General features: G+C 44.1%; 1 protein-coding gene and 1 pseudogene across 1 annotated transcript; both read left to right on the forward strand.

The window, feature by feature from the left end:
* The first annotated feature begins 13145 nt into the window (after positions 1 to 13145).
* On the forward strand, positions 13146 to 104463 carry LOC134943685 (uromodulin-like). Its single transcript, XM_063932394.1, has 15 exons — positions 13146 to 13260; positions 32139 to 32377; positions 32525 to 32647; positions 34679 to 34856; positions 35517 to 35654; positions 36241 to 36255; positions 45141 to 45935; positions 62878 to 62976; positions 69624 to 69832; positions 83590 to 83750; positions 84219 to 84464; positions 94724 to 94886; positions 98181 to 98259; positions 102950 to 102976; positions 104380 to 104463. Exons 1-15 carry the CDS (start codon positions 13146 to 13148, stop codon positions 104439 to 104441), a joined length of 2649 nt encoding a protein of 882 aa, XP_063788464.1. The 3' UTR covers positions 104442 to 104463.
* A 10798-nt stretch (positions 104464 to 115261) lies between these two features.
* Positions 115262 to 115379, forward strand: LOC134946148 (5S ribosomal RNA; annotated as a pseudogene).
* The last annotated feature ends 18944 nt before the right edge of the window (positions 115380 to 134323 follow it).

A 134323-nucleotide genomic window follows, 5' to 3' on the forward strand; every position in this document is an offset into this window, starting at 1 on the left:
CACTGCGCTTGAGTCAGGTGCATTCCCCCTCCTTAGCCTGTATCGTAGGCAAATGTATGGGCTTGAATGGCCTTTTGCTGCTCCTCCAAACTCTGAAGCATATAGAGGGTTGAATTCCACCTCGTTACCACCTCTTGCTTCAGATGATGGCGGGGCAGGTTCAGGAGTGTTTGCTGGTGCACCAGTCTTCGGCACACGGTGGCTGAATGCTGAAACTGGGCCGCAATTCTTCGGGACACCGACAGCATCTCTTGCACGTCCCTGTCGTTTTAAAAAAAAAAATCTGCACCACCAAATCAATGTATGTGCAAAACATGGGACGTGCTGGAATTTGCCCACATGTAATGCACGCACAATATTGGTGGCGTTGTCTGATATCACAAATCCTCAGGAGAGTCCAATTGGGGTAAGCCAATCTGCGATGATGTTCCTCAGTTTCCGTAAGAGGTTGTCAGCTGTGTGCCTCTTATGGAAAGCTGTGATACAAAGCGTAGCCTGCCTAGGAACGAGTTGGCGTTTGCGAGATGCTGCTACTGGTGCCGCCGCCGCTGCTTTTGTTGCTGCGGGAGGCAATACATCTACCCAGTGGGCTGTCACAGTCATATAGTCCTTAGTCTGCCCTGCTCCACTTGTCCACATGTCCGTGGTAAAGTGGACATTGGGTACAAGTGCATTTTTTAGGACACTGGTGACTCTTTTTCTGACGTCTGTATACATTCTTGGTATCGCCTGCCTAGAGAAGTGGAACCTAGATGGTATTTGGTACTGGGGACACACTACCTCAAGCAATTCTCTAAGTCCCTGTGAATTAACGGTGGATACCGGACACACGTCTAACACCAACACAGCTGCCAAGGCCTGAGTTATCCGCTTTGCAACAGGATGACTGCTGTGATATTTCATCTTCCTCGCAAAGGACTGTTGGAAGTCAGTTGCTTACTGGAAGTAGTATAAGTGGTCTTCCGACTTCCCCTCTGGGATGACGATCGACTCCCAGCAGCAAAAACAGCAGCGCCAGCAGCAGTAGGCGTTACACTCAAGGATCCATCGGAGGAATCCCAGTTAGTAGAGGACTCGTCAGACTTGCCAGTGACATGGCCTGCAGGACTATTGGCGTTCCTGTCTAAGGAGGAAATTGACACTGAGGGAGTTGGTGGTGTGGTTTGCAGGAGCTTGGGTACAAGAGGAAGGTATTTAGTTGTCAGTGGACTGCTTCCACTGTCACCCAAAGTTTTTGAACTTGTCAATGACTTATGATGAATGCGCTCCAGGTGACATATAAGGGAGGATGTTCCTAGGTGGTTAACGTCCTTACCCCTACTTATTACAGCTTGACAAAGGCAACAAACGGCTTGACACCTGTTGTCCTCATTTCAGTTAAAATAATTCCACACCGAAGAGGTGATTTTTTTTGTAATTTTACCAGGCATGTCAATGGCCATATTCATCCCATGGACAACAAGTGTTTCCCCGGGTGCCTGACTTAAACAAACCACCTTACCATCAGAATCCTCCTTGTCAATTTCCTCCTCAGCGCCAGCAACACCCATATCCTCATCCTGGTGTACTTCAACAGTGACATCTTCAATTTGACTATCAGGAACTGGACTGCGGGTGCTCCTTCCAGCACTTGAAGGGGGCATGCAAATGGTGGAAGGCGCAACCTCTTCCCGTCCAGTGTTGGGAAGGTCAGGCATCGCAACTGACACAACTGGACTCTCCTTGGGGATTTGTGATTTAGAAGAACGCACAGTTCTTTGCTGTGCTTTTGCCAAGTTAATTCTTTTCATTTTTCTAGCAGGAGGATGAGTGCTTCCATCCTTATGTGAAGCTGAACCACTAGTCATGAACATAGGCCAGGGCCTCAGCCGTTCCTTGCCACTCCGTGTGGTAAATGGCATATTGGCAAGTTTACGCTTCTCCTCAGACGCTTTTAATTTTGATTTTTGGGTCATTTTACTGAACTTTAGATTTTTGGATTTTACATGGTCTCTATTATGACATTGGGCATCGGCCTTGGCTGATGACGTTGATGGCATTTCATCGTCTCGGCCATGACTAGTGGCAGCAACTTCAGCACGAGGTGGAAGGGGATCTTGATCTTTCCCTATTTTACCCTCCACATTTTTGTTCTCCATTTTTTAATGTGTGGAATTATATGCCAGTAATATATCAATAGCAATGGCCTACTGTACTGTACTATATGTATACTGCTGGTCACTAAAATGCTGCACTGTCCTACTATATACTGCTCACAATAATGCAGCACAGATATGGATAGTATACTTGACACAGTGCTGCAAGATACAGCAATGGCCTACTGTACTGTACTATATGTATACTGCTGGTCACCAAAATGCTGCACTGTCCTACTATATACTGCTCACAATAATGCAGCACAGATATGGATAGTATACTTGACACAGAGCTGCAAGATACAGCAATGGCCTACTGTGCTGTACTATATGTTTACTGCTGGTCACCAAAATGCTGCACTGTCCTACTATATACTGCTCACAATAATGCAGCACAGATATGGATAGTATACTTGACACCGAGCTGCAAGATACAGCAATGGCCTACTGTACTGTACTATATGTATACTGCTGGTCACCAAAATGCTGCACTGTCCTACTATATACTGCTCACAATAATGCAGCACAGATATGGATAGTATACTTGACACAGAGCTGCAAGATACAGCAATGGCCTACTGTAATGTACTATATGCATACTGCTGGTCACCAAAATGCTCTACTGTCCTACTATATACTGCTCACAATAATGCAGCACAGATATGGATAGTATATTTGACACAGAGCTGCAAGATACAGCAATGACCTACTGTACTGTACTATATGTATACTGCTGGTCACCAAAATGCTGCACTGTACTACTATATACTGATCACAATAATGCAGCACAGATATGGATAGTATACTTGACAAAGAGCTGCAAGATATATCAATGGCCTACTGTACTGTACTACTATAATTATATACTGGTGGTCCCCACAATGCAGCACACTGAGCACAGATATTTGCAGCACACTGAGCACAGATATTTGCAGCACACTAAGCACAGATATTTGCAGCACACTGAGCACAGATATGGAGCGTTTTCAGGCAGAGAACGTAGATATTTTCAGAACACTGAGCACCGATACAGAGCTTTTCAGGGAGAGAACGCAGCCACGTCCTCTCCATTCAATCTCCAATGCACGAGTGAAAATGGCGGCGATGCGCGGCTCTTTATGTAGAATACGAATCTCGCGAGAATCCAACAGCGGGATGATGATGTTCGGCCGCATTCGGGTTAACCGAGCAAGGCGGGAAGATTCAAGGCTGCCTCGGACCCGTGTAAAATAGGTGAAGTTCGGGGGGTTCGGATATCGATGAACCAAACCCGCTCATCTCTAATTATTACCATCAGTCGCATCTTTGGCTATCTGTGTAACCCTATGGTTAATCAATGGCCACCGCATTTTTGCTGCTGAAGCCAGTGAATCTGCAACATGTCTCCGCTTTGTGAAATGGTCCCTGTCTCCTCCCCAAAATAGGCGTAGCCTGTTAATGTTTATGTTTAAATACTTGGTATATTTTCAGAGATAACATATTGCTTCAGTGAGTCACTAAATGTTGCTTGTGTCCCTGAAAAATTGAGGACTGACAGTAATTCTGATAAAAACAGAGTAAAAAAATTGAGGACTGACAGTAATTCTGATAAAATAGAGTTTATAGAAATTGACAGGGAAGTTGGGGGCAAACCTCATGGAGAGTATCTGATGGCCTGGGGGCCACTAAATGGACAGCTTTGTGGCTATGAACAGAAAATAATGCAAACATACTGTGTAATACAATATGTATAACAAAACACAGCACACCCAATTGCTATTAATAAAGGTTCTAGTTTATTATTCATAAAAGAGAGACATACTTTGAAAATATCAATAATACTGCAGTAGGATTACAACTAATAATATAAAACCAACATTAGAAGTAGAAATACAAGTGTGCCCTCCCCCTCCCCCCTTCCCTCAAATGCTGCTTTTTTGCTTCCTTTGCTTTTCTTCTTCTTTTCTGCACTTTATGTTACATTTCTGCCCTCGGGTTGCCCTGGATGCAGACGGTCATATTGCGGCCCAGGCTCCTTTCCACTGACTATGGGATAACACATTGTATTATGATATCTTGTTCCCCGCCTACTGCATGCAGGCAGACTGTGTGGAGAGGGAAGGGAGCAGTAGGGTGGACAGCTGGGCATGCCACACTTACATTATCTACTGCAGGCACTTTGGTAAGTGTGGTGTCATGGGCTGAGGCAGCAGCATTGTATCCTGGGTGATGGCATGGTTGCACTGCCATCACTATGGTCATACGGCCATGTAAAAATAGCACTATAAGCCGGGGCTGGTTGTCAACTTTTAGCCCGGGTGGCAAGAGAAACCAATTGGTCCCGGCTTTTCTACCAGTACTCCCTGCAAGCCTCCCTACTGTCTCATCGAGTCCTACCAGCATATATCCCTAATTGCCCTTCCATGGCTGTCTCTCACTGCCAGTTCTATCCATAAAATACTGAGCCCTCCACAGCACACACTTACCCTCTCACTTCCACTTAACAGCACTCACTGTCCACCTCAGAGCACTCAATGACCCCCTCATAGCACTCACTGCACCTTTCATTGATCCCCTACCTCAAAGACCCAGTTACAGCTCACACGCTGCCCCCCTAACAGCACTCACTGACCCCCTCACAGCACACCCCCTTCAAAGGTAGCCTTACAGCACTCCCCTCTCCTTCACTGTCCACCTCACATTACCTCTCAGCCCCTTCAATGTCCATGTCACAGCCCTCCCACTGACCCCTTCACTGTCCACCTCACATTACCTCTCAGCCCCTTCAATGTCCATGTCACAGCCCTCCCACTGACCCCTTCACTGTCCACCTCAAAGCACTCTTCCCCTTTATTATACTCCCCCCTTCAATAACCAGCTCACAGCATGTCCCCAGCCATTTTAACGTCCTCCTCACAGCACTCACACACAGCCCTTCAATGTCTACTACAATGCAGGACATTCAATATCCATCTCACATTACCTCCCAACCCTTTCAATACCCATCCCACAGTATTTCCACACAACACTCTTCTCACCACCTTTAATGCCCATTCCACAGTATTTCCCAGCACCCTACAGCACTACCCCAAGCAACTTTAATATACACCCCACACCATTATCCCCCAGCGCACTCCCCCTAGCAGTGCCAGCAAACTTATCTGCTTTGTTTTTGTTAGATCTCCCGTTTTTCTAGCTGGCTAAGCCAGCACTTCTTTCTTGATGGAAGCTTTTTCTCCCTTGCAGCTGTGCGCAGCCTGATGTGACATAATGATGTCATGACCAAGCATGCGCAGTAGCACCTTATGAGAGACCGTGGAGATCATAGAGGCAGAGCTGAATGGCTGCACATTGAGAGCAGCCGCCATTCATCATGCCTCCCGCATCCAGCCATATATGCAGAGCGCGCCCCCTGGGCCTGTAGCACTAAAAGTGTACTGGACTGGGATGCAGATGGCTCCCTGCTCCCCCGCCCCCCTTCCCCCCCAGGCCAGCCCAGCAAAATAAGATAGTTTCTTATGTACATTTTCTCAATACAGTGAAAGGGGAGGTAGCTTCCGATTTCTCCCAATCACCTTGTTAACGCCTATTAACTTAATGTGTTAACAGACATTAACAGGGATCAACAAGCGTTAAATAACAGAATCTGTGAAAAGTTCACGGATTTGTGCATTAACGTAGTCCTTGCACCCGTTAACCCCCGAGTCATCTGTGATTTTATTCCGCCCCTCTGGGACAAGTGAAATAAACCCCATGATGGCTGCTGGCTTTGGGGCTAATTGGATAGTCCTAGGGATCAATTAGTAGCTAATTGAATTCCCCCATAGGTTCTCTAAGAGTTACAAATAACAAAGGATTCAGCGCTGTGAGCAACTACTGAGTGTAAGGAATAAACATTACCAATAGGATGCAGCAAAGAATGGGGGAATGGAGGAAACAGAGAGGAGTACATGGAAAGGGGTGCCAGAGTAAAATGCGAACCCACAATGGGTATGCCCCTTGCCCTGAGCTTTGCAAACTTTTATACTATCTCTGACAACGGAAAGCTCTCTCTCTCTCTCTCTCTCTCTCTCTCTCTCTATATATATATATATATATATGTCCCTCCTTCTGCGCTAACAACAATTTAAGCCGCACCTCACAGGTAGTCCCCTGCTGGTGGGGACTGTAAATAGAAATACAAAGAAAATTACCTTAGGTGCGCTAATGGCAGCTTGAGTTTATTGGCAAGGAAATAAACTCTATAAGTTCTTCATATACCCTTTTTGCAGATTGTCACTCCTATCTAATATCAATTGATATGTCAATTTAAAACCTGAATGTTTATTCATGGTATAAAAGTAGAGATAAAAATATTCTCATGACAATTACAGAGTGTTTGCATACATTTCCATAAATTGTAACATATAAATCAGCCCCAATAGAGGAGATATAATGTTAATTATCACCTCACCCTTACGGGTGTGAGGTCATAGGTAAATGTTCCCTATGACGAATGCAGGCTGTTACAATGGCGACCCTACACGCTTCGTCCACATGCGAGACTTCATCAGGGGTGTGGTTAGAAGAAAAATACAATTCTATGCACAATTAGCATTGAAGATTTTTTCCCATTCTCACTAAACCGGAATGGAATCTTCAAATAAACCTTACTTAGCCAGATGGATCTTCATAGCAATGTGAATTCAGAGAGGTATATACTCTCAATAGATGAAAAATCAATAGGACTCTTTTTCTCCTGAGTGTGTGTCTCTCCCTCTGTTAGTAATGAAACATAATTAACATCGTATCTCCTCTATTGCGGCTGGTTTATATGTTACCATTTATGGAAATGTATGCAGACTCTCTGTAATTGTCATGAGAATATTTTTATCTGCTTTACCAATTGATTTTAGATAGGAGTGACAAGCTGCAAAAAGGGTATATGAAGAACTTAGTGGGCCAAATGTAATAGAGTGAGAGTTTCAGAAAGTGAGAGATTTGGTAAGGTTTTTCAGATTTTTTAAAGTGGCAATCATTTACACTGCAAAACCAGGCTGATCTTGCTGTGTAAATGATTGCCACTTTAAAAAAAACTGCAAAACCTTACCAAATCTCTCACTTTTTGAAACTCTCACTCTATTATATTTGGCCTATAGAGTTTATTCCCTTACCAATACACCCAAGTTACCATTAGCGCACCTGAGGTAATCTTCTTTGTGTGTGTATCTATACATATATATAATATATATATATATATATATATATATATATATATATAGTATGTGGAAAACCCAAATAAAAAAGGGTAAAGATGTTTAAATGCTTTATTGATCATATCATTTAGTGTAGGAAGGTTTAGGGGTTTATTCAATTGATGTCGAATCTTTTCCGACGGAAAGGATCCGACAGTTCAGTATTCAATCTGAGGAAAAATCCGATAGGTTTTTGCCGTTTCTGACAATGTCAGTCCGACTTTTTTAAAGTTGGCTTGACATTGTTGAAAATGAGGCTAAAACCTGTCAGATTTGGCCACAAATCCGACAAAACACATGGATCCACTACTAATTTGCAGATCCACGTGTTTTCCAACAAGTCAGAAAAATGGCAGCCCCATTGAATAGGTCAAATCATGAAAAAAAAGTCGGAAACTGCCATCTTTCCGTCTAGACGGCAGTTCCGACTAGAACTGAATAGATCCCTTAATGGAGATAGGAAGGTTTATGAAAAATATCAATATAAATTAATGCAATCAAAGTTTACTTGCACTTTTCCAGAATCAAAGGTGAAATTTCTAGACTAGATCCTAGACTTGTATCAGCTTCTGCATTAGAACTGTGATTGGTTTGCTGTACTAAGACTTCCGAAGTACTAAAACATGTTATTTTACGAATAAAACATTTTCTCCTGTGGATACCCCCTGCTGACTCCATCCTGTCCCCAGCTGTCCATGAATTGTTTTCCCTATGCAAAGCAGTATTCCCCTGGTGTAGGCTATCATATGTCACAGCCTTTTTTCCATGATTTACAGATCTGAGCCTTTGATAAATAGCTCCCTTAATCAGTATCAGCTGATATGTCATATACTGTAGACGCATGATGGTAGTGGAGGAAGTTCTTACATTATCAATTTATTTTATGGTAGGTTTATAAAACAACCTCATGTAACAATATTTTGCCTAATTACACAATTAAGATTATGTTAAAAGAGTATTGGGAAATTTTATTACAAGGAAACGGTTGTAAAATACAGTACAACTATTATCCTTATTTTCATGATTGAACTCAAGGGCACAATAAAAAATCATTTTATCTACTATAAAAGGAAGTCAAACTAAAAATTATAGTACTTCTAAATCCCAGGCAAGACAACCTTACACATTATAGGTAGAGGGTAGACCATGCATTTGCTGTATCTGGCCCTGCTCTTTCCCTTCTGTAGAGCAGAACTAACTACACACAGTGGGGGTAAGTGGACAATATATGAAAATAATTTGGCTCTCTGATAAACATTAGATAGAAATAACTTGATAAAAAAAAATCACATAATTGCCTAAATTTAAACAAAAAATCAAATCAAATTTTCCTACAAAATTAGTTAATTCCATTTGAATGTTATATAGCATACAATTAAATGTATGTTTTTGAAATACAATGACATAGTGTAATTGTTGTTCACTTTTATTGTACCATTACCAGTGTTTGTTTCTCACACAGATGCTGACGAGAGAACATGTGCTGTGCAAACTGGTAAGAAATATAAACAGGCATATGTGGAGCCAGAATAGATATAATTTTATGTATCATTGCTTGTGGGTACATAAAATCTTTATGTTCACAAACAATTCTGGGCATGAAGGGCCCACCAGGGAAATGCAGTGGTAGGGACCCATGCTTTGAGGCTTGGCTAACCATTATTACATGGTCTGGGCCCTTGCTAAATTTATATATATTAAATACTGCTAGTGCACGCATGATAATGTACCAGATTAATAACAGCAAAGTACTGTAGAACATACACCATAATCCGGTGCAGTATAATATAGCATAAAATAATGTATAATTCAAGAGCAGAATCTGGAACCTGATCCCTAGAGGAGGAGTGGATACGCAGACAGTGGGGCCCCCCAGGACTAATTGTAACATAAAGGAGGTCAAATGCATCAATTGTCTGCACCCTGGGGGAGATGTATCATACTGTGGTGAGAGATAAAGTTGAGAAATATAAAATTACCAACCAATCAGCTTCTAACTGCCATGTTACAAGTTGTGTTTGAAAAAATGACAGAAGCTTATTGGTTAGTACTTTATCTCTCTCCAAGGATCATATATATCCCCCTCTGTAACATACAGTACATTTATAGACTAATAAAGGCAGGATTTAAAAGGTGTGTCTGTTGTTGATGTTTGCATAAATAGATTTATGTGTATTTTAAGTGCTGTAGATCAAGTACATATCTTCAATTGCATGGACTGCAAGTATGAAATTGCATTTAAGTAGATATGAAAATAAAAGCCCCCTTGCCAGTGGTAGTTTAAAAACCCTCTGCAGTGGCAACTCCAAATAGTCAGAACCACACCAAATACCATGGAGTCCCAGTCAGAGGAGTTTGGCTGTGTTTGGGGTAGCAGTTGATGTGACTCTCCTATTTGAATTTGTAACTGTGCTGCATCTCCACCTCTGCAACTGCCACCGGTCCCCTGTATGACAAAGATCATTTCAGGGTGTACTGTACTTATTTGAAGGAGGAGAAATAATAATGTATGTTAATGTTCATTTACCACTATCATGCCCAGGGGAGATGTATTATGCCTTAGGGGTAAATTTACTAAGAATCGTATCTCGCCTGTTTACTGATATTAAATACAGGTGAGATCAATCAGACATGGGTGTTTTTTTTATAACTAAAACACGGGAATTTTTTTTATAACTAAAACACGGGAATCGTGTTTTCCAATGGTGTATGTAGTCATGTTTATATGGCGTGTTTTCTGGCAGTCAAATACTCCCAAACATAAAGCCTGCACAGATCAGTAAGATCTGAGTAGTGCTTCTCTGTTAAAATATGTTTAAAGTGTAAAAAATAGAAAAGAAAAATGTCCCACTTAGCTAGGAAGGTAACTCTACAGCTATATATTGGTCCTATTATATTGGACCCTGGCCATAAAGTTAACCCTCCTAACTAGTCAGCCATGGCCAGGGATTCCTAGGGGAGTGGGGACCCTTCAAAATACTGTAGGGGTCCCTCCTTCCAGTTATCCAAAGCCAGGGCTGAAGCCTGGACAATTCCTTGGCACCCCTGGGCTGTAGGTTCTGAGTTGATAGTTCATTAGTTTAGAGTTATAAAAAATATTGTCTTATACAGAAGGGATTACAGGTCTCAGCAAGCCTCCCCCACATGCTGGTATTTGGAGAACCACAAGTACCAGCATGTCTGGCTTTAAGGCTTGTACTGTACCTTAAATATAAAATATCTGCACAGATATTGTGCTGCACAGAACCAACTTATATGGAAAAATCTAAAGGAGGCTGTTAGTTACTCTCTATCAGAAATGTGGGTGTCAGGATACCTTAGGGATTCATGCTTAGGCAACTGTCTGTATAAACAAATGTTTTTTTTTTGTTTTGTTTTTTTAATTTTAACACCCATTACTTGGAGGTAGCAACCCAAATCCATTCACAGTGTTTTACAGAGAGTACTTAGCAGGTACTAAGAAGTTGTCACTTTATTTGTACCAATTTGTTCCTTGTCCACCTCAACAATCTTTTAAGAATTACCACAGAAAAAGTGTTAGTGTTGTCCACATGTGGTGAACTGTAAACTGAAATGTGATATAAAATACAGTATACATTTTTATTTAGAAATAAAAAGTATACAAGTAGGATCTTTCTCATTAATAATTACTAGACATTAAGTTCATCATTTAAAAATGTAAATGCTTCAACACACAGTTGCAGAAAGAACCAGCAAAATAAAAGTTACAATTATACAGAAAATGCAAGGTGAAATAAAGATGAAAAGAAAGATAATTAACATGTGCTGTATTTTCTGTACCATTATCAAATCTACTACAATTACTGTATGTAGAGGAGATAATATTTATTCAGAATTCCCTTCCTATAACTTCCATCCTTTAAGAGTCTGTGATATTTCAATTGCCATCATTTAGCGGGAATATACAGTACGGATTAGATGCAGTTTAGACATACCTGATGATTTGATATTTGTTAGCAAAGCTGTTGAGAGGGCAACAAGGTCCCAGTACTGGGGGAGGTGCGTGGCCAAATCCAGGAGGTGTGTCCATGCCCCCTCCCAAAACAAAAACCCTTAAAAGTACTATGTGTGGTGGCCCTCAGCAGATAGCCCAGATCCCCGCCAGGCCACCCAACAGGCCTAGCCCCAAGTAATCAGTACCAGGTTAATGTGATATATATAAAGTACATTTTATTTAACTGTTTAAAAATAATGTGTTTATATTTATATTAAGATTGATAAGTATTCATGGCTACATATATATCAGCCATAAAAGTGGTAAACTGGTTACTCTAAAAAAAAAAAATCTGTTTAAAAAAAAATATTATTATAGCATTTAGTAACGAAATACACTATGTGTATGGTTTTCATGTTTTCATGGAGTAATCCCGATTTCAGTAATTGTGATTATTGGGCCTAATTCAGACCTGATCGTAGCAGCAAATTTGTTAGCAGTTGGGCAAAACCATGGGGGTGATTCCGAGATGATCGTAGCCCTGCAAAATTTTGCAGGGCTACGATCATGACCATAGACTTGCGGGGGGACCACCAGCACAGGGCTATCCCACCCCGCATGTTAGTGACCCCCCCCCCCCCCTCCGCAGAAGTGCAAAAGCATTGCACAGCGGAGATGCATTTGCACTTTAGGAGTAGCTCCCGGCCAGCGCAGCTTTAGCATGCTGGCTGGGAGCTACTCGTCGCTCCCCGGCCCGCAGCGGCTGCGTGTGATGCCAATGCCGCCGTTCTGCCCCCCCTTGCCCAGCAACCGCCTCTGCCTGTCAATCAGGCAGAGGCGATCGTAGCACAGCGACGGCCTTCAGCCATCTGGCATGCGCCGGTGCACTGCGGCACTGGCGCATGCGCAGTTCTGACCCGATCGCACTGCTACGATAAACTGCAGCATGCGAGCGGGTCAGAATGACCCCCCCAAGTGCACTGCAGGGGAGGCAGATATAACATGTACATAGAGTTAGATTTGGGTTTGTTCAATCTGAAATCTAAATTGCAGTGTAAAAATAAACAAAATAACCTACCCAAATCTATCTGCCCCACCTGCAGTGCACATGGTTTTGCCCAACTGCTAACAAATTTGCTGCTGCGATCAGATCTAAATTACCCCTCATTATTAGTTTGCACTGGGTAATAATATTGGAGATTAAAACAGTGCAGATTATAGTACTTTAAAGTGATCATCTAGAGACTTTCAATCCAAATCAGTAATTAATTTGTATAGATAAGGTATGATACAGTCAAACGCCAATGAACGCACACTGCTTTGTCAATGATTTCTTGCTTTGACAAAACAGTATATTCCCGCTAAGCATTCCACTTGTAAATGTTTAAATAAAAGTCAAGTAATAAATTAGAGGATCATATATTAGATAATGAGCTAAAATATCTTCCCCCAAATACTTTATGTGTAAACAGGAACCTACACTCTCAACAGGACCAATTGTAGGAAAAAGGGGTTTACAGAAATCAGGGTGGGCCCACTGCATCTTTAAAGCTAGACCAGTCTTTTGGTCACATTGACATCTTATTGCAGCCAAACTGCGGCGCGGGACACTGCAAATATCACAACTTTTCATTTGCATTTAGTAAAAAAAAGGTTTTGGTCTTATGATGTAGGAAAATATAATGTGAGACATTTGGTTAGCACTGTTTATAGCCATATTACAGTACTATATACATATTAATAATTTGTTTTAATAAATGCTCCCATACATTGTATTAGTCAATTGTCTTGTTTCTTTTAGAATCCTCATCCCTAACTTATCTGGTGGATACAACAGGCTCCATGTATGATGATTTTATAGAGTTAAAACGTGTGAATTCTTGGCTACTGGACCGTGTAACTGCCAGGTTTCCATGTGGAGTACGCCAGTATACCATGGTGGAGTTTAATGATCCAAGTATGACTTTATGTTACCATAACTGTAACAATAGAATGTCAAAAGTATAATACAGGTTGAGTATCCCTTATCCAAAATGCTTGGGAACAGAGGTATTTTGGATATCGGATTTTTCCGTATTTTGGAATAATTGCATACTATAATGAGATATCATAGCGATGGGACCTAAATCTAAGCACAGAATGTATTTATGTTTCATATACACCTTATACACACAGCCTGAAGGTAATTTTAGCCAATATTTTTTTATAACTTTGTGCATTAAACAAAGTGTGTGTACATTCACACAATTCACTTATGTTTCATATACACCTTATACACACAGCCTGAAGGTCATTTAATACAATATTTTTAATAACTTTGTGTATTAAACAAAGTTTGTGTACATTGAGCCATCAGAAAACAAAGGTTTCACTATCACACTTTCACTCAAAAAAGTCTGTATTTCGGAATATTCCGTATTTCTGAATATTTGGATATGGGATACTCAACCTGTAGTATTTATTAAAATTTGTGTAGTGATGCAATAAGTTGGAGAGTAATTGGCAAGTACAGTACTGATTGTAATTCATGTCAAGGGTTAATATATACACAAAGCAATGGGTTATTTTCAAACAGCATCTGACATGTGGTACAGAACATAAAGTGGAGGCAGCTATTTAGTGAACTGAAGAAATATTCTATTTGCAGCCTACCAATTCACTCGGGCAATTTCTGATCACTATTCATGGGACAAAGGGGGTCATTCCGAGTTGATCGCTAGCTGAAAATGTTCGCTGCGCAGCGATGAAGCAAAAAAAGGCACTTCTGCGCATGCGTATGCAGCGCAATGCGCACACGCGACGTACTTTCACAACGGCCGATGCAGTTTTACACAAGGTCTAGCGAAGCTTTTTAGTCGCACTGCTGACCGCAGAGTGACTGACATGAAGTAGGCATTTTTGGGTGTCAACTGATCGTTTTCAGGGAGTGTTCGAAAAAACGCAGGCGTGCCAAGAAAAATGCAGGCGTGGCTGGGCGAACGCAGGGCGTGTTTGTGACGTCAAATCCGGAACTGAACAGTCTTAAGTCATCGCAAACTAGGAGTAGGTCTGGAGCTACTCTGAAACTGCACAATTTATTTTTGTAGTCACTCTGCGATCCTTTCGTTTGCACTTCTGCTAAGCTAAAATTCACTCCCAGAGGGCGGCGGCTTAGCGTTTGCACGGCTGCTAAAAACTGCTAGCGAGCGATTAATTCGGAATGACCACCAATGGTTCTTTATAAAGTGTACATGTTGATTGTGGCCACAAAATGACTGGCTCCAATGTGTGTTCAGGGTTAGGTTCTTTCGATGGTCACAGAACTGTCATGGGACTACAAAAGCCCTCAAAATGTATGGTAAGAGTTATGTTATATTTTGTTCTATTATATTTATTTTAAAATGTAATTTGCAAAACAAATTCCATTAAAAGTGTATTGCAGTGAAACCCTTGTCTAGATTACAACTGCCAGTGTGTACTAATAGATCCAGGTAAACTGGATATAATGGTAGATTGCCACTGTTGGAACTGCAAAGAGAGAGAAAAATATACCCTCACACTACTAATACTGCATACTAATAGTAAGCCCCAAATTCATTATTCATTACTTCAGTTTAGTCTGTGGGGGTGCAGTCCGAATCCAACCAAGTTAACTGTACCTAATAGGTGTACATATGGGAGAGAAAATATTCAATGGGGGAGATTCAAATGTTTGATAAGTCAGCTGGGAGTCTGTTTTTTCCTATCTAATAGACAGGGCAAAAAAGACACCCAACCGACTTTTCAAACTGAACGTCTCCCCTGCTATGGAATTGACCTCCCTGGCTGGTTCTGCCTGGTGCTGGTTTTAGTGATGTGTGGGGGACTACACTTTCTTTTTTTCTTTTCCTCTATGGGGGGGTGTTAGCTGCCAGTGCCTCCCCAGCCACTGACCTCACCGCACGTCACTGGTTTCTAGATTGGTTACAGGAGAATACCAAACAATATAAGGGACTTGAAAGTGAACTTTGCTTTTTAAACAATTGTATCCTCACATTTTTCTAACTTTTTCGCAAAATGTATGTATGTTTGTTGATTAATCTAATCTCTATATTTCACTGTATTTTACCCACAGAATGGGTTATTTTTATATTATGAACAATAAAAGTTAAATTTTATAAGGGTATAAAAATTCCCAAAATATTATCTCTCCCATGTGTGCGCTCATTGGAAACAAACCCTTGCTCCTCCCCCCTCCTTTTTTTTTTTTTACACTGCTGGATACTGTCAGAACTCTGCAAGTGCTGGCAAATAAGGGAACCTGCTGTAGTCTCTTGTAACTTCTGAAATTCTCTTGTCTACATACAGTAAAAAAAAAAAAAAGTTTGTGAGTGAATTAATCCAGGGAGGTGGTAAGTATGTATGTATGTATGTATGTATGTATGTATGCAGGGCCTTATGGGCCCTACACACTGAAAGATTTAAGTGAACGATATGAACGTTCTCGTTCATTAATGAACGAGAACTCGTTCATATTGTTCAGTGTGTAGGCACCAACAATGAACGATGCGTGGCCCCGCACACATTCATCGTTGGTGCCCTGTCGCTTATGCATGCAGGCCAATATGTACAATCTCCTCCATATTAGCATGCAGTGCTATGGATTCAGGTGACGGGGCGAGGGAAGAAACTTCACTCCCCCCACCGCCGCCGGGTCACCCGTCTGCCGTATCGGCGGTCGGGCAGCTCGGCGGCGGGTCGCCGGGTCTGTAGGGCCCATAAACATTACCTTATAATCTACATTAACACATATAAACATATAAACTCATAAAATATAAACTCATGGTCACAACCTAATCTAAGCTAACATATGAATGTTTGACCTTTCAGATGAGAGATTCAGGTTCAAGTATTATTCCCCTTAGGCCCTTAGGCTCATGTGAATCCAAAGGTGAATCCAAAGGTTGTGTGAGCTTATGTTATGGCTACTGAGATACTACTCTGTTGCTCAAGTGTATTTGTTATTGACTCAGGCAGAAACATTGGTAATGTTCAATTAGTTAATCCTTTATTAATGAACAACACAGGCCAGTGGCTGCACCATAAACAGTCAGGAGAAAACAGATCCAGACTAACCAAAAGTCCAGGTTCTGGCAGCAAACAGGATTGTGATCTCCTGCTGGAGTAAGGCAAATCAGCACTAGCTGATGATTTACATCACAAACCTACTAGTACATGATAATAAATATTTGCTGAATACTCTCTACCCCGAATGTGGATGTGTTACATGGGATCCTGTTTCAAGATAACAACAGGTAGTACAACCTGTACATTTATATGATACAGGATTCCTTGATAGAAAATGGGACGGTTGTTACACTTGCATGTCAGTAATGTAATTTTTTCAGTAACCTCAGATTTCTGCCCCTCATATGAAAGATAAGTAATCTGCTGTAGTGTCTTTCAAGCTGGATAAATACTCATCCATGGTAATAAAAGGCCAATATTTTTTTTAGCAATTTTGACGATAGCAGGACTTGCTGTAGAGGCAATGCATTCTGCTCAGTTTGCACTTTAGGCCAAAGGCATTGTTCTCTAGATCTTGATAGAGCTTTATTTTTTAGCACGTTATGATTTCAATTTAAATTAACAATCATGTTGTAAAAATTTAAGTAACATTTCATCCATCTGTCTGATGGCATTGCTCTCACAGCTTGTAATCCTTCTTATTATAAGAAATTGTAAAAAGGGGAGACCTTTCTTCATAGAAATTGGATAATGACATTTAGCATGTAACAAAGCAATTTTATCGTATATACTGGGTCCAAGTGTTCTTTCTTCCTATAGATCCATACATCCAAGTAATGGACAGCAGTATTACTGCACTGAAACATAAATGTAATACTGCCATCCATCAGATTGATGGCATCTATTTGCAATGTAAACTCCTCCTTAGTACCAGCCCAGATTAGCATAATGTCATCTATATATTGGGTGAAAAATATCAGGCAATTGGCAAATGATGGATTTTGTAAAAAAGAAAAAGGAAAAAAAAAAAAGATTTTTCTCTACAGAAAACATGTAAGTGATTATGAAAGCTGGGGCAACATTAGAACCCATTGTACAACCCAGCAGTGGCAAATAATACTCACTATTGGAATAGAAAAAAATATTAGTCAGGTCCTTTTCAAGAAATAGTATAAAAGAAGATAACTCAGGGCCTTTTTTAGTGACATTATTCATCAGAAGCTCTTTGACCTTTTGCATGCATAGATGAACAACATTTATACAAGATAGTACACAAATGTTTGGTACTGTAGTTCCTGTAGTTCTTTTAATTTATTTAGAAAATCAGTAGTATATTTTAGAAAATGTTCTTTCAGGCTATATCATCGGCTGTAAAAAGAAGTCCAAATATTTTGCAATGATATTAAACAAGTGTTCATAAGCTGCAATTATTGGGCAACCAGTAGGGCATGGCAGGTTTTAATGCACCTTGGGCAGGGTATATATCACAGGCATAATTGGAAATTCTACTGTAAGGGCATTATAGATCACTCTACTGTATCAATAATGCCATCTTCAAAATGGTATCAATTTATTTTTTAAATTTGCATGTGAGATCAACTTCCAGCTTGATATATACCCTTTGATCATCCAATTGCCTATAGATCTCTTGTCAGCAGGTCTCACTATAAGGGATTTTATTTCACAAATTCCTCATTGGTTAAGTTTTTGTTGATGCACAGGTAATGTGTGGCAAAAGTAATAACTGAAGACTCAACCATCCGGCTGTAACATTGTATAGAGGAATCACAGTATGAGTTTGTGGCTCAAACAGTGATTTTTGGTTTAAAGGGGTGATGTGATAAAGGATACATACTCTCTGTCTTCATTGCCTAGAACTCTTTAAGCTTAAGGTTATGCTGATGATGCCAGACATCAACCTTCCAACTCAATTCGTCATCTATTGTTGTAGGCACAAAAGAAAGAGCATTATTTAAAACAGATTTTTCTGTTTCTATCCTGGCATGTGAAGATAAGTTAATAATTAAATCTACTTTTTGCTAATTTGTTTGCCTCTTCCCTTGCTCGCCATCACGCATGCAGATTATTTTCTTTCCGCACCTCTGGCACGGGTTGTTACCCCTAATAAACTACAGTATAAGATATAGGCTAATTGATCATGCCCATCCACTTATTAGAGGGGGTGAATGCAACAAATTATCACTTTAGCTTGAGGCCCACTGGATATTTAATTTCAATACAGTGGCCCCCTTGGGTCTAAATAAAAATCTTGCTTTAGTTTGCTTGCTTTGATTTAAAGTTGTCCCTAATTTAATGCTGTAAATTATATATCATATTGTGATGACATGTGATGACACAGCTGGCGCGTCGTGTCGCTCAGTGGTAAAAGACACGTGGTTACTTTCCTAGCCCTGGTCCTACACATGGACTTCATCAATTGCCAATATGTTATTAGTTATATGTTAGGCAATATTGTATTATATTGTATGATATTATTGTTACAAGGGTACAGTTATGTTTTCGATGTATATATATGAATGTATTGGTTATTGTATTATAGTTTGTAAAATAATGTCCCCGCCCATGTGACTGCTTTGATAACCTGTTTGTTTGCTGTTGGAGATACAGCCAGTCTCAGATGTCAGTCCATACACCCCCCTCATTCTTCCTTACACATGGGATTCCAGGCTACACAATCAGATTAATTAAGGTTCATTTAGTTAACATCTATTGTGTGCTAGAGGACATGCCTAGACATGTTAAAGTAGGTCTATCTGAAAGTGTTCTATAGTCAGCCCCTTTAATGTAACCCACCCAATACAGAGCCAGAAGGTGTCGCCTTATGGTAGGACAGACAAAAGGTTTTGATAATAGCAAAGAGGGAAGGTGAGAGAGTGGCAGGAGACTGACTAAGAAGTAATGTTCTGTCAGGAGTTCCAGGAGGAATTGTCGTGTAGAATTGGATCACAGAAGTGTGCTGAGCTGTTTATAACCCATTCTGTTCAATAAACCACTGTTGGTTTTTCATCTACCACCGTGACTGAGTGATTTTGAACCCAGTATCCTCACACATATACTATTTAATCCATATGAGGTTGGTTTTGATATATGTTTGGTATTCATATTTATGGCATCGATTTTATTGGGGTATTTCCTGGTTTTTCATATTGTGTTTATCTAATAGAGGTTTTTATGCTATGCGAGTTTTGTAAGCACATATTTAACTATATTTATCTGAAGATGTTCATTAATGTCTGCACTATGTTTTATACTATATTAACTAAACAGTACTATGCAGCATATATACTGTATATATTGTAACAAGCGACCTTCAACCAGACGCTGACACAGTTGTATGAAAGAAATGCAGTCCATTTACTTTCACAGCATAGTAAACAGACTTTCCACAGCAAGTTCACAAACAGCATGCACACAGTTTCAGGCTCCCTGTCTCTAACCCACTGGCCCACCCTCTATCGCATGGCCACTTGTTGGCATCAGGAGCCCTGAGCCCTTGCCCTAATGAGCTTTATAAGTATGGCACAGGTGTACCTGATTGCTGGGAGCACTTGCTCCAATACCTGGAACGGAACTGCATGGATGGGATCTCATGTATGAAATAGCAGTGTATTTCTGTGTATCAACAGCAATACAATACTATAATTTCCAACTGCCAGATAATCTTTGACACAACATTAAAGAGACAACCTGCTGTGTCCCAACACCTCCCTGGGCTTCCTTTTGGTCCAGCCCTAAACCCAGGTCACCTTAGCCCGGGCCACCCGAACTGTTGCCCTGTCCTGCAAACACCCGGTGTGGCATCCAGACTGGACTGCCACATATCCTCCCCCTAAGCTTTGAGCCTACGGGTGAAGCTGAGTCCTTCTTTGGTGCACATACCTGCTCGCCAGTCTCAGCAGGTGTACCCCTTTTCAGGTTGGTCTCTCTCCGTGTCCCCTTCCCCCCTCTAGCTTCACCCCACAGGGCTCTGCACCTTTTGAGGAGAGGAACTTCCATGAAAGGTCATCCGTGTTGCCTTGTTATCCTCCTGCTCTGTGTTGGACCTTGAAGCGGTATGGCTGGAGGACAAGGAACCACCGTGTTACCCGGGCGTTGTCTCCTTATTTAGGCACATCCATTGGAGTGGAGCGTAATCGATGATTAAGGTGAACTCCCATCCCAGGAGATAGTACCTCAGAGTCTCTACTGCCCACTTGATAGCCAGGCATTCCTGCTCTACCGTGGCATATCGCTGTTCCCTAGGCAGTAGTTTCTTGCTAAGATAGAGGACTGGTTTCTCTTTCCCACCTACCTCCTGAAACAAGACTGCTCCGAGGCCTGTTCCTGAAGCATCCATCTGCAGGATGAACCTTTTACCGAAGTCCGGGACTATCAACACTGTTGCTTTGCACAGGGCACTTTTTAAGTCCTTCCAGGCCTCATGTACCTGGATCATCCACATAAGCTTGTCTGGACTTTGCTTTTTCAAGCAATCAGTGAGCGGGGCTGCTCTGGTGGCAAAGTTCGGGTTAAATTTGCTGTATTATCCCACCAGGCCTAAGAAGGCCCTGAGTTGGGTTTTCATCTCGGGCCTTGGCCAGGCAGCAACTGCCTCCACTTTATTGACCTGAGGTTTGGTTTGGCCCTGGCCTACCACGTACCCCAAGTACTTAGCCTCCGACATACCTATCGCACACTTCTCTGGGTTGGCCGCGAGGCCGTGGAAGCGCAGAGACTTTAATACAGCTTCCACTTTGGCCAGATGAGACTCCCAGTCATCGCTGAAGATAACAATGTCATCAAGGTACGCGGCTGCGTGCTTCCGGTGGCACTGGAGGAGCTTACTCGTAGCCCACTGGAACATGGCCAGGGCCCCGGGAAGACCAAATAGCAAGACTCGATTCTGAAACAGGCCATCTGAGGTGGATAAAGCTGTTTTCGCCTTGGCAGCCTTAGTGAGGGGAATCTGCCAATAGCCTTTAGTAAAGTCAAGAGTGGTCAGGTATTGGCTTTGGTCCAGTTGCTCGATCATCTCATCAATGCGTGGCATGGGGTAGGCATCAAATTTAGATACTTGGTTCAACCTGCGGAAGTCGTTGCAGAACTACAGTGCTCTTGATGGCTTGGGAACCAGCACTATGGGGTTATTCCACCCGCTGGTGGACTCTTCAATAACCCCTAGGCATAACATTTCCTCCACTTACTTGCATACTGCGTCCCTCTTTGCCTCGGGTATCAAGTACGGCCGGAGATTGACGACTACCCCCGGAGGAGTAACGATATCATGCTCGATGATCTTTGTCCTCCCTGGAATCGCCGAAAAGGCATCTAAATTTCTCCTGACCATGTCTTGAGCTTGACGCGTCTTGACCTCGTCGAGCGATCTGTCTATTGGAACCGCACATGCTGAGATCTTGGCCACTCTTGCAGTTGCTGTCTCAGCTTTCCTTCCAGGGCTTCAGCAAATTTATATGATAGATCTGTGCAAGCTTTCGCTTTCCCAGTTGGCTCACACGATAAGTCACTGGTCCCACAGCCTCGAGCACTGTATATGGCCCTTGCCAATGGGCATAAAGCTCGCCCTCCAGTGTGGGTACCAGGACCAAGATCTTGTCTCCAGGGTTAAAACTCAGTTTCTCAGCTGGGACATCATAATGACATTTCTGCCTAGACTGGGCCTGAGTCATATGGTCCCTGACCAACGGAGCTATCTGCTGGAACCGCCCATAGAGCTGGTGAACTAACTACTACATTTGGCTCCGGGGACATCTGTTGTTCCCATCCCTTCTTCAAGAGGTCCAGGATTCCCTGGGGATGTCTGCTGTACAACAGCTCAAAGGGGCTGAAGCCCGTAGAGGACTGGGAACCTCTCGGATAGCGAACATCAGAAAAGGTAGGAGCTGGTCCCAATCCCTTTTGTCCTGGGCAACTGCCCTCCTGAGCATCTGCTTGAGTGTGTGGTTAAAACGCTTCACCAAGCCATCAGTCTGCGAATGATACACTGAGGTGCGAATCTTCTTAACCACCAGCAGCCGATATAGGTCACTCATCAGCCGGGACATAAAGGGGGTCCGCTGGTTAGTGAGGACCTCCTTAGGTATGCCCAGGTGGGAGAAGATCAGCAATAGTTCTTTGGCAATGGTTGCTGTCTTCATATTTCTTAGAGGGATGGCTTCAGGGTATTGTGTGGCATAATCAAGGAGGACTAAGATATACTGATGTCCCCTTGCTGATTTTTCTACTGGCCCCACAATATCCATCCCAATCCTTTCAAAGGGAAAGGAAATTACTGGAAGAGGGATGAGGGGAGCTCTATACTAGGGCTTCGGTGCGGTACGGTGGCAGATGGGACACTACTGACAGTACTTTGCTACCGACGCTCGGATTCCCAGCCAGAAAAAATGCTGCTGTATCCTCTGCATAGTTTTCTCCTCCCCAAATGTTCTCCCCACAACTGTGTATGAGCAGCTTCCAGGACCAGAGGCTGATGGACCCCTGGTACTATAAGCTGCTCAACTTTCTTACCCCGTTCCTCGACAACCTTATATAGTAAATCCTTCTCTACTATGAAATATGGGCTGCCCCCCTGGGTAAGGATGAATACATTTTCCCATTATAAGTACAAATGTTCTGGAAAGCATTCATGAGGTTCGGGTCTTCCTGCTGGTCTCATTCGAAATCCTGAAGCGACATGACAGTTCTTAATTTTCTTTTCTTCACTCGCCTCCTCTGGATCGGTAAGCTCTTCTGGCGTAGACGTACCATCTCCACACACACTCGGTTCCTGAGGACTTACTCGACCTTCGAGCCACAAAGCTGAGAGAGGAAGGCAGCTCCTCGAGTTGAAACGCCAACAGTTCTGATAGGCCAGGGAAATCTCGGCCCAAGATCAAAGGATAGGGCGAGCACGGGGCGACGGCTGCCACCAGCTGGATTGTCTGCTCCGATGTTGAACTGGAAACCGCACTCTGGGGTACTTGCGAGTGGCACCATGGACGCAGAGCACCTCAACCACAGGTAAGACCTGGTCAGCGCCTTCAGAAACCGACCCCGTAGAGATAATTGACAATTCACTCCTGGTATCGACAAATGCCTGGATTGGCCGTGCTGCGATCTGGAGGGTCACCTGGAATCGGTAGGGCACAGACGAACCCTTACTTCCGACACAGCTGTAGGCTGGTTGCCCTAATTTTCCTGCTCCACACTCCATAGGCTCAGGTTGTTTGGTACAGTCCTTTTGGATGTGGCCCTGTTCCCCGCACTCGTAGCAGACGACCAGATTGGTCCGGGCCCCCGTTTCCGGAGTTTGACGGGTCCGGGGTTTTGGCACTGGTCGAGTCTCTCGGTCTGAGGGTTTAGCCGTTTTCCCCAGTGCAGCATATCTCTCTATTGGGGCGGCTAGGTCCTCCATATTTTGAGGGTCAGCCTGGAGAATCCACCACTGCATGCCTCTGTCTAAGACCCGCACACAGTAGTTTATGGCTACGGTCTCCACCACTTGGGCAGCCTTATTATTTTCCGGCTGAAGTCAAGACCTCGCCATTTTTAGAAGTTTAGCCAGCTGGATTCGAGAATTCTCTGTCGTGGTCCAACGCCAGTCCTGGAACCTCTGGGCTTTGCAGGCCTTGGTTACGCCGATGCGACCCAGTATGGCAGCTTTAAGCTGCGACTAAGTAGATGCCTGGTCCGCCGGGAGGTCATGGTACATTTTCTGGGGATCCCCCGTCAAATATGGGGCCAGCTTATTCACCCAGCTATCCTCTGGCCATCCCAGGTGTGTGGCCGCGCGCTTAAAGGTCCCCAGGTAGGCTTCTACATCGTCTGAGGGACACATCTTTTGCAACGGCCTAGGCTCCTGGTGATGCTGTCGCAGGAGACCTACTTCATCACGAATCAGGCACAGGGTTTCCTGCTGAGCTTGTACTTGTGTTTGGAGAAGCTGCATCTGGGATTGTTGCCCCGCAGCCACATTAGTTAGGGCCCTTAACAACTCCTCCATGAGGGATGGGATGGTTGCACGATATATGAATCTTGCATCCCTTAGCATACACCACCAAACCACAGTTCAACAACAAAAAAATACACAAAAAAAGTCTTCTTTTTTTTTAACTAATTGACACACACACCCTGGCTGGTTACTAACCTGACCAGAGGAAGTTTGCAGAGTCTGTGGAGACTGTCACGGCAACGGCGACTCCTGCAGCTGCTGGGTTCCCGCTGCACTTGGTGCATCCAGCAGAGATTCCCTGTTTGTGGGCCAATTTGTAACAAGCGACCTTCAACCAGGCAAGACGCTGACACAGTTGTATGAAAGAAATGCAGTCCATTTACTTCCACAGCATAGTAAACAGACTTTCCACAGCAAGTTCACAAACAGCATGTACACAGTCTCAGGCTCCCTGTCTCTAACCCACTGGCCCGCCCTCTATTGCCTGGCCACTTGTTGGCATCAGGAGCCCTGAGCCCTTGCCCTAATGAGCTTTATAAGTATGGCACAGGTGTGCATGTTTGCTGGGAGCGCTTGCTCCAATACTTGGACCGGATCTGCATGGATGGGATCTCATGTATGAAATTTCAGGGTATTTCTGTGTATCAACAGCAATACAATACTTTAATTTCCAACTGCCAGATAATCTTTGACACAACATTAAAGAGACAACCTGCTGTGTCTCAACACCTCCCTGGGCTTCCTTTTGGTCCAGCCCTAAACCCAGGCCACCTTAGCCCAGTGCACCCAAACTGTTGCCCTGTCCTGCAAACACCCGGGGTGGCATCCGGACTGGACTGCCAATATATATATATATATATATATATATATATATACACATACACATATATATATATATATATATATATATATATATATATATATATATATACTGTATGGTGAGCAGATCAGGTAAGGATGCACTCTCTTCAGCAGCCCAAACAGTAACATACCAGTCCAGGGTGTTTGGTACAAATGGTCTCAGCTATTTTTATTTGCAGTAAAAGTAATAATATACTAAAACAAAGGGAAAACCCAGCGCAGTAATCTCCTGTGGGATCTGATGTTCCAAAACAAAAGTTCCTATCTTCTATAATTAATTTAATCATGTTCACTGAACATGTATCCAGGATTTTATTCCTCTCTGTGATTAATTTTTCATCATGGGAAATGAATGATTTTTTTTTTTTATCACCCGTAAACCACTGGGTATCATGTTCTTCTCTGTGTATTTGTTTAAGGTGGTATGTTTTATTTTGAGTGTTTCCAGCTTTTCTAGTCTTGAATATAGTGAATAGAAGCTATCCTCAGTAGCCTCCATATTGACATACTTTGTGCTTCTGTGTTGAAGAGAGATTCTACTTGCCTGATTCTCTCTCTTAGGTTCCATGCCATTTTTCCTGTTTGTTGTATATATTAATTATGGAAGATTTGTTATAGTTATGAATCCTTGTTCTAGACCGCTGCTGTCTATTCTGAGAGGATGGTTATATGCTTAGACACAAGAAAAATGATAGACTGCACTCCTAGAACTGGTGTTCTATGTCCTTTGAGGTATGCAGCTGTAGGGTCTGGGGGTACCTCTCTTACTCTTTAGAACTATATACTAAAACAAAGGGGGTCTCCCTCTGCAAGCCAGCAGTTTGCACCCCAGTCAATGAGAAACTTCCTTTCCATTCTGACAAGCTTTTACCAGACAAATGCAGATGTAAACACTGATTAGCCTTCTCTGAGGCTAAGACCATAAAGACCAGACTGGGCCTAATGGATGGAGCCCTCCATCACTCTCCATCCATAACCCCAGGAACTCTCATCTGGCTTTTACCAAGACATTTTCAAACACATTCCTGGTGTTTTAATCTCATAGGACTGAAACCTTGGGCATACTGTAAATACCTGCTTTAAAACACAATTGCACTGCTTTTATCACACATCCCCCCTTCCTGTTTCATTTTGTTTGGAGGAACACTTGTAACCCCTACAATGCTACCTGAAAAGCTTTTTCTGCATCCAGGTTCCATTTAACCATAACTGACTGTTTACCCTTAGTAAGGTCAGTTAAGGGGACAGCCATGGTGGCAAAATTGGATATAAACCTTCTGTTATACCCAATTATTCCCAAGAAGGCTCCCACCTCCTTCTTAGTCAAAGTTCGGAGCCACTTCTGTATTGCCTCAGTTTTATTGAATTGGGGTTTTATCAAACCATGTCCTATGGTGTATCACAGATACTTCACTTCTTCCATCCCTAAACAACACTTTTTTGGGATAGCTGTTAATCCTTCCTCATGGATGAAGTCCAACACTGCTAGAACCCTGGGCAAGTGAATCTACCAATCATGACTATAGATAACTACATCATGAAGATAATCAGCAGCATATTGCCTATGGGGCATTAGAATTCTATCCATTATCCTTTGAAAGGTGGAGGGTGCCGCATGTATCCCAAATGGCAACATCTTGTATTGGAACAGCTCCTCTGGTGCAGAAAAAGCTGTCTTTTCTTTTACCTATCTGTCAGTGGCACTTTCCAGTACCCTTTAGTTAAGTCTAAAGTAGATAAGAGCGGGTTCAGTCTTACTCGGATTTACTCAAATCTCAAAACGGCATCTTATTGGCTTACGGATGTCACGTTTTGGATAGTCAATAAGAAAAATCGGGATAAAACCGAACTGTCGTTAATTCTGGCATTAAGAACCGAGTAAATCAGAATCCACTCATCTCTAATCTATAGTGGTTAAGTATTGTTCTGTTCCCAGCTTTTCACTAATTTCATCCCCCTTAAGCATTGGGAAGGCATTAAACTTAGACACACTATCAACTTATGGAAATCATTGCGGAAGCACAAGCTCCCGTCAGGTTTCAGAATGAGCACAATGGGATTTGACCACTCACTATGCGATGCTTTAATTATATCATCCGCCAACATTTTTTTTTTTAAATTGCGTATTTTTTATTCAAAGTTTTAAGTGAACATCCCAAAAAGAATAATACGAAATAAAAAAATAAAAATAAAAAAGTATACATATAAAACAAACAATACCGGCAGGTATAGTAAAGTATGCAGGATGCATCCAGAAGTACGGTCAGACAGGAGCCACAGAATACAATTGCAGTACACGTCTAAAAGTGCAGGATATACAATACGCCCCACATTATAGCAATAAGCAGTAAGAGTAAGAGCCCACAGGCGCCATGTGAGCTCACACATTGAGGATAAAATTATAAAATAAAATAAAAAAAGACTGACCCATGAGGCGTAGAAAAATACAAAAGTATTGGCACTGCAAACTATAGATAAAACACCTGCCTGAGTATACAGAAAAAAAAAAGATAACAAATAATTAAAATCCTAAGACCTCTGCTGCTCATAGAGATAAAACAAAAAACCCTACAATACAGAACAAAACACAAAACCCCCCAAAACAAACCACCTCAAAACCCCCCACCCTGTATAGCCTATCCCCAACCTAGGTATACCTGGATCCCCAAACTCCCCCCCCCATTAAACTACGTGACCTAACTGTCAAACACCCCCCTCCCTCCCTTCCCTAATACCAGGATAAATGAAAAAAATAAGTGACTGGGGCAAATAAAAAAAAAAGCAGAAATATGGCCGAACAGTAAATAGAGTAGATCTCCCTCATATGAGAATAAAAAATAAAAATAAGAAAATGAATATGCAAATATGGAGATATGATAAGCGACCCGGAAATATAAGGAATAGTGTTGGTAGCACCCTACAGATACAACAGTATATAGGGATATGTAACCCTTAAATAAGCGATGGTCAAATAAAACATATCTTAGAACCATCAAATAACGAAATTATATCAATGGTAAGACATACAAAAAACAGAATAGAACATAGTATTTAAGAAAGTATCAACAATAAAATAGAATACAGCCAAGGACCCGGTAACCAGTGAGGTATTATACAGACTTGGAAAGAAAGAAAATCAGTCCGGAGGATAAGCCCACTCTGGAATCAAGTCATTTAGCGGTACATGAACAGTAGTCAGGAAGGTAGTGGAGCCAGCAACCATAATGCACAGCATTAGCCAGATAGATAAGAGGATAGGCCACAGTTTCACGGTAAATGTAGAATGGAGAACCATCCCTCTCCCAAACATCACAATTAACTGCGAAATGATACAATACCGTTCTCCCCCATTATCAAGGAGGTCACACTGCGGACCCTCAAAGAAAATTGCAATGGAGGTCCATACAGTCACCAACGATGAGACGGAGGCAGTCACCGACATCCCACGCGCCATCACCCACTGCAAATAACGGTGAATATGCGCAGGAAGAATCCGCAACTCCCCCATTTTGTTCACAATGCGTTCGTCGGAGGAACCTCCAGCATTAAGCATCGACTGTAGCGGAGCGGCAGGCCCCACAGATACAAGCTCCCCCAATGGTTCCGAGGGTAGCAGCACCGGCGGGCAGGTGGACCCCACAGGAGAACCAGTTACTGCAACAGTCTCTACTCCAAACATATTAAGAACCCTTTGCTCGGATTCCGCGATAGCCTTCAGGATGATTGAGACCGAATGTCCAGAGGTATGAACAGGATTAAACATGGCTGCAGGGGGAAGAAGCAGTATACTGTAGGAGCAAGAGGAAGATCCACTGGTAGAAAGGGAGCAGAGTTATACACTCAGGAGCTCGGCTCATCCAAAGAACACAGGCGTGTGAGTCCAGCAAATGTGTTCTAGAGGTGAGAGGGAGCCAGGCATACAGTGCTCTTCCCTGCCCTACGGTTATAGTTAAAGCTCTGTCCCAAATTCACAGGGAGTGTTGTCTCTGTAATACTATGTGCTCAGTAATATCTGCACCAGGTGAGAAGGGGACAGGCAGTGGAATGTGTGCTGTGTATAATACAAGCTCACCAGCCCTGAGCACACTGGCCCCAGCAGCTGAGTGAGGGCAGAGCGGCAGCAGGAGCAACAGCCACACTGAGAGCAGAGTCTGCCTCAGGATCCAGTCACAGACTTCACCAGCCAGTAAGTTAGGACTCTTGGCACAGAGGATCCCCAAATTCACACTGCAGGAGCAGAGGGGGGTACTGCACTCTTGCAGAAATTTTCAGCCACAGAACACCAGGGAAACAGGAGATAGATCAGGATATTAGCAGGAGCTCTGGCAGGAAGCTGCCTACACCATGCTGTGTCAAGCCACGCCCTCCATCCGCCAACATTTTTTACATTTTTTTAGTCACTGCCTCCGCTCAAACTTCTGGTTTTCTATATGGCTTTAGGTAAACACTAACCCCTGGTTCAGTGATTATGGCATGTTTAATGAGAAAGGATCATATTCCCTCATTAAAGAGAGGTGGTAATTGTTTAAAAAAATGCTTCTTCTAATAAGAAGCTAGATGGATTTATGGAAGTGAATTTAACATGTTTTCTCTAAATTTGCTGTAATTTTAAAAATGTACTGACATATTGATCTCTCTTACTAACATTTTCTGTTTTCACTTTGTTTGGGAGCAGCTACTTTATTGTTATCCTTTTTTGGTGTAAATTGGTTTGATTTATCACCTGCTGGGAGGCATTATTCAGTCCTTATTATCTATGGAATATTTTAGTTTTTTTCAATGCTAACATTACACGTAAGCAGCATTTTCCCCTAGGTGCTTTATAGTGTTGTTATTTTTGTGTTCTGCAGTTCTAAAGTGTGCCTTCCATTTCATGGAATGTAACCCCCAGTGGAACACATGTGCCATTTCAGGCACTTTTGGGTGCCGCACTGACGCACGCTGGGACACTGAGCTGAGAGAGCTGCATGTCAGCTATTGCAAGAAGTTATTGGTCACGCTGTTTTAGCACTCCAGTAGGTGTTATCAATTACTGATAGTGCACATTATATTATCCATAAAGAGGTATTTTTTATCATGAAATTGGTACATTCTATATATTGCATTGATCCTGCTCCCTAGTGATCCAATGTTTAAAGGCTCTTTGCATTTTGCGCCATAGAAAGGCACACTCATAGTCAGCTGAGTTTGTTTGGAGAAAGTGGCATAGGGGAGAGACAGTGGACCAATAATGCACTAGCGCTATTGCAAAAGAGAAAAGGAAAGGAAGAACAATTTAGCTGTGATTAAAGAAGTCAGCAGACTTTATTTCAACTGTGTATTGGTGTCTGTGTGAATACTGAAACTACGAAAAGCACATGTCCCACGTACATGAAGGGGACGTGTGCTTTTTCTGCAGTTCTATGACTGATGCCTAATCTTGCAATTGACTTTTATTACTAACACAATAATCTCTATGCAAATCACTACAAATTGACTCATTGATATTTGGCACGAAGACCAAACTAGGCTGAAAAAGTCATTATACTGTATATATTATATGTACATATATAAAGTCATCTTCTATATCATCCAACAATATTTGAAATTCTGTGCTTTTTTTTATAATTGTGGTTACTTTTAAGGACATTGCATTTGTAATAAATTACTTTTTATGATTGATATATGTCGGTTTGATTGTGCTCAACTATTTAGTTTATTGTCCTATCTGCTTGCTTGTTTTTTCATTTAATATAAAAAAGGTATTGTTATGATATTTTCTTTGACTTTGGATACTGCAATAAACACTGGATTAAACTTCTGTGAAAGACTAAGAAAGTGTATTGATCTCACCTACTAAGACACCTGTGATGGGTTGGGTATGTGTGACCGGCAGTCAGGAGAGTGGTGGTCACAATACCGACGGCGGGATCCCGGCTGTTGGATGGCCAATGGGAGGGCGAGCACAATAAAGCCCCTTGCGGGATCGCTGCACTCCCCGCTCAACGTGTTCGGTGGCTTGCTGCGCTCGCCACAGGTTCTATTCCCTCTCTATGGGTGTCGTGGATACCCACAAGTGGGAATAGTCCCTGTTGGTCGGCATGCCGACCAGCGGGATTTTCAGATGCTTGGATCCTGTCGTCGGTATTGTGACCGGCAGCCTCCTGATTGCCAGTCACATAAACACAATGTGTATTATTTCCATTGGGAGTCCGTAAGTGATATGTGTGGGGGATAACCACTGAATTTCATTTATCCTTTCCTGTGGTATTCTTCTATTGGTGTAGAAGGTACCTTTGAAATGCCTATATACCAACTTAAGGCTTTGAGTCTTATATGTGGTGGGCGAACACAATAACATCAATTATATACCAAAGTGGAGGTAATAACATATACACCTTAAAACCAGCGACTGAGCACTCTTATATTGAGACTCTGGGATCTATCCATGAAGCAGTGAAAAGTGTGGAGAAGTGAGCCAGTGGAGAAGTTGCCGATGGCAACCAATCAGCATTGAAGTAACATTTATAATTTGCATACTATACAAGTGTACAGTGCAGCTGATTGGTTGCCATGGGCAACTTCTCTACAGGCTCACTTCTCCACTCTTTTCACTGCTTCATGAATAGACCCCAATATATGTTGTAAAACAGTATTACACAACTGTTTGTGGGTTTTTCTTCTCTCTTTTATGTTATACTGTACCTGAACTCTTCTTGGAAGAAGAATTATCTCAATTACAGGGAGTACTATTTGTATTTTGTATTTTACTATCCCAAAGTACCATTTTACCTCTTTCATTCTTTTTGTCTATATGGTTATTTTGGAGCTGTAGTGGAGCTGCTTGTATCACAATGACTAGGCTGCACTGGTTTTGCGCACCAAAAGATGCTGCTGCTTTTTCTTGAATAGTTCAGCTATAATGATATCAAAAACATAATATTTCATATGTCTCTGCTCTGATCCAAAAATGGAGCACTGGTAATCTACTGTATTTACATCCGCAAATAGAGTCTATAATAAATTAGGTACTAAACACTGTTTATCATTTAATCTCACAGCTATTGGGCCTGTTAGAATTACAAAATCAAAGACAGAGTTTGATAACTTCTTCAACAGTCTGAGAGCCACTGGAGGTGGTGATTGTCCAGAGCTGGCTATGGGAGGACTGGAACTGGCCTTAAAGAATTCGCCACACAAATCTTTCATCCTAGTATTAACCGATGCATCAGCTAAAGATTACTCAAATGCAACCTTGATAAGCAATATCCACTCACTAATAACCACAACACAGTCACAGGTATGTAATTGGATAGTATAAATACTCATGACCTTAGAAGCAGATTCATTTTTTGCAGTTAAAACCTCCCTCACTTTTTGTGATGCTGTGTATGTGTATGCAAGATAATAGAGAGGTTGACTGTTGCAATTTTTTTTTTTTGTCTAGGTTTTCTTCCTCATCACCGGACTTTGCGGAACCATTTATAATCCAGATTTCCTTATTTATCGAGATGTTGCAGCTCTCAGTTTTGGACTTGTGTTTCAAGTTGATCTTCCAGATCTGAATAAAGTAATTAACCAGTTTTTTCCCCGACAGTATACAATATACAGATGGGCCCACGGTTATCTTGACTAGTTTTCTGCGCCTAGTCACAACATGATTTATTAGCATAAACCCTTCATCTATTGTTCTCAACTGCAATACAATACAGAGAACAATACAGCAGGGGATTAAATCATTACAGCAAGGGATTAAGTCCGATTGGCTAGTCTCAGTTAATCCTATTAAAGGTCAAGATAAATGTGGACCCATCTGTAATATAATGACTTATAAATACTAAATTTGCTTTTTGTTCCAACCAACATAATATATAAAAACACTGTACATCAAAGGGTTTTTTTTTATCGCATCATACAGTAGTTATGCTTTTTGCAGTATACATGCTCCCATTGGGCGAAATAATCAGGCGCCATGGCCTGGTCTACCACTGCTATGCAGATGATACACAACTGTTCTTGTCCATTGCTCCGGGTACTGATAACCTAATAGCAACACTAAATGGCTGTCTAGCTGAACTACAGGAGTGGATGAGCGCCAGTTGGCTGCGACTGAACCCAGATAAAACAGAGGTCCTTATGATACGACCGCAACATCAAAGGACAAGACTGCAGCATAGCCAACCAACTGGACTTACACTCGGGGATTCAGAATTACAGACCAGTGATCGTGTGCGGAATCTTGGCATTGTCCTGGATGGTGGCTTGACACTTAAACATCAGATATCAGCCACAATCAAATCCTCATTCTTTCACCTGAGGAACATAGCCAGATTCAAGCACTTAATTCCCTCAGATGATATGCCAAAAGTCATACTTGCATTTGTATCATCTCGATTAGACTACTGTAATGCCCTCTACCTTGGTCTACCAGCAAAAGTATTGCACCGCTTACAGCTGGTGCAAAACACAGCTGCCAGGCTGTTAACCAACCAGCCCCGTTCTAGCCACATAACACCCATCCTCTACTCCCTTCACTGGCTGCCTGTAAAATGGCGAATCATCTTCAAGATTGGCTTACTGAGTTTCAAAGCATTACATGACCAAGGCCCAAGGTACCTGAAACAGCTTCTGACCCCATACTGCCCCGCTCGATTACTGCGATCTGTAGATGAAGGACTTTTAGCAGTACCTAGAATCTACTGTAATTCATCTGGGGGTCAAGCTTTTAGTCATGCGGCTCTGACTCTATGGAACTCACTTCCCCACACAGTGCGAGAGGCCCCAACTATATAATCCTTCAAAAGTAGACTCAAGACTTTCCTGTTTACTCAAGCATTTCCATAGTGTCCCTTTTAGTATCTTCATGCTTCTGTATTTTATGAAAATGTACTTCATTATTTTCTGTACTATATTATGCTATGTATCTGTTAAGCGCCTTGAGTCCTATTGGAGAAAGAACGCTATATAAATAAAATTATTATTATTATTATTATTATTATTGTTAATCTACAAATGAAGGCGTATGCAGAATTATTTGTGTGTGCCATAGTAAATGCTCTATGGGGCAAATTTAATTTCTGGTGGGTTTACTTCACAGTCTCTTCTCCCTGGTAAAATGTTAGGAGCTGTTCAATTAGAGGACTGCGATAAACCTCCAAGCAGCCCTGAGGCAGTAGGATGCAGACCTCCCCTTATAACCTCTGAGAGGGCAAGCAGAAATTAATGTTAAATGCTGCCTCTGGACTTCTTCTGGGTTGATTACAGGTCTCTAATTGAATAGCTCCCAGTGCTTTACCTGAGTGAAGAGACCACTTGGTGAATCCTACGGGTAATTGAATCTGCTCCTACTGTATGTTCACCAAGTTAACCAAATACATTTAGTAAAAATATAATAATAATAATAATAATAATAATCTTGAAGAAATGCTACTGGCACTGTGCGATGCTGCAAAAGGATGTATCTGTTCCTCATACAACATATGACTAGGGTCTATTACACCCTTTATTGTAAACTGGATTTGTTCTGCATATTCTTTTGTTCTTTGTTACATAATTTATATTGGTATGTTTCATCCTATAAGAAGCTTTTTTGGTGTTGTAGGTATTTAATTACTTAGACCTTACACTTTCGAGACCTGCTAACAGCTCAGAACGGCTGTTCTCTGGGGAGTATGGCGCTGGTAATAATTCTGGGAGCTTCTCTGTTTCAAATAATTTTACTGCACTATTAATAACCACAGATGGTGTGATCTACTCCATACAAGTTCTTGGGCCTGACTGTAAGTAAAAGCATTTGAGTTATTCTATTTTCAGGTAGCTAAACCTATCCATGGACCCCATGAAAATATTGTTTGACCCTATGTGCCAAATGTAACAACCTGCGATTTGTAGGAGCCATTGTGATTCCAGTGAGATAATCATTACATTTAAAGCAGCATTTATTTTTAACTTGGTCTTGCCACTAAACTCATTTCCATGTTTAGAATCACTAAAGGGCCCATTACACTAGCGTTTTCACATGGTTTATGTAATGGGCCCTTTCATTATTAGGTGCCCAATAGGGCTGCCTACTATTCTGCAAACTGAACGTTTTTTGAGTTTGCTTGAGAGAACCAATGCCATATTCAGATGGCACTGATTCACGGAGCCTTCTCCTTCCTATGTGAAGTAGGTCCAGGGTTGGGAAGAGGAATCCGAGTGGATCCGTCCAACATACCGACACTGTGTGATCTTTGGCTGTGATATCAGCCTAGTGTCCTTTACTTCTGAGGCAGTCTTAGGGTATCGCAGGGAAAACTGCTTTATGGAGCAGGTTATCAAGTATTCACCACCGTAACTCTCGACGAGGTGCATACTTACTTATCAGGGGCCAGATGGGTTGCTTGTTAGAAAATGTCAGAATTATACATTGAATATCATTTTAAATGTTTCTCTTGCAGCTATTCCTCTTGGAATAAAAACGATTGTTTCAGAGACTTGGGGCTCTATGTACCAATTGAATAAACCAGTACATGGAAGGTGGACTATAATTATATACGCTGGAAGTCATTTTTCTTTACGAGTGGAAGGGTTATTAGGTACTGTACCAAATTATAATCTATATATTTCTAATTAGTGACATTTTCAAATCTTTTGCTGAAATATTTACCTCAGTCCATTGCAATATTTAGTATGTTTTGCAAGTAGCATTTGTCCTTTAGCGCTCCCAGTCCGACCCCATCAGCACCACATAGACAGATTGTACGATAATATTAAACATTCTCTAACACTGTTTTGTGGAATATACTGTATATTATTATATGGTATATTTCCAACATATTATGCAGTATTATTTTCCTCAACAATCTCTGCCTCTGTGGCTTATACAATATCCTTTACATACAAACACACTCACTGGGGATAATTTTGTCCAAAGCCACTAAGAATGCAAGTATGTAGCCATCAATGGAGGAAATCCAAGTAGGCACAGGACCAACATGCAAATACTGCCGAGATAGCACCCTGGTAGGAATGTGACCCAATTTATTCTATCTATCTATCTATCTATCTATCTATCTATCTATCTATCTATCTATCTATCTATCTATCTTCCTTCGCTGAATGGCTCTTACTGATTTACTGCAGTGTCAAACAACTAATTTAGTTTTCTTATTTGTCTTTCAGTTGCCAACATTTCCTGTAAGTATACAATTAATTAGTATAATAGTTTAGTATTGCATATTATAATATTTTTTTCTACTACCTTTATAAAACTGCATTTTCTGAAGATTAAATATGTTTTTAAAATTAAGTGTAGCTTACCAGATAGTTATTTATAGTGGCCTATTTTGACAATGTATTTCATCTACAGTAGGTACTGTATATCAAACATGCTAGAAAATAACAACTCTTATCATGTGTGTGCCGTTATAGTCTGACTACACTTACAGGCTATTATGAGTTCCAGAAGAGATTCGGCCTCAAGGATTTTACACCAAATCACCTGATTTCACTTCCATGTTTGTTCAAAATGAACACTGATCCTGTCACTCAGTGCTTGGCTACAAAGCACGACTAACATGCATGACCAGTATTTGGAATCCAGTGGTCATTTGGCTTTTGAGGGATAATACAGTATGTCCCACCAATCCCTGCCTACTCAGTGTTCATTCAGAAGAGTTGGAGTTGATGGTGTAATTTATGTTATCACAGTATATTCTTGCCTGCCCGACAGGTAATTCAGACCTGATCGTAGCAGCAAATTTGTTAGCAGTTGGGCAAAACCATGTGCACTGCAGGGTGGGGGGGTGGGGGGGGGACACATATACCATGTGCAGAGAGTGTTAGATTTGGGTGGGGTGTGTTCAAACTGAAATCTAAATTGCAGTGTAAAAATAATGCAACCAGTATTTACCCTGCACAGAAAAACAAAATAACCCACCCAAATCTATCTCTCTCTACAAATGTTATATCTGCCCCACCTGCAGTGCACATGGTTTTGCCCAACTGCTAACAAATTTGCAGCTACAATGAGGTCTGAATTACCCCCAGAATTGCCTGCCTGCACAGGAGTCAAGGAGCAAAACTTATTCTGGGTTCATCTGGAGGTTTCAGGCAGTAAGTAGCATTCACAGTCAGAGAGTTTGTCATTACCAGTGACTGGACATTTTATTTGCCATTAGATCTGTGCTCTGCATGCTGGCCACTAGAAAATGGTCACAGAAGTACAGTACTATCGAAGTTAGCTATTGTAGGAGGTGATATGTACTTAAAACACAGGACCAGATTTATCAAGCCTTGGAGAGTGATACATTGCACAGTGATAAAGTACCAACCAATCAGCTCCTAACTGTAATTTCTCAAACACAGCCTGTAACATGGCAGTTAGGAGCTGATTGGCTGGTACTTTATCACTGTACAATTTATCACTCTCCAAAGCTTGATAAATCTGGGCTGCAGTGTCTTCCACCTAGCCAGACTAGAAAAAAACCCCCAAATGCTTAGACCCATTTATCAAGCCTTGGAGAGTGATAAATAACATGGTGATACAGTACCAGCCAATCATCTCCTATTATTATTATTACATTTTATTTATAAGGCGCCACAAGTGTTTCACATCGCCGTACATAAACACACATTAGAACAATACAGGTTATACAGAACTTAACATCACAGAAAACTAGAATAAAAAGTCACCATACATCAGGGCCAATGTTCCCATAATATGAAGCAGTCCTAGGATATGTCCACCGCTCAGACTGACGTAACAGTAACGGTCTCCTCGTGATAACTCGGAATTCTGATCCCACTCGATTCAATCTCCCAATTCAGGAAAGAGATGAGAGAAACAGGAGGACAAATATTGTAGTGAAGTCTGAAGATGGTAATTTTCCCTTAATCCACCCCCGTGATGAACCAAACAGGTAGGTCCGCCACCCTATTATTCTTATGAGATGAAGGATGCGTACCCTACTCACATCAGAGAGGGGTAGATCTCTCCAAAAAGAGTTTCTTTTCTTGAATTTCACTTCACACAGGTGTTAGTATCTCTTAAAGTGTCACCACCGTGATGGATATATGAGGTCGTGGTACAGAACCGTACCTAACTTACTGCAAATAAGGCTGTTTAAAGCCCATAAAGGTATCTTTACACCAAAAAAATTGGAAAGTGAACAGATATTGGGCGTACCCAACTTACTATTTTCCATGTGATGTCTTTCACATAAAGGTATCTTTTTTTTGTCACTCTTCCTCTTTTTTCCTCTTCTCCCCGTATCACTTAGAACTCCCCCAAAATATATATCAGCGACACAACAGGTGCAGCGGGAGGTCCGTGGGGTCCTCTAACAGGAGGGCTCCGGCATCTGGCAAGCTATGATGATTCTTTTCAGAGTAGGGTACGCATAAGTATAATAGGGTGGCGGACCTACCTATTTGGTTCATCACGGGGGTGGTAAAGGGAAAATTACCATCTTCAGACTTCACTACAATATTTGTCCTCCTGTTTCTCTCATCTCTTTCCTGAATTGGAAGATCGAATCGAGTGGGATCAGAATTCCAAGTTATCACGAGGAGACCGTTACTGTTACGTCAGTCTGAGCGGTGGACTGCTTCATATCATAGGAACATTGGCCCTGATGTATGGTTACTTTTTATTCTGGTTACAGTGAGTGCTGTCTGTGGTTGTGTTCAATTTGTTTTTAAAGTTCCCATTCGGTGTGTGTGGTGATACACCAGTTATACGACCGTAGACTGCAGCTCCTGGAGTGTGCAGAGAAATTCTCTTCATCTTTTATTCTTATCACAGAAAAGTAAAAGAGAGCACAGGTAACAATTAGCACCACAGTTCTCAATGCACAATACAATTGAGATGTCAAGGAGCAAAGAAGTAATCGTCATGCTACTGGGGCGGGCAGCCGTTGGAAGAGATGAACAGTCACACGCAGGAGGAAATGCGGGTACAGGTTGAGTATCCCATATCCAAATATCCGAAATACGGAATATTCCGAAATACGGAATTTTTTGAGTGAGAGTGAGATAGTGAAACTTTTGTTTTTTGATGACTCAATGTACACAAACTTTGTTTAATACACAAAGTTATTAAAAATATTGTATTAAATGACCTACAGGCTGTGTGTATAAGGTGTATATGAAACATTAATGAATTGTGTGAATGTAGATACACTTTGTTTAATGTACAAAGTTATAAAAAATATTGGCTAAAATGACCTTTAGGCTGTGTGTATAAGGTGTATATGAAACATAAATACATTCTGTGCTTAGACTTGGGTCCCATCACCATGATATCTCATTATGGTATGCAATTATTCCAAAATACGGAAAAATCCCATATCCAAAATACCTCTGGTCCCGAGCATTTTGGATAAGGGATACTCAACCTGTATAGACAGTCACTGAATAGGCGAGAGCTGTAATTGAGGTGCAAGAGAAGAGGGCTGTGAGAGCAGAAGGGAAGAGGGCCCTGCCCCAAGGAGCTTACAATCTAGGGGAAGAGAGAGACAGACAGGTGACATGAGGTACAAGTAAGTGGAAGGTGGCCTGGTGCCAGTAAGTAAATGAGACAGAGATGGCCAAGGCATGAGGATGGAGGAGCGACCTCAAGACTGGGTTATGCAGAACGGTAGGCTTTGATGAACAGGTCAGTGCCCGTTTGAAGTTTTAAAATGTCAGGGAGAGCCTAATAGAGGAAGGGAGCTAATTCCAGTGAATAGGGACAGTGCAAGAAAAATATTGGATTTGCACATGGGATGTAGTGAACAGGGTAGACAAGAGAGTGGGTGGGCGGGAGTATGTAGGTAGATGAGGTTGGAGATGTATGATGCAGTGGAATTAGAGAGGGCCTTGTATGTGATGATGAGGAGTTTGAAGAGGATTCTATGGGGTAATGGCACCCAGTGTAAGTTTTGTTGAAGGGGAGTGGCAGATGTGGAGCAGTGGGAGAGGAAGATAAGTCTAGCTACGGAGTTGAGAACAGATAAGAGTGGAGTAAGATGGGAGACTGGGAGGCCAGTGAAGAGAATGTTGCAATAGTTGAGCTGCAAGATGATTAGTGAATGGATAAGAAGTTTAGTCACACTCTGGAAGTGGAATGGCCTGATGCGAGCAATGTTGTGTAGCTGGAATGGACAGGATTGAACCAGAGATTGGATGTGGGGGGCAAAGGAGAGGGAGGAGTCAAGAGTGATGCCCAGGCAGCGGAGTTGGGGAATGGGGAAGATTTTAGTGTTGTCAACAGTGATAGCAATATTGGAGGGGGAGGGGGCTGGAGACTCTGGATGAGGGAAAGATGATGAGTTCAGTTTTGTCAAAGTTGAGCTTCAGGTTGCACTCAGAGGTATTGAGGGTACAGAGGGAAAAAGATCAGAAGAGGAGAGGTATAGTTGTGTATCATCTGCATAGAGTTGGTATTGGAGGCCGAAGGAGGTTATGAGCGCAACCAGGGAAGAGGTGTACATGGAGAAGAGAAGGGGGCCAAGAACAGAACCCTGGAGGACACCAACAGGGAGGGTGGAAGGGAGTGAAGTGGTGTCAGAGGCAGACACCAAGAACGAGTGGTTAGCAAGGTAAGAGGAGAACTAGGCAAGGACAGTGCTAGAGAGGACAATTGACTGGAGGGTGTGGAGGAGGAGAGGATGATCCACAGTATTGAAGGCCACAGAGAGATCTAGGAGGATGAGCAGACAAAAGTGACCCCTGGATTTGGCCAAAAGCAAGTCATTGGTAACTTTGACCAAGGCAGTTTCAGTGGAGTGGAGTGGGTGAAAGCCAGATTGAAGAGGAGCAAGGATGGAGTGGTCAGAGAGGTAGCTGATGAGATGGCTGAATACCAGCCGCTCAAGTAGTTTGGAGGCATATGGGAGAAGATAGATGGGGTGGTAGCTAGCAGGTGAGGAAGGGTCAAGGTTGGATTTTTTGAGAATAGGTGAGACAAGAGCATGTTTGAATTGTGAGGAAAAGATGCCAGTACAGAGTGATAGGTTGAAGAGGTGAGCAAGGTAGGAGCAGGCAGTGGCGGAGAGGTAGTGGAGGAGGTCAGTTGGGAGTGGGATCAGGGGGCAGATAGAGGGGGAAAGGAGAGGATGAGGGAGTGTACTTCTTTGTCTGTGGTTGGGAGAAAGGAGTATAAGGTGGGATGGTAGGAGGGAGAGGATGGTGGGGGAGAGGGGCTGCCAAATGGAGACGGGATGAAATTTTGTGTCGAATTACCTCAATTTTTGAGGAGAAGAAGGAGGCAAAGTCAGTAGCAGTGAGGGAGGGTGGGAGAAGAGGAAGGTGGCACGAAGGAGAGTGTTGACAGTATTAAAGAGTTGGCGGGGATTGGAGGACTGAGAAGAGATGAGTGACTGGAAAAAGGATTGCTTGGCAAGGGAGAGTGGAGAGCCATAGGAAGAGAAAACAAACCTGAAATTAAGAAACTCCACCAGAGGGTGAGATTTCCTCCAGAGGCGCTCGGCACTGAGATAGGCAGATTGGAACAGAGGAGACTGGAACAACAGAATCAAGTGCAGATGTGAGGGTGGATTTATAGGAGGCAGTCTGGTTGGGGCAGGCCACGGTGGATAGAGGAGAAAGGATAGTATCGAGGGAGGATGGGACAGCGGTGTCAAGAGATCCGAGATTGCATCTGGTGATGGTGGGTCTGGGTATGGGGAGGAGAGAAGCAGATGAGAGGCTAAAAGAGAGTAGATGGTGATCGGAGAGGGGGCATGAAGAGCTGGATAAGTCAGAAGGATCACACAAGTGGGGGAAGACAAGGTCAAGGGAGTGGCCAAGGCAGAGAGTGCGGGTAGAGGTCCAGTGAGAAAGGCCAAAGGAGGAAGAAAGGGCAAGAAGATTAGTAGATGCTGGTTTACCAATGTCAATAGGGATGTTAGAGTCACCAAGAATGATAGAAGGGATGTCCGAGGAGAGGAAGTGGGAAAGGCAGGCATCAAAGTTGTTGAGGAATGGGGGGGAGCAGCCAGGGGGAGAGGCAGTAGATGATTATTATTTATTTATTAACAGTTTCTTATATAGCGCAGCATATTCCGTTGCGCTTTACAATTAGAACAGTAATAGAACAAAACTGTGTAAAAACAGACAGACATAGTAGAGGTAGGAAGGCCACCTGGAAACTGAAAACTGGAGGTGAATGGGAGAGAAGAGGTGGATATAGTGTAACTCAAAAGTGCAGAAAGTGAGGGAGGGTTTGGTGGGATGACGCGAAAGGTGCAGTTTGTAGAGAGTAAGATGCCCACTCCACTACCTTGGCGGTCATCAGATCTGATAGAGTGGGTGAAGAAGAAGCCCCCATACAAGAGGCAGCAGGGGAGGTGGAGTCAGAGGTGGAGAGCCAGGTCTTATTGATAGCGAAAAGGTTTAGAGTGGGAGATGAAAAGGTCATGAATAGTGGTTAGTTTGTTGCATATTGATCTCGCATTCCAGAGAACACAGGAGGAAGAGAGGGATGGGATAGGGGAAATGTGAATCAGGTTGGCTAACTCCTAACTGATATACTACAGGCTGTGTTTAAAAAATGACAGTTAGGAGCTGATTGGTTGGTACTTCATCACAGTGTTATTTATCACTCTCCAAGGCTTGATAAATCTGGGCCAAAATGTCCTGTAGATGAATTTATCTTGTGATGCTGCTTCAGAGCTGACTGTTGAACAGTTGTTGAGGAGAGATGGAATTTTGACTAAGAGCATGAGAGATAACTAAAGGAGGCTGTGGAAAAGCATATCAATGTTAAGTGCAGTGAAAATAAGCTTTTGATAGGAAAGGTGAAAATAATTAATAAGGACTTGGACAAGGAAGAAAAGTGGCAAATATAGCAGATTTCAGAACACAAATATAATTGGAATGAAAAAGGGACCGTCAAGACAGAAGTATAGTAGAGAGTTTGATACAAAATAAACATAAATTGTCACAATTCTTGAATGGATAGATGGACTTTTACACATGGAATTGACTAGACCCAGTTCAGAGACGCGTAGTCCAATGTGCCAGTGGTGTTCAACAGGCACCCCCGCAAGGAGGTTTGACCTTTGATGCACCTGACACACAGGCCACGGCCCTCTGACTGGGTTTCCAAGTACAGGTGCTGGTTTAAACTGGAGACCAGACTGATCTGATTGACAGACTGGATTTTAGCCTGGAACTGACTACATAAGACACTGGATTTGGACCGCTGAGCTTGGCTAGGAACTGCGGTATTGTGATTGGACACCAGGCTGGCACCGGTGGCTCTGGACACTGCAGTGTGCATTAGTACTGTGGCTGGGTATTGCTGGGTCCAGTAGCAAATTGGGAAGTTAAAGCTGAGTTTGAATTAGAAACATTGTAGCCCCAGGACACTGGAAAACTGAGTCTGTGTTTCAGGTGCTGGTACTGTGGCAAGGAGCACAGGAAATGTACACACAGAAATATATGCTTGCCTGCAGGAGAATCAGAGGTTAACAGCACACCAGGACTCAGGAATACTGCAGGAGAATGAAGAGTGCACTAATTCTGGGGCTGGAAGCAACTGGTTAAACACATATGAGATGAATTAGTATTTGGAAATAGCAGGCAAGATACTCTAGAAAGATTAGGTTAGGCTCACAGGCGGGGTGAGATGCAGGTAAACTAAGAAGCTGATACTTGAACAAGGCTGTAGATTACTACTGTAGGCTGGGAAATTGAATGCACTGAAAAGTTCTGTAATCACTGGAATGCAGCTGGAATCTGCACTGAGAGACAGGTAACAGAGAATCTGTAGCTTGAATTACAGAGACTTAGCTGATTTGGTGCACAAGGAACTCAGGAGAAGTATGTGGCTCAGAAGGCTTTTCTGGCAGGAATCCTAGCAATACCAAGGTACTGTAGTGTACAGGTATCTGTAGAATTACTGCAAACAAGAGCTAGAGATTAGCAATGTGACTTATTGCTCTGGCAATGCATTGGAGTACTGGAAGGAGTTTTATTGGAGCTTCAGGACACAGATTGGCTACCAGAGTCAGCTGAGGCAAGGAGCACTCTGACTGAAGGATATGCGGTCAGCTGACTAGGGCCAACATGGCGACTTCCATGCATCAGCGCATTAACACAAGCGCAACAGGAAAACTGGCCCTGCGGAACAGGCAGCAAATGGTCCTGTTCCAATTTTAGCTATCAGCTTTAGTTGAAAAAGTTAAATTGAACTAAGTAAACAAAGTATTGTGAAAGCTGTCAGTGCCATGCACAAATTTGGGGCTTAGATCTACAATGAGCATGGGCTATCAGTTAAACCACTGGCTCCTTCGTCGCAACTTTGTTTTTATGGTGCCCCTTAACTGCCTAAAATGTTTAAACAAAGAGTTGTTATGTAGTAGTAATGTTAGAAGGTCTAATACTCCTTTTTCTAAATGAAAGCTCTTAAAAATAAATAATATGCATTTATCAATATTACGTAGACACTGAAATCATAGGTTACCATGCAATATCTAATGTGTTATGTTTACTCATACTTGCCAACTTTGGAGGTAATTCAGACCTGATCGTAGCAGCAAATTTGTTAGCAGTTGGGCAAAACCATGTGCACTTCAGGGGGGGTGGGGGGGCAGATGTAACGTGTGCAGAGAGAGTAGATTTGGGTGTGGTGTGTTCACTGCTAACAAGTTTGCTGCTACGATCAGGTCTGAATTACCCTCTTTATTTTACTCCAGCCCGAGAGGTTATGCAGCTGACAATTTAAGGGGGTGGGCCTATTCACATGATTAGGTCCCACCCTGCCACAAATCGTGGGCGCTTGGGACAGGTTTGAGCTAAAATTACACAATTTGCTTCATTTTAGCTTAGTTCCTCCGTTCAAATCCACGATTCGTAGTTTTATCTCCCCATTCCTTCCACTTCACTAGGAGGTGAGTGGGATGTGGGAGTCTCTCGAACCTCCCAGGAGAGTAGGCAAGAATGTGTCTACTGTACTGCATGGTAGTGTTTGCTGAAGAAGTAGTTAGATTAATTCAATGATCTATTTATACCTGTTCAGTGCATTGCAACAATGTGTTGATTTATCATTTGATTTATTTTCCAAATAATTTAAAAAGCTTTATTTTCTTTCCCAGCTGCAGATCACTGTTCAGAATGTCACCCAAATGCTACCTGTGAAGAATCTTTGGGCTTCTTGCAATGTTCCTGCAAGGAAGGGTTCATAGGAGATGGTCTCGCCTGTTCAGATATTGATGAATGCGCCTATTCTTGGTCAAATAACTGCTCTGTTGGCATATGCAAAAATACTTTTGGCTCTTATTTTTGTGTCTGTCCAAGTGGTTACACAAACTCTTCAGGAAATGTCTGTGTCGAGATTGATGAGTGCTCAAGTAGTGACCTTAACAGATGCCATTCATTAGCAACATGCATTACCCACAAGGGTTCATATTCGTGTGTCTGTCCCTATGGCTATTATGGTGATGGGTTCACTTGTGAAGTTGATGAATGTACACGAGGTGCATGTGGACTAGGGATAAACTGTGTAAAAACACTTGGGTCTTACCAGTGTTCTGATCCATGTGAACACCACATCGTACTCAATGAAACCTGGAGAAGTATATCCAATGTTTATGGATCTCAAGTTTATTGTGACGGTTCTCTATATGGATGGCATCGCTTTATTGGCAGTGGAGGTGTTCGCATACCAGATACCTGTGTGCCAATATACAGTTGTGGTACACATGCCCCAATGTGGCTGAATGGGTCCCATCCAATGCTCAGTGATGGTATAATAAATCGCACTGCTTGTGCCAACTGGAATAACAACTGTTGTTATTGGTCATCAACTGTCCAGATTAAAGCTTGTCCAGATGGATACTATGTGTATAAATTGAGTGGAACACCAGCTTGTTCTTTATCCTATTGTACAGGTAAGTAATATATTTTGCAATTTAACATCCAATGCTTATATACAAAGGGAAAAAACTAATCCGCACTAGATCAAATGATAATAGTTAATAATATTACTCAAAGACCAACAAACAATGGGCCTAATTCAGGCCTGATCGCAGCAGCAAAATCTTTCTCTAAAAGGCAAAACCATGTGCACTGCAGGGGGGGAGGGGCAGATATAATGTACAGAGTGAGTTAGATCTGGGTGGGTTATATTGTTTCTGTGCAGGGTAAATATTGGCTGCTTTATTTTTACGCTGCAGTTTAGATTTCAGTTTTAACACACCCCACCCAAATCTAACTCTCTCTGTATATGTTATATCTGCCCCACCTGCAGTGCACATGGTGTTGCCTACTAGAGAAAAATGTTGCTGCTGTGATCAGGTCTTAATTAGGCCCAGTATTTGCTATTGTTGATCTTAATTCTACACAGCATCTGCTTGGCGGTGCTCCCAGATGTTAAGTAAATTAAACTTCTATTGTATGTTTGCAAGGAGGCAAAAAAGAAAAAACACAAAAAAAAATCTTTATCTGGAGCACACTTTTAGAAATTGGATATTAAATATTAAAACATAGCTTTTAATATATAACACCTCTAAACACTCTCAAGGTATAGAATAGGGTAAATAAGTTTGTAGTAAAATCAGAAAAAAATCTAAGAGAAAAAGAGGATAAAAAACAAAACAAAACATTTTTTTTGGGGAAATTAATTACATTTAGCAAAAAAGATTTCCTGTTTTTCCTTTTTATTCAGATATTTTATACTTACGATTGAATAAGCAAAGTATAAAGAGTTCCCTTTAGTTATATCCTATGTTTTAATATATTCTCTATATATGGGGATATACAGTAATTTCCCTTTAATCACATTGCTCTGATATATTATTCAGTACAATATAGGAAAACATATGGCTAACCTCTGTATGTGCACATACTGTATAAAGCACAGATAAAACAGGTGATGTTATCAATACTCTACCTCAAAGTAGGTTCGGTTCTGTCAATTCATAATTATTACTCTCTCAACACTTGCAGTTTAAATGGTTAAACATACAGACATAACGGAAATTATGCAGACAAATGCAGTTCCATATCTTACTATGGGGGTAATTCAGACTGCACCGCTGCAGAGGCAGCAATTGCAGTCTGATTTACTTTGTGGAGTACGCACGCACAGCAGCCGCACGGCACGTGCACACCGCGGGAGCCCAGTGAGATGCTATCAGCATCTCACTGGTGCGATCGCCTATGTCTGAGTGACAGGCAGAGGCGGTCACGGGGCAGGACAGGGCATGCCAATGGCATTAGAGCGCCATTAGCAGGGCATGGCTGGACAACAGAGGCGTGTCCGGACCGTTGCGGGGGGCGGGCTGTGGTGTGATGTCACGCAGCCACTGTGACCTAGGATGCGGCGAGTAGCGGCCTGCCAGCACGCAGGTGCTGCGCTGGCCGGACCTACTCATCAAGTACAAAAGCATCGCCGCCGTGCGATGCTTGTGTACCTGTGCGGGGTGGGCAGAGCCAGACATGCAGGGCGGACTAGACGTGTGCTGGGCAACCCCCCGCATGTCTGTGAAACTGATCACAGATGTACTAAATTTAGCACATCTACGATCAGATCTGAATTACCCCCTGTATTTGTTATACATTTAGACAATGCATGCTGATATTTCAAAGGTTAAATAGAGAGACATCACAACCGATATGTCACTGGCTGCAGTTTTGCGTTCTAATGGATAACTCTCAATGAAACTATTTTTTACACTTGCTTTTGGTAAAATGTCCAACACTGTTGCCGCATAGTCCTTCTATGATTAAACATCAAGCTTTAAACATTATACAGTATCCTACAGTCTTAATTTGGACATATCAGTCTGATGAGGAACTCAAACATCCCTCAAAATAAACCAATGGCCCTCATTCTGAGTTGTTCGCTCGCAAGCTGCTTTTAGCAGCATTGCACACGCTAAGCCGCCGCCTACTGGGAGTGAATCTTAGCTTCTTAAAATTGCGAACAAAAGATTCTCAAAATTGCGATTACACACCTCTTAGCAGTTTCTGAGTAGCTCCAGACTTACTCGGCATCTGCGATCAGTTCAGTGCTTGTCGTTCCTGGTTTGACGTCACAAACACACCCAGCGTTCGGCCAGACACTCCTCCGTTTCTCCAGCCACTCCCGCGTTTTTCCCAGAAACGGTAGCGTTTTTTCACATACACCCATAAAACGGCCAGTTTCCACCCAGAAACACCCACTTCCTGTCAATCACATTACGATCACCAGAACGATGAAAAAACCATGAGTAAAATACCTAACTGCATAGCAAATTTACTTGGCGCAGTCGCAGTGCGAACATTGCGCATGCGCACTAAGCGGAAAATCGCTGCGATGCGAAGAAATTTACAGAGCGAACAACTCGGAATGACCACCAATGTCTCTATCATACATCATTCTCAATATAGTTCTGTGGTGCAAATATTTATAAAATCCTGGGAGGATTATAATAGGTGTGACAACAAAGTTGTGTAGTGGAAGCAGGACTATCCACTATAACAGGACTGTCACTTATCCACTACAACAGTGGTTCCCAAACTTTTGTGAATCACAGCTCCCTAGAGTATCAGAATTTATTTTCACGGCACTCCTAGGCTAAAAGTTTCTTATTGAGAAATTTAGAAAAAATAAATTAAGTAAAAAGAGTATATACAGTATGCCAAAATGAGTTTGTATGCCTTCCTTAGGTCCAATCATGTGGTGAGGGACAGGATTCACTTCTGTTTATCCACATATTTTATGATTGAAAGCCACATGCTCTGGTTTTGCCTATTACCTCACTGGAGCATGCACTCCAGAATGCCGGAAGAATGGTATTCTGGGGCGCAATTCTGGCAGTGATGTCGGTGGTCAGAGACCGCCATGTTACTGCCAGGTCTGAGGTAAACTGAAGTGTAGCACACAACGGGAGCTGCACACCGCCGGGGGCTGCAGATGCCTGGCCATAGTTGATCATATGTGATGCGACCAAGCCAGATAATCGATCTGGAATTGTAACCTTTTTCTTTGACTCTGCTATTTAGAGCATGGAACTAACAACATAAGTTCTCATCATTGGAATAATTCCATTTAAGGGGCATAGGTAAAAGAGGGTCCAAGTTTGCCGGAGATATGGGATGCTGTCTGAACTCGGACTCCTTTTTTAAAGGGGCAATCATTTTTACCTCACCAGCCGGCAACTTAATAACTGACCACAGGAACAGTGTGATCTTGCGATAGTGTTAGTTTTCCAGAAGTCAGTGCAAAGACTGGCGGTCCCCCAGGCAACCAGCCAAAAGAGAAGAGACGCTCACCATCTGGTGGATGGAGGATAACAAATCACTGCTAACACCATGTCACAACTGAGGGCCTGAGCTGACGGGAGGCAGCCTCAGTTGTAGGGGCTGAGATGTAACGGAACCTGGGAGGTTGTATCAGACCCCTAGACATGTAAGTAACATGTAGAATAACTGCCCGAAGGCGTGACCACGACAACCAGGATAAAAGTCAATGATGTTTATTATGACAAACTCCGTAACACAGCAGCAGTAAAAGGAAACATAAAAGTCAACAGAGGATAAATACAATTCCTGGGTACTACAGGGTGGCAAGGGCCACAGGCACTGGTAGAGTGAGACAGTTCTTATAATCTTCTAGTTGGAAAGTCCTTACCAGGCCTGACTGTAGCAATGGAGAGAACCCAGGATCGTACCAGCTGATGTTCCAGGAAAGGCTGGGCTGCTGAAGGTAAAACGGCTGCTGTGGATACTGGCTGGAACCGGACTGTTGTTGGTACGGAGTGGATACTGGCTGGAACCAGTTAAATAATAAACGAACTTAGGAGCGATGAAATAATAATGCAGTTTGGAGTTTGAGAGCGGTGAAATAATAATACCGGTGGAGAGTGGTAAACTGCAGAAAAGGACACCGGCCCTTTAAGAGAAGCTATACACTGCTGGAAGCTGGGCTGGAAGCAGGTGATTGTTTGAGAGCGGTGAAATAATAATACCGGTGGAGAGTGGTAAACTACAGAAAGGACACCGGCCCTTTAAGAGAAGCTATACACTGCTGGAAGCTGGGCTGGAAGCAGGTGATTGTTGTAGCTGGAAACAGGTGAGTCCAGAATGGATCGGAGAGTCAGGCTACACCGCAGATGGAATGCTGGTGCGGGTCTCTATAGCAGAAGTCTGGAGACAGGAGCTGGAACCTGGAAGACAACCACAGGAGAGAGACAAACTGGAACTAGGTTAGACAACCAAAGCACTGACGCCTTCCTTGCTCAGGCACAGCATAATTATACCTGCAGCAAGGAAGGGGTTGGCTAGGCAATAATGCAAATCAACAATACAGACAGCAGATTGGTTGAAATAATCAGATGACAAAATCCAAGATGGCTGCGCCCATGCAGACACTTGGAGGGAAGTTTGGTTTGTAATCCATGTGAGAATTGAAACAGTAATGGCGACGCCGGCCACAGGAGACAGGAGACGTCAGACTGACAAGCGCACATTTAACCACGCGGGCACAGCGGAGGCCGCGGCTGATGAAATCACCACTCTGACATTCTGCATGTGGAAACTCAGGAACAGCGGGATCCGGTCCTGGAACGCTGAGCCAGCCTTAGGAGGCATCTGAAGGGTAAGTAATGGCGTCCAGATACCCGGATCGTGACAGCACCCCCCCCTTTAGGAGTGGCCCCAGGACACTTCTTAGGCTTTAAAGGAAACTTTGCGTGGAAATTTCGGACCAAGGCAGGAGCATGGACGTCTGAGGCATTGGTCCAAGAGCGTTCTTCAGGACCATAGCCCTTCCAGTCAATGAGGTATTGTAACTGACCGTAACGGAAACGTGAGTCCAAAATCTTGGCCACCTCGTACTCGACTCCCCGTTGAATCTGAACTTTGGGAGCTGGAGGAAGTGCGGAATGAAACCGATTCAGGATCAGCGGTTTCAACAAAGAAACATGAAATGTCCTGGGTATTTTCAAGAAGGATGGTAACTGTAACCTGTAGGCAACAGGATTGATGACTTGTTCAATCTTGAAGGGTCCGATGTAGCGAGGTGCAAATTTCATGCTGGGAACTCTCAACCTCAAATTCTTCGTGGACAGCCACACACGATCACCCACCTTGAGAGCAGGAACCGCTCTACGCTTCCTATCGGCAAACTTCTTATACCTGAATGAGGCTTTAAGCAGGGCTGCGCGGACATTCCTCCAGTTATTTGAAAACTGACGCAAGGTGACATCCACTGCTGGAACAGAAGTTGCGGGAAGCGGTTGGAATTCTGGGACTTTAGGGTGGAATCCATAATTAATGAAGAATGGTGTAGAAGAAGATGAGGAATGGTATTGATTGTTGTGGCTGAACTCGGCCCAAGGAAGGAGTTGAACCCAGTCATCTTGAGAGGAAGACACATATATACGGAGGAAGGCCTCCAAGTCCTGATTCACCCTCTCGGTTTGACCATTGGTCTGAGGATGGTAAGCCATGGAAAACTTTAACTTAACTTGGAGGGCTTGACACAAACTTCGCCAAAATTTGGCTACAAATTGTACTCCACGATCCGAGATGATCTCTTCAGGAAGACCGTGAAGTCGGAAGATCTCTTGTATAAACACTTGAGCCAACTTGGAAGCTGACGGAAGACCGGTGAGAGGGATGAAATGTGCCATCTTGGTGAACCGGTCAACTACCACCCAGATGGTATTAAACTTGTTGCAGATAGGTAGATCGGAAACAAAGTCCATCGACAAATGGGTCCAAGGTCGACGGGGAACAGATAATGGAACCAGTTGCCCCGCAGGCGACTGGCAGGAGACTTTGTGTTGGGCACACTTTGGGCAGGAGGCAATAAATTCCATAACGTCCTTCTTCAGAGTTGGCCACCAGTAGGACCTAGAAATAAATTCAAGGGTTTTCTGAATGCCTGTATGTCCAGCAAAACGGGAAGCATGGGCCCAATGCATGAGCTTCTTCCTTAGAACTGGCTTAACAAAACTTTTCCCTGGTGGAGGCGTAGAGTCCATCCCTACCGTGGAGAATGCCAACGGATTAATAATAGGATGCTTGTCTGCAGACTCGGACTCATTTTCTTGCTCCCATGAGCGGGAAAGGGCATCGGCCTTACGATTCTGAGAACCCAGACAGAACTGGAGTTTAAAGTCAAACCTAGAGAAGAAAAGTGCCCATCTGGCCTGACGAGGATTCAGACATTGTGCGCCTTTGAGATATAAAAGATTTTTGTGGTCGGTAAGTATGGTGATTGAGTGGGAAGCTCCCTCCAACAGGTATCTCCACTCCTCCAGAGCGAGCTTGATGGCTAGCAACTCCTGATCGCCAATGGCATAGTTGCGCTCAGCTGGGGAGAACTTCCGGGAGAAGAAACTGCAAGGATGTAGATGTCCATCTTTGGCCCTCTGGGATAACACCGCTCCTACTCCAACGGAGGAGGCATCTACCTCTAAGATAAAAGGAGAGTCGGTGTCGGGCTGTTTCAGAACTGGTGCAGAGATGAACCGTTGCTTCAGAAGGTGAAAGGCCTGTGTAGCTTCCTCGGACCACTTGGACGGATTAGCACCTTTCTTGGTTAATGCAGTGATAGGCGCCACGATGGTGGAAAAGTCTCGTATAAATTTTCTATAATAATTGGCGAACCCTAAGAACCTCTGGACCCCTTTGAGGCTTAAGGGTATAGGCCAATTCTGGATTGCTTGGAGTTTCTCAGGATCCATCTCTAGTCCGGAACCGGACACAATGTAACCTAGAAACGGAATGGTTTTAACTTCAAACACACACTTCTCCAATTTACAATAGAGGTGATTGACACGGAGACGGGAAAGAACCTCTTTTACCCAGAAACGATGATCTTCGAGATTATTAGCAAAGATGAGGATGTCGTCTAGATAAACCACGACATGGCGGTACAAGATGTCCCTGAAAATCTCATTCACGAAGTGCTGGAAGACTGCTGGAGCGTTGCTCAATCCGAAGGGCATGACGAGGTACTCATAATGTCCGTCACGGGTGTTAAAGGCGGTCTTCCACTCGTCACCCTCACGGATTCGGATGAGATTGTAGGCACCCCTCAAGTCCAGCTTTGTGAAAATAGTTGCACCACTAACTCTATCAAAGAGCTCGGTAATCAGGGGTAAAGGGTATCGGTTCTTGACGGTAATGTCGTTCAGACCTCTGTAGTCGATGCACGGACGCAGACCACCGTCTTTCTTCTTAACGAAGAAGAAGCCTGCGCCGGCTGGAGAAGAAGATGGTCGGATGAAACCCTTCGCCAGGTTCTCTTTGATGTACTCTTCCATGGAGTGTGTCTCAGGCAGAGACAACGGATAAGTTCGGCCTCGCGGTGGAACCTTCCCTGGAATGAGGTCGATTGGGCAGTCCCATTCTCTATGAGGAGGAAGGATATCAGCAGAGGCTTTACTGAACACGTCCGTGAAGTCTTGATATGGAGGAGGCGGAACATCAGATGACCTGGGGAAGGAAGAACAAACAGGAAGAACTTTGGCTAAACAAGTCTCAGCACAGGAGGGACCCCATGCCAGTATTTGCGTAGTCGTCCAGTCAATTGATGGGTTGTGGAGACGGAGCCATGGAAGGCCTAAAACCACTGGATGTGTGGCTCTTGGAATCACTAAAAAAGAAATATACTCAGAATGAAGAACTCCCACTCTCAGACGAACTGGAAGAGTCCTTAAGGAAATGACTGCGTCAAAAATCTTGCTGCCATCCACGGCAGTCAAAGAGATGGACGAGGACAGTCTCTCGGTGGGTAGGGACCACCGTTTAACATAAGCTTCGGTTATGAAATTCCCAGCTGCTCCGGAATCAAGGAGGGCAATGACGTTCCTGTAACGTTGAGCAATTTGGAGCGACACTGGGAGGTTACAGTCATGAGGAGATGGAGAGGAGATCATTACTCCTAGCCGGCCCTCTCCTTGGCGAGCTAGGATCTGGAGTTTCCCGGACGTTTGGGACAGGCATTGATAGTGTGCGACGGAGCTGCACAGTAGAGACAGAGAGACTCAGAGAGACGTCTTCGGCGCTCAGCGGGAGATAGACGGGAACGACTAATTTGCATAGGCTCATCCTTGGATGGAGATGGTTGACGAGGAGGAGGAGCAGAAGATTTAGGAGTAGATGATCTTCCTCGCTCGGTTGCTCTCTCTCTGAAACGTAGATCAACCTTCGTGCAAAGAGAAATTAGCTCATCCAACTTAGAGGGCAAGTCTCTGGTAGCTAACTCATCCTTGATGCGTTCTGATAAGCCATGCCAGAATGCAGCATACAGGGCCTCGTCGTTCCATGCCAGTTCGGATGCCAGGATTTTAAACTGTATAAGATACTGTCCCACAGTACGTGTTCCCTGGCGTAAACGGAGAATCTCAGATGAAGCAGATGTTATCCGGCCTGGCTCGTCGAAGATGTGCCTGAATGTAGCTACAAAGTCAGTATAGGAGGATAGCAGGGGATCAGACTTCTCCCATAAAGGTGATGCCCAGTCAAGGGCTGAGCCACTGAGAAGGGAGATGATATAGGCAATTTTGGTACGGTCACTGAAGAAATTGCCAGGTAGAAGCTCAAAGTGGATTTCACATTGATTGAGAAATCCCCTGCAGAACCTTGGAGATCCATCAAATTTTGCTGGCGTTGGAAGATGAAGATGTGGACTGGAAATGGGTAAGGTGGGTGGGGTTACAGCTGGTGTTACTGTAGTGGACGCACCGGACGTGCCAGGTCCACGGAGGGTCGTTTGAATCCCATCCAGCCGTGTAGAGAGATCCTGGAGACAGCGGATGATGTGGCCCTGTGCAGCCTCCTGATGTTCAAGTCGGGCTGCCAGTTCTTGCATCGGCCTGGCCGCTTGATCCTGGTCTCCGGCTGGATTCATTAGGTCAGTGCTTACTGTCACAACTGAGGGCCTGAGCTGACGGGAGGCAGCCTCAGTTGTAGGGGCTGAGATGTAACGGAACCTGGGAGGTTGTATCAGACCCCTAGACATGTAAGTAACATGTAGAATAACTGCCCGAAGGCGTGACCACGACAACCAGGATAAAAGTCAATGATGTTTATTATGACAAACTCCGTAACACAGCAGCAGTAAAAGGAAACATAAAAGTCAACAGAGGATAAATACAATTCCTGGGTACTACAGGGTGGCAAGGGCCACAGGCACTGGTAGAGTGAGACAGTTCTTATAATCTTCTAGTTGGAAAGTCCTTACCAGGCCTGACTGTAGCAATGGAGAGAACCCAGGATCGTACCAGCTGATGTTCCAGGAAAGGCTGGGCTGCTGAAGGTAAAACGGCTGCTGTGGATACTGGCTGGAACCAGACTGTTGTTGGTACGGAGTGGATACTGGCTGGAACCAGTTAAATAATAAACGAACTTGAGAGCGATGAAATAATAATGAAGTTTGGAGTTTGAGAGCGGTGAAATAATAATACCGGTGGAGAGTGGTAAACTGCAGAAAAGGACACCGGCCCTTTAAGAGAAGCTATACACTGCTGGAAGCTGGGCTGGAAGCAGGTGATTGTTTGAGAGCGGTGAAATAATAATACCGGTGGAGAGTGGTAAACTACAGAAAGGACACCGGCCCTTTAAGAGAAGCTATACACTGCTGGAAGCTGGGCTGGAAGCAGGTGATTGTTGTAGCTGGAAACAGGTGAGTCCAGAATGGATCGGAGAGTCAGGCTACACCGCAGATAGAATGCTGGTGCGGGTCTCTATAGCAGAAGTCTGGAGACAGGAGCTGGAACCTGGAAGACAACCACAGGAGAGAGACAAACTGGAACTAGGTTAGACAACCAAAGCACTGACGCCTTCCTTGCTCAGGCACAGCATACTTATACCTGCAGCAAGGAAGGGGTTGGCTAGGCAATAATGCAAATCAACAATACAGACAGCAGATTGGTGGAAATAATCAGATGACAAAATCCAAGATGGCTGCGCCCATGCAGACACTTGGAGGGAAGTTTGGTTTGTAATCCATGTGAGAATTGAAACAGTAATGGCGACGCCGGCCACAGGAGACGCCAGACTGACAAGCGCACATTTAACCACGCGGGCACAGCGGAGGCCGCGGCTGATGAAATCACCACTCTGACATTCTGCATGTGGAAACTCAGGAACAGCGGGATCCGGTCCTGGAACGCTGAGCCAGCCTTAGGAGGCATCTGAAGGGTAAGTAATGGCGTCCAGATACCCGGATCGTGACACACCATTAATATCAAGGAAATGAACATCCTGTACATCAAAGTGGTAAGTTATGCAGAGAATGTAGGGTACAGGATGCCGGCCATCCCACACCACCATACCACTCACCCTCATAACCATCATTAGATAACTACCCCCAGTATCATCCTACCAGATTCCAAACCTGACATTGTGACTTTGAAATTTCCATTCTGAACTTAAAATGGACAAACTTGCTTTACTAATTAAGTTTTTTCTTTTTACATTTTTCTTTTTCTTTTTACTTTTTTTGTTGCTTACCACACCATATAACTTTGTGTTATTTTGTAAACTTTTAATGTTTTATTGCGCCCAAATAAATTCCTGTCACGCACATACCTATTGCTTAAATATATCTATAGAACATTGACTATAGTGCAAGTTACATAGATACAAGTCCGAGCGCTGCATAACCAATCATCCTTGTATTCAATCCAGTGAGGTCTGGTATCCTCATATATGCTAGCAGCACGGCAAACAATCCAATAGGACTCTATGTGCATCCAGCCTTATCTTTCTTTTTCTATAAGTTATATGTTGATGGTTGTCCTAGCCATAATTGCTTAAGTAACTGGGAACAAACGTGCTGTAAGCCATAGCAGATATTTTTAAAAATGCTACAAAGTTCTTTCATTTTTCTAGTACTAAGCCTGTCCCTGTGTTCCTGCTGTCCTAGGCACTGTACCTGTTTTTCCTTCTTAGTAAGCAATCTGAACTGACAGCACTACTTTTGAGGAGTGTGCAGTGGCATAGCAATAGCCCTCCCAGGCCCCGCAGTGGCTTGGGGGCGCAAGCATTGACTGGCTTGACTGCCGCTGAGTCATCGCTTCTGCAGACGTATAGTAAAGCCAATAGGGCTGACTGACGTTCCACTCACTGGCATGAGTGTTGCCCAATCATCTAGAGATGAGGGCGGAGCGCCTGTCTGTTTGTGAGGAGTAACGGTTACGGTGGGCATTTGTGGTGTGTGGAGAGCAGCTGCAATGGAACTGGGAGTCACGTGATGTCAGCGCGTAGAGCATTACCCGGAGGTGTCGGCAACACTGGCACCGCTGGTAGAAGATTCAGAAAGCCGCATCTTCTTCCATGAAACCCCTGGCAAAGAGTATGAAACCCCTGGCAAAGAGCATGAAAGCCCTGGCAACAAGCTTGGAATTCAGAGCATAAAACCCTTGACAATGAGCATGGAATCCAGAGCATGAAACCCATGACAATGTGCATCCCTGATAACAAGCAGGTAATGTAAAAGTAATTAGAAGCCTTACTGTGGGGCATCATTTTTAAGGGACATTATTGTGTGTTGGGCATAAAATTGTGTCAGAGGCATAACTGTGTGTGGCATAATGTGTAATGGGCATTACGGTGTGTGGCATATTGTGTAATGGGCATTACAGTGTGTGGCTTATTGTGTAATGGACATTATGGTGTCTGAAATAATGTGCATTGGTCATTATGGTGTGCGGCATATTGTGTAATGGGCATTACAGTATGTGGCATAATGTATCATGGCCATTACGGTGTGTAGCATATGGTGTAATGGGCATTATGGTGTGGGGCATAATGTGTAATAGGCATTACTGTGTGTGGAATAATGGCCCTCATTCCGAGTTGATCGGTCGCAAGGCGAATTTAGCAGAGTTACACACGCTAAGCCGCCGCCTACTGGGAGTGAATCTTAGCTTCTTAAAATTGCGACCGATGTATTCGCAATATTGCGATTACTAACTACTTAGCAGTTTCAGAGTAGCTCCAGACTTACTCTGCCTGTGCGATCAGTTCAGTGCTTGTCGTTCCTGGTTGACGTCACAAACACACCCAGCGTTCGCCCAGGCACTCCCACCGTTTCTCCGGCCACTCCTGCGTTTTTTCCGGAAACGGTAGCGTTTTCAGCCACACGCCCCTGAAACGCCGTGTTTCCGCCCAGTAACACCCATTTCCTGTCAATCACATTACGATCGCCGGAGCAAAGAAAAAGCCGTGAGTAAAAATACTTCCTTCATAGTAAAGTTACTTGGCGCAGTCGCAGTGCGAACTTTGCGCATGCGTACTAAGCGGATTTTCACTGCGATGCGATGAAAAAGAACGAGCGAACAACTCGGAATGAGGGCCAATGTGTAAGGGGCATTACAATAAGGAGGAAAAATGACAGGATTTTTTTTCTGTGGTGGCCAATGTCGGGGGGGGGGGGGGGGGGCAGGAACTTTTTTGGTAGGGTGGAGCAAAACTTATAGTTACGCCACTGGGAGTGTGAGGAGAATTAGACAACTCTCTGCATTGCACACCTCATCGTAGCCCACAATTCCACCTACATGCCAATGATGCGCCATTACTGAGCTGTGTAACTATCCATTGCCACCAAGATGCCCCTTCAACAAACAAATGGCGATGCAACAGAGTTATGTGTCCGTAGTTGCTCATGGTGGCATCTAATCCACTATGGAGCATGTACAGTGCCAAATAGGGCAGAGCAAGCAGGGGCTGGCTGGGCAGGTGGACAGGGTGCCATCTTCCCCCCAGACTAGTGCTATTTAAGTGTTCCAGGGCCGCCTGACTGCGGAGGCAGACAGAGGATGCTCCTGCTCCCCCTGGCCGCTGCTCAGCTAAAGACAAATATAGAGAAGCACAGGTGCAAGATATTTGGTAAACTCGCACCTAATTGAATGTATATACAGTATATAGGTACTGCCCGATATTTCTTTAGCTATTTAAACCACACCCACATTAAAAAAACACACCACCAACATTTTTGTCATGCCCATGTTTGCACTGCATTCCCTGTGAAAAGCTGGCCCACTTTCTTGAGTCCCCCCCCCCCCCCCCCCCCCCTCCCCCAGGCTAAAAGTTGCCAGACAGCCACTGGGAGCAAGTGTAGTGTGAACGCCAGGCCCCGGTGGGGACAGAAGGTGCATCAAAGGGGTAGCTGCATCGGGGGTTAAAGTTGGCCTGTAATGGTTCTGCCTCCACCACAGCCCTAACCCTATAATAACCCTAACAGGTGGACGGGGGCTGCCCAGGTGCAGTGGCTCTGCGTTCTGCATGCACGGTGCATACATGGCAGAAGTCCCCTCCCCAGTATCATGTCTGTGACACGGAGGAGAAGACTCAGAAGCTGCTCTGTATGTGCATGCAGAACACAGAGCCAGGGGCCCGGGAGGATTCTAGGCAGGAGTTGAAAAATTGTAGGTGAGCATGTGGGGGTGGGGGTGGGGGGGGAGATGGGCACTGTGGGGCATCTTGGGTATGGGTGCACTATGTGGAATACATGGGGGGCACTGTGGTGCACATTGGGGTGAACTGTGTTACATCAAGGGGGGGACTGTGGTTCAGATTGGGGGCGGCTGTGTGGCATACAGAGGGCACTGTGGGGCATATTGGGGGGAACTGTGTAGCTTCGATTGGGTCTTATTACAAAGGCTTGTAACTATGATTGGTAACTCTCAAGTTAATCAGACGATGCATGCTGCCACTGACATGCTCCTCTATAGTCATCTTCTGCCTACTGAGGTAAAATGTAACCGTCTAGGGGTTCCACATATAAACGTTCACCCATTTTTGTAGGAACCCTGTTAAAAATTTGATTCAGCCAGTGCAGCCCACAAGCAGCACCCCAGGTTCACGTAAGGGAATATTTGTTATACATCTGATGTGACAATATATTTTCTCCACAAATGATAAAGCTTCCATATTGAAGCTCTCTACAGATTGATAAAGCTTCCGTATAGAGGTGAAACCAGTCAGAAAATGGAGTTCTGTACACCTGCATCTCTGTGGTTGTGCTGGCAACATCCTCACTGGATCGCTGATATGATTGATATTTTACCTACAGTATATGCCACTTTAATACATTCTGCAGCCAGCACACCTGATTGGTCTTTGGAAACATGTACAGTATATATTTTTATTTATTTACCTAGAGCCAGAAATGTACAATGCACACTAAATAATGTATAAATAGTAATATGTTTTAAATGATGATTGATTTGTATGTAACATTTTAGTCATTTGTTTGATGTTAGTTTTCCATCAAATACTCATTTATTTTATAAGAATCTTGAGTGTTTGATACTGCTATGTCAAGTACTTAATTTTAAAGAGCACAATACCATTCTCAGTTTTATTTTCTCTACAATATCATATAGATTTAGGGTTATATGTATGAAGCAGTGGCGTAACTATAGAGGATGCAGGGAATGCTATGGGGCCTGGCCGTTTGAGAGCCCAAAGGTCCCTCATGCAATCCCACTGCACCGCCCGACTGTTTACTTCCTGGTGCATGTGCAGTTAGATTTGGATGGGGTGTGTTCAAACTGAAATCTAAATTGCAGTGTAAAAATAAAGCAGCCAGTACAGTATTTCCCCTGCACAAAAACAATACAACCCACCCAAATCTATCTCCCTGCACATGTTATATCTGCACCCACCTGCGGTGCACAAGGAGGGTAATTCAGATCTGATCGCTGGGCTGCGTTTTTTGCTGTCCTTCGATCAGATAGTTGCCGCCTACAGGGGGAGGATATTTTTGCTGTGCAAGAGTGCATTCCTATCCTATGTGTTAGCAGAGCTGCTAAAATCAGTTTGAGCAGTCTTTGCGCAGCCCAGGACTTACTCTTCCAGTGCGATTGAATCCTGCTGATTGGGGCCGGAGCTGACGTCAGACACCCTCCCTCAAAACGCCTGGACACGCCTGCATTTTTACGGACACTCCCTGTAAATGGTCAGTTGCCACCCAGAAACGGCCTCTTCCTGTCAATCACCTTGGGAATGCCCGTGCAAATGGATCCTCTGCACCCTCCCGTCGCTGACTGGCGATGCCTGTTTTAGCTGCCTGACGTGCCTGTACATTGCGGTGTATGCGCAGTTTGGACCTGATCGCCCACTGTGCGAAAACAGACAGCAGCGATCAGATATGAATGACCCCCATGGTTTGCCCATTAGAGGAAGACTTTGCAATAAACCTTGAATTCGGCCCTATATTGTTTATGTTGTGTATAAATCGTTCTGTCTGTGCCACCTTAAAGCACTCTGGTGTGTAACATCTGCAATCAGTGGCGGATCTTGCCACGGGCAAGCAGTACTTTTGCCTGGGGCGCCGGCGCCATCCGGAGGGCGCCGCACCATGGCAAGATCCGCTACTGTGCCTTCCCTTGTGCCCGCCGCTGGTCCCCCACTTTGAAGGGAACCAGACGCTATGCGTCTAGTTTCTCTTCATGGAGAGGACCTTTGCTGTGTGGTGCGCGATGACGTAATTGCGCACCGCACAGCACAGTGGCACAGACACTAGGGGTCATAATTGACCTCTAGTGTCTATGCTGTGCTATGGGAGAGACGTAATGACGTCTCTCCCATAGATCCGAGGACTGGAGAAGAGCGGCGCCGGCGGAGGAGGAGGTCTGGAATCAGGAGCGGGGATTGTAAGTATACTTTTATTTTATTTTTATTTTTCTTCCAGCTGCGCTACAGGCCCCCATATGAAGCCACGCCCCTATTTTTGTCCGGGGCGCCACAAGGGCAAGAACCGGCCCTGTCTGCAATGATATGCACAGCTCTGTGTTTGCACATCACCAATACACAGATAAATTAGAGTGTGCTAAGCATCTACAGAACAGTGCATACAGACTTAGGAGCTCCTTATAAATTTTGCTATGAGCCCCACAAAGTTCTATTTATTCCCCTGGTACTAGGTCTTGAAAAGAGATAAAGTAGATGGAGATAAAGTAGCAGACAATCAGCTCCTACAGCAGTGATCTCCAACCCATAGCTCGCGAGCTACCGGTAGCTCGCCGTAGTATTTTTGGTAGCTCACAGAGTGCACGGCTTTGGGTAGTCACTGGCACTCCTCCTCCCTTCATTATTAATATGGTGACGGCCGTCAGCCAATCAGAGCTCGTGGACCGGCAGTGGCGGCATCTGATTGGCTGCCGGACCGCAAGTTTTGTCTCACTTACCGGCACCATATTTTAAATGCCCGCCGCCGGAGACTCTGTCACCCTCACCGCAGCCGATCTCCGGACTTCTGTCCCTCATACAAGAGAAGCAGCACAGATGGCAGTAGAAGAAGCCAGCAAGGGTTAGCATTATGTGGGGCACTGTATCAGACACTGCGGGGTAAAATTTTATCTGGCGCTGCAGGTGGCATTTTAAATGGGGAATTGTATCTGGCACTGGTGGGGGCATTGTGTCTGGCACTGCTGGGGGGCATTATTTGTGTATCTGGCACTGCTGGGGGCATTATTTGTGTATCTGGCACTGCTGGGAGGCATTATTTGTAGTTGTGAGGCCACACCCACTTTTGTGAGGTCACACCCACTTTCGCAGGAACACATGCGCATTGGGGGGAGGGGGTAGCTCCTTCAGAGGTTTTATTTTCCGAAAGTAGCTCACACCCCAATTAAGGTTGGAGACCACTGCCCTACAGTAACTGCCAGGTTACAGGTGATGTTTGAAAAATGACAGGAGCTGGTTGGTTTGTACCAAGGCTTAGTATATATAGACCCCTTAGTTTTCAATGAACTGATACACGAAAGCATTTAAAAATCATCCTTATACAGTATTTAACTTTATGAGAGTATAGTTGTTATTTATACTGTATTCTGTCTTTTCTTTTCTGAACAATGTGCATTTTTTTCACCCTACTCCTGTTAGATCCACATACAAGTGATCTATTATGTGAAGCAGACGAAGAATGGAAGCTGAAAGATGGAATCTATGGATGTTACTGCAAGGACGAATATGAAGTCTCTGGTATGTTTAGCTCAGAATATACAAGACAATACTAGAAAGAAGCATAGAACTGCTATAGTTTTTCTACTGGACAAATATACACAATCCTAATATAGAATAGCCTAGAAAGCAGAGAGTTTAAAAAGAGGGTGGTTTGAGGTTGTAGTGCAAAGCTGAGGAACAGGTCTTACTTATACTGTTATAATATGTAAGCCACAGGAGCTAGACTTTGTTCAAAGGAATCACTTTGTGCAGAATACTGTACTCAGAGTCATTATGCATTACATTAGTTAAAAGCTCATGACAATGATGAACACCTGGGACGAATTATAGAGGGGGAAGGTCGCTACTCACAAAGGAGCTGCCAGGTTTCTGTAACTCCTACTGCTGGGAGCTGGGGTTCTGTCATGCTGAGGGTATAGCGTTTTATATATATATATATATATATATATATATATATATATATATATATATATATACAGGTTGAGTCTCCCTTATCCGCAATGCTTGGGACCAGAGGTATTTTGGATATGGGATTTTTCCGTATTTTGGAATAATTGCATACCATAATGAGATATCATGGCGATGGGACCCAAGTCTAAGCACAGAATGCATTTATGTTTCATATACACCTTATACACACATGTACATGTAGTTTGTGTAATCCCGCACCAGTTTTTTAACTATAATTTTCTTATGTATACAGTTCAGATGTATTATGGTACTTTCTGCGTTATTGAAGATATTTAGTTTTTTTTTCCCTCTCGACCCTGTATGACCCTATACGCAGGTGCCCTCCAAATGCTTTTGAGTTCTAGACTCGTATACAGCTACCAAAGAAAAAAGAAGAAAGAAGCATTTTCTTGGACGCACTCTGCCATTAATTGTTTGCTTAAAATATCTATCTTTATTGGATATACATTAAAATTCTTGGGAATTGGTGAAATATTAAAATATAGTGTGAATAAGAAAAACAGAATGTGATAATAAAAACTACTCGTTTCCGGATGGTGATCCCTCAAAGTATTGTCTCAATTGTATGAGAGCATACTTGAAACTGTTGCTAAAAGGACAAGCAACAATACTGGTAGCCTGATATACTAAAAAGCAGTTTATAGGACAACACCAATAAAAGACACGGATATTATGGTATAGGCAATATAGCCTTTATTGAGACAATACTTTGAGAGATCACCATCTGGAAACGAGTAGTTTTTATTATCACATTCTGTTTTTCTTATTCACACTATATTTTAATATTTCACCAATTCCCAAGAATTTTAATGTATATCCAATAAACAATAGATATTTTAAGCAAACAATTAATGGTAGAGTGCGTCCAAGAAAATGCTTCTTTCTTCTTTTTTCTTTGGTACCTTATACACACAGCCTGAAGGTCATTTTAGCCAATATTTTTATAACTTTGTACATTAAACAAAGTGTGTGTACATTCACACAATTCATTTATGTTTCATATACACCTTATAAACACAGCCTGAAGGTCATTTAATACAATATTTTTAACAACTTTGTGTATTAAACAAAGTTTGTGTACATTGAGTCATCAAAAAACAAAGGTTTCACTATCTCACTCTCACTCAAAAAAGTCCGTATTTCGGAATATTCCGTATTTCGGAATATTTGGATATGGGATACTCAACCTGTATACAGGCCCGGCGCTACCCGCTCAGCGAAGGGATGCAGTGCAGGGAGGCGCTGGGACGGATAGGCGCTTCCCCTACTCTGCATCCCTTCCCTGCTGCGCCATCCTGTCCCCCCTGCTGCTGGTGCAGCTGCCAGTGCTGTGTCTGTCACTGTATGACAGGCACTGGCAGCGGGCACCTGCAGCATGAAAAGCCTCCTCCCTCCCCTCACCTGTGCTGTGTGACAGTGCCAAGTACGGGACAGAAGGGGGCGGAGCTACACGGACGGAAGGGGCATGGCTAAATGGACAAGAAGGGGTGGAGCTACACGGACCAGGCTGCTGTACAGAGGGAGACTGGCTGGCTTAGGTAAGTGGAGGGTGAGAGAGAAGTGTGTGTGTATGTGTGGGTGTGTATGTGTGTGTATATGTGTGTGTGTGTGTGTGTGTGTGTGTGTGTGTGTGTGAGGTATGTCTGTGCGCGCGCTTTATGGACGCTACTACTGAGGGGGCATTACGTATAACGACGCTACTACTGGGGGGGCATTACATGTAAGAACGCTACTACTACTGGGGGGGGGCATTACGTATAACGACGCTACTACTGCTGTGGGGGGGCATTACTTATAAGGACGATACTAGTACTGGGGTGCACTACGTATAAGGACGCTACTACTACTGGGGGGGCATTACGTATAAGGACGATACTAGTACTGGGGTGCACTACGTATAAGGACGCTACTACTACTGGGGGGGCATTACGTATAAGGACGATACTACTACTGTGTGGGGGCATTACTTATAAGGACGATACTAGTACTGGGGTGCACTACGTATAAGGACGCTACTACTACTGGGAGGGCATTACTTATAAGGACGATACTAGTACTGGGGTGCACTACGTATATGGATGCTACTACTACTGGGGGGGCATTACGTATAAGGACGATACTAGTACTGGGGTGCACTACGTATAAGGATGCTACTACTACTGGGGGGGCATTACGTATAAGGACGATACTACTACTGTGGGGGGGCATTACTTATAAGGACGATACTAGTACTGGGGTGCACTACGTATAAGGACGATACTACTACTTGGGGGCATTATGTATAAGGACGCTACTATTACTGGGAGAGGATTACGCATAACAATGCTACTACTGGGGGGAGGGCATTACGTATAAGGATGCTACTACTGCGCGGAGCATTATGTATAAGGACAGTACTACTACTGGGGGCGCATTACGTATAAGAATGCTACCACTACTGGGAGGGCATTACGTATAAGGACGCTACTACTACTGGGGGGACATTACGTATAAGGACGCTGCTACTACTGGGGGTGCACTACGTATAAGGACGCTACTACTACTGGGGGGGCATTACGTATTAGGGCGCTACTACTTCTGGGGGTAATTACGTATAAGGACGCTTCTACTACTGGGGGTGCACTACGTATAAGGACGCTACTACTACTGGGGGGTATTACGTATAAGGACGCGTCTACTACTGGGGTGCACTACGTATAAGGACGCTACTACTACTGGGGGGCATTATGTATAAGGGCGCTACTACTACTGGGGGGGCATTATGTATAAGGACACTACTACTACTGGGGGCATTATGTATAAGGATGCTACTATTACTGGGGTGCATTACATATAAAGACGCTACTACTACGGGTGGGGCATTATGTATAAGATTAATAAGATTGTGCTACATTGTGGCGTAATTTTAAATGGGGGTACTATTGTGTGGCCATGCCCCTTACTTGTGAGACCACACCCCTTTTCCTGGCGCGCGCCAAAGGAATATGGGAGGGCGCAAATTTATAGTTTGCAGGGGGGCGCTGAACACCCTAGCACCAGCCCTGCCTATATATATATATATATATATATATATATATATATATATGTGCTGTACAGTATATCTGTAATGAGCAGGCTATAATAATGATGCACTATATATATATACACCAGTACTGGCACGTGTAGGCTCACCAGTCCCCGCACAGCTCTTGCCCATTCTGGGGGTAGAGGACACGGGTAACCACTAGCAACTGGCCTGAGGGCTCTGAGCATGAACTGTGCAGGGTGTGGGAGGGGCAAGTACAGGACCCCAATCCCCCACTGGCGTACACTATATATAAAGCAGTTAAGCCGATTATCTGCCTCCTCCCCCGCATCATCTGCAGTCCCAGCTCCGACCGCTCCTCCTACCGGTCACCACTCCACTCACCTCACACAGAGTCTTACCCCTTCCGGCTGGACTGATTCACCTTCTCCCCCTGCCGGTAAGTGGCCACACGTGTCTTCAATGCCTCTACTGTGAGTGCTGCTGGACAGTCTTGTGGTTCCTACATCCATTTCCTTGTTATTGCTGCTACTTGTTGCCGAGTCCTGGGATGGCAAGTAACCTGGGGTTGCAGCATAGTTGTCACGCTCGGTGTAAGTTGGGGTTCCGACAACTGAGTTTTGGCTGAAGGGACAGCTATTTGTGAGGAGAGTAAACGAGGTGGCTGAATGTAATTCCTCCTCATGGTGTGGAGGCCAAACTAATTGTTAACGTTGGCCGGAGGGCATAAAGGAAAAGGAGGACTCCGGAGAAAGGTAACTGTAGTTTTAATGAATAACAGACTGTACACAAATATTGGAAAAATTGACGAAACTGGAAGAATAAGAGTCTATGGTTAAATGATTTGAAGAGTGAAGCTGAAGAACTCCGATAAAGAAGAACTGAAGACTGTGATTAAAAGACAAGGCTGAAGAACTTGGACTTTGAAGAAATGAAGACTTGTGATTTGTGGTTGAAAGACGAGACTGAAGAACTTGGACTTTGAGGAAATGAAGACGTCTGCACGAACTGCCGTTAGCACCTGGAGCTCCTCTATGACCTAGGACCCCGTGAGCACTTACACGAGTGGCGACGGACTTAGACAGCAGGACTGCAGCAGCATTTAGGTAACTGATAGATGAGAGTAACCGTGACCAGGGCACCAGAAGTAACCTGGGAACACAGAGCTGGAGAACCTTTCACAAGGTGGTAACTTGAAGCACTGGCACTCTCCCTCTGAGCCAGCCCCCTTTTGTAAGAGGAGAACACGCAGGATTGGCTGGACACAGAGTGGGAACTTAATTGGTAATGCTCTGGTCTCCAACATGACTGCCCCCAGCACAGGAGACATACTTAGCTGTACATCCGTCCAGGAGGACCTGCCCCCAGCAGCTCCCTGCTGCCGCAGCCGCTCCAACCAGCGGGACGGCAACTCCCCGGGGGCATCCACCGGAGATAAGGCTCCGGAGCCTGACAATAGTATATGGAAGAGTGGGTGCAGAGTATGCGGTATATGGAGGAGGGATGTGCCCTGTATATAAGGGGAACTGTATGGAGGGGAATGAGTATGAGGGTGCAGTGTGTATATAGTGGCAGTATATGGTGGGGGGGAGGTGTAGTGTACATAGGAGGTGTGTGTGTCCTTATCCCTCCAGTCGCTGCCGGTGGCACCACAGAGGTGAGGAGCAGCGTTCAATTAATGGAACCGTAAGTGGAAATCAAACAAAAAGATAGAATATCCAGTCAATTTTGAATATGAAAGGTTGTTATAAATGGCAACTGCCACACCAAAAACCTACCCCTACCCCCAATCTCTCTCTCTCTCTCTCTCTCTATCTCTCTCTCTCTAGCACCTTCTCTCCATATGTAGCAAGTGTGAAACAGTCAGATCAGTGTTTTTAGGTATTTAGCAGCATTTTGTCTGTGTGGCGGCCTCCAGTGGCCACCGATGCACATACAGTGACAGTGGTGAGGAGCAGTTAGCCTTTTATAATATAGGATGTTACAGATAGAGCAACACTCATTGCCCGCCGCCGAGCATTCACAGACGCTCCCATTCACTTTGAATGGGGCATGTGTGCATCTACGACTCACGCGCACCCCATTCGTTCCCGGCGGTCCGCCTCGCCGGGCGTGACTAGTCACAGATGGAGCCACAATTAGCGTGGCTCCATCTGTATATCTGAATCTGTACCAAGTACATTTAATAATCAAGACAAGTGCAATGGAGGAGGTATGGATGCCTCAGGGATGACATGTAACATTTGTATACTCATAAGACCGGGTAGAGAAGAAGAAAACTCCATTGCTGATTTTACAAATTAAATGATCAGTGACCAGAAGGTTGTCATTTTGGGTTAGTGCCAACAGATGTGGACAAAGGTATCTTTATCAACATACTGGCGCTAGCATAAAACTGAAAAGTCTGGGGGCAATCCAGTACCCTGGAGGATACCATATAGCACATGTAGTAGAGTTTATATGAATTTGACTGTATTCACATGCAAGTCAAACTTTTTAAAACTAGTCTTCGATATGTAGCCCCCTTGTCATATCCAAGTGATAACCTGTATGCTCTGTTCTTCATTGCCCTCCTCCTAACTCTCTGGCCTCAACAGTACATAACTGTGCTCCCCAGTCCCCCATTGTATCCACTCAAAGACTCTCTAGAACAGGGGTTCTCAAACTCGGTCCTCAGGACCCCACACAGTGCATGTTTTGCAGGTAACCCAGCAGGTGCACAGGTGTATTAATTACTCACAGACACATTTTAAAAGGTCCACAGGTGGAGCTAATTATGTCACTTGTGATTCTGTGAGGAGCCCTGCAAAACATGCACTGTGTGGGGTCCTGAGGACCGAGTTTGAGAACCTGTGCTCTAGAATATAAGCTTCTGTGAGCAGGGACCTCACTCCATCTGTGTTGCTACATAATTAAGATCATTAACAGATCATTTACATAAAGTATGTGTCCAGGAGCATGGAATATCCCGACTTGCCCAGGCCTGGGGGTGGAAGGGCTGGTGGGAAAGGGTAAGCATAACGATGGAGGACCCAAAGTCCTGATCATACTTGTACATTTGAACTTACAATTTAATAGTGAATAATGTTTGATTAATGCATAACTATGTAATTAACTTAAAATGTTTTAGCATGGAATACAAAGTAAATAACATTTAGACATGTTTCAGATGTTGCAGACATAAGACCTGAGCTAACCTGCGGAGTCCATGAAATGAAAGTCACGTTTTATAAATGTCAGCTGAAAAGTCTGAACCTCAATGTCAGTAGTATCACTCTGAAGGACAGCAGCTGCTTTGAGTATCGGGATGACCCCATCACCAACACTTTTTCCGTATTGTCTTCACTACAAGCAGGAAAATGCGGACTTCAAATAATTGTATGTGCCGTTCTTGAAATACTTTTCTATGATATTTTAATTTATTACAATCTTAATGCATCTCAAATTTTATAAATTTGAAATGTCCAAATAGGATTTGGAATATTTAGTGAAACATGACATTTCAGAAAATGTTTATGATTGTATTCTGCCTTCTGGTTCTATCTACAATATGTGCCTAATTCAGCATGGATCGCTATTCAGAGAAATCGCAAATTAAGTGATTATTGAATGACTGGGCATGTGTAGCATTCATATTGCACACGCTACAGAAATTGTGTACAGATCGGAATCACAATGTAGCCACTGTTTGACTGACAGGAAGCCGGCATTTCTGGGAGAAAACCTGCCGTTTTCTGGGTGTGTTAGAAAAACTACAGGCGTGCCCAGATGTTTTTGGGGACGGTCTCTGACATCAGCACAGACCACTTCCAGGCCATCTCAGTCGCAGATTAGTTGCAGCCTCAGACTTACTCACATTTGCTCAGACGACAAAGATTCTTTGATGTTCCAGGAATTGCGTATGCATCTGCGAGTGGATTGTGAACTGCGATGCATTCGCAATTTAGCATTTTTTCTTCCTGTCGGGGTGGCACCTTTCTACTCACAGGCAACTGCAATTTCTCTGAATAGCGATCCATGCTGAATTAGGCCCTATATGCACGGTCATTATTAATTTTCTTTTTTTGTATATTCTGTTTTTATTCAAGAAAATTCAATAATTACAACACATTTGAGTTCAGAAGGCTGTTATAAATGCAGTTAGAATTAGGTATAATCTAAACTACAGCATCTATATAGAAAGTTGTCACAGGTTTTGAAGGTTATTACAAGTATAGTCATCAATATATCATCCTGTAATATTTAATACGTTATCCAATTGCCTTCTGTTTATACAATAATCCTAATCAAAACATCGAGGTAATGATAGTGAAGTAATTAGAGGAAAGGGGGGGGGGGGTATGATGGGCGAGGTAAGGAATGGGGAGTGGGAGGGTCCGGGATCGGGGTTGACCAGTACCAGGAGGTTCGTAGGTTAAGAGGAGGATGGGATGCTTTCATTATGGGGGGCTGGTTGCATTGCTAGTTCACTTGGTTGTAAACAGGTGCTCCTTATACTCTTTGGAGGTGGTATAATCTATCCATGGTAGCCACATAGCCATGAATTCTGAGAGTTTATCTCTAGAGCTCAAGAGAATGTTCTCCATATTCATGTAGTGATTGATCCTCTCAAACCATAGTTGTCTTGTGGGTGGAGTTGGAGACCTCCACAGGGTGGGGATAATTGCCCGCGCTGCATTGGATAGATGACGTAGCAGTGACGTTTTGTGCTGTGCCAGTGGGGTAGGGGAGTGGGAGAGCAGCCAAAAGGCCGGGTCAGTATGGACAGGTGTGTGTAGTATATTTTGGGAGATGGAAATGACTTCTGCCCGGAAAGGGCGTATTAAGGGGCAGGACCACCAAATATGCATTAGGGAACCGGTTGCGCCGAGGCATCTCCAGCATTTGGTTGTCACTCCCGGGTACATGTGATGGAGGAGGGAGGGGTGTCTGTACCACCGCATTATCAATTTATATTGGGTTTCCCTGACTTGTATGCACACTGAGCTTTTGTGGGCTTTGAGAAATATCATACGCCACTCTTTATCCGTCAGTCGGATTTCCAGATCTCTCTCCCATGCCTTTTGAAAGGGTGTGGGTGTTTGGACTTCAATGTCTTGTATTAGTTTGTAAAGTGTAGAGATTGTATGGTGGGGGGTGCTTCTGGAAACACATAGCCTCTCAAACTGTGTAAGTTCCCTTGAGGCTTGGGGGTGTCTATGCCCGGAATGTATGTAGTGTCTTAGTTGTAGATATTTCCAAAAATCTCGCTGCGGAATGTCCCACTTTAGTTTTACTTCTGAGAATTGCTTAACCCCTGTGGAAGTTGCTATTTGACCTACCCTGAAGAGACCCGCGAGGGCCCAGTTACTGAAATGTGATGGTGTTAAGCCGGGTTGAAAGTCGGGGTTGGCTAGAAAAGAAGTAATTGGGCCGAAAGCGGATGAAATATTTGACCAGGTGCGTGCTTTTTTCCAGAATGAAAGGGTCGCGCTGATAGTTGGGTGAGTGGTATGGGTCTTGGGGAGGGAGGGGAGCCACGGTAAGATCTCCGGGAATTGCTGCATATGGAGTCCCTCCAGTGCCACCCATTGTTTTTTATCCCGACTCCTCGTCCAGTCCAAGACTCTATTGAGCAATATTGCCCAGTAATAGCCCTTGATATCTGGTAATTGAAAGCCCCCACTCCGGGTAGAGCGGGTCATTGTGGATCTGCTAATTCTTGGTCTTCTCCTAGACCATATGAATTGCTGTGTCAGGAGTTGTATGGACTTGAACCAGGAGTCTGGGATTTGTATTGGGAGGGTTTGTAATTTGTATAGTAATTTAGGGAGTGTATTCATTTTTACAACGTTCACTCTCCCCAACCATGATAGTGGCTTGAGGTACCATCTACTATAATCTGCTCTAATCGTCCGGAGGAGAGGAGTGAAGTTCAGGTTAAATAAGCGGGATAAGTCTTTTGGTAGCAGTACACCCAGATAGGGTAGGTGTGATGTGTTCCAAGTGAATGTGAAGGATTGCTTAAGTTTTTTCACAGTGTCGGGGGGTAAGGATATGTTCAAGGCACAGGACTTAGACATGTTTATTTTAAAGTTGGAAAGTTGTCCAAAGTGAGTCAGTTCCTGCATAAAATGGGGAAGGGAGGTGATCGGATATGTTATTGTGGCCAATAGATCATCAGCAAATAGGGAGAGTTTATGTTCTGTATCTCCTACTGTCAGGCCTGTGATGAGGCCATTAGCTCTAATGGCCCTTGCAAGGGCCTCAATGCATAGGATAAATAGTAGAGGTGATAGTGGGCAGCCCTGTCGTGTCCCATTGTTTATGCAGAAGGGTTCAGACAATGTCCCATTGATTCGGACTCGGGCTGTGGGTGATCTATATAATCCCATGATTCTGCCAAGTGCCAGGGGACCCAGTCCTATGTGCCCCAGAACAGACCTCATAAAGCCCCAGCTGACTCTATCGAAGGCCTTTTCAGCGTCGGTGGACAATAGCACCGTAGGGGGACCTCCTTGGGACGCTATATGGATTAGGCTTAGGACCTTTGTGGTATTATCTTTGGCTTCACGGTCCAAAACAAAGCCCACCTGGTCATTATGGATCAGTGATGGAAGGAGTACATTTAGTCTATTTGCCATTAATTTTGCAAATAGCTTGGCATCAATGTTTAGTAGGGATATGGGTCTGTAACTAGAGCACACCGAGGGGTCCTTACCGGGCTTAGGCAGCACTGAGATGTGAGCTTCCAGGGATTGGGCCGAGAAATGGGTGTCCGCAGAGATTGAATTGAAGGCCTGGAGAAGGTAAGGGGAGAGGAGGTCTTTGAATTGTTTGTAATATGTAAGTGTGAAGCCATCCGGCCCCGGGCTTTTACCAATGGGAGTCGAGGCTAGGGCATGTTCCAACTCTAACTGGGTGAAGGGTTGCTCTAGTGATTCTCTATCTGCTAGTGTTAGAACAGGGTAGGATACTTTTTCTAGGTACGCTTTTGCCTGTAGGAGGTTATAAGGGGTAGGGGTATTATCGGCTCGGTTCTCTAAGTTATATAAGAGAGAGTAGTATTGTTTGAAGCACGCAGCTATTTCGGGGGACTTAAATCTGTGGGTTCCATCTCCGTCTTTTATGCTATTGATGTACAGAGATGAGCGTTGTGCTTTAAGTGCTTGGGCCAAAAGGCGGCCAGGTTTATTACCCCACTGGTAGTATTTGGAGTTACACTTGCGTACAGAAAGCTGGATACTGTCTGTGAGGGTTTTTTTCAATTGGGATCGTGTATCTATCAGGTCTAAGTAGTCAGATTTTGAAAGGGATTGTTTATGTAAGGACTCAAGGCGGTGGAGACGTTCTAGTAATTTGGTAATATGAGCTGACCTCTGTTTTTTCATAAAAGTCCCCAGCTGTATAAGTTTGCCTCTAATGGTGCATTTGTGTGCTTCCCACAAGGTAACCTTAGAGACCTCATCGGTGTCATTAAGGGAAAAATATTCTGTCAGGGCCTTCTCTAATTCGCCTTTGCAGTACTGGTCCTGCAAGAGTAGCTCGTTTAGGCGCCAGGTCCATTGGCCCGGAGCTGTTTGGGGGGTTGAGAGGGTCATATGTATTGGGGCATGGTCTGACCAGGTTATCGAGCCTATGGAGGAATCTATTAGCTGAGGGAGGTGTCTGTGGCTCAAAAATATATAATCGAGACGTGAGTAAACGTTATGTGGATTCGAGTAAAATGAGTAGTCTCTGTCAGAGGGGTGGAGTATTCTCCAGGAATCTACCAACTGCAGATCGTGAAATAGTCGCTTAGCCTGTCGGTGTTGACGTTGGGAAAGTCGGGGTGAGCCAGAGGATGAGTCTAAGGATGGGTCCATTATCCAGTTCAGGTCTCCTCCCACAACCACAACCCCCGTAAGTAAGGGCTCGAGTAGGGTAAGGGCCGAGCGGAAGAATGGAATCTGATCTTTGTTTGGGGCATACAGGGCCACAAATGTATACGGGCACATACATATTTTGCAATTGACTACCAGGAGGCGCCCTGGGATCGGTTTGTGGACTGATATGTCTGACAGTTGGAGAGTCCTGGAGAACATTATCGCTACTCCCTTAGATTTGGTATCTGGGTTGTTGCTATAGTAGGCCTGGGGGAAGCAGAAGTTTGTCAGGGGCGGATTCTTAGCGGAAATTTTAAAATGTGACTCTTGGATTAGTGCGACGTCTACTCTGTCAGCCCATAGGGACCGCAGTAAGGATGATCTTTTCTCAGGGGCATTGAGGCCTTTCGCATTGAGTGATGTTATTTTAATTTTTCCGGGGGATGTCATGATGATTGTGGGTCATAGAGGATTGTTGTTGTCCTGGAGTGGTCGAGGGAGGGGAGGGGTGAAGGTATGGGGGAGGTATGAGAAGGGTAAAACATGGAAAAAAGGTAAACAATAACATTAACTTTTGAATAACCCGCGTTGAGGCCACCAAACCAGTTAAGGATTGGAGACCCAAGAGGCAAGCTTGCCATGAGCGGGTGTGGGGCGGACAAGGGAACTCCCGCCTTGGGCATCTGGTTATTAATCTAAAATAGAGCTAAAGTAACTAAACATATACAATGTTAGCTAGTCGTATACTGTTAAGTATAATCTATACATTGTAAACTGTAAACCTCGTTAAACTGTAAATCGCAACTAGTATTTGGTTGCAGTGAGTCTCATATTTGATGGGTTTCATTCTGCAGTCCGCACTCCATGGTGGAGTGAAGGGTCAAGACCCCCTAACTGCTAAATGACAAATAAAGATCCACCAGAGGTATAATATAGTCTCACGCTGTGTGCAGGGAACTGTGACTCTCCATTGGTGTTCCATCAGGTAGCTCGTGGATCTTCGCTTGGGGGGCCGCCTTTGGAGTTTCTTTTCCCGTTCTTTCGTACTTCTGTCCTGGGAGCTCCAGTATGCAAAGGCTGGAAAGGTGGTAGCTCTGGAATGTGGAAGTCCCAATCGCGTAGGTTAGGTTTCGGGATACCCAATCCCGTACAGAATTCCGGGATATCCATGAACGTGTTGAGTGTATGGGTTTTTCCCGACGAGTAGACTTGGAGATTAAAGGGGTATCCCCATCTGTATTTTAATTGGCGTTTGCGGAGTTCATCCGTTAGGGGTTTAAGGGCCTTCCGCTGTTGAAGAGTGAACCAGGACAAGTCTTGATATATTTGGATTGGTGAGCCGTTGAAGTCGACCCCGTCGAGCTGTCGGACTTTGCGCATGATGTCGTCCTTTTGGGAAAAGTAATGTAATCTGCAAATTACATCGCGTGGGCTATCTGAAGAGAGGCCTCTTGGCTTCAAGGCTCTGTGGGCCCTATCGAAGGTAATATTGTCGTCGGGGTCATTGCCCAGGATTTCATTGAAGATTTTTGTAAGGGCGTCTATTAGGCCTGTTTGGGTAACGTCTTCCGGCAGGCCCCGTACTCGGATATTGTTTCTTCTCCCTCTGTTATCCAAATCTGTTAGTCGGGTCTGGAGTGATCGTATCTCTGTGGATTGAGCTTCGATGATGGACGCCATGGACTTTAAAAATGTATCGGAGGAATCATGGTGTTCTTCTAAGCTCGTCACTCGGTCTGAGACGAGGGAGATATCTTGTCTCACGGCCGCCAGTTCACGTCTCACAGTGACCTGCAGGTCCTTCTTAGTGGGTAGGTTTTTCATATAGGCCAGAATTTCTTGCAGGTCTTTGTTTCTTGGGGGGCTCTCAAGTGGCGTTTCCGTGCCTGAGGGAGATGGGTGGGGTGTCCGCAAGCGGATGGAGTGATCTGCCTCTGGTGGGTTATCAGCCTGGGCAGGCGGGGTGGGTTGTAAGAAAGGTCTCAGAGCGGATTGTGACATATTTCCTCGAGGGGTTGATGTGTCGGCTTTTTTAATAGGTCTTTTGTTCCTGGTCATCACTCAGCTAGCGGGGGGGAGGTCTAGTTTCCTGGACTCCGATCAACGAGGTTTAGATTAATGTATATAGCTCGCATATGGGTGCCATCAGCAGTGCAGTTCCCTTTGGATTGGCATCAGCAGTACACTACGGTATTAGTAGCATCAACAGGTAGATGAAATATATGGTTGATGGCGCCATTCGCTCAGTATTGCAGAAAGACGTTTGAATGATTTCTCTTGGGCGGGTTCAAGTGCACGTCTTTGGTGCATTATCGTGGGATAACCACCCGTAGTCTAACGAAGTTAGAAGTAATTACATAGCTCACACAAGAATGCCTTCAGCAAAGCAGCTCCCTGCGGTTTAGCATCTGCGATGTATTACGGTATCAGTAGCTACAACAGCTAGAAATGGTGTATAGCTGGTAACGCCATTTACTCAGAGATTTAGGGAAACATTCAGGTGCTTTTCCTTTGAGTGGGTTTAAATGCACTTCATTGGTGTATTTTCTTGAAGTAGCCACCAGGGGGAGTTTGCTGTGTGAGCTAGGGCTCTGGGTGCATAGGGGAGCCTGTCTCAGGTGTTATGGTTAATTGAGTCCCCGGCTTCAAGTATGGGGCTAGGCCTCGGTCTGCAGGGGTGCTTCAGGGCCTCCCCCAACTCCGCGAGCCCAGTTAATGGTACCCCTTTAATGTTAAAGTACAGGTGTGCCCTGGGGGAGGAGGGAATATGTGCCTGTGGGGATGATGTCAGACCCACAGGTGTTGTTACCTCAGGCAACTGTGTGACTGAAGGCCGGAGGGAGGGTGCCGGCGCCTGCTGAGCACAGGGGGAGCGGGTCTCAGCGGAGCAATCAGGCGGTCTGTAGAGCGGAGTGCTCTATGCTGCGCTGCGGGGCCGGAAGGGAGACAGCAGTGTCGCGGGGGTCACGGCCGGCAGGAGTCACCACAGCGTCCGCGGCCTGAGCTCCGTGCCTGGAGCGGACTTACCCCCGAATGCCGGACCCGTCGTCCGTACCTCAGCCGAGGTTTAGTGGGTCCGGGTGGGACGATGATAGCCGCCAGGTATCCTCGTATGACGGAGCTCCACTTCCGGATGGTGTGGCCCGGGCTTTTCTCTTACTCTAGGTCCCGGCTTCTTCCCGGGGAGAAGGCCGCAGTCCGCAGAAGCGCTTAAAAGCGCTTCCCGACTCCGCGGGTCTCCCTAGGTCGTGGTTATGGGATTAAAGGGTCTGTTGTGCAAGGTCCTGGCTGTGTGTGAAGCAGGCAAGGGGGTTTTATGAGCTTTATAGGGGTGATCACCGATGGAGCTGTGGTGAAACACAGCCACCTTCCCTGCCAGCCAAACCACGCCCCCCCATTATTAATTTTCATCCCCCCCTCTTATTGCCACCTGAACAAAATCTCACAAGGAGATCATTCATTTCTATAATTAGAGTCTATTAATATTCTATGCAGTGGGCATCTGTTAAAAAAGTGTTGGAGCAGGACTGTAGTAGAGCATGTTTTACAGTACTTGCACCCACTAAGGGGTCTATTTACTAAGCCTTGGATGGAGATAAAGTGGATGGAGATAAAGTCCCAACCAATCTAACTGTCATATTTCAAGCCCCGCCTGTGACATGGCAGTTAGGAGCTGAGTGGCTGGTACTTTGGGGGTTATTCTGACCTGATCACATGCTAGCTATTTTTTACAGCGCTGCGATCAGGGCAAAACTCGGCAAAACTGCGCATGCGTATGCACCGCAATGCGAAGGCGCGTCGTACGGGTACAAAGCGGAACGGTGCTGGGTGATGGATTTAACAAAGAATCCATTTGCACAGCCAATAGCAAGAAGATTGACAGGAAGAAGGCGTTTATGGGTGTCAACTGACCATTTTTAGAAAGTGTTTGGGAAAACGCAGGCATGTCCAAGCGTTTGTAGGGCGGGTGTCTGACATCCATTCCGGGACCGGACAGGCTGAAGTGATCGCAGCAGCTGAGTAAGTTCAGACCTACTCAGAAACTGCACAAAACTTTTTTGTACCGCTCGGCTGCACAAGCGTTCGCACACTTGCAAAGCGAAAATACACTCCCCCATAGGCGGCGATTATCTGATCGCAGCGATGCAAAAAATAGCTAGCGAGCGATCAACTCGGAATTACCCCCTTTATCACCATCCACTTTATCTCCATCCAAGGCTTAGTAAATAGACCCCCAAATTTCTAATGTCTCAGTGCACCTGCCTTAACTATTAAGTGGTATAAAAGTAGTCGTTTTGATGACAAATTTTTAAATTATTTTTTAGCCAATTTCAATTTGGGGGAGGAATTTGTTAAGATTTTAAATTCTCAGGAAGAGAAAACATTATTTTACAGTACTGATCCCCAGCTGCCCACCGAAATTGTGTTTATGTATTTCCTTTTTTTGTTTAGTGGTTAGGTAACACTTCGGTTACACTTTCAGTGGCGCACACAGGGGGCTTGGGAGGGGGGTTCTGAACAGTAAACACAGTGTTACTGAAACTATCTTCAGATCAAATTGCACAAGGTCAGAGCAAAAAGGCTGATTCAATGAGCAAAGTCCCCCAGACGTGCTGACAATCGTGCTGCTGCAGATAGAAGCGATGTGCAATAAGTTCCTGCAGAGAGGGTGTCTATTAAAGGACTTGGAATGTGCTAAGAAAAAAGTGTTGCCTGCGTGAAACCTTAACCACAATGAAAAATAAGGACAGCAGAAGATACTTTCCAGTTGTGACTGATTTCAACACTGCCAGTAATTATATCAGTTCAACAGGCAAGAGTTTTTGGCCGATTGTGAACACGGATCACAGCATTGCACCTTTAGTTGATTCAAAGGTGATGATGTAGTACAAGAGAGACAAGAACTAAAAAGACTGGCTACTTCATAACGACATAGCCAGGCAATCTCCCAGAATGGAACAACAATTTCTGAGCCGAAGATTAGGGTACTATAGGTGCACTGGATGCACCACGTGCAGGTATCTCAAGGTTGGGAACTCTGTGACACAACCACGCTCGGAGAAACGTATCCCCATTCCATATATTTTGACATGCACCAGCAAGTATATGATATATTGCATCAAGTGCCCCTGTAACTTGAACTACATTGGAAAAACTGTCTGCACATTCCGTGAACACATGACCTAGCATCAGTCCGCCATCAGGAAGGATCTTAAAGGCAAGGTTATGACCAACCAGTGACCCACCACTTTATAGAAGAAAAAACTATCACTGGCGACGTTGTCTTATAAAATCATGTCCCAGCTAACAAACGTGGGGGCGACAGAGAAAACTCTTTGACTCCGTTTGGATTAAATGAAACAATTTCCTTTTCTTGCTTTCTTGAATAATCCCTATGGATGGCATTATTATATATATATATTCTTTACTTTAGGTTCCAGCATGATTAATTTACCTTAACTTGTGCAGTTTGAGCTGAAGATAGTTTCTGGAACACTGTGTTTACTGTTCACATAAATCACTTACTTCACTTCATTTTCTAACACTGTCCTATCTTTCTTGGTCCTCATTTACTTTTCTTCTCTTCTTACATGTATTTCGGTCTCTCCATTCGGTTATCAGCTTCATCTTTCCTCCACTGGATTAGAACTCATCTTTATGTGCTATTTTTTTTTGTCTCATTTACAATGTGGTCAGTTTTTTTGTTAAACTGAATATGCACTTTAACTATGGTACACATGGTTGATTGCCAGGCAACCGGCGCTGTGTTTACTTGTCACCACTCATGCAGCCAGCCATGTGTACGTGGATCGCGGTGGTCCATGCACGTGAAGTATTCCTGGAGAACTGCTGAAGGTCACTCATCCATACATTCTCCTGAAAATGATTAGTAGGGATAAACGATAATCCTTTAGTAAGGACTTGAGTTTCTTGGCGTTTGAACTCTGATAGAAAGGTTGTAAATGAAGCTTTCTTTTGTGAGAGTTGCTCTCTTTTGTCTCGCGTTCTGGTGCCCCTATTGGTGGGCGTCCTTTGGTTACTGGATCGTGTTGAGAATCCTGTGGAGATCCTAAAGGAATCGCTTGGCTATCAGTGTTATCGTCCAACTCTCTCACAGCAAATTTGCTGTCACTACTGGACATGTTCATATCCCAGGCCTGGTTCTCTCTATACTGTACATGTACGCCAGCTCTGGCATGGACGATACTGTTGTGTCCAAGCAGATCCTGTATCTCCTCCTATGAGCCACCGGTATACTCGGGTTTCTTCAAAGTCAGTTGTCACAATGGAACGTTTGTTGTTCTTAAATTTTAAGAGATCCCTCTTGTAATTATCGCATTGTGTTTGTAATTTCTGGTACCAGTTGTTGCTGGTATCTTTTATGAGAGCAGTCTTATGCGTAGCTTCATGGGTTGCAATTTTTTTTTCCGCCCAGGTTCAAATACTTGTCCCCATTCGGCTATGACCAAAAGCATGAGGTCCATACTGCATGAGGTCCATACTGCATTTATTTAAAACACCAACCCGCTATATATATATATATATATACTGCAACAGAGAGACAGGCAGCACTCAAATCAGCAAACAGTCACAGGTCTCAGTTTTACTAACCTTCTTCAAGGACAGAAGATGGTTATTAAAATATACAGTGTACACACACACACACACACACACACACACACACACACACACACACACACACACACACACACCACATATCTGGAAATCCCCCTTCACTAACTCAGCGCTGGCAGGGAGCTACTCGTCGCTGCCCAGGTCACAGCAGTTGCATGTGAAGTCACGCAGCCGTCACGGCCTGCCCCCCCAACAGTCTGGGCATGCCTGCATTGCCCAGACTGCACCCTCTAAATGGCAGACAAACACTGCCGGCCCACCCCCCTCCCGACCAGTGACCGCCTCTGCCTGTCAAACAGGCAGAGGCGATCGTAGGGCTACGGCAGCCGTCGGCTGTCTGGCATGCATCGACACACTGCATCGCTGGCGCATGCGCAGTTCAGACCTGATCGCACAGCACCGATCAGGTCTGAATCAGTCCCTAAGTCAATTAGACGAGGAGGGGGGGGGGGGGGTCTCCACAGTCAATTTTTGTACCTAATTGGTATAAATTTATTTAATTAAGCTGTGACTTTTTTTTCTGCTAATCACTGTCACTTGTTATCATTTCTTTAATAGTTGTTAAGGTTTAAGCCAAATACTTTTTTTTTTTTTCATTTTAGGCCTTGCTGGAATAAGTAAACCAATGGGTTGCGCAAGGACTTGTTTCCAGGACAATTTATTTATTTTTTAGTACACACTAAATGGAAACTATAATAAAAAGCCACTACTTTATTACTTTCAGTCCTAATTGTAGCGTAACAAGCATGCTGGTCATCCTCAATACATACTAAATACTCAGCTAGTCTTTTGCTTATCAAAATACAAAAAAATGTGGTTGGTCTTTAGTATAAGCAGGCTGATTCTGAAAAAAATCTAAAAACATATGATATTGGGGATCATTCCGGGTTGATTGTAGCTGTGCTAAATTTAGCACAGCTACAATCATCTCCCCTGATATGCTGGGGGACTTTCAGCACAGGGCTAGTTCACCCTGCATGTTAGTGCTGGCCCCCCGCACAAATACAAAAGCATCACACAGAGGCGATGCCTTTGTATTTGAGGAGTAACTCCCGGCCAGCGCAGATCCTGCGGCTGGCTGTGAGTTGCTCGTCGTTCCCGCTGGCCGCAGCGGCTGTGTGAGACATCACGCAGCCGGCGCGTCCTCCCCCCCCCCAACGGTCCGGCCATGGCTGCGTTGGCCGGACCGCTCCCCCTAAACTCCCCCTTAACGCCGCCGTTCAGCCCCCTCCCGCCTAGCGACCGCCTCTGTCTCAGAGGCGATCGCTAGTTACGAAAGCTGCCATGCGCCGGCGCATGCGCAGTTCCGACCCGATCGCTGCGCTTCGACAAACTGCAGCGAGCGATCGGGTCGGAATGACCCCCATTATGTCGTTATTCATATTGTTCATAGATATTGTATTTTAGTTATTCTTCTTATAATTTTTTTTGCTGAGCTCATTTAATCACTTTTTTTATTAATTTCTTTTTCTGCACAAATTATATTTCCATAGAATGATGATTATGTAATAACAATATGGCACGGTATCCGGACTCTGGGCCTATAGTGTCTAGGTCGAGACACATTAGGTCGATACCTATAGGTTGACAATGAGTCGGTCGACACAGGAAATAGGTTGACATGGAAAAAGGTCGACATGTGTTTTTCACATTTTTTACGTTTTTTGAACATTTACATACTTTACAATCCATCTGAACTACAATTGGGAATGGTAACCTTGCACGAAGCATTTGCAAGCGAAGCGAGGGGACACGGTGCACTAATTGGTGTTACCGGTCACTTTACGAAGAAAACAACATAAAAAAACATTAAAAACTCATGTTGACCTTTTTCCATGTTGACCTTGTTCATGTCGACCTATTTTCTGTGTCGAAATAGTCACTGTCGACCAATAGGTGTTGACCTAATGTGTGTTGACCTAGACACTGTCGTCCCTGAATCCCAGATCCTATGTCACAATGGCACAAACCTGTCTTAACATGTAGGGGGTCATTCTGACCCGATCGCTCGCTGCAGTTTATCGCAGCGCAGCGATCGGGTCGGAACTGCGCTTGCACCGCAGTGCACCAGCGTATGCCAGATGGCCAAAGGCTATCGTTCCCCAGCGATCACCTCTGCCTGATTGACAGGCAGAGGCGGTTGCTGGGCAGTAGGGGGTGTCAAGGTGGCTTTTGGCTGCCGTTATGGGGGCGCAGGGGGTGGGCCGCAGCGGCTGCGTGATGTCACACGCAGCCGCTGCCACCATGGGCAGCGACGACCAACTTCTGGCCAGCCGCAGGAGCTGCGCTGGCCGGGAGTTACTCCACAAGTACAAAAGCATGGCCGCTGTGCGATGCTTTTGTACTTGTGCGGGGAGGCCGGACAGACATGCGGGCTGGAATAGCCCTGTGCTGGGCGTCCCCTCGCATGTCTGGGAACATGATCGTAGCTGTGCTAAATTTAGCACAGCTACGATCAACTCTGAATGACCCCCATAGTTACTACAGGTTTTTTTGATTACTTTTTGCTAGAAAATAATATAAATATATTGTTATTGACTACAATGGGTTTAAAGTGTAATTTGCACAATACTGCTAAATACTATACTGTAAACTATGCTGACCGTCCTTTATGTAATGTTCTCAAAGGCTGTATATTTTATTTTTTCTATACAGAAAAATTCAACACATGCAATGTATGAAAACACTCTGGACTTTGTAATAATAAAATATGTTGGGATTATTGAGAGGCGTGAGGAGCTGACTGTAAGAATATCTTGTGCATACCCGCTCGACATGCTGACCAGTCTGACTACAGTTGTGAATCCATTTTTTAGGTAACACAATTGCCACAACTCCTCTCTACTAGTACCTATTTGAATCAGCATAGCTAATAGAGGAATCAGAGGATGTATACAATAATGCAGAATAGCATGTCCTGAGATGGACATGTGCATTTTAAATGGCATGGGCCCCTCCCTCCACGCCAACGAATCTCCCTACCGCAAAGGAGAGGAGACATTCTATCATTGGAACAGTTAAGCATTACAAGGGGCATGGTAGAGTGGGGACTAATAGGGACAATAAAAAAGGGATAGAAGTGTGTATATATTTAACAAATTACCATATGACATGTAAGGAAAGATTGAAGTGGGCAATTTTAAAATACAGATAAAAATAATCATGGCCAGTAGTCTTTTTAGTTATTTTAGCATTCAGAATATTCAAAGAATTGTTATGCAAAATAATTTATTTTATTTCACATTCAGTAAAACATTTTTGCATTTTTAATCTTCTATTTATAGTTCCACGAATATCAGTATTGGAGGAACTGGAGAATTCAAGGCATACATGGCTCTCTATAAAGACAGCAGCTACTTGACTCCATATGAAGGATCAAATGTTCTACTTTCAACTAGTTCTATTCTGTATGTTGGTGTTTTCGTTAAGGGAGGTGACAGTTCTCAGCATTTTGTGGTTATGAAAAGCTGCTATGCAACCCCAACAGAAAGCCCTGATGATTCAATGAGATATTACCTCATCATAGACAGGTACATAAGTAGATGCTTGTAAATGGATGGATAAAGTGCAACACTTAATGATTTCATAAAATTATAGTTGGGTCTGATTCCAAGGCAGACACAAGTAGAAATGCTTATGGAGCTTGCGGATTTCAACATACTGCGTATGCAACAAAAAATAAGAATTTACTTACCGATAATTCTATTTCTCATAGTCCGTAGTGAATGCTGGGGACTCCGTCAGGACCATGGGGAATAGCGGCTCCGCAGGAGACAGGGCACAAAAAGTAAGCTTTTAGGATCACATGGTGTGTACTGGCTCCTCCCCCTATGACCCTCCTCCAAGCCTCAGTTAGGTACTGTGCCCGGACGAGCGTACACAATAAGGAAGGATCTTGAATCCCGGGTAAGACTCATACCAGCCACACCAATCACACCGTACAACTTGTGATTTGAACCCAGTTAACAGTATGATAACAACGAAGAAGCCTCTGAAAAGATGGCTCACAACAATAATAACCCGATTTTTGTAACAATAACTATGTACAAGTATTGCAGACAATCCGCACTTGGGATGGGCGCCCAGCATCCACTACGGACTATGAGAAATAGAATTATCGGTAAGTAAATTCTTATTTTCTCTAACGTCCTAGTGGATGCTGGGGACTCCGTCAGGACCATGGGGATTATACCAAAGCTCCCAAACGGGCGGGAGAGTGCGGATGACTCTGCAGCACCGAATGAGAGTACTCCAGGTCCTCCTTAGCCAGAGTATCAAATTTGTAAAATTTTACAAATGTGTTCTCCCCTGACCACGTAGCTGCTCGGCAAAGTTGTAATGCCGAGACCCCTCGGGCAGTCGCCCAAGATGAGCCCACCTTCCTTGTGGAGTGGGCATTTACAGATTTAGGCTGTGGCAGGCCTGCCACAGAATGTGCAAGTTGGATTGTGCTACAGATCCAACGAGCAATCGTCTGCTTAGACGCAGGAGCACCCATCTTGTTGGGTGCATACAGGATAAACAGCGAGTCAGATTTTCTGACTCCAGCCGTCCTTGAAATATATATTTTCAATGCTCTGACAACGTCCAGCAACTTGGAGTCCTCCAAGTCGCTAGTAGCCGCAGGCACCATAATAGGCTGGTTCAAGTGAAAAGCCGAAACCACCTTAGGCAGAAACTGAGGACGCGTCCGCAGTTCTGCCCTGTCCGAATGGAAAATCAGATATGGGCTTTTGTACGATAAAGCCGCCAACTCTGATACTCTCCTGGCTGAAGCCAGGGCCAGTAGCATGGTTACTTTCCATGTAAGATACTTCAAATCTACCGATTTGAGCGGCTCAAACCAATGGGATTTGAGAAAATCCAAAACTACGTTGAGATCCCACGGTGCCACTGGAGGCACAATCGGGGGCTGTATATGTAGTACACCTTTGACAAAGGTTTGTACTTCAGGCACTGAAGCCAATTCTTTCTGGAAGAAAATCGATAAGGCCGAAATTTGAACCTTAATAGACCCCAATTTGAGGCCCATAGACAATCCTGCCTGCAGGAAATGTAGGAATCGACCCAATTGAAATTCCTCCGTTGGGGCCTTCTTGGCCTCACACCACGCAACATATTTTCTCCAAATGCGGTGATAATGTTGTGCGGTCACTTCCTTCCTGGCTTTAATCAAGGTAGGAATAACTTCCTCTGGAATGCCCTTTTCTTTTAGAATCCGGCGTTCAACCGCCATGCCGTCAAACGCAGTCGCGGTAAGTCTTGGAACATACAAGGTCCCTGCTGAAGCAGATCCCTTCTTAACGGTAGAGGCCACGGCTCTTCCGTGAGCATCTCTTGAAGTTCCGGGTACCAAGTCCTTCTCGGCCAATCCGGAGCCACGAGTATTGTTCTTACTCCCCGTAGCCGTATAATTCTCAGTACCTTTGGTATGAGAGGCAGAGGAGGAAACACATACACGGACTGGTACACCCACGGTGTTACCAGAGCGTCCACAGCTATCGCCTGAGGGTCTCTTGACCTGGCGCAATATCTGTCCAGTTTCTTGTTGAGGCGGGACGCCATCATGTCCACCTTTGGTTTTTCCCAACGGTTCACAATCATGTGGAAGACTTCTGGATGAAGTCCCCACTCTCCCGGGTGGAGGTCGTGTCTGCTGAGGAAGTCTGCTTCCCAGTTGTCCACTCCCGGAATGAACACTGCTGACAGTGCTATGACATGATTTTCCGCCCAGCGAAGAATCCTTGCAGCTTCTGTCATTGCTCTTCTGCTTCTCGTGCCGCCCTGTCTGTTTACGTGGGCGACTGACGTGATGTTGTCCGACTGGATCAACACCGGCTGACCCTGAAGCAGCGGTTTTGCCAGGCTTAGAGCATTGTAAATCGCTCTTAGCTCCAGTATATTTATGTGAAGAGACGTCTCCAGGTTTGACCACACGCCCTGGAAGTTTCTTCCCTGTGTGACTGCTCCCCAGCCTCGTAGGCTGGCATCCGTAGTCACCAGGACCCAGTCCTGTATGCCGAATCTGCGGCCCTCTAACAGATGGGCACTCTGCAACCACCACAGAAGAGACACCCTTGTTCTTGGTGACAGTGTTATCCGCTGATGCATGTGCAGATGCGATCCGGACCATTTGTCCAGCAGGTCCCACTGAAATATTCGTGCGTGGAATCTGCCGAATGGAATTGCTTCGTAAGAAGCCACCATCTTTCCCAGGACTCTTGTGCATTGATGTACTGACACATTTCCTGGTTTTAGGAGGTTCCTGACAAGTTCGGATAACTCCCTTGCTTTCTCCTCCGGGAGAAACACCTTTTTCTGAACAGTGTCCAGAATCATTCCCAGGAACAGCAGACGTGTCGTCGGGGTCAATTGAGATTTTGGAAGATTCAGAATCCACCCGTGTTGTTGAAGCACTACTTGGGTTAGTGCTACTCCGACTTCCAGCTGTTCTCTGGACCTTGCCCTTATCAGGAGATCGTCCAAGTAAGGGATAATTAATACGCCTTTTCTTCGTAGAAGAACCATCATTTCGGCCATTACCTTGGTAAAGACCCGAGGTGCCGTGGACAAACCAAACGGCAGCGTTTGAAACTGATAATGACAGTTTTGTATCACGAACCTGAGATACCCTTGGTGTGAAGGGTAAATTGGGACATGCAGATAAGCATCTTTTATGTCCAGGGACACCATGAAGTCCCCTTCTTCCAGATTCGCTATCACTGCTCTGAGTGACTCCATCTTGAACTTGAATTTCTGTATGTACAGGTTCAAGGATTTCAGATTTAGAATAGGTCTTACCGAACCGTCCGGCTTCGGTACCACAAATAGTGTGGAATAATACCCCTTTCCCTGTTGTAGGAGGGGTACCTTGACTATCACCTGCTGAGAATACAGCTTGTGAATGGCTTCCAATACCGTCGCCCTTTCTGAGGGAGACGTTGGTAAAGCAGACTTTAGGAACCGGCGAGGGGGAGACTTTTCGAATTCCAACTTGTAACCCTGAGATACTACCTGCAGGATCCAAGGGTCCACCTGTGAGCGCGCCCACTGTGTGCTGAAAATCTTTAGTCGACCCCCCACCGCCCCTGAGTCCGCTTGCACAGCCCCAGCGTCATGCTGAGGGCTTTGTAGAAGCCGGGGAGGGCTTCTGTTCGTGGGAAGTAGTTGCTTGCTGCACCCTCTTACCCCTTCCTTTGCCTCTGGGCAAATATGACTGTCCTTTTGCCTGCTTGTTCTTATAGGAACGAAAGGACTGCGGCTGAAAAGACGGTGTCTTTTTCTGTTGGGAGGTGACCTGAGGTAAAAAAGTGGATTTTCCGGCTGTTGCCGTGGCCACCAGATCCGATAGACCGACCCCAAATAATTCCTCTCCTTTATACGGCAATACTTCCATATGCCGTTTGGAATCCGCATCACCTGACCACTGTCGCGTCCATAAACTTCTTCTGGCAGATATGGACATCGCACTTACTCTCGATGCCAGAGTGCAAATATCCCTCTGAGCATCTCGCATATAAAGAAAAGCATCCTTTAATTGCTCTATAGTCAATAAAATACTGTCCCTATCCAGGGTATCAATATTTTCAGTCAGGGAATCCGACCACACCACCCCAGCACTGCACATCCAGGCTGAGGCTATTGCTGGTCGCAGTATAACACCAGTATGTGTGTATATACTCTTCAGGGTAGTTTCCAGCCTCCTATCAGCTGGATCCTTGAGGGCGGCCGTATCAGGAGACGGTAACGCCACTTGTTTTGATAAGCGTGTGAGCGCCTTATCCACCCTAGGGGGTGTTTCCCAGCGCGCCCTAATTTCTGGTGGGAAAGGGTATAATGCCAATAACTTCTTTGAAATTAGCAGTTTTCTATCGGGGTTAACCCACGCTTCATCACACACGTCATTCAATTCCTCTGATTCTGGAAAAGCTATAGGTAGTTTTTTCACACCCCACATAATACCCCCCTTTGAGGTACCTGCAGTATCAGAGATATGCAAAGCCTCCTTCATTGCCGTGATCATATAACGTGTGGCCCTATTGGAAAATACGTTTCTTTCTTCACCGTCGACACTAGATTAATCTGTGTCGGTACCTGTGTCGACTGACTGAGGTAAGGGACGTTTTACAGCCCCTGACGGTGCCTGAGACGCCTGGACAGGTACTAACTGGTTTTCCGGCCGTCTCATGTCGTCAACTGACTTTTGCAGCGTGCTAACATTATCACGTAATTCCATAATTAAAGCCATCCATTCCGGTGTCGACTCCCTAGGGGGTGACATCACCATTACCGGCAATTGCTCCGCCTCCACATTAACATCGTCCTCATACATGTCGACACACACGTACCGACACACAGCAGACACACAGGGAATGCTCTTATCGAAGACAGGACCCCACTAGCCCTTTGGGGAGACAGAGGGAGAGTTTGCCAGCACACACCAAAGCGCTATAAAAATGTATATAAACAACCCTAAAAGGTGTTGTTTCTGTCATATGCGCTTAATATATAAAAATATCGCCAAAATATGCCCCCCTTCTCTGTTTTACCCTGTTTCTGTAGTGCAGTGCAGGGGAGAGTCCTGGGAGCCTTCCTCACAGCGGAGCTGAGCAGGAAAATGGCGCTGTGTGCTGAGGAGAATAGGCCCCGCCCCCTAAAACGGCGGGCTCTTCTCCCGGAGTTTGCGATATATGGCAGGGGTTAAATACATCCATATAGCCTCAAGGGCTATATGTGATGTATTTTAGCCATAGAAAAAGGTATTATACATTGCTGCCCAGGGCGCCCCCCCCCAGCGCCCTGCACCCTCAGTGACCGCTGGTGTGAAGTGTGCCGACAACAATGGCGCACAGCTGCAGTGCTGTGCGCTACCTTATGAAGACTGAAAGTCTTCTGCCGCCTGTTTCCGGACCTCTGGACCTCTTCAACTTCGGCATCTGCAAGGGGGGTCGGCGGCACGGCTCCGGGACCGGACTCCATGGCTGGGCCTGTGTTCGATCCCTCTGGAGCTAATGGTGTCCAGTAGCCTAAGAAGCAAATCCATCCTGCACGCAGGTGAGTTCACTTCTCTCCCCTAAGTCCCTCGTAGCAGTGAGCCTGTTGCCAGCAGGACTCACTGAAAATAAGAAACCTAAAAAACTTTTTCTAAGCAGCTCTTTATGAGAGCCACCTAGATTGCACCCTGCTCGGACGGGCACAAAAACCTAACTGAGGCTTGGAGGAGGGTCATAGGGGGAGGAGCCAGTACACACCATGTGATCCTAAAAGCTTACTTTTTGTGCCCTGTCTCCTGCGGAGCCGCTATTCCCCATGGTCCTGACGGAGTCCCCAGCATCCACTAGGACGTTAGAGAAATAAATAAATCCATGTCTATTTGTGTACTGGATCAGGTATACGTACACTGGGGGTGATTCAGGCCTGATCACAATCTTTAATAGTATGCAATGCAGAGCCGACCCTAACCAATATGATGCCCCAGCCAAGCTTTTGGCTGATGCCCTCTAGCACCGCCGATAGTTCCACCTCTGACCATGCACCCCTTTTCTAGCACCATCACCCCTCACCCATAGCAGTCCTCATTTTGGTGTTCCTACCCTCTTTTAAATAGGAACAGTGTGCACATTCGGCGTACAGCCCAAAAAGGGGTGTGTTTTTGCTGACAAAGGGCAGGGCCACACAATAGTACCCCAATTCAAATTACGCCACACAGTAATGCAACTTTATTCACATTTTATCATGTGATAGTGTTCCTTATTCATGTTACATCACACAGTAGTATCACTTTACCTTATAAACATTACTCCTCACAGTAGTGCCCCTTATTCACGTTACACCACGCCAGACCGGCCCTAGGCATAGGCAAACTAGGCAACTGCCTAGGGCATTTGGTATGCCTAGGGGCACCAGCAGCTTCTGCTGATTAAAATGATATGTGGCATGCCTGTATTCTGTGTGTAGCATTCCGTATGCAGATACAGCAACAGTAGCACACAGTATATAGGCATGCCACATATCATTTTAATCAGCAGAAGCTGTCCGTGCATCCTAGCCACATAGTAATGCAAATAAGATGCATTTTCATAAAAAAAAGCACCCAACGTTAGCAGAAATGCCAGCTGACTCACATCAGGCATCTCTTGCTGCATGTCGCATTGAGGCAAGATTTATGAAGATACATCTGTCATTATGTGTATAAGGGCATTCATAATTTGTGACATACTGTATGTGCAAGGGACATTATGTGTAAGGGCATTAATAAAGGTTGGCATAATGTGTAAGGCGCATTAAGTTTATAAGGACAATAATCTGTGTCATATGTGCAAGGGGCATTACTGTGTGGTATTATGTGTATAAATGCATTAGTAATGTGTGGCATTATGTGTATAAGGTGCTCTACTGTGTGGTGTTACGTATAGAAAGATAAAGGGTTCTGGCACTTTCTAGTCACTAAATTCTAATTGTTGGTCTATACATTAAATGCAAGATGCAGCTCCCAACTAGACAGTACTGAGCTGCCCACTACTAAACAATATAAAAGGATAAAACAATTATCAGAGAGCGCATAAACAATTTATTATCAATCCATTTAAATTACCACATGTAAAATAAATACATACACATTTATTGAAAAATTAATAGTATATATAGTTGAATAAAAAACCCTGATTAAAAAAGTTCTCATACTCCAGCGGTAAAAGAGAAACTGTTTTCCCTTAATAGGGCACTTTCTTTGTAGCCAAATATATCTCAGTTTTTATGATTGGATTCAGTAAAGAAATATCAATTCAGAACAAAGTCCCATGTGCTCCAATAAATATGTCCGTTTATGAGTGGAAAAAGCAGCCGGTGATTTTCCTTTTTAAGCGGTGCTAATGACAGGAAGAACACAAACAATCCTAAACCTCTCTCTATGCTAATTAGCCAACCACCGTACTGCTCCTGTAACAATATTGTAATTTACCAGGTGCAGCCGATGCATATGTGTTTGGAGTATACGGATATTAGTCAATGTTTAGGTACTGATTTGTACCATATTAATCCAATCCCCGCTAATAGCACAATGTCCACAGTGTGGTATTACACTAAGTAGCATGTTATACCCACTCCTGATGTAAGCTTTAGGGCCTCAGTTCACGATGTCCACAATACTCACTGCCGGAAGGTGTCTTGGTCAGCGTCTACGGACTGCCCAGTATGCTGATATCTGATTAAGCCACAGCCGGGAGATGATGCTTACAATGATGTAAAGTTGTGGAGAGGTCTCGTTGTTGTTCGTCAGCCTCTTATATAAATCAGCATATTAGAGGAGGGTGTCCTGAATGAGGGATAAATCCGCTGGAAGAACTGTTGTGGAGTTTAGTAGAAATGAACCCCGCTCGTTACACACAGACTGAATTTGACATCAGATTTCAGTTTAGATACTAATGATTGTTGCGGTTGAGTAAGTAAAAACAGTTGGCAGGATAGGCTTCCACATGCAGTCGCACTGACAGTATACACAGACGGACTCTCGCATTATCCGAAAGATAATCCAACCGGAAAAGTGCCTGATCCATCTGACTCAGAATCAAGCCCACTGTTCTCTATCAAGACATATTTTACACACAAATTTACAACTGTTTTGCCTGTGAAAGCCCAGAGAACATACTGTTGACTGTAATGGTGAGTGCACACTTGTTCAAACCTCTGGGAATACAATTCCAGACCAGACTATGGACACAATACTCCTGGAGACCTGGGGGTATATTTACTAAAGTCCTGAATTAATTCAGATCCATTTGAGTTCCATTTTTTTTTTCTAAGTGTGATCTCGGGAATTTACTAAACACAAATCTCAGCAGTGTTGGGGCTATTCGTATTGAAATACACTGCTGACCACACAAATACGAATGAATAGACCGTCGGTCAAACGCGGCTGTTATTTAATAGAACTCTGTAATTTACTAAGAATTCGTATTCTCAATCACTGCCGACAATAGCCAAACTCTGCTGGGAAAGCATAGAATTCGTAAAAAAATAGAGCTTTCAAATAGAACTGCTTTTTGCTGGCGTGTTCAGATAGTCATGCACGGATCAGTGAGATTCGTGCATGCTTCTCTGTGTAAAAGGGTTAGAAATATTAAAAAATGCCCCAAAAAATTGCGTGGGGTCCCCCCTCCTAAGCATAACCAGCCTCGGGCTCTTTGATTAAATACCAAGGAAAAATTGACTAGGGTCCCCCAGTATTTAGACAACCAGCATCGGGCTCTTGGGGACCCCATGATTTAAGGGATCCCCTCTCCTCCAGGGAACTCCGGCCAGGGGTGACTAGTTGGGGGGTAATTCCACGACCACAGGGACCTATATAAAAGTGTCCCCCAGCTGTGGCATTATCTCTCTGGCTAGTGGAGCCTGGTGCTGGTTTTAATAATACGGGGGACCCCTACGATGTCTTTTGTCCCCCGTATTTTTGGAACCAGGACCAAGAGCCCGGTGCTGGTTATACATAGGAGGGGGGACCCCACGCAATTTTTTTTTTTTTTTTTACTTTTAACACTTTAAATACTATACACAATGAAGCCCTGCATGGATCTTGGGTGTGGTATTGAAAGTCGACAGTAACTAGGTCGACAATGTCTAGGTCGACCACTATTGGACGACAGTAACTAGGTCGACAGGGTCAAAAGGTCGATAGGGTCAAAAGGTCAACATGTTCTAGGTCGACAGGTCAAAAGGTCGACATGAGTTTTTAATGTTATTTTGGTGTCGTTTTCTTCGTAGAGTGACCGGTGCTCACCATGCTTCGGGCATGGTGCCTTCGCTCCGCTACCGCTACGCTCGGCACAGATTACCGTTCCAATCGTAGTCCACGTGGATCGTTAAGTATGAAAAGGTTCAAAAAAAGAAAAAAATTGTGAAAAACGCATGTCGACCTTTTGACCTGTCGACCTAGAACATGTCGACCTTTTGACCCCATTGACCTTTTGACCCTGTCGACCTAGTTACTGTTGTCCAATAGTGGTCGACCTAGACATTGTCGACCTGGTTACTGTCGACTTTCAATCCGGATCCCATGGATCTTACTGATCCGGCCGGGCTTCATTGTGTTATGTCCGGTAGTGTTTTATTAATCACTCACGTAAAACACTGCCCGACAATAGCATCGACATCGGAAAATACGAAAAACAAAAACTCGGCAGCTTAGTAAATTCCCGAAAATGATTACAAAAAGTTGCAGAAAAACATGTCCGATAAAAATCGAGATCAAACTCCCAGCAAATCGGCAGAAACACGATTCTTAGTAAATATACCCTCAGGTCGCAAATTATACATCCAATTTATATATATTTACTTGTCCAGTTTTGCCGCAGATCTCCAATCTGCATCTGCTGAAAGGATTGTCTCACCGTACACAATCCAATCTGTGGCAGGCTGACTGCCACCCACAAGGATGAAATGGGAGAAGAATTGGACAAACCAGTCTCAAGAACATATACACTTGTAAATTGGTTTGATGATTTGGTGATTGGGTTTCCTGATCTTTCAGCAGGTTTTAAAGTCTTTTTACATGACCAGATGACCATAGCTCTTGTGATCATACACTCTCTCTACAAATACCTGACCAACTATTTGGTCTTAAATTGGATTAGGTGTGTACCCAGCTTTCAGTAAGTGTCCAGGGATGTTTGTTTGTTTAGGCTTTTGGTGGATTATCTTGGTACAATGTGTATAATAACTACTTAGGTAATTACAGATAACCATAAAAACAAAATAGAAGAAACAACAATTTGGATTTTATTTTTATTTTTAGCTGCCCTAACAAACAAGACTCAACTATCAGTGTATTAGAAAATGGTGCCTCAAGGAAAGGTCGATTTTCTGCCCAAGTTTTTAAATTTATTGGCAACTACAACAATGTCTACCTGCACTGCGCTATAAATCTATGTGACGATATCGCTGGATCGTGCACGCCTGTAAGTACGACTGTCGAATTCTCACTTTTTCCTGTATTGTTTAGGTGGTAGGTTTATATTAATTCTTTTATGCCTTATTTTACATTACTTCAAAATTAAGAATATATATAACAAAATTAAATGTATCTTTTATGGTATGTACTCATGTTGGATAAATTCTCACTAAAGGTGGGGTTGGGTATGAAATGTCGACAATCATATTGTCAGCATTCATCTTGTTGACATGGTAATAATGGTGATGCTAACCTTGTCGACATTCATCATGCAGACAGTGATGAAATGTCAACACATTAGAGTGTCAACATTTTGTCCTGGTGGATCAGTGGTGACTTATTGTCTCCTGGTGGCTGCAGCAGCTCCAATGGCATCTTCTGGGTACTGGAGGTCATGTGACCAACACTTCTGGCCTCCGATCCTCTGGCATTCCAGCAAGTATTTTTCACCTACCGCCCCTGCAGCTTACCCTTATCTCCCCCACAGATAAACCCTACCCCCCCAGCCATAACCTAACCCCCCCATGTAACCCTAATGTTGACAATCTGACATTGCCGACAATTCACATGTCAACATTATGCAAATTTTAACATGTTGTCTGTTGACATTTTAACAATGTTGACATCAAAACTGTCAACATTGAGGTGTCAACATTATCACTGTTGATTTTGTAGTTGACATTTGGACTACATCCTCTTCAGGTGAGTACATACTATGCTATATATTGACTGACCTTGTGATACTCAAAGGATCGCAATGACCATCATATAGTGTGTACCTCCAAATCCACCAAATTCATTGTTTTATAAATTAGATGGTCACATCATCCCATATGATGTGCTGCTGGAACGATGCCACTGACAATGCAGTGTTTTTCTACTAAGCGTGTAGTGATATATCGGTGTATCATGAGGTGTTTATGGAGATGCAATATATCATTACATATTCCTTGATCACTTTGCTCTCTGGCTCTCTCACTTCCTCTCTTAGGTGATTTCAACATTGATATCCCTCACTCACCATTGTGATACAGTATTTCTACTTCCCCAACTTCCCATTCCCCCTCTCGGACCATCATCTGCTCTCTTTTAACTTATACCTGTCTGCTTCTCCATCTCTACCTCCTAAGGCTACCATCACTAAGTGTAATATTGAGTCCATCAATGCTGTTTCCTCATCCTACCTGCTTGACTCACTTCTTTCTCCTATTCTCTCTCTCTCTCTCTCTCTCTCTCTCTCTCTCTCTCTCTCCTGAACAAACTACTTCCCTATACAATGCCTCCCTTACTTATTCTCTTGACTCTGTTGCACCAGCAACCAATATTCACCATCACAGATCAACACCTCACCTGGCATTCCAAATTCACCAGATATCTGATAAAAGTTCACGTACTGCTGTACAACAGTGGAGGAAATCACGCTCTAAAGCAGATTTCCTCCATTTCAAATGTATGCTCTCATCCTACAGTGCTGCCCTTTCTCTCTCTAAAAAGTAATTCTTCAAGAACCTCATCTCCTCCCAGTCTTCAAACACTGGTGTCTCTTTGTTACTGTCCACTGATTCTTCTGCCCATGCCCACCTTGACTCCCTTCTTCACTCTCGACCCTTGACTTTGCTACCTACTGCACATCCAAAATAGATTCCATATACCAGGACATCACATCTCAACAGACCCTCAACAACCCGCACCCTCCTTTTCCTGACCACTCCTCCACGTTAATTTTTCCCTGTATCTGGAGATTAAGTAATGGCCCTCCTCCAGTCCCTCCATCTCCCCACTAGACCCTACCCCCTCCCTGCTCCTCTGAAACCTCTATCCTTAGATTACATAGAAATATTAATGCTTTTTAGGTTTTACTGTGTTTTTTTTTATATGCAACAATTTTAACAAATTAAAACTTTTAAATATTCCAAGCTAAGAAAGTCCAATTAATACAGGTTGAGTATCCCTTATCCAAAATGCTTGGGACCAGGGGTATTTTGGATATCGGATTTTTCCGTATTTTGGAATAATTGCATACCATAATGAGATATCATGGCGATGACCCAAGTCTAAGTACAGAATGCATTTATGTTTCATATACACCTTACACACACAGCCTGAAGGTAATTTTTGCCAATATTTTTAATAACTTTGTGCATTAAACAAAGTGTGTGTATATTCACACAATTCATTTATGTTTCATATACACCTTATACACACAGCCTGAAGGTCATTTAATACAATATTTTTAATAACATTGTGTATTAAACAAAGTTTGTGTACATTGAGGCATCAGAAAACAAAGGTTTCACTATTTCACTCTCACTCCAAAAAGTCCATATTTCGGAATATTCTGTATTTCGGAATATTTGGATATGGGATACTCAACCTGTAAAATGAAGTGAATCATCTGGTAGAAATCCTTGCTCATTTTTGCTCAGAATGCTGGTGGGGGAGTGCAACAAAGCCCCTTAAGGCTTGAGGGGCTGCGGGATCTCTATGTATGAGTGGGAATAGTCCCTGCGGGTTGGCATTCTGTCTGTCAGCATTTTGATCGCTCGGGATCCTGGCATTGGCATGGTGACCGCCGGGATTACGAGCACCGGTCACATGGACATAGTTGCTTTTATGTTTGTCCCTGCTGCATTTGATCAATCACTAGCACTGGTCTTGCCTGTCACATGCAGCAGAAGTGGAGGAAAGAAGAGGGAAGTGGGTGGAAGGCGAGATGGGAAAAGGTGTAGAGCAAGTGGGTTGTGGGAGCATATATGAGAAAAGTTGGGGGAACTTATGGGATGCGGGGATATTAACTACAGCTCCTGAGAGTGTGCTGTGGTACTCCTGGGTGCCACAGCACCCAAGTTTGAAACTACTGCATTAGTATACTGAAGAGAGTGGTGTCATAAGTGGGGTGCGGGGGTGTGGCCCACACCCTGGACGGGGTGACACCAAAATGCTTGCTCCTCCACAATGACAGAAGCTGGGTGCTACAGTGTGACAGTCTCCTGCAGCACTCGACTCCTGTCATAGACGAGGGGCCGATAGTGCACAACGACTATCTCCCGGTGCAGCCCAGCATCTCCGGAGATGCTGGGTACGCCCCCAGAGTGTTGATAGCAGTATTCGCACAAAGGCACGCCCCCTATTTATACAGCCATGCCCCCTTTATGTGCGGCCATGCCCCTTTTCTGCGCGCAGGGGTTTGAGTGTGCACTGGGTGTCGCCACACCCGGGGATGCCTCTGACACAAGATATATGGTTATTTAAAAAGCGAATCTAGATTTAGATAATAATGAAATTATTCCATCTATTGCAGTCGTGCTCTGGAGTTAAACTACGAAATGCAGCATCTGACCAAACCTATCAGTTGACACTGGGTCCAGTAATTCGTGAAGGTACATGTTCAAGTTGTGTGAAATATAAATAATATGTTATTACACTAAATCAGATGGAAATTTTATGCATAAATGGTAATGATTTCATTATAAGACAATGTTCAGTATTGATGATTAAGTTATATGCGGTGTAATGAATAGTAACATTTTATAATTATATACCATATTTCCACTGTACCAGGTAATACCCACTTCGTTGAATGTTGTTAATAAATCCATACTATAATAGAAATCTACCCAACAGCTTGTATAATAGCCTTATATTCATCATTAACTACAGTATATACAATAATATGCCTATTAGTTTTAATTTTAATACGTATTTAACATGTTACCTCAAAATAATGAGTACTTTATTAGTAACATGGAAGTCATAATAAATTCCATTAGTATTGATGCCAGCAGTAGTGCTCTGTAATATACTGTACCTATTAGTAGTAAAATGTTATTAATATATGCCCATAAGTACTAATACACCATTAAAAGGTTTGTCCATTTTGGCCATACCAAAGCAATGAGAGACAATGGCTGGGCATTAAAAATGGCTGTAGAAGCATCTGTTCAATTATTGTCTCTGATTAAACGCAATTAGGTCAAATACTGACTGAGGGCCTAATTCAGTATGGATCACTATTCTGAGAAAATGCAAATTGGGTGATTATCGAATGACTTTGCATGCGCAATGTTATCATTGCGCACGTGCAATGGTTATAGCAACAGAAAATGCGTACAGATCATAATCGCAATGTAGCCGATGTTTGACTGACAGGAAGCTGGCATTTCAGGGCAGAAGCGTACCATTTTTTGGGTGTGTCAGAAAAAAAGCAGGCATGCCCAGGCATTTTTGTGGAGGGTCTCTGACGTCAGCGTAGACCACTTCCAGGCCATTTCAGTCGCTGATTAGTGGCAGCCTCTGACCTACTTACATTTGCTCAGAAGGCAAAACATCTTCAATGTTCCGAAAATTGCATATGCATCTGCGTATGGATAGCGTCCTGCGATGCATTCGCAAACTTGCACGGGGCATTTTTTCTTCCTGTTGGGGCGGCGCCTTTCTACTCGCAGACAACTGCAATTTCTCTGAATAGTGATCATTCTGAATTAGGTCCTGAATCCATTCAATTAGATGTGCCAATTAGTAAATAAGGAGTTGACATTCTCAGCCATGGGAGCAGAATGTGTTGAGTACATCTCCAGTTTGCCTCCAAGAAATGTTCAGATTTGTAACACTGCTGTTTGTCCTCATAATCCCTTTTTTATTTTCTGCAATCAGATTTCCACTCCCAACATTACACCAAGTCCACCCTACAAAACACTTGAATGCAGTTAAAAACATATTTACAGAAAAGCCTTCAAATCAGTTATTTGCATGATCCTTCTGCATATACTGTATCTGCAACTTTTGACACCATAGATCATCTTCCTCCTCCTTCACTCAGTTGAACTTTTTGACATAGGTAATTTCTGGGTTTACATCTTTCTTTTCCATTTACTAATTCAGTGTCTTGTTCTCTAGCACACTCTCCACTCCATTCTCATTGTCTGTTGGCAGGGCTGTTTCTAGCCAATTTGGCTCCCAGTGTGAGATTAAAAAATGTGCCCCCCCCATTGACATAAGAAAAAAAATGCGCCCCCCCCCCATAGATATAAAAAGTAAAAGGTATGCGCGCACAATCCCAGCAAGGGGGGGGGCGTGGCCTCAATAAAATGGGCATGGTTTTGTTAAAATGGGCGTGGCCTCGTCTGAAAAGACTACCTTACACCCCAGTTTTTGACCTTGCACCGACAGATCACGGCGACCACAGGAAAAAAAGAAAAATATATATATTATGCCATACACCGCAATGCCCTTGATACATTAAATCCCCATTTTCCACATTACGGCAGGCAAGAGTCCCCATTTTCCACATTACGGCAGGCAAGTGTCCCCATTTTCCACAATACGGCAGGCAAGTGTCCCCATTTTCCACATTATGGCAGGCAAGTGTCCCCATTTTCCACAATACGGCAGCCAAGAGTCCCTATTTTCCACAATACGGCAGACAAGAGTCCCCATTTTCCACAATATGGCAGGCAAGTGTCCCCATTTTCCACAATATGGCAGGCAAGTGTCCCCATTTTCCACAATACGGCAGTCAAGAGTCCCTATTTTCCACAATACGGCAGGCAAGAGCCCCCATTTTCCACAATATGGCAGGCAAGTGTCCCCATTTTCCACAATACGGCAGGCAAGTGTCCCCATATTCCACAATACAGCAGGCAAGTGTCCCCATTTTCCACATTACGGCAGGCAAGTGTCCCCATTTTCCACAATACGGCAGGCAAGAGTCCCCATTTTCCACATTACGTCAGGCAAATGTCCCCATTTTCCACATTACAGCAGGCAAGTGTCCCCATTTTACACATTACGGCAGGCAAGAGTCCCCATTTTACACATGATGGCAGGCAAGAGTCCCCATTTTACACATGATGGCAGGCATGAGTCCCCATTTTACACATGATGTCAGGCAAGAGTCCCCATTTTACACATTCCGGCTGGTGGCAGGGGGGGGGGGGGAGAGGGGAAGAGAAAAAGAGAGAGACTGACTTACGTTTGAAGCAGTTCTTCCCGCTCTTCGGCCGCCTCTCCCTCGTCTTCCGTCGCGCCGGCCCTTCCTGTAGCTTGGCTCCCCCTTCTTCCTCCTCCCGATTACCCAGCTCGGGCGGCGGAGTTTCGTGGAATGACCCCCATAGTGTAGTATTTCAGGTTTAATATAAGACTTATGGGATTAAAATCTTGTATATGCATAAAATATAAATATGTGTATCATATAAGAACTTCCAAATTATGAAGGATGATCTGTTTGGAATTGTCAACTTCCTCGGGGATCTTTATAATAAACTACTTTGCTTGGTTGCTAGAAGAGGTCTTAGTAAAAAGAGACGAGACAGAAACTTTTCTTGGGAATTTCAAATATATTTCCCACTATCTGTAACTATAAAATTATCAGCACGGCAGAGCCATCTCACCGTATGGACTTACTGTTGCCCAGGGTTCCACGATTGTAGGGGCCTTCGAGCAGAGGCAGAATGGTGCCTCCGGAGCTTCTTAGGAGGCAGATAGAGAATGCTGCCCAGCTGCTCTGATAGTGAATTACTGTACTACCTGCCTACCAGCCTGCAGCCAGTGAATGGCTGCTGGTTGGTGGATGGCAGGAAGCATGTGGAGAGATGGTGGAGGGCTGCAGGAGAGTAAGTTATGATTTTTATGACTGAATTTGCTTTGTAAGAAGGAATAAAAAGACTAATGTAATTTTTGCAAAATTCTCAATCTTCTAAAAAAAAAAAAAAAAAAAGCGCCCCAATGTATAACAACTTGTGAGGTTACTGTATAAAAATATTAGTGATTAAGATGTTGGACTGAGATCGGCCCAAAACAATGGTAAAACTGTACACTTTAATAAGTTTATTGCTTCTCTTTTGCATCTATAGGCTTATTATGAAGAGAAATGTTGCTTGACCATGCTAACTGTGTGATATGGTAGCTTGGCTGTATTAACCCTATGCTGCTAGGACACTCTGTACTAGCTCTTTGAATGCTGGTGTGTTAACTGTTAACAAGTACAGAGCATAGTGTTGGCTAGAAGTTACATTTGTGTAATAGAGTTAATGTATTAACCTTTTGGCAGATGGTTTGTGAATTTTGACCCTTCTGACTAACAAGAAGCTAGTGGGTGTCAGTTGGGTACATTTGTGTGACAGTATTGTAGGGTCCTACGGCCCATAGACAGTACATGGTGGCAGGTAATATGTGTACATGGGTGCAAGAGAATGGTTTCGGGGTAATTAGGCTGTAACCCACTGGCATGCGCAGCACATTTTATTAGGGGGTGCACCGTCGGAGCCTGGGGTGTGTATAGTACCGCCTTTTGGGCATGTATAGCACCTACTGATGGTCAACGCATATAAAATATCCACCCTTGTACCAATCCTATTAAAGCAGATACATTGTCAGATGTTGTGGTGTACACCAAACAAACACCCCAGATGGCACTCACTGCAATTACACTGCTCCTCCTCAGCCTGGTCTGGCTCACCCTCTCTTTCCCCTGCAAACTGCAGCAGTTTACTTACAAGTCAGTCTCTCACTGACACTGACAGTCGCAGACTAGTACTGCTGCTGCTGGAAAAACGAGTGACGTGTCAATGTTGCTGCCGACCACCTGCCAGTATTGAATTTGTCTTCCTAAGAGGAACGCTGGCTGCATGCTGATCCTCATCAGTGGCTGGCGTTGGCATAGCATAGAAGGAGAGAGGTGGGCATGTGGCGGGTGTGATGGGTGGGTGTGTGAGCAGCATGACGTAATCACATCACATCATGCTGTTTTTGTACATGGAGGTGGAGTCGGGAGTTTGAAAGTCGGTGGCAGTGGCACCTTTGATTAACCCAGGCATCCGGTCAGTAATGCAGTCCTGCAGGGTGCAGTGTAGAGGGGACAGTAATCAGCCTGCTCGGCGATCCCTGCATCAGGCATGTGAGATTGGGGTGCCAGACATTAGGGGGTGCCTGTGCGCACCAGGCACCCTCCCTGCGCACACCTATGCTGTAACCTGTAACATACAGTAAACTACCCACATAAAGGATGCTGCGTTCAGTTTTCTCACAAATTATATACTGTACTATACTTACAGAACATGTATTGTTTTACAGATTCACCTACACCTTCTGGCTCTGTTGGTAAGCATGTCTACTTCCATTTTATAAAACTGGGGAATATGTTCCTCTTTGATTAATCTTGTTAAAAGCAAATAAAATAAAAAAAAGGTGGTTCTCTTAGATTTTCTATCTCACCTTCAGACAACATTGATTTTTGGTTTGCATATCCGCTGCTGCAGTTTTAGCTAAACAGTTACCCGCGATATTGCCGTAATAGCAAGTGCTTTCTGCGTTTTATTTATCACCCTTATCCAATTAGGTTGTGTGAAAAACGGGTGTTTATCACGTAAAAATACATAGGTCCTGCAAAAAGCCGTGGACCTATCTATTTTTGCAGCACTTATTGCGGGTTTAAGAGGCACTTATTCCGGATTATGCTTTGCATGCTTGAGGCATGCGAAGCATAATCCGCGAGCATCAGCGATAAGCGCTGGCTTATTGGGGTAAATTGGATAGCCCCATGCAATATAATTTCCAGCGATCTTGTTGTGTTCCTGTACCCTATATGTATGTGAGGCAGTACGGATGGTGTAATGGTTAGCATTACTGCCTCACAGCACTGAGGTCATGGGTTCGATTCCCACCATGGCCTTAACGGTGTGGAGTTTGTATATTCTCCCCGTACTTGCGTGGGTTTCCTCCGGGTACTCCGGTTTCCTCCCACAATCCAAAAATATACTGCTAGGTTAATTGGCTCCCAAGAAAATTAACCCTAGCATGAATGTGTGTGTGTGTACATGTGATAGGGAATATAGATTGTAAGCTCCACTGGGGCAGGGACTGATGTGAATGGCCAAATATTCTCTCTGTAAAAGCGCTGCGGAATATGTGTGCGCTATATAAATAACTGGTGGTAATAATAATAATAATAATAATAATAATATGTTTGGTTTGCTACTAATCATCATTATCAGTGCTCATTCGCACATACCCTATATTACGTGCATACAATACTCCTCTACACTGGTGTTTTTGTGCTTATGTCCAAGTGTGCATAGCCTGCAGTTCCATCTACACACCCTCAGGAAGCTTTGCCGGCATGAGAATGCACCATTTCAGCCCAGTTGCTCCTCTTCAGTCATAAGCGTAGATGTCACTGTAAAGCATATGACGTCACACAGCGGCCGGGCTGTGCAGGCAGCTCTTTGACGACAGTCCAAATTCAGCTGCCTGCACGGCCGACAGCGAGGGTCATTAACGACCCACGGGGCCGCGCATTGCTGGTCGGTGATGGCATACACACTTGCCGAGAAATTGAGCAACAACGCTCAGGAAGGGTGAAAATGAGCAGCGTCACTCATTTTCTCTCCTCTCTAGAAATGCCTCTGCATAGCTCTCTATAAGGGAATAATACCTAGAACATGTTATGATAAACATTGCAGGCAGCATTCCCAGTGATGATAAAATTTCTTCTTATTTTTCAGGCACACGTCCTACCTGTGCTCTTCTCGGACTTGTTCTCTTTCTACTGGTTCATTTTTTTTAATATCTCCAGCACAACAATGGCTTTGCATGATATGCATTACATTTATATAATCTTTTTTTGTCCTACATAAAATAGAATCAAAAGTAAAGTGATGTTTGTGTATTTTTTCTATATAACGTGTGTGTACGATGTACTGTACAGATGTAGTCAGGCTCAGCTGTACTGCAATGCGTACGCGCCCATTTGAGGGCACAATTTTCACAATTGCTTTATTGCAGCGAAGCTGAGCCTGGCTACATCTGTGCAGCATTGGTCTCAGAATGAATGTTAATAACATTTATGATCACAGGCTACATTGCTCGGGGGAGGGAAGTAGGCATCACCAGTTTTCTGTGTAGCCTCTGCAATCCAGAAACTGTTAAAAGATCAATAAAATGAAGAATCACATTGAAGGTCCTACATTCAAAATATTTCCTAGCATTTACATTAATAACATCCATAATTTTCAGATCACTCACCTGGGAATAGTAAAATACTCTCAGACTATCCAGTGGACACAAGAATTTTGTTAACTTCTTCAGGACTCCAGATAGAGTAGGTGGGATGGAGAAGTGATGATGCGGTAAATAATGCCATTTAGCCCTGGTGGCGAATCACTGCATTTGATGATATAAGTTGCGTCATCATGCCCTCCACACCAACACCCTGGTCCACCTCTTCTAAGAGCTCCTGGAGGACAGCCTCCAAAATTAAGTATGGGTAATAGGACTTATAATTACTACCAGGGCTGCCATCAGAAATTGTGGGGCCCAGGACTTACAAAATAGACAGGTCCCCTACTACCCAAACAAATATTCTGCCGCATCGCTCCACCTCTATGTGATGTCATACATTGTGACACTACATATGGGTGGAGCATTGCGGCCCTACAGGAACGGTTCACAGAGAGCTGATACACAGAGAAGGCTTGTTTTAAGAAGTCTTCCCTGCGTATCTCACCCACTGTTGTTTCACAGCTCTCATGGTATTGGCCGTAGGAGCCAGGGGTGGGCTCCCTCTCTGTAAGGGCCTGGACACCAGTCCCCACAGTCCCCCCCTGATGGCTGCCCTGATTACTACTGTACTTCACAATACCGTTAGAGACTCATTAATTTATGTTATGTATTCTATGTATCTCTATTTTAAAATCCCTCAATTATAGTACAGGTTATTCATACCACTGAATAGTGTTCATAGAGTACTGCAAGAGTTACTGCTGCAGCTGTTAGGCCACCTGAATCTATTGTGTTGTTTGCTTACCATTGTGAGTTAAAGGAGTTGTGCCATAGTTGCCTATCCTCCCTCATTCTGTAGGAGACTCCCTAAAATAGTAGCAATCTCCCTCACTCCCTGAATGGTCCCTCAATCTCCCTGAAAAAAAGAAATCATAGATACATACATTTAAATGGTATCATCAGTGCCATTTCCCTGTATTGGTTATAAGGCACAATGATCCCTATGGCTACATGTATTTTAAAGGTTTCTTGAGGACACTTACAGTATATGGAGCCTTTTGTAAAACAGAATACACAAACAAATCCTGCAAAATATAAGAGTATTTTCTTCAACAAGTAACTCTTACTAACTTTGGGGCTCATTTACATTTGGATGTAAGTCATTTTCATGACACGCCTCTCAGATGTAGCAGAACATGTCCGCACTGATAGGTGTTACTTTCACAATCTCCCTGAAATGCTTTTTCAAAAGTAGGCAAGTATGAGTTGTACACTTTGGACCTTATTCACTAAGGATTTCAAAATTTGCGAATCGCACCTCATGATTGCAATACAGATGCTATTTGACTGACCGGAAGCCAGCGTTTCTGAGCAGAAACCTGCCATTTTCTGGGTGTGTCTGAAAAAATGCAGGCGCGCCCACGCGTTTTAAAGGAGGGCCTCTGACATCAGCGATGACCACTTCCAGCCTCTTGTGTCACAAGAATTGTGGATGACCTTTCCTGGCGCAGATAGGAAAAATCTTTGATGTTACAGAAATTGCATATGGTTTTACGATCAGCCCACATATTGAGATGCATTCGCAATTTCTGCAATGGGCATTTTTTCTCAATTTCCGGACAGCAACTATTTGATCGCAGTAACTGCTTTTTAGCAAAAATTGCAATCCTTACTAAATAAGGTCCTTTGCCAGCTTTTTCATAATAAATCACACACCCATGTTATGAATAGTGGAACTGCCTCTAGGAACCCCAAAATACCTGGATTGGAGAGATGGCTTGTTGCCAAGAACTCAGTCCATCTATAATGATTCATCAAAGTAGGATTTTTTAAGTGATCAATGTATCTTTACATAATAGCTGTAATAAAGCTGATATTTGTCAAATTAGTATTTTCTCTAGCATCCATAAGGGATATTGGGGACAGATTAGTATGATGGGGTATAGATGGGTCTCCTGTCAGGGGTTCCCATAAGGGAGGATGAGAGTCGTCAGCAGTGACTCCTGAGCAGCTACAGCAAATCACTGTTCTTGCAAAGAAACAACCTATTGTCACCCCTGACAGAATCTGAAGATTCTGGGAGATTTGACCTACAAAGCAAGGCAGCAGGAGATTTATGACTGAAATAGAAGCCTCCCGCAAGATGCGTTAGGGTAGACAACTATGAAGCAATACTCTGCCTATAAGATTCTGCAAAGTAATATTGTATAGTTTGTGATAGTGCAGTTTGGCAAATATCTTTAGACTGCGTGGGTCACCTTCTACCACTTCAAACTCCACATTGTGTGACCTTCTCTGCAGATGATGATTATCTGAATGATTCAAAACAGCTGTATTTTGACAAGACACAAAGCCAGAAAACTGCAACTGGAATTCATGGAATCTCCTACAAAGGTTATTTCTGTCTGTCATAATAATAATAAAACAAAAAAAATAATAGGATTTGAAATACCTACAGGTAAATCCTTTTCTCGTTGTCCATAAGGGATATAGGGGACAGATTAGTATGATGGGGTATAGATGGATCAAAGGAGCCAGTGCACTTTAAATTTCTTCAACTGGGTGTGCTGGCTCCTCCCCTCTATGCCTCCTGCTACAGGTCAGTTATAGGTAAAACAGTGCCCGAAGGAGAATGACATACTTGAGAGCAGGAACATAACAACAATAAGTGTGGTGAGATTTACACACCAGCACACCAAAACATAACCAGGCCAGCAACATTAACAGCAACAGCTGAACAGGTAACACCTAACAGAGAACCTGCAGAAAGTCACCGCACAGAGGCGGGTGCCCAATATCCATTATGGACTATGAGAAAAGGATTTACCGGTAGGTATTTAAAATCCTATTTTCTCTAGCATCCATAAGGGATATTGGGGACAGATTAGTATGATGGGGTATAGATGGGTCCAAAGGAGCCAGTGCACTTTAAATTTCTTCAACTGGGTGTGCTGTCTCCTCCCCTCTATTCTGCCTCCTACAGGTCAGTTTAGAAAAAAGTGCCCTCAGGAGAGGATGCACATTCTGCAAGCTCCAGAGTTTTTCTTCAAATTCTTTTAATCTTTTATTTCTTTCGGCATGCTGTTTGGGCAACAGCATACCTGCGCCGGAGGGTGGGGGTGGGGTCACCGGCCTATTAAATGTGCAGAGCCGCTTCCCACCATCCTGAGGGGCTGTTTGTTCAGCGGGGCATGGAGCCTTGGCTGTCGCAGCCACAGCATGCCGCACCGCACACCCCTAACACTGCCTGAAGGTGATCATCGGTGGTGAGCACACACCAGGGACCCCGCTAACGGGGGCCCCCGGTTCTCTGTGCAGCAGAAGCGCGGGTGAGGTGTACAAGTCCCTCCTGTGGGGGACCCGCTGTGAGACTGGCCAATATAACTTGTACCAAGCATTTATGTGAGGCTACAAACACTTAGGAGACATGGCCAGTATAAAGATTACACAGTAGCTCTGGTGCCATGGCAGGGGGCTGAGCTACATCAGAGCAGGCTCAGCTGCATTTTGGCACCTTCCTCTGCATCAGCAGCAGCAGCCTCACACAGCTCCTCCATAACGGTCACACGCTGGATCACTGGTACCGGGTGTAGAGGGGGAGAGCTGCTATATTGTGCACAAATAACATTCCTCTGAGGGAATTTTCATAAGACAGTCTCACTGTTGGTTATGTATATGTAAAATGCTGACAGCCTCACTGGGACTGTGCAGCTTTGGGTGCGCTGGTGTCCTCTCTCCTGTGTCACCTCTCACATGCAATAGGGCAGGCTGGTATTGTATTTCAGGCTGTGTTGTATGTGTATTATGCCTGTTTTTCTTTTCACAAGGATAAACCAGAAGTTATGCAGTGTGTGTAATGCTAGATTTTCCCCTAGCTCATCTGGCTCAATCTAATGTGAGCAGTGTAGTCATTCATCACAAAATGCTGATAACAATGTGGGGGAGAGTCAAGAGCCCTCCTATGATGTCTGATATATCATCTCAACTCACTGCAAATGCCAATAAGACTCAGGAACTGCAACAAGCAGTGGCAAATCTAGCTGCTAAACATCCCCCCTGTCCACTACAGGTGCACAAAAATGTGTTTACCTGCACTTCTATCAGATACCGATGATGATAGGATGACAGGATGATGGGGATGATGTGGACCACATAGGTGGGGATTCCACCCCTACACAGGTTATTGAACCCCTCATATTGGCTATTCGGGATGTGTTAAAGCTTCCCCTGTAGGATATAATCAGCAGTCATTTTTATTCCCACAAGACAAACTGACAATAACATTTCCTGAATCCAAGGAATTGGATGATTTATTTAAAATAGCCTGGAAGAATCCAGATAAAAAATATCAGGTGTCCAAACGGATTTTTGCATACATTCCCCTTTGCCCCTGAAGGTAGGAAATTCTGGGAAGAGTCTCCAGCAGTAGACGTCTCAGTCTCTTGCCTTTCTAAAAAGGCGGTACTCCCTGCTCCGGGCTCCTTTACGGTAAAGGACCCGGCAGATAGGAAAATTGAGACCACTCTGAAATCTATTTACACAGCTGCAGGTGTAGCTCAAAGACCGGTCATTGCCAAAACCAGACGGGTCTGTGAGACCCATTCTGAATCTGAAGTCCTTGAATCCTTACCTGAAGGTTTTCAAATTCAAGATGGAATCGTTGAGAGCAGTGATAGCAGGCCTGGAACAACAGGAATTCCTAGTGTCCCTGGATATCAAGGACGCTTACCTCCATATCCCAATTTGGCCTCCTCATCAGGCCTATCTGTGGTTCACTCCACTGAATGATCACTACCAGTTTCAGGCATTACCCTTTGGCCTGTCTACAGCTCCAAGGGTGTTCACGTAGGTGATGGTGGAAATTATGTTTCAGCTCTGGGTCCAGGGGGGTCAACGTAATTTCATACCTGGATGATCTACTAATAAAAGCGAGTTCCAGGGAATTTCTATTGCTCCATACAGATCGCACTATCCAACTTCTGTCTCACCACGGGTGAATCCTCAATCTGCAGAAGTCCCACCTGGAACTGTCTCAGCGGCTCCTGTTTCTGGGGATGCTCCTGGATACTGTAGCACAGAAGTGTTCCTCCCAGAGGAATATGAGAGAACACTTCAAGAAATGGTTCACATGGTGTTCCGATCTGCTCGAGTATCCATTCATCTTTGCATAAAATTGTTGGGAAAGATGGTGGCCTCGTACGAGGCGATACAGTTCGGAAGGTTTCATGCCAGACCGTTCCCATTGGATATCCTGAACAAGTGGTCTAGTTCCCATCTTCAGATGCAACAGATGATTCGACTGTCACCCCAGGCCAGGATTTCACTCCTGTGGTGGCTACAGTCTTCCAGCCTGCTGGAAGGTCGACGCTGTGGGATTCAGGATTGGATCCTCCTCATGACAGATGCGAGTCTGAGAGGATGGGGATCTGTCACCCAGGGGGTGTAGTTCCAGGGCAGGTGGTCTGCCCAAGAAGCTCTCCTTACGATCAACATCCCGGAACTTTGGGCCATCTACAATGCTCTGGTTCAGGCCTTCCGTCTACTCCGGGATTGGGCGATCCAGGTTTAGTTGGACAATGCCACTGCTGTGGCATACATTAATCAACAAGGAGGGACAAAAAGCTGATCCTGCATTTAAGAAGTGTCAAGAATACTGTTCGGGGTGGAAAGAAATGCAAGAGCACTGTCCACAATCTTCATTCCGGGGGAGGACAACTGGGAAACGGACTTCCTCAGTCGTCACGATCTCCACCCAGGGGAGTGGGGATTACACCCTGATGTGTTTCAACAGATCATCGACAGGTGAGGCTGCCCACAGATCGACATGATGGCCCCTCGCCTCAACAAGAAGCTTTGTTGCTATTGCTTGTGAACCAGAGACTCTCAGGCAAGCACAGTGGCCTTACCAGCTGGTCTACCTATTTCCTCCGATTCCATTGATCCCCAGGATACTCAAGAGGATCAGGCATCAAGGAGTACAGGCAATCTTGATTGCCCCGGATTGGCCCCGAAGAGCGTGGTATGCGGCTCTTCTGTACATGTCCGTAGAGGACCCTTAAGAAGAGATCTTCTTCAGCAAGATCTTCTTCAGCAACGACTGTTCATCTACTCAGACTTACGGCAGCTTCGTTTGACGGCATGGATGTTGACTGGAACATCCTAGCTCACAAAGGGCTTTCCACAAAGGTCATTGCCACTATGGTGCAAGCCAGGAAACCTGTGACATTAAAATGCTATCATCATATCTGGCGGAAATATGTATCTTGGTGCGAGGAATGCATACATCCATCTGCGGAATTCCACTTGGGGAGATTCCTTTGTTTCCTGCAGGCTGGAGTGAATAAAAGCTTATGTCTTGGATCCATTAAGGTCCAGATTTCAGCTCTTTCCGTCTTCTTCCAGAAGAAGTTGGCTCTCCTGCCAGAAGTTTAGACCTTCTTGCAAGGGGTGCTTCACATACAACCTCCATTTGTGCCGCCTACGGCACCTTCGGATTTGGATGTGGTGTTACGCTTTCTACTGTCCTCCTGGTTTGAAACTCTGATGACGGTAGTAGACAAGGACCTCATATGGAAGACGGTGATGTTACTGGCCCTGGCTTCTGCTAGACGTGTCTCAGAATTAGGGGCCTTTTCGTGTAAAAGTCCCTACTTGGTCTTTTACGAGAATAGAGTGGAGCTCAGGACTAGACAGCAGTTCCTGCCGAAGGTGGACTCCGCGTTTCACTTGAATCGACCCATTGTGATTCCGTCCAGTTCTGGCACTTGTGCCCCTCCAGAGGCATTGGATGCAGTGCGAGCCTTGAAAATCTATGTCAAGAGGGCGGCTCGGATCAGAAAGATGGATTCCTTGTTCGTGCTTTATGATGCGTGGAAAAAGGGTTGTCCTGCTTCAAAGCAGTCTATTGCTCGTTTGGATTAGGCTTACTATCCAACAGGCCTATGTGTCGGCAGCCGTAACTGTTCCACAGTCTCTGAAGGCCAACACTACGAGATCGGTGGGGTCTTCCTGGGTGGCTGCCCGTGGAGTCTCAGCCCTCCAACTGTGCCGAGCTGCTACCTGGTCGGGGAAGAACACCTTTGTGAAGTTCTACAAATTTGATACCCTGGCCAAAGAGGATACCCAGTTTGGGCAGGCGGTGCTGCAGATGTCTCCGCACGTTCCCACCCATTTTAGAAGTTTTGGGACATCCCCATCATACTAATCTGTCCCCAATATCCCTTATGGATGCTAGAGAAAATAGGATTTTAAATACCTACCGGTAAATCCTTTTCTCATAGTCCATAATGGATATTGGGCACCCGCCTCTGTGCGGTGACTTTCTGCAGGTTCTCTGTTAGGTGTTACCTGTTCAGCTGTTGCTGTTAATGTTGCTGGCCTGGTTATGTTTTGGTGTGCTGGTGTGTAAATCTCACCACACTTATTGTTGTTATGTTCCTGCTCTCAAGTATGTCATTCTCCTTCGGGCACTGTTTTACCTATAACTGACCTGTAGCAGGAGGCATAGAGGGGAGGAGCCAGCACACCCAGTTGAAGAAATTTAAAGTGCACTGGCTCCTTTGATCCATCTATACCCCATCATACTAATCTGTCCCCTATATCCCTTATGGACAACGAGAAAAGGATTTACCTGTAGGTATTTCAAATCCTATTATTTTTTTTGTTTTATTATTATTATGACAGACAGAAATAACCTTTGTAGGAGATTCCATGAATTCCAGTTGCAGTTTTCTGGCTTTGTGTCTTGTCAAAATACAGCTGTTTTGAATCATTCAGATAATCATCATCTGCAGAGAAGGTCACACAATGTGGAGTTTGAAGTGGTAGAAGGTGACCCACGCAGTCTAAAGATATTTGCCAAACTGCACTATCACAAACTATACAATATTACTTTGCAGAATCTTATAGGCAGAGTATTGCTTCATAGTTGTCTACCCTAACGCATCTTGCGGGAGGCTTCTATTTCAGTCATAAATCTCCTGCTGCCTTGCTTTGTAGGTCAAATCTCCCAGAATCTTCAGATTCTGTCAGGGGTGACAATAGGTTGTTTCTTTGCAAGAACAGTGATTTGCTGTAGCTGCTCAGGAGTCACTGCTGACGACTCTCATCCTCCCTTATGGGAACCCCTGACAGGAGAGAGAGAGCATCACATGATCACACACACGGTCTTCTTAACTGTGCTGGTGTGCACCTATCCATAGAGTGCTGCTGTTAGTGAGCAGTTAGGGTAATAATTTTTGTTAGTAATCTTTCTTTAGTTAAACACATTTTTTTAATAAGAGTATCTGTAGTCTGTAATGATTTGGGTAATAATATAATGGTATGGAAAACAGTACATCTAATAAATAGAGGTAGTGCCTAGGAGTTTCCAAGTATGTATTGATCTAATATTGTATGTTTATGTTATTACAGAATTATTCTATTCTGGCCAGGTCATCGCTTTTGATTTCTTGGTCAAAAGTTGTCAGTCAATGCTTGACACAAATGTAAAAGTAGAAAAAAACTAAATGACTAGCGCTACAACTACAGTATAAATTAGATAAGGGATTAGAAATAAAAACACATAAATATATTAAAATACAGTAATAGAAATATATATAAAAAATACAAAAGGTGGGAAATTCAATAAATCTCATTAAAAGATAACACGCCACAATATTAGCTCCTGAATGTATCTACTTTAGGGTTTTTACCATATCTGTTTGTAAATCCAGTAAAGCAGCAAAGAGTTACCAGAATGTGGATAGCTGTCCTATACAGTCTCTTTAGCAATAAACTGCAGAGTTGGCAGGCTGTATAGGTAGTCCACTAGGTATCCATAGGCTGCAGGCGTCAGGTCCAATGGAGGTGTATTGTAATCCTGTAATGATAGAGTAGATAGCTTAGTCAAGAGCAGGAATCCAGATGTATGATGTGGCATAAATCCAGGTAGGTAGTATGGCTTAATGCATTTTACTGGGGAAGGTCACTCATCTTCATCAGAAGCATAGCCCTAGTGTGTCCCGGAAGACTATTATATACTTCCTTAATTTTGTAAAATACATGGAAGCTGTGTGTCATCCATCAACCAAATGAGCCTATCCGTCAAAAAAACACCTACAAAAACTTTTATGGCAATTTTACCTAATGCCTTAGGGATTACAACTTTCAAATTATTATTTTGTATAGGAACAAGCAAAGAAAGTATCTTATATTTACTGCACCATTCAGTCCTGATCACATGATCCCTCCGACTGTGTGACTGGTACCAACCATTTGGAAAGGTACCTCCTGCTAATGACTTAATAGATTAATAGCAGTCACGTGATACTCATGAACTAAATCATTGAATGTCACTATGCAACCGTGTCAGAGGCTGCATCTCGCCCTGGTCATGTGACGTGGTGCCATCATGTGACCAGTATCAGCCAATCAATGTAACACTTCTATGTCCTGCTCAACAGACTTCAACAAAGAACAGAGTCAATCATTAGAATATGGATGCCTAGATAGTGTTTAATGTGAATAAAAATAATTGACATACTGTAATATATATATGGTTACACAATCCACTAGTATATTGCTAGAATTGTATTGGGATGCAGATCAATATCAACAATATGCCATCCAATTACTAACACATGGTAATTTAAGCCTCACATGAATATAGAAACCACATATAAAACATAATTCCCATTATTTGTATATACAGTATAGTAATCACAGAGTTACAAGTTTAAAAAAGATCAAAAAGCAAAACATTATAAATAATAAAGCACCATTTATATTTGACAGCATTTCTAGAACAAATAATTATTTATTTATTACCAGTTATTTATATAGCGCACACATTCTGCAGCGCTTTACAGAGAATATTTTTGGCCATTCACACCAGTCCCTGCCCCAGTGGAGCTTACAATCTTATTCCCTATCACATGTACACGCACACACATTCACACTAGGGTTAATTTTGTTGAAAGCCAATTAACCTACCAGTATACTTTTTGGATTGTGAGAGTAAACCGGGGTACCCGGAGGAAACCCACGCAAGTACGGGGAGAATATACAAACTCCACACAGTTAGGGTCCTGGTTGGAATCGAACCCATGACCTCAGTGCTGTGAGGCAGTAATGCTAACCATTACACCAGCCGTACTAATTAGGTTACTAGGGATAAGAAAGACCCTTTGTTGGCGCACTCGTTAAAAACCTTATATAAGTTAAAACCTAACTTTTAATTAGATCCATGTAAAATAGTTTTTTATGGTTGATAACCGACAGACAGCTCACGAAGTCTAACACCAACAACAGATCCACTTCTCTCACTACACTTTGAATGTATAATTCTCCCCTCTTTTCTCATTCATGAACTCTCATCAACAATTCTGGGTAAGATACAGGAGTTTTTTCTAGTACCAAACCACACTTAAAATGCCCAATCTCATCTGATCTTGGTAGCGATAAAGTGTTGGGCCGGACCAGTACCTGGAGGGTGACCCCCAGAGAATATCCGGTGTAGTAGATCAAGGCGAATATCCAATCCATCCTAACGCTAACAGCAGATTCATACATTTTCTTGATTTCTTCCTTTTTTTTATTTCCCTTTCAAATTCATCACCATTTGATATAGATGCAAATGATATGAGTATGTAATTTCGCATTGTATAGTGAACAAAGGGTTTAATAAAAATTTCTGTTTAGAAAAACTATTTTACATGGATCTAAAAGTTAGGTTTTAACTTATATGGTCTCTTAACGAGTGCGCCAACAAAGGGTCTTTCTTTCTTATCCCTAGTACATTGACTAACCAGTAGTACTCTACTGTACCCTTGGTGCACCACTAACTAGTTGGTTTCATCAATATAATATTATTTTTTGTTTTGATTGTTTATTGGTGCGGAAAGATTACTGTACTACAATAAGTACTAGTTAAGTGCAATGGTTTCATTGAGACTGGTAGGATGAAGTGAATTAAATTGTAGCATCCAGTAAACCTCTTAATGATAAAGGTTATTAAATTTGTCCCGCTAGTGGTGGGAGGGACAGATCAAAGACAGATAATAGAGAGACAGCTGGGATCACCATTGTGTTTATGATTAAAATGACGTGGGACGCTATGGTTGGTACTATGATTAACAATATTGTGCTTATGTGCCATAAAACATTACAAAATGTAATGATCTTGTGGTCCGGCTGACATATTGAAGACAGCAGCAACAAGTCAAGAGATATATAGCAATTTTTGATTCACATGTTATAAAGGTTTTCAAATGTCAGACATCCTTCTGTATGGTTAAAGAAACAGTAGTCGTCTTCCTATCCATACGTAGACACACAGTACATCTGGGTTTACTATACCTGAAAAATGTATTAACCAGCCGGAGCAGAGGCGGAACTACCATTGGTGCAGCAGGTGCATTGCACTGGGGCCCCTGAGGATTAAGGAGCCTACTGCTCCCCAGACCAGCAATGAATAACCCCTGGCTTCCCCCCCCCACAGACCATTTTGAGCAACGTCGGATGACTGGCCCAGTACAGAGAGCAGTGTGGGCTCCACTGCCTCTCCCTGTCACCTACAGCAGAGCCGGCCCTAGGCATAGGCAAACTAGGCAATTGCCTAGGGCATCTGGTATGCCTAGGGGCATAAGCAGCTCCTGCTGATTAAAATGATATGCGGCATGCATATATTCTGTGTGTAGCATTTCATATGCAGATACAGCCACAGTCACACACAGTATATAGGCATGCCGCATATCATTTTATTCAGGAGAAGCTGCTTGTGCATCCTAGCCACATAGCAATGGAAATAAGATGCATTTTCATCAAAAATAGGCACCCGGCGTTATCAGAGCTACCAGTTGACTCGCGCCAGTTGACTCGCTACCAGTTGACTCGCGCATGGTGTATGGAGGCAAGATTTATGAGGACACATCTGTATCCAAGCAGAGGCAGAGGTCACAGTGTTAGCAGCTGTGTGTGTGTGTGTGTGTGTGTGTGTGTGTGAGTGGGTTGGTTGTGCAATAGTGTTCAGCATATGTGTAAGGGTCATTATACGTTTCATGTGTATATAAATGTGTATATAAATGCATTAATAATATGCAGCAAATGTGTAAAGGGCACTATGTGTGTCATTATGTGTATAAGGGCATTAATAATATGTGACATGTGTAAGGGGCACTATGTGTGTCATTATGTGTATAAGGGCACTAATAATGTGCGGCATATGTGTAAGGGACATTATACATGTCATTATCTGTATAAGGGCATTATTAATGTGCGGCATATGTGTAAGTGACATTATGTGTATAAGGGCATTAATAAGGGTTGGCATAATGTGTAAGGCGCAATATGTTTATAAGGACATTAATAATGTGTGTCATATGTGTAAGGGGCATTACTGTGTGGTATTATGTGTATAAATGAATTACTAATGTGTGGCATTATGTGTATAAGGTGCTCTACTGTGTGGTGTAATGTATAGAAAGGGCACTACTGTGTGGTCTAATGTGAATAAAGAGCAATATGGTGTGGCGTAATGTGAATAAGGAGCAATATGGCATGGTGTAATGAGAATAAAGAGCAATATGGTGTGGTGTAATGTGAATAAGGAGCTATTCAGTATGATGTTATGTGAATGAGGGGCACAACTGAGAGGAGTAACGTATATAAGGTAAAGTGGTACTACTGTGTGATGTAATGTGAATAAGGGACACTATCGCATGATAAATTATGAACAAAGTTGCAGTACAGTGTGGCATAATTTGAATTGGGGGTACTATTGTGTGGCCATGCCCCTTCCTAGCAAGAACACATACCTTTTGGACTGTGCGCCAAAAGTGCACACTGTTCTTATTTAAATTACAGGGGGTTGGAAAACCAAAATAAGGACTGCTATGGGTGAGGGGTGATGGTGCTGGGAAAGGGGTGCAGGGTCAGAGGCAGAATTAGCGTTGGTGCTAGCGGGCACCAGCCAAACTCTTGCCTAGGGCATCATATTGGGTAGGGCTGGCTCTGTATCAATTATTGCTTGCAGGGACAGAGCTTGTGAAAAAGCTCTGTCCCTGCAATGCCATTCTGTAGCCAAAACAGGATATTTTTCATGAAAATTACCCCGATTAAGTGCTGCGCATGTGCTGCCGCCCGACAACGCTGCCACCGCCACCAGCACCCCCTCCCCGTCACAACGACCCTCCCCCATGCCGTGACTCCCCCCAACTCTTACCAACACCCAGAGATTGGTGATCAAAGCTCCTGTAGGGCTGCCAGTCATCGGGGCTCCCTGCTGCTGTGACCTCCAGTTCTGTACAGTGACCTGCATGGTTCTTCTTACAGAAGGCAGCAGCATTACAGTGATGTTGCCTGGTGCAGACATGCAGTCAGGTGCTGCTTGCTGCTGGAGAGCTGGGATCCAGGGGCCAGGAGGAGATGCATCAGGGCTATGAGGAGTGGCCATGGAGGCACCCCTCGTGAGCCATAGTTGCATCTGCCTCCTACATGTATGTGCCTCTACACATGACTTGATGTTACATGTGTCAGCATGATAGCGGCAACTGCATCTGATTAGACCCACAGCAGTGGCCAGCACAGTGTAAATGGAGGAGGCTGCATACAGAGACATCCTTCAGTTTTTTGCTAGATGAATTCAATGGCGCACTTCAGAGGCTAGCGCCCCTAGGTAGCCTCCCAAAGCTGCCTAATGGTAAAGTTGGCACTGTATAGCAGTATAACAGTTGTGGCATTAGAATAATTTGTTACGGAAATATATGCCTCATAGTGGGTGATGAGAACAATTTGGAAAATGAAGAATGATTTGTCTTTTTCTTCAAGATGATGATATACTGCAAACAATGATACATATATGTTGGTGAAGATAAGGAGAGAGGTAGCATTAAAGCAGTTCAAGCCAGAACTGTATTCGTGTGAGAAGTGTCAGACATGAAGACAGGTACAATGAACTCTGTATTATCACTAATCCTCAGACTTAATCATTATGATCTAATGATGCAGTTGTACAGTATGCCTCCTCTCCATGTGACAGGTATGGTCTGGTTGAGCTGTAATTAGTTACAGGTGTTTTACAGTATATAAAAGAAATGGTTCTGCAGCGCTAATTCACAACATATGTCAAAAACGAATGCTGCATGTCCTTCTATACCAGAACAGATCACCCCTCATAAACTTATATGAGTCTAGAGCCCCTCAATGAGATTATATGCGAGCCCAGAGCCCCCCTTCCTGCCCTTATAGGCAAGCCCAGAGCCCCCATTATGTCCTTATATTCCAGCTTGGTGTGGTATATTTTGACAGTTCACGTGTTGCATGTTGACATTTTAACAATGTCGATAGCATGACTGTTGACATTGTCAACATTTTACCTACATTCCGTCCAGCTCAGAGCTCCACTCATGTCTTCATATGCCAGTTCAAAGCCTCCCTCATGTCCTTATATTGCAGTCCAGAGCCCCCCTAATATCCTTATATGCCAGCTCAGAGCCCCCCCATGAAGTTATATACGAGCCCATAGTTCTCCCTCGTGAACTTATATGACAGCTGGCAACCTCGTCTTTTATACTTAAATGTCACCCCAGAACCCCCTATCATGAATTTTTATACTAGCCCAAAGCATACCCTCATATCCCTATATGCCAGCCAAATGCTCAGCCCCCCTTTTGTGGGTTGGTATCGAAATCCCAGCACTCACTATCCCAACTGTCAGAATTGCAACAGCGGCATCCAGGCGGTCAAAATCCCAATGGATCCCGGTAAGTGTTTAAACCCTAACCCATCCCTCCTGCAGCCTAACCCTAACACTCCCCCTCCAGAGCCTAACCCTTACCTCTCTCCCTCCAGCAGCCTATCCTTAAACCTCCCGCTAATGCCTAACACCAGTACTTACCATTGGGATCTTGACCGCATTCTTCTTATGTCGTTATATTCCAGCCAAGAGCTCCCCTCATGTTACTTACCTCATTGAAAGTGTCCACCTATTGACCATCTCTGTCTCCTGTCTGGCTACTGTAATATGTGTGCACGATGCCACTGCACAGACTCCACTGACCATTCTCTCTGCTGATTCTGTAGGAGCAGGGTGCACTGGAGGCAGACCTGCAGAGAGGTGTTTTGGGCTCCAGAGGAATCCCGGATGGGAGATGGATTTTAGCAGGCCACGAATGCCTGCGGGCTGTAGGTTGCCCCCCTGATATAGACGGAAACAACATTGCTAGAGTATCTGAGCCACACTGCAGTAACAATCACTTACACTATAACTTATTTAGAATGACTAAATTGCTGGTGCAAGTTGTCAGCATATGTAAGTATTATCTTTGCTATTACACTGATAACTTTGTCCATTTTATACACATTTTCCATCACTACTCATCCTCACATTTTACTGTTTTTCTCCCCAAAATAAACGTCATTTTTGGTTTTCTCCTATTCACATGTACTGTTCACTATTAAATTTAATCTGTACTGGGTGAGACAGGCAGGGTCTCCCATGTTGAACTGAAGCCTGCAAAGACCGTGGGGGTCATTCTGACCTGATCGCACTCTGCCGTTCATTGCAGCGCAGAGATCAGGTCAGAAGTGCGCATGCACTGGCGCCTCTGCCTGATTGACAGGCAGAGGCGTTTGTTGGGTGGGAGGAGGCGGCACGGTGACATTTGGCAGCCATTTTATGGGCATGGTCCGGCCAACGCAGGCGTGGTCGGACCATGCGGGGGGCGGGCCGCAGCGGCTGCTTGACGTCACATGCATCCGCTGCAACCCGAGCAGCGACAAGTAGCTGCCGGCCAGCACGCAAAAGCTGCGCTGGCCGGGAGCTACACCTGAAGTGCAAAAGCATTGCCACTGGCAATGCTTTTGTAATTCTGCAGGGGGGGGGGGGGGATAGGGCCTGACATGTGGGGTGGACTAGCCCTGTGCTGGGTGTCCTCCCGCATGTCAGTGTGCATGATCGTAGCCCTGCAAAATTTTGCAGGGCTAAGATCAGGTCTGAATTAAGCCCCATGTCCATTGGCTGTTGCAAGCCAAGTGCTGACTCTGATCTGATTAGAGACACTAAAACTATCATCTGTGATTGACCCTATGTGGCACCTCACTACAAGAATCCTCTTTCCTTGCATATTTATTGTGGTGTGCCTTATCTATATGGTCACATTCAATATCAGTTTTCATAAGCAGTCCTATACTGGCTCAACTAGGACTCTAAACTTTAGCAAAGCCAACTTTGACATGATGAAGGAAGCGATAAGGGACATTGAATAAGAAATTCTGTTTCAAGGAAAAAATACTACAGAAAAATGGGATGTATTAAAATCACTGCTAATTAATAATACTTGTAAATTTATTCCCACCAGCAGCAAAAAAAGGAATAAAAATCCAACCAATGTGGTTTAACAAAAATATAAAGGAATTAATGGAAAAAAAGACGAGCATTTTAAAAATACAAATCTGAGGGGGATGCGTAGTCATTTCAGCACTATAAGGACTGTAACAAAATATGCAAAAAAGGAATAAGAGCGGCTAAAGTAGAAACTTAAAACATTCTAATTTGTTACGGAAATATATGCCTCATAGTGGGTGATGAGAACAATTTGGAAAATGAAGAATGATTTGTCTTTTTCTTCAAGATGATGATATACTGCAAACAATGATACATATATGTTGGTGAAGATAAGGAGAGAGGTAGCATTAAAGCAGTTCAAGCCAGAACTGTATTCGTGTGAGAAGTGTCAGACATGAAGACAGGTACAATGAACTCTGTATTATCACTAATCCTCAGACTTAATCATTATGATCTAATGATGCAGTTGTACAGTATGCCTCCTCTCCATGTGACAGGTATGGTCTGGTTGAGCTGTAATTAGTTACAGGTGTTTTACAGTATATAAAAGAAATGGTTCTGCAGCGCTAATTCACAACATATGTCAAAAACGAATGCTGCATGTCCTTCTATACCAGAACAGATCACCCCTCATAAACTTATATGAGTCTAGAGCCCCTCAATGAGATTATATGCGAGCCCAGAGCCCCCCTTCCTGCCCTTATAGGCAAGCCCAGAGCCCCCATTATGTCCTTATATTCCAGCTTGGTGTGGTATATTTTGACAGTTCACGTGTTGCATGTTGACATTTTAACAATGTCGATAGCATGACTGTTGACATTGTCAACATTTTACCTACATTCCGTCCAGCTCAGAGCTCCACTCATGTCTTCATATGCCAGTTCAAAGCCTCCCTCATGTCCTTATATTGCAGTCCAGAGCCCCCCTAATATCCTTATATGCCAGCTCAGAGCCCCCCCATTAAGTTATATACGAGCCCATAGTTCTCCCTTGTGAACTTATATGACAGCTGGCAACCTCGTCTTTTATACTTAAATGTCACCCCAGAACCCCCTATCATGAATTTTTATACTAGCCCAAAGCATACCCTCATATCCCTATATGCCAGCCAAATGCTCAGCCCCCCTTTTGTGGGTTGGTATCGAAATCCCAGCACTCACTATCCCAACTGTCAGAATTGCAACAGCGGCATCCAGGCGGTCAAAATCCCAATGGATCCCGGTAAGTGTTTAAACCCTAACCCATCCCTCCTGCAGCCTAACCCTAACACTCCCCCTCCAGAGCCTAACCCTTACCTCTCTCCCTCCAGCAGCCTATCCTTAAACCTCCCGCTAATGCCTAACACCAGTACTTACCATTGGGATCTTGACCGCATTCTTCTTATGTCGTTATATTCCAGCCAAGAGCTCCCCTCATGTTACTTACCTCATTGAAAGTGTCCACCTATTGACCATCTCTGTCTCCTGTCTGGCTACTGTAATATGTGTGCACGATGCCACTGCACAGACTCCACTGACCATTCTCTCTGCTGATTCTGTAGGAGCAGGGTGCACTGGAGGCAGACCTGCAGAGAGGTGTTTTGGGCTCCAGAGGAATCCCGGATGGGAGATGGATTTTAGCAGGCCACGAATGCCTGCGGGCTGTAGGTTGCCCCCCTGATATAGACGGAAACAACATTGCTAGAGTATCTGAGCCACACTGCAGTAACAATCACTTACACTATAACTTATTTAGAATGACTAAATTGCTGGTGCAAGTTGTCAGCATATGTAAGTATTATCTTAGCTATTACACTGATAACTTTGTCCATTTTATACACATTTTCCATCACTACTCATCCTCACATTTTACTGTTTTTCTCCCCAAAATAAACGTCATTTTTGGTTTTCTCCTATTCACATGTACTGTTCACTATTAAATTTAATCTGTACTGGGTGAGACAGGCAGGGTCTCCCATGTTGAACTGAAGCCTGCAAAGACCGTTGGGGTCATTCTGACCTGATCGCACTCTGCCGTTCATTGCAGCGCAGAGATCAGGTCAGAAGTGCGCATGCACTGGCGCCTCTGCCTGATTGACAGGCAGAGGCGTTTGTTGGGTGGGAGGAGGCGGCACGGTGACATTTGGCAGCCATTTTGTGGGCATGGTCCGGCCAACGCAGGCGTGGTCGGACCATGCGGGGGGCGGGCCGCAGCGGCTGCTTGACGTCACATGCATCCGCTGCAACCCGAGCAGCGACAAGTAGCTGCCGGCCAGCACGCAAAAGCCACTGGCAATGCTTTTGTAATTCTGCAGGGGGGGGGGGGGGATAGGGCCTGACATGTGGGGTGGACTAGCCCTGTGCTGGGTGTCCTCCCGCATGTCAGTGTGCATGATCGTAGCCCTGCAAAATTTTGCAGGGCTAAGATCAGGTCTGAATTAAGCCCCATGTCCATTGGCTGTTGCAAGCCAAGTGCTGACTCTGATCTGATTAGAGACACTAAAACTATCATCTGTGATTGACCCTATGTGGCACCTCACTACAAGAATCCTCTTTCCTTGCATATTTATTGTGGTGTGCCTTATCTATATGGTCACATTCAATATCAGTTTTCATAAGCAGTCCTATACTGGCTCAAATAGGACTCTAAACTTTAGCAAAGCCAACTTTGACATGATGAAGGAAGCGATAAGAGACATTGAATAAGAAATTCTGTTTCAAGGAAAAAATACTACAGAAAAATGGGATGTATTAAAATCACTGCTAATTAATAATAATTTATTCCCACCAGCAGCAAAAAAAGGAATAAAAATCCAACCAATGTGGTTTAACAAAAATATAAAGGAATTAATGGAAAAAAAGACGAGCATTTTAAAAATACAAATCTGAGGGGGATGCGTAGTCATTTCAGCACTATAAGGACTGTAACAAAATATGCAAAAAAGGAATAAGAGCGGCTAAAGTAGAAACTTAAAACATTTTTGGGGATTCGCTTTGCTTTCCTTTGCTACTAGTTTTAGTGTACATCAACAGCAAGAGACTAAAGAAGGAGAGTATAGGCCCTTTAAAGGACAAGAGCTGAGTCTTAATAAAAAATGATAATGACATAGCAAACAAACTAAACAAGTTTTTTCAACGGTATTTACCAGTGAGGACCAAATGCTGGGTCTAACACAAAATCTCAACAAAGATAATGTCCCACTGCTAAATGCTTATTTATGTGAGGAGGTAGTCTGTGACCGATTAAAAAAGTTAAAGATTAATAAGTCACCTGGTCCCGATGGAATTCACCCGAGGGTTCTTATGGAGCTGCACGCTGAACTAGCAAAACCTCTATTTTTGATCTTCATGGATTCAGTTAAATCGGGTATGGTTCCCAAAGACTGGCATATAGCGGAGGTAGTGCCGATATTAAAAAAGGGGAGCAAAGCTGAACCAGGTAATTATAGACCAGTTAGTCTTACATCTATAGTGGGGAAAGTATTGGAAGGTATTCTAAGGGACAGTATTCAAAAGTTTGTTGAAGCAAATAAGGTCGTTATAAGGAACCAACATGGATTTGTGAAGGACAGATCATGTCAGACCAACTTACTTGCCTCTTATGAAACAGTAAGTGCGAACCTTGTTCAGGGTAAGGAGGTGGATGTAATCTTTTTAGATTTTGCCAAAGCTTTCGACACTGTACCACACATGCATCTTATCTATAAGCTACAAGAAATAGGGCTATGGAGCACAATATGCACTTGGGTCAGTAATTGGTTAGATAATAGGGAGCAGCGCGTTGTGGTCAATGGATCATTTTCAAATTGGACTAAAGTACTAAGTGTTGTGCCACAAGGGTCTGTACTTGGACCTCTTCTGTTCAACATTTTCATCAACGACCTAACAGTAGGTCTAGAGAGCATGGTGTCAATTTTCGCAGACGATACCAAATTGTGTAAGGTTATAAATACGGAGGCGGATGCTGAGTCTCTTCAGAACGACTTAACTAAACTGGAAGCATGGGCAGCAAAATGGAGAATGAGATCCAACACAGACAAGTGTAAGGTAATGCACTGTGGGGGCAAGACCAAAAATAACACCTACACACTAAATGGGGTAATATTAGGGGATTCTGTACTGGAAAAAGACTTAGGGGTTCACATAGATAACAAATTAAGCAGCAGTACCCAAAGTAGGAGTGCAGCAAAGAAGGCTAATAAGATATTAGCATGCATAAAACGGGGAATTGATGCAAGGGACAAGAGTATTATACTCCCATTATATAAATCACTAGTGAGGCCACATCTTGAATACTGTGTGCAATTTTGGGCACCATATTACAAAAAGGATATCCTGGAGCTAGAAAAGGTTCAGAGGCGGGCGACAAAACTAATTAAGGGCATGGAGATGCTGGAATACGAGGAAAGGCTTGCAAGGCTAGGCATGTTTACATTGGAAAAGAGGAGACTAAGAGGGGACATGATCAACATCTACAAATTTATAAGGGGTCAATACACAGAGCTTGGGAGGGACCTGTTTTCTATAAGATCAGCACAGAGGACACGTGGTCACTTGCTTAGGTTTGAGGAGTTTCCACACATTAAGGCGAAAAGGCTTTTTCACAGTAAGGACAATACGTGTTTGGAATTCCCTGCCTGAGAGAGTAGTAATAGTGGACTCAGTCAACACCTTTAAGAATGGGTTAGATAAATCCCTATTGGATAAAAATATTCTGGGTTATGGTGCGTAGGCACGCATTATAGTTAATAGAACTAGTCCTAACATAAAAATAACTAGTCCTATAATAAGACTGAATAGGAGGCCACAAATAGGTTGAACTCGATGAACAATTGTCTTTTTTCAACCTTAGTTATTATGTTACTATATGTATATCTATATACTGCATACTGCCTTATTTATGTATAATATATATAAATGTATATGGTGCCCTGTTTATTATGCCCCTTGTAACATTTGTGACAGTGGGGTATGCTATTAGCCATGCTGCTGCTACTACATAGTGCATTGGTGACAGTAGATGGACATATGAGTGGGCATGTTCGAGAGCCAGTGCCAGTGAAACTTCCAGGCCAACATGACTGGGGCAGCCCTGGCTTTGGTGGCGGTGGCAGTGAGGTGGAGTGAAAGGAGGACAGCCACAGTGACACAGATCCCCGCTGAGAGTCGTGGTGGTGCAGGAGCGGTACTGAGGCGGAGCAAAGGTGGGTAGAGGCGGGTTGTAAGTCCCCGCCCTGCAAGCCAAGTAAAACGCCCACTCACACTGAAGGCAGACAGGGAGCAGTTAGAGGGAGAGGAGTGCATGTTTATTGAGAGCCACCTCTTTCAAGTGAACCTGACAAGACTCTGTGTAAAAGTGCAAGTCCATTAACTGCTAGCCACCAACCCAGCCATATATATTACAGAGACTATTGTTAAAATAATGCAGCTGTAGAGATACTAAACTACTGTAGTAAAGCAGGAGTAGTTTAAGCAAAACACTATTGTGGACTTTGATAAATATAGCGGTAAACTACCACTGCATAACCATGTACCATTAATCACCATCATTACCATCAGGGTCATCTCATGTATGGACAAGAATTCCTTTAACGTACTGTACCTTAGAAGGAACAGAAATATCTGCTAATTAAGGACCTCTGTAAACAGTAAGCTTGAGGGATAGCATATAGCTATAGCAGATTACTGCTTGACACCTTAATCTACAACGCAACCCAGGGTACCGATACTGCCCTGACATCGTGTGGAGAGACTTAGATTGTACATGAGCAGGGTATTACTTTTTGTGTACAGATTTAAAAGTATACACTGGTGGGGAAGCAATTACTGTAGCTTCCCGACAGATGGGATCCTGGCAGTGTCTACATACTGACGCAGCTCTGGATGCCGGCATCACATTACCGACAGCCAGCATCCCTATCGTCCTTACAGCGGGGCGTGCTGGCGCCCTACCGCGTGGGTGGTGGTGGTGGGGGGGTGAGAGAGGTTAGATTTAGGCAGGAGAAGGGGGTTAGGGTTAGTGAGCAGGGACGGGAAGGTTAGGGTCCGGGGAGGGAGGGTTAGGGTTAGGCACTTAGAAGAGGAGGTTAGGGTCAGGGACCGGGGAGGGAGGGTTAGGGTTAGGCACTTAGAAGGGGAGGTTAGGGTTAGGCACCACCAGGGAGGGTTAGGGTTATGCACCCATAAGGCAGGGTTAGGGTAGGGAAAAGGTGAGGGTTAGGGGGGCTGTTGGGATTATGATGGACGGGATGTCACTGTTGGAATACTGACAGCTGGCAAACCATCCATCTGCAAATCATACTGACAATACTGAAAGTAATTAAACGTTCCCAGCTCGAGCATACACAGGGAAGGGGTTACAAAGTGTCCATTGAGAAGATAGTTAAATTCTAGCTACAGATCAGTGACTGTGCACAATAATCTGGAGCTTTATCTCTGAAACTCTGTAACCATTCAAGAGCAGAGAGTAGTCAGACTTATTGCAAGCCAATTAGGTTCCCCAGGAGCTGTATTAATCTGTAAAATAGACTGTACCACTGGGGGACACCATTTAGTGACTGATCATTTCCACACATCTACTTAACCCAGGCAACGAATAGCAAAAGAGCTCTCATTAATATTCATTTATACATGCACATGGGGCCTGATTATCACTAATAGGTTGCATGTATGTTAACAGGTGAAGGAGTATTGTATGTTATTATTACCTACAATTGTACGTGTACACAAGTAAGGCCAAAATCACGGTGTCATTTAAGATAATTGCCTAGTTAATGTTATTGTTTATGTAAAAACCTTGTTAATAAATTGGAAAACTCTTAAGAGAGAATTACAGGAAAATTAACCCATTTCCTGCAGGTACACAGGGGGTCATTCCGAGTTGTTCGTTCGTTATATTTTTCTCACAACGGAGCGATTAGTCGCTAATGCGCATGCGCAATGTCCGCAGTGCGACTGCGCCAAGTAAATTTGCTATGCAGTTAGGTATTTTACATTACAAGGTTTTTTCTTCGTTCTGGTGATCGTAATGTGATTGACAGGAAGTGGGTGTTTCTGGGCGGAAACTGGCCGTTTTATGGGTGTGTGCGAAAAAACGCTACCGTTTCTGGGAAAAACGCGGGAGTGGCTGGAGAAACGGGGGAGTGTCTGGGCGAACGCTGGGTGTGTTTGTGACGTCAAACCAGGAACGAAACTGACTGAACTGATCGCAGTTGCCGAGTAAGTGTGGAGCTACTCAGAAACGGCTAAGAAGTGTCTATTCACAATTCTGCTAATCTTTCGTTCGCAATTTTGATAAGCTAAGATTCACTCCCAGTAGGCGGCGGCTTAGCGTGTGCAAAGCTGCTAAAAGCAGCTTGCGAGCGAACAACTCGGAATGAGGTCCACAGTGCGGACTTGAGAATGTCTACAGATTTCCTGCACAATAAATAAGTATTCATTTAGTGTCACCATATCCAGTTGTCACACCTATAATCCATATTTTCACCTCTGCACAGGGGATATTTCCATTTACTGACATTTCTTAAAAGAAGAATTTATGTTATTTAAATCTTAAAACAACACAATGGTGTTGCTTATTGTAGACATACTGTACCATAGAACAAGGAAATGAGTCTAGGCTTGGTATGTCCGCATTCATGACTGATAGTTCAAAATAGTTCATCCATGGTTGATAGTTAAACAAGCAAAGCAAAAGAAAAAAACTAGAAAATTCCCATTCTCCATGTTATAAAAGGAGGTGGAATAAAGACAAATTGCTCCATAAAGTACAGTGAGAGGCAAGAGATGTCTTATGCAGAAAGAACTTGTGTCACAAACAAGTGAGCTTTGAATTCTAGACAAAGACAGACGACAATGCATCTGCTGTGCCTGGCATTGCTCTTCACATTCTGTGCAAGTGTTGGGAAGTGTCATTGGTTCTGTAATAAACAGATGATAATGTGAACATACAGTAAGTACAAAGCATTGACATTTTAAAAAACAAATATTGTACAATTTTATGATGACTTTCCTCAGACCCATTTTCAGTGTAGTACAGTACGTTAGCATTGATGCACAATTATATAACTATTATTTTCTTCTGTTGTACCATAACTCATGCTTGCTTCTTTCTTGATCTTTAATGATTATTGTACTATTAATATGTTTTTCAGACTTACAGACCACAATCGCTGGACAGACAACTTATGCTGTACAAACAAGTAAGACATGTACAATAATGTTTATGTAGCATCAGAAGTGATAACAATTGTATGTACCCAGAGGACATGATAAATAAACTTAATGTATATAGGGGACATTATGCATTTACATTTTGTTATTGTTATTCATATTATGAACCTTAATTATTAGGGTTCTACAAAGGAACCGCAGATTACAAAATGCATATTACAGAGTGCTGTACAGAGTGCAAACAGATACTATAAAAGTCAATAACAGTATCATACAATACAAACAGTAAAATACAATACAAACAAGCTAGATCATTAGCAAACGATTGCGCATCAGGAGTCATTGCTGGCTGAAACTTGTACCCTAGTTGATAGGTGCAGCAGACCAGTGGCGTAAGTTTGTCCCAGTTACCCGGAAGCAAGATAAATATTGGTGCCTCCCCCCTATAGCTAGATAAATATAGATAGATATATATAGATATATACATATATATATATATATACACACACACACACACACACACACACACACACACACACACACACACACACACACACACACACACACACACACTTCATTGTCTTTTAATTTAAATCACACAATTCTTAGCAGTCATACCCAGGATTAGAAGCCATGACCTGTTACGCTCCTGCATAGAAAATAAGAATTTACTTACCGATAATTCTATTTCTCGGAGTCCGTAGTGGATGCTGGGGTTCCTGAAAGGACCATGGGGAATAGCGGCTCCGCAGGAGACAGGGCACAAAAAAGTAAAGCTTTACTAGGTCAGGTGGTGTGCACTGGCTCCTCCCCCTATGACCCTCCTCCAGACTCCAGTTAGGTACTGTGCCCGGACGAGCATACACAATAAGGGAGGCATTTTGAATCCCGGGTAAGACTCATACCAGCCACACCAATCACACCGTACAACTTGTGATCTAAACCCAGTTAACAGTATGACAACAGAAAGGGCCTCTTAAAGATGGCTCCTTAACAATAACCCGAATTAGTTAACAATAACTATGTACAAGTATTGCAGATAATCCGCACTTGGGATGGGCGCCCAGCATCCACTACGGACTCCGAGAAATAGAATTATCGGTAAGTAAATTCTTATTTTCTCTATCGTCCTAAGTGGATGCTGGGGTTCCTGAAAGGACCATGGGGATTATACCAAAGCTCCCAAACGGGCGGGAGAGTGCGGATGACTCTGCAGCACCGAATGAGAGAACTCCAGGTCCTCCTTTGCCAGGGTATCAAATTTGTAAAATTTTACAAACGTGTTCTCCCCCGACCACGTAGCTGCTCGGCAGAGTTGTAATGCCGAGACCCCTCGGGCAGCCGCCCAAGATGAGCCCACCTTCCTTGTGGAGTGGGCTTTTACAGTTTTAGGCTGTGGCAGGCCTGCCACAGAATGTGCAAGTTGAATTGTGTTACAAATCCAACGAGCAATCGACTGCTTAGAAGCAGGTGCGCCCAACTTGTTGGGTGCATACAATATAAACAGCGAGTCAGATTTTCTGACTCCAGCCGTCCTTGCAATGTATATTTTTAAGGCTCTGACAACGTCCAACAACTTGGAGTCCTCCAAGTCGCTAGTGGCCGCAGGCACCACAATAGGTTGGTTCAGATGAAATGCTGATACCACTTTAGGGAGAAAATGCGGACGAGTCCGCAGTTCTGCCCTATCCGAATGGAAGATTAGATAAGGACTTTTATAAGATAAAGCCGCCAATTCAGATACTCTCCTGGCAGAGGCCAGGGCTAGTAACATAGTCACTTTCAATGTGAGATATTTCAAATCCACCTTTTTCAATGGTTCAAACCAATGGGATTTGAGGAAATCTAAAACTACATTTAGATCCCACGGTGCCACCGGAGGCACCACAGGAGGCTGTATATGCAGTACTCCCTTGACAAAAGTCTGGACCTCAGGGACAGAGGCCAATTCTTTTTGGAAGAATATTGACAGGGCCGAAATTTGAACCTTAATGGATCCCAATTTGAGACCCATAGATAATCCTGATTGCAGGAAATGTAGGAAACGACCCAGTTGGAATTCCTCCGTCGGAACCCTCCGATCCTCGCACCACGCTACATATTTTCGCCAAATGCGGTGATAATGTTTCACGGTGACTTCCTTCCGTGCCTTAATCAAGGTAGGAATGACTTCTTCTGGAATGCCTTTCCCTTTTAGGATCTGGCGTTCAACCGCCATGCCGTCAAACGCAGCCGCGGTAAGTCTTGAAAAAGACAGGGACCCTGCTGTAGCAGGTCCCTTCTCAGAGGTAGAGGCCACGGTTCGTCCGTGAGCATCTCTTGAAGTTCCGGATACCAAGTCCTTCTCGGCCAATCCGGAACCACTAGTATTGTTCTTACTCTTCTTTGCCGTATGATCTTCAATACCTTTGGTATGAGCGGCAGAGGAGGAAACACATACACTGACTGGTACACCCAAGGAGTTACCAGTGCGTCCACAGCTATTGCCTGTGGATCTCTTGACCTGGCGCAATATTTGTCCAGTTTCTTGTTGAGGCGAGACGCCATCATGTCTACAATTGGTCTTTCCCAACGGTCTATTAACATGTTGAAGACTTCTGGATGTAGACCCCACTCTCCCGGATGAAGATCGTGTCTGCTGAGGAAGTCTGCTTCCCAGTTGTCCACGCCCGGGATGAACACTGCTGACAGTGCTATCACGTGATTCTCCGCCCAGCGAAGAATCTTGGCAGCTTCTGCCATTGCACTCCTGCTTCTTGTGCCGCCCTGCCTGTTTACATGGGCGACCGCCGTGATGTTGTCCGACTGAATCAACACCGGCTTTCCTTGCAGGAGAAGTTCCGCCTGGCTTAGAGCATTGTAGATTGCTCTTAGTTCCAGAATGTTTATGTGAAGAGACTTTTCCAGACTCGTCCATACTCCCTGGAAGTTTCTTCCTTGTGTGACTGCTCCCCAGCCTCTCAGGCTGGCGTCCGTGGTCACCAGGATCCAATCCTGAATGCCGAATCTGCGGCCTTCTAATAGGTGAGCCTTCTGCAACCACCACAGAAGTGACACCCTTGTCTTTGGTGACAGGGTTATTCGCAGGTGCATCTGCAGATGCGACCCTGACCATTTGTCCAACAGATCCCTTTGGAATATTCTTGCATGGAATCTGCCGAATGGAATTGCTTCGTAAGAAGCCACCATTTTTCCCAGGACTCTTGTGCATTGATGTACTGACACTTTTCCTGGTTTTAGGAGGTTCCTGACCAGATCGGATAACTCCTTGGCTTTTTCCTCTGGAAGGAAAACCTTTTTCTGAACCGTGTCCAGAATCATTCCTAGGAACAGCAGACGAGTTGTCGGGATTAAATGGGATTTTGGAATATTCAGAATCCACCCGTGTTGTCTTAGCACCTCTTGAGATAGTGCTAAAGCTGTCTCCAGCTGTTCTCTGGACCTTGCCCTTATTAGGAGATCGTCCAAGTATGGGATAACTAATATGCCTTTTCTTCGAAGAAGAATCATCATCTCGGCCATTACCTTGGTAAAGACCCGAGGCGCCGTGGACAATCCGAACGGCAGCGTCTGAAACTGATAGTGACAGTTTTGAACAATGAACCTGAGGTACCCCTGGTGTGCGGGGTAAATCGGAACGTGTAGATACGCATCCTTGATGTCCAAGGATACCATAAAGTCCCCTTCTTCCAGGTTCGCTATCACTGCTCTGAGTGACTCCATCTTGAACTTGAACTTTTTTATGTAGAGGTTCAAGGACTTCAGATTTAGAATAGGCCTTACCGAGCCATCCGGCTTCGGTACCACAAATAGAGTGGAATAATACCCCTTTCCTTGTTGTAATAGGGGTACTTTGACTATCACCTGCTGAGCGTACAGCTTGTGAATGGCTTCCAACACCCTCTCCCTTTCGGAAGAGACGGTTGGTAAGGCAGACTTCAGGAAACGATGAGGAGGATCCGTCTCTAATTCCAACCTGTACCCCTGAGATATTATCTGCAGGATCCAGGGGTCTACCTGCGAGTGAGCCCACTGCGCGCTGTAATTTTTGAGACGGCCCCCCACTGTCCCCGAGTCCGCTTGAGAGGCCCCAGCGTCATGCTGAGGTTTTTGCAGGAGCCGGGGAGGGCTTCTGTTCCTGGGAAGGAGCTGCCTGTTGGTGTCTCTTCCCTCTTCCTCTGCCTCGTGGCAGGTACGACAAGCCCTTTGCTCTCTTATTTTTGTAGGAGCGAAAAGGCTGCGGTTGAAAGGTCGGTGCCTTTCTCTGTTGGGGAGTGACTTGAGGTAAAAAAGTGGATTTCCCGGCAGTAGCCGTGGCCACCAAGTCTGATAGACCAACTCCAAATAACTCCTCCCCTTTATACGGCAAAACCTCCATGTGACGTTTTGAATCCGCATCGCCTGTCCACTGTCGTGTCCATAAGGCTCTTCTGGCTGAAATGGACATAGCACTCACCCGAGATGCCAGTGTGCAAATATCCCTCTGTGCATCACGCATATAGATAAATGCATCCTTTATTTGTTCTAACGACAGTAAAACATTGTCCCTATCTAGGGTATCAATATTTTCAATCAGGGATTCTGACCAAACTACTCCAGCACTGCACATCCAGGCAGTTGCTATAGCTGGTCGTAGTATAACACCTGCATGTGTGTATATATTCTTTTGAATAACTTCCATCTTTCTATCTGATGGATCCTTAAGTGCGGCCGTCTCAGGAGAGGGTAACGCCACTTGTTTGGATAAGCGTGTGAGCGCCTTGTCCACCTTAGGGGGTGTTTCCCAGCGCGCCCTAACCTCTGGCGGGAAAGGGTATAATGCCAATAACTTTTTTGAAATTATCAACTTTTTATCAGGAGCAACCCACGCTTCATCACACACGTCATTTAATTCTTCTGATTCAGGAAAAACTGTTTGTAGTTTTTTCACACCATACATAATACCCTGTTTTACGGTATCTGTAGTATCAGCTA

Source organism: Pseudophryne corroboree, chromosome 7 (genome assembly GCF_028390025.1).
Source record: "Pseudophryne corroboree isolate aPseCor3 chromosome 7, aPseCor3.hap2, whole genome shotgun sequence".
Lineage (NCBI taxonomy): Eukaryota > Metazoa > Chordata > Amphibia > Anura > Myobatrachidae > Pseudophryne > Pseudophryne corroboree.

Excerpts from the sequence above, each read along its gene's own strand:
- LOC134943685 (XM_063932394.1), top strand. The coding sequence starts at position 13,146 with ATGTATGATGATTTTATAGAGTTAAAACGTGTGAATTCTTGGCTACTG. Across the intron at positions 98,260-102,949 it reads GGGTCCAGTAATTCGTGAAG|ATTCACCTACACCTTCTGGC; the intron begins GTACATGTTCAA and ends ATTGTTTTACAG. Across the intron at positions 102,977-104,379 it reads TACACCTTCTGGCTCTGTTG|GCACACGTCCTACCTGTGCT; the intron begins GTAAGCATGTCT and ends CTTATTTTTCAG.